Source organism: Anguilla anguilla, chromosome 1 (genome assembly GCF_013347855.1).
Source record: "Anguilla anguilla isolate fAngAng1 chromosome 1, fAngAng1.pri, whole genome shotgun sequence".
Lineage (NCBI taxonomy): Eukaryota > Metazoa > Chordata > Actinopteri > Anguilliformes > Anguillidae > Anguilla > Anguilla anguilla.
The window spans coordinates 63,563,302-63,685,197 of NC_049201.1; the positions used below are offsets into that span (position 1 = coordinate 63,563,302).

General features: G+C 38.9%; 5 protein-coding genes and 1 long non-coding RNA gene across 8 annotated transcripts in view; 3 read left to right on the top strand and 3 right to left on the bottom strand.

The window, feature by feature from the left end:
- Positions 1 to 5,551, bottom strand: part of stk31 (serine/threonine kinase 31) — a 14,749-nt gene extending 9,198 nt beyond the window's left edge. The window contains exons 1-9 of one of the 2 annotated variants that reach the window (XM_035405883.1): positions 5,036 to 5,551; positions 4,827 to 4,868; positions 4,688 to 4,740; positions 4,230 to 4,328; positions 3,899 to 3,970; positions 3,439 to 3,597; positions 2,582 to 2,901; positions 1,429 to 1,603; positions 366 to 491 (exon numbers count right to left, since the gene is read on the bottom strand). In XM_035405883.1, the coding sequence (XP_035261774.1) occupies positions 366 to 491; positions 1,429 to 1,603; positions 2,582 to 2,901; positions 3,439 to 3,597; positions 3,899 to 3,970; positions 4,230 to 4,328; positions 4,688 to 4,740; positions 4,827 to 4,857 (1,035 nt within the window). In that variant the 5' untranslated portion in view covers positions 4,858 to 4,868; positions 5,036 to 5,551. The remainder of the gene's footprint in view (positions 1 to 365; positions 492 to 1,428; positions 1,604 to 2,581; positions 2,902 to 3,438; positions 3,598 to 3,898; positions 3,971 to 4,229; positions 4,329 to 4,687; positions 4,741 to 4,826; positions 4,869 to 5,035) is intronic. The other variant, XM_035405893.1, reaches the window with a different exon arrangement.
- Positions 5,552 to 15,073: 9,522 nt separating this feature from the next.
- LOC118213697 (insulin-like growth factor 2 mRNA-binding protein 3) lies at positions 15,074 to 42,430 on the top strand. 2 transcript variants are annotated; one of them, XM_035392741.1, is made up of 16 exons: positions 15,074 to 15,708; positions 16,805 to 16,865; positions 29,273 to 29,321; positions 30,091 to 30,142; positions 30,246 to 30,309; positions 31,576 to 31,857; positions 33,130 to 33,264; positions 33,897 to 34,019; positions 34,111 to 34,246; positions 34,570 to 34,701; positions 34,921 to 34,983; positions 39,044 to 39,160; positions 39,601 to 39,675; positions 40,058 to 40,189; positions 40,745 to 40,858; positions 41,905 to 42,430. In XM_035392741.1, exons 1-16 carry the CDS (start codon positions 15,534 to 15,536, stop codon positions 41,998 to 42,000), a joined length of 1,806 nt encoding a protein of 601 aa, XP_035248632.1. In that variant the 5' UTR covers positions 15,074 to 15,533; the 3' UTR covers positions 42,001 to 42,430. The 2 variants fall into 2 exon arrangements, with proteins under 2 accessions (XP_035248632.1, XP_035248641.1); XM_035392750.1 differs by lacking the exon at positions 34,921 to 34,983 and having other exon boundaries at positions 41,905 to 42,429.
- A 2,990-nt stretch (positions 42,431 to 45,420) lies between these two features.
- On the bottom strand, positions 45,421 to 47,899 carry malsu1 (mitochondrial assembly of ribosomal large subunit 1). The gene is made up of 4 exons (XM_035403745.1): positions 47,527 to 47,899; positions 46,896 to 47,071; positions 46,414 to 46,495; positions 45,421 to 46,203 (listed from the first exon to the last, which is right to left on the bottom strand). The coding sequence occupies exons 1-4, from the start codon at positions 47,816 to 47,818 to the stop codon at positions 46,049 to 46,051; spliced, it is 705 nt and encodes a 234-aa protein (XP_035259636.1). The 5' UTR covers positions 47,819 to 47,899; the 3' UTR covers positions 45,421 to 46,048.
- A 1,844-nt stretch (positions 47,900 to 49,743) lies between these two features.
- On the top strand, positions 49,744 to 52,236 carry LOC118222474 (vitelline membrane outer layer protein 1 homolog). Its single transcript, XM_035408100.1, has 4 exons — positions 49,744 to 50,022; positions 50,467 to 50,579; positions 50,819 to 51,137; positions 52,099 to 52,236. The coding sequence occupies exons 1-3, from the start codon at positions 49,804 to 49,806 to the stop codon at positions 51,114 to 51,116; spliced, it is 630 nt and encodes a 209-aa protein (XP_035263991.1). The 5' UTR covers positions 49,744 to 49,803; the 3' UTR covers positions 51,117 to 51,137; positions 52,099 to 52,236.
- Positions 52,237 to 56,280: 4,044 nt separating this feature from the next.
- Positions 56,281 to 105,771, bottom strand: LOC118231984 (raftlin-like). The gene is made up of 10 exons (XM_035426471.1): positions 105,169 to 105,771; positions 99,352 to 99,517; positions 86,982 to 87,156; positions 81,415 to 81,523; positions 79,139 to 79,616; positions 75,193 to 75,396; positions 69,130 to 69,233; positions 64,482 to 64,585; positions 61,846 to 61,921; positions 56,281 to 60,411 (listed from the first exon to the last, which is right to left on the bottom strand). Exons 2-10 carry the CDS (start codon positions 99,494 to 99,496, stop codon positions 59,671 to 59,673), a joined length of 2,136 nt encoding a protein of 711 aa, XP_035282362.1. The 5' UTR covers positions 99,497 to 99,517; positions 105,169 to 105,771; the 3' UTR covers positions 56,281 to 59,670.
- LOC118231993 lies at positions 101,326 to 102,356 on the top strand. Its single transcript, XR_004766191.1, has 2 exons — positions 101,326 to 101,619; positions 102,133 to 102,356. It is a non-coding gene; the product is annotated as an uncharacterized LOC118231993 (long non-coding RNA).
- Positions 105,772 to 121,896: the final 16,125 nt, after the last annotated feature.

The following is a 121,896-nucleotide window of genomic DNA, read 5'->3' on the forward strand; positions in this document are numbered from 1 at the left end:
CAATGGAAACACGGAGCAGGGAGTCTACCTGTGCAGCGCTACACACCGCCATAATGCCAAAAGCCCTAACAGTACAGCCACCTTGTGCATGTGCACAGTCTTACAGCACAGCAGGCAAAGCCGTGTGCAAACACGAATGAATACCACGGCGTCAATTCCATAAAACATTTCCACGTCTAATGCCAAGTAAAAACAATAGAATCACTGCTTTCTTCATTTTTTTATTTAACCAGGAAAAAAACCCATCGAGATTGAAATCGCTTTTGCAAGGGGGACCTGACATAAAACACAAAGTTACAGTTGCACAAGACAGTAGACAAACAAGTCACCGACATCAAAACCCACAGACAGCTGGCCCTCCTCACCTCCAATGCCAGCCTGGTCTCTTTCAACTGGTTCTGAAGGCTGTCTGTTTTCTGTTGAAGGATGCCATTCCCCTCTTTCAGTTTCTCTACCTCCTTCGACTCTTTCAGTACAACTAAATTTGCTCTCTGCACAAACACACAGTTTACAAGAGTTTGGAATTTCTGTTCTGAATATTCCGTATATTTGGATGCAAAATATTTAATCACATACAGTCTTTGTATATATACGCATAAACTACAGCTTGGACATGCTGTGTGACGTTCTTTAAACCTACAAATCTAAAATCTACAAAATGTCATGCAATGTTACCTACTGTGGTTGATTATACATTTTTTCCCCAGCATTTCAAATTTTATGTTCTGCGAGGTACATTATGACATTTTTGCAATGATTAAATGTTCCATCGTGATATCTGTACAAGCAAGGGACATTCCTTTGTTGAGACCTGATTGTTTTACACGTGCTGACTGTTAGTATTGTGTGCCATGGGATAGTCTGTATAGGCACGGTTAACATGACTATTTTTAAATGAATATACCTGCGATTTCAATCAATTAGGCTTGATTTTCCTGTTCTATGAATACAGTTTGAGAGCTGAAAACTTTGCAGGAATGTATTCAACGCTGATTGAATGAAATTTAAAGTTTGAGACATGCTTGTATGACTGCAAAGATAAAGGCACATTCGGCTTCATGCTTAATATATGCTGCACCACAGTTTAATTGTCTGGCTCAGACGATTAGATTTAACTTACCTTTTTATTAATTATTCTTCGGAAAATACTTATTTGGGAAAACAAATAGACAAATTAACATCATTAACTAATCTGATCAAGAGACACAAAAAAGGCATAATTGAATAATACCTTTCTATTTAGTTTGTGGGTTTAGAGGCACATCCAAAACTTTTTTCTACAAGCAAGAAAAAATCAGATGGCAAAAAAAAAAGATAATCCAGGATATTCCAGACAGCTCAATCTTATTGATTCCTTAATAATTTACCCTAAATTCTGCTTGGCTAGAAATGCAGGACCAGTATTGGAAAATAACGACAAGCACCTACAGCATGTACCTGCAGCTCTGCTTGAGTGTCCCTCAGTTCCCTCTCCAGCAGAAGAGCACTCTGCTGCTGGGAGCTCTTCTCTGCTTTCAGCCTCTCGTTCTCCTCCACCAGCTCCTGGTCCATCTTCTTCTTCAGCAGGTTGGCGGGCTGAAGGGGGGTGGCCGTGCCCTTCTCCCTGCATATGCAAACCAAGTTGAGACACCGCCCAGATCCTTCCTCCTGCACAGCAGAATCTCAATGTGCTCAGCCACATGGTGGAAATCTAGAATTTTCTTTGCAAAATGGTTTGTTATTTTAGTCAAAAAGAGCATGCATTGTTGATTTATTGGATGATTTATGCATCTAGAATAGGCAAGTGCATTCTTGAACCCTATGAAAAGTGAATGATTACTGTAAACATTGGAGGGGTAGGGGTGCATTATTTAATTGTAGAGTTCAGGCGTGCTAAATATGAAACTTATGTATTCTAGTATTAGCACTCTATATAGGCTACTTGCCACTCAAGTTCATTGAAAGTATGAAATATATTACAAGAAGTGCCATTGCACCCGTTAGCTGGTTTAGAAAAGGCCCTGAACAAATTGTGCAAACATTATGCACCTGTATAATACTTGGAACATACAACAAACACGTTCTCTAGGCTTTATATGATTTCTTGTAAATTGACCCTAGATCAGAAGTAGGCATCCCTGTTCCAAAAGATTTTCGGTCTCTCGGTGGTATTCACTCTTGAACCCAGAAAATCTTAAGGTGGCAGGCTTTCAGTCTCATCTTAACAGCAACCAGTTCATACTTATGACACAGATGAGATGGGTCAACAGAGGAAACAACTGCTTTAGTTTGTAAATTAAGTGCAGAGAAACCACAGGATGTTGAACACTGCCGTTCTCCAAGGGTAAGAGTAAGAGGGTAAGAGATCCACTACTCTAAATTCCAAAAACCCTAAATAACCTCAGGGCATGGTTATGTTTTAACCTGGTTATGTTCAACGCATGGTTGTGTGATTAATGGTTTGCATGCAACAAAAAACGTAAGCATTTCTGGTACTCCAGAACTCGGGTTGTCGGCCATTGGTGGTGTTCAGCATAGGTCAGTATACCGTAAAGGCCCTGGACCCCAGTCCTGAGTGAGCATGTGACTTTGGGTATCTTACTTATAGGCCTGAGGCTTCTGCTCTGAGAAGGCGGGGCGCAGTTTTGGCATGCTTCCTAGGGAGGCTGTCATTTCGAGGTCTCCCCTCTCCAGGACACGGTGAGGCCAGAGAGCTGAGGGGTCCTGCAGCACCCGGCTAGGGTGTACACCGTCCCTGTTCCCAGGGAGACTCAGTCTCGCAAACTTCATCTTCAGGACCTCTTCACCAATATCCAAGTTCCCCTGGAACGCCTGCACCAGGATGGTCCCGTCAAAGCACACAGACTTCTTCTGGATTCGTAGTTTTTTCCCAAATATCAAATTGTGCAGGAAGGACTTTCCCTGTATGAATGACCCAAAGATGACCAGGACCAAGCAAAATATTGATAATAATAATAAACAGAAATAATTAGTGAAAAGTAAAATAAAAAAGTAAGAACCGCCAGAAACTGGTAACTGAGGAATGCAACGCATTTTCAATAAAAATGTCATTTAGAACCCTGTAATGCTCACGTCACAAAGGGCTGAAACACACAAAGTAATGATGGCATCATGAACTCAAAGCCCCACATAACCAGAACAAAGGTTTCCAGTTAAAAATGAGCCCTGGCAATAAAATATAATAGAAATGAGTACAGCGAGATACAGATCACGAGGAAGCAGGCAACCAGTTAACATTTCTGCTTAAATAGACTTGTCTGGATTTAGTATGTCCCCTTGGTGCTATTAATTCTATGGGGATATTTTGTTGGACACAGGATATAATCCAAAAATCATTTATGTTATACAAAAGTAGCTTTAAAAAATAAAAATAAAAACTTTCAATTTTACAATCAAGAGCTATTTTGTTCTGTAATTTGCAGGCACAAATCGTGTTACCTGCAAGAAATGTGGCGAATCTTGGTCACTAGAAACATGAAAGCCCCAGAACTTGTACTTCTTGGCCAGACTGGCTGTCTGTAGGTCCTCAGAGAGCTCCACAAGAGCTGATCTGCTGATGGCCTCCGTATTCCCATAATCGATGTATGACACTTCGAACTGGACACACACAAGTACACCAAGCAACAGAGTAAGACTATCAAAATGGGTTCTTTTTCCGCAAAAATACAAAGGCTCCGTGTATCTCAGACCATGTATCTCTACCACTACCAATTTTCCCACTGTTGACAAATCATAACTTATGTAGCCACAGACTATACTCAAATGCCATGAATGAATCTAGTCATTTTGTTATTAGACAGCTACAGTAACATGCCCTGAATCATCAGAGCAATAATGGCCAGAGTTGCAAAATGCCTCCATCACATCATTGTAAACATCCAGTTTACTCTCAACAAACCTTGTCCTCAGTCTGCTGCAGGACCTTACACCTGTACCAGCAACGATCCTCAGAAAAAAGTGCACCATATATCTGAACAGGGAGAATTCAGTGAGACTTAACATGTGCAACAGACTTGTTTTATCAGTCCTATTCATCCCCAATGTAGATTTGCCAGTCTTTATTGCAAGCAGGGAATTTCATCAGATAACATAATGAATTTCACTATGAAACATAGTGAAGAGTATTAGTGATCCCAATGACATGCAGATACTTGAACCTGTACTGCATTGCTGCAGTATTGACTGCAATAAGAACATGCTGCATCTGTTGTGTAGTCACTCTCCATTACCTTCTGGGAACTGGGATTACCCATCAGCCTTCTGGCAACAGGACACTTTTCTGACAACATGTTAGTCATCTTCTCTACTGCCTGGTCCTCACTCACATTCTTCAATGAAAGCAACATAACGTCAGACTCCGTAAGGATATGATGAGACAAATTTTGAGATACAAAAATAAGACGACGTTTACGCTTATACACAGTATTATTTCAGCAGAAACACTTCGGGCGTCGTATCTGATCATTAATTTGATAAATTACATTTTGGAGGGAAAACAGAAATTATTTTGTTTTCCATAATTATGATTCCGTATGTCTATGCATTGATTTGTAATGAGTAGGCAAATAACGTATGGGCCAAAAGAGATGTTCGAGGCCATAGCTAGCAAAAGCATGCCGTGTTAGTCTACAGCAAATGAGGTAACGTAGCTAGCTAGCTAGCTAGCGTGAACAACCCATGTCAATACCTGAGCCCAAAATGTAATGGCGTCCACAACATAAGTCACGCCAACCAGTTCCACTGAAAGAAAGAAAATTAATTTGATCAGTTTAAATTAAGATACCTTGCAACTTCCTAACCTCGTTACTCATTAAGAAGTAACTTACTTTTTTCAGGCTCGGATTTTGATTTATCCATGAGTTTCAAAGCTGAAAAAGGCAAAACACGCGTTAGCTAAGGGTTTTCCATGACGGGGCTAGCTTTCACGTGTGTCTTGATCATCTATAACCGCTTAAGGGCAGCAAAGAAAACAAAAGCGAAGAATTATCAACATTATTGTTAATTTAGACGCGCGAAATATACGGATCATCCCTACCTTTTGGGGGAAACTCTCCCGTCTTCAATAGATAGGTTACGCCTAAAATGACACAAGTTGCGCGAATCACGTGTTCGATCCAAAGTTTCAAATAGGACCTTCCGAGAATCTGGTGATAACTAGCCTACATTAATTCCTATGCGTTCTGACATTGATTTGTCTGTGATGTCGACTGAGCCTATATTTGATCATATTCGGTGCATAAACTTTAAGCATCCACATAGTTTATTTATCTGTAATACAACGTAATTTCGAGAATGGTTCTGTTTATAACACACTGGCTGCATCGAAGTGAATGATTATTCTGATATGGTGTTTATTTGAGGCAAGGATTTTTTGTTCCTCTCCAGTTACTGAATGTATTATCCATGCTCACAACGTTTCTCAAACTGGGTAACTTCTGTATTGAAACGAATAAAGCTTTTGTTCTGACTGTGATTTGTTATTATGCTACCATTATCAACCAAACTATCATATACTTATATTGACATGGATCTGTAGAGTTTTTCGTTTGGCTATAGGTAGGGCCACAGTTGGTCTCCCCTTGTTTTCTTGCACGGTATTTAAGTCCTCCGCCAGCTAGAGGTCGCAAAAGCCTCTGTGTCAAGCCCCTTCTCAAGCAATTATCCTAATTGACCCTAATTAAGCACAGACAATGATTGACAGTGATGTATACAAGCAACACTCACTTAAATTCATTGTGACTACTTACTACTGTGGACACGCACCAGTAGGTTAAGTCTAATTGTTTTTGGTTTTTATTTTTCCAAAAAAAGGAAATTTTATTTTATTTTATTATTTTCAATATTAAAAAACAGGTGAAAATCAGTTGGAAAAAATACCCGAATACAAAACACTGGGCGACAATCAGATCATAAAATAATTCACAATCAGGATGAAAATTCGATTTTAATTCCAAACATTGATAACTTACTGCTTTTCGTCACGTAATCAACAGCTCGTTATCTTTTCTCCCTGTTTTTCTCTCCACTTTCTTTTTCTGCAAGCTTGTTTTGAGCTGTCCTGCAGCTAACTAAATCACAAATCAATTACATTAACATTCTTATACAGTTAATTGGACTAAATTTCCAAAAGGCATTTTATAAGGTCCCACACGAGAGACTTGTTAGCAAAATGAAGACACTAAGAATTAGAGGAGGTATTTCAGAGTAGCAATAGGAGGGATATTATCTGAGCAGGGAACTGTGAGAAGTGGAGTCCCACAAGAATTGGTGCTGGGACCACTATTCCTCATTTATATCATTGACCTTGACAGGGGAATAGAAAGTACATTAGTCAAATTTGCAGATGATACAAAACTGGGATGCCCAGCTAATAGTTTGGAATCTATGGGAAATAGAAACATTAGGCAGGATCATTCTATGGGAGGAACAAAATTGGAATGTGCTCAGTTTGAAAAAGACTTGGAAGTAATGGTTGATCAAAACCTTTCAGGTTCTAGGCACTGCTGTAGCAGTAAAAAAAAGACCAACAAGATACTGGGATATATTTCTTGGATTTATAGAGTATAAATCTAAGGAAGTTATACTTCTCTTGTACGGTACATTTGTTGAAACGCACTTGGAATATTGTGCGCAGTTCTGGTGACCGTACTACAAGAAAGACATAGAGGCTCTGATTCCTGGTATGAAACCGCTACTTTTCTCAAGATCACTGACCAATTATGGCCCATGAAACCAGGTGATCTAATTTAACTGTGTAATCAACTGCTTTAACTGCTGTGCTACTTCAGTGCTGAGTAACGACGAAAGCCAGTAGACCATTCGGCTCTCCAGGACCAGGAGTGAGGACTACTGGCTTAAAAACATGCTTTTCATTGCATTTAAACTTCCATCCATGTTCATTTTCCTTCCTGACTCTTCCCATATTAGATCAACTAATTGTTTATAAATGTCTCAATTAGAAACTCAATTGTATGAAGTCACTTAACTGTGCTGTTGAAGTGGTAATGGGGACCCCTTGAAGATAACCATTGAAATAGAAATTTAAATCCCTGCAGGTCACATGTTGGAGACAAATGCTCCCATCAGTCAATGAATGAAATGAGAAATGACAGACAATTTTACCAAAATGTTCCTACACAACAGCTGGTTTAACCCATTTTTATTTACTTACTTTAAAATATTTACTCTTCAATACTGAATAATGGGCTACTTGGTAACTGAAATGGACAGAATGGTTGATTGGATGGCATTTGTAAAAGTAAGTTTTTGATGAGGAAACAGGTCATAGTGGAACTGGTGAGTCGCTGCTGCCATCTACAGGAAAAAAACTGCTTATTTCTGTGTATATTTGTATGAATTAAATGCGATACGGCCCGCGCAAATGCTGGTTTTGTTTCACTTGATTACAAAATCTCAATTTGTTCATTAGTTGTATACAAGCATTTGCATTTTTTAATCTTCACAACCTTCCTCAGTGATCTGTGCATGGAAGTGATAAAAATGTCTAATTATTATCACACTTACTAAGAAAAAAAAGTCACAAACATGGATCAGTTTGACTCCTCTGGATTTTAATAAAGGGTTTCACATTCATCTGTCATATATGTGGCCTCTCAGCAGGTCCACTGACTATTCACTATCTGGCCAACTCATCCTGTTCACTAAGCTATACTGGCCAATCTATATAGCTTAATTTATTGAATATGACAGAGTTTCTCTGTATCCAAATCCCTTCTAGCACTGGTTTGTATTTTAGTTCCATGGACTGTTAACAACAAAAACAAAACTTTCAGAATGGTAAGACATAAGAGATTTACAGGGCACCTATTTGATACATTTCTTAATAATTGTAAAAATAAAAAGAAGTGTTGAGATTCAACTCAATGAAGTCCATCAGTGTGCAAATGTATTTTTATGTACTATCAATATATCAACACTCTTGTTGGAGTTGGGTTTACCATGTAGAAATTACAGCTCTTTTTATACCATTTCATGGCATCATAATGTTTTGGACAAATGGCTTCACTGGTGTTTCTGATTGGTCAGGTGTGTTCAATTGCATGTTGGATACTGAACATTTGCAAAAACACATTTGCTTTTGATAGCCTTTTGGGGTCTGTTATTGCCATTTGTCAACATGAGGACCAGGGCTGTGCTCACGACAGTCAAGGAAGCCATTATGAGACATAGGCCAAACCTTAGGCTTACCAAAATCAACTGTCTGGAACATCATTAAGAAGAGAGCACTGGTGAGCTCAGTAATTGCAAAGGGCCTGGTAGGCCAATGAAGACCTCTACAGTTGATGACTGAAGAACTCTCACCATAATGAAGAACCCCCAAACACCTGTCTGACAGATCAGAAACACTCTTCAGGAGGCAGTTGTGGACGTGTCAGTGGCTACTTTCCACAGAACACTTCAGGAACAGAACTACAGAGGCTACACTGCAACATGCAAACTACTAGTTAGCCACAAGAACAGGATGGCCAGTTTACAGGTCTTCTGAAAAGATGAGAGCAAGATTCACTTGTATCAGTGATAGCATGAGCAAAGTGTAGGGCCAAAAGGCACTGACCAAGATCCAAAGCATGCCCCCCCACCCCCTCCCACCTGTGAAACATGGTGGTGGTGTTATGGTTTGGCCATGTATGACTGCCGCAGATACTGGCTCACCTGATTTCATTAATGATGTAACTGCTGATAGCAACAGCTGAATGAATTCTGAAGTGTACAGAAGCATCTTATCTGCTCAAGTTCAAGCAAATGTCTCCAAACTCTTTGGACAACACTTCAACCTACAGAAAGATAGTAATCCAAAAACACTGTTAAAACAAAAAACGTTTTTCTAAGCTATAAACTGGAAGATTCTTGAATGTCCAAGTCATTCATCCGATCTAGCTCCAGACACAAGCAGGAGCTGAAGATGGCTGCAGTACAGGCCTGGCAGAGCATTACTAGAGAAGATATTCAGCACCTCATCAAATACTATAAACATGATAGTATTAAACATGAATACTTTCATTGTATAACATTAATGTCCCAAACATTATGGTCCCCTGAAATCTACATGGTGAAACCAAAATGTATAAAAATATCCTTAAATAAAAGATGAATGTGCATTGTGAATTGTTTGATTACAAATCTAAAATTGTGGAGTACAGAGCCAAATCTATAAAAAAAAGTTCTCTGTCCAAAACATTACGAGATATATATGTGTGTGTACTGTGTACAATGAATTTAATATTGCATTTGCATTTATATATTGCTTTTATCCAAAGCATATTGGGCTCAAGCAAGGGTGTTTTTCCTTATTTTTGGCATTGCTGACTTGCTCAGAGGAATTAAAGGATCTGTCCTCACTACCCATACCATGACAAATGGATTTACCTGAAATAATTAACCCTTTTGGATTAGTTGTACTCAACAAGCAAGAAGCCAGTTAAGTCAACCCAATTTAACTAAGTAATTGGATAGACTTTGCATCCATCATTACAATGCTATATTTTTTTCTAAAATAAATACAGCAATGAAATGATGGATGAAAAGTCTATTTGATTGGTGTGACATTTGTCATTTGCTCATCTGGTTACAGTTCTGGTCTTTAGGTTCACTGCCCCTAAGGAAGCTGTCTTTACTACTAACTTGATAGAAAACTCAAAGACTGGTGCTGAGTGGGAGAGTGGGAAAGTGGAAGTGGAGCTGATGTTGCTCTGGATCTGGTGTGGTATTTGTCCAGTAATTTCATACTTTTCCAAGTTAAATAATTAGTAAAGATGAGAGGTGTCATGATAACGTAAGTGAAAATGTTTTCTTATCCCATATTGACAAACAAGCACGGAACCGTCCAGACCCACGGCACAACTCACTTCCGCAGACACATTTTAGCTGGCACCACCTGCGCATGCGTCCTACTAAACAAAGCACCACCTGCGCATGTGTCCCACAAAATGTCCCTCAAAGGTCGTCCGTGAGTGAGTGAGTGAGTGAGTGACCACAATTTGCCAGTTCCTGCGTGCTGTGGGAAAAATGCTTTACAGGTGTTGCTTGATACAAGTTGAAAATGTCAACATTTAATTGGTCCTCTCTGCCATACACGTTTCAAACTTCTGCCATGAAGGACATTTAGAGTTCTTCTATTTACCATCAATTTAATTACACTAGGGAATGATTCATTATTTCTAAAGAAAAGATTATCAATCTTTTACAATAATTTATATTCATCAGACTCAATTGAAATACTGCAAGTAGATCATTAGCATCCTTAATGCACCCAGGTGGGTGCTACACATTGGTGGTGGGTGAGGTGAGTTCCCCTTCACCGTAAAGCACTTTGAGCATTCGGAAAAGTGCTATATAAATTTAAGGATATTTTATTATTCTATTCTATTCTTAACAAAAGGTTGGTATATTAGTGGTGAATATAGACATTGTAGTAGCCTGGATTTAAAACATTTAAATATCAGACAGAGTGAGCTAAGCCCCATCACTGCTTGCTGTATAATCACTGGTCAGTAGTTATTCTAGAATTCTGGTTCTGGTTCAGAGTATGGGTAGGGTAGAGTAATGATAGGTGCTTTGTTTCTGTTCCCATTGCATTCTGATAAGGTTACATACTGACTGTATGTATGTACATCTTTGGTTGAAGCCAGTGGCTAATGGTTCAACATTAAGTATGCTGGAACCTCACAAGAATTGAAAAAACAAAAATTAAATAATTTCCTTAATCTTTAATGCTTCCGCCTCAGTTTTAATGCAATTTTTTTGAATAGTGATGTTGTTTGCATGTACTAAAATATAAAATCTGTGATTTGTGCTGTTCATCTCTTGGTGTGCAATTTCATATGAAATGTTCACATTTCCTGTTCTAGGAAATTCCTTTTGTGGTGGCCCACTGAAGGAATAGTATTTGATAAAAATTTAACACACATGACACAGGAATGTATTACGTGGACTTATTACCATAACTATTATGAGTCATTATTGAGAAACATTTTGGTTCCCTACCAGAATATATGCAAAGTACAAGTGTCAAATTTTATTCAGTGAATTGTCATAAATTAAGTACAGTATGTTCACATGATCTTAGAAGACTATCCCATGCGGTGGTTTTTTCTTCAAATGATTTCAAATTTACACACAAATGCACAAACATCATGAAAAGAATGACATGAGATGATTTTAGATCAAATAAAACAAATAAAAAACACACACAAAGATGGAATCTTGGATTTTTAAATTTTCCAATTCACTGTACCTAGATGCACGTAACATACAATGATATTACACAAGCATTATTACATAATCATTTTAAGATGTGAGATTACATACCATAAATAATTATTAACAAGATATTAATGTATTTAAATAACATTTATCAGGAAAAAACACTCCACAACCACATAGGAAACTATAATTTTCATATTTCCACATTTAACACACAAGAACATACTGATAATATTGAGCAAACGCAAGCATACATTTAAACTCATCAGAACATGTCAGTAAAAACAAAAAAGGCAGAGTAGGTCAACAAATCCTGGGCCACGAAAATATTTAACCCAAAAATTGCATTAAAATGCCATGAAGTTCACACTCCTTGAAATATAAAACTGGAAAGATGTGCTCAATAGCCTAATCAAGGTAATAAGCATTTGCTTTTCAGGCACTGCGAATTTAAAGAAGGAGTCTGGATTTTGCTAGTGAATTCTACAGAGTAGGAAAATTTTACATTTTAAAGTTTTAGAGAAATTTTAGAGAGTTGTTCCGTAAGTATTAAAAGTTTTAATAAAGTTTTGATAGCGGAAATCGATTAGGCAGCAATTAACGTCCTATAACTAGGTTATTTGTTTCACCACTCAGTATTGTTCTTGAGTGTGGTTGTAATTTCATTTAAATTCAGAATATATACCGACAATACTAAAATAAATAGAATCAGAAGTATAATAAAATCGCATACCAAGGTCGAAGCAACGAATCTCCTTCATAGTCTGTTATGTAACAAGATTATATATTCAGCTCTGAACTTTTCCTTTCGAATCAGTCAGTAGTTTAAAACTCTTAAAGCTGTGATAAAACGGCATTTATAGTTTCATTAAAATGTAGTTAATTGATTTTTCCCCTCTTCATTTTTAACCAAACCGTTGAATATTTCACCACCGTCACGTTATGAAAGAAAAATGGTGTAGCAACAACTTCTTTCTACCCCTATAGCTACACTAGGCTATAGCAATAGCTATAGGCTCGCTAAACTGCCCAATATGGAGGTTCTTCCCCTGAAAGAGGAATCTTCCATCACACCCCACTTCCAACAACGAATGATCTACACTGAAAATACGTATTTATCTATTTTTGCAGTAAGGTTCATGTTGATAGAACACTGCACTGCTGTTATTCATGGACATGTGTGCTATTGCAAATACCGAAAATTGTTTTTGACGGATGCAAATAACCGCAAAAAAGTTTAAAAAAGCAAACCCATGGGGGAGCAATTCGTCAATATTTTAATCATGGCGATGCCTACGAACAGTGGGCTATAAGAAATCAAATGTAGTTACCTATATAATTTTTCCGTTTCACGTCAGCTTTAAAAGAAGAAAAACAAAAATGTTCAATGTTACTAACACATTACAAAAACGCACTGTCAACATTATACCTGTTACCGTAACCACGTTTAAGCTTTAAGGATAAAACATCGAAGAGAAATATGAACTTTCTGACATATAGAACATGACTGGGAATAGAATTTATCCTCTAACCTCCAACAGCCTACGTTTAATTTGGCTCCAAATAGGCTATCTGCAATTATGGGAATATGTTTCTTGGTGAAAACATGGGCTATTTCGTACTCGCTATTATGTACTGCTGATAACTGTAGCCATTTCAGAAAAAATACAATATTGTCCAGCAATTAATCGTTTACAAAGAAAAGCCTACTTAATCATTTAATAGATTATATGAGACTGTCTAACGAACAAAAGTTTCTAAGAGTGTAATGATTTGACAAATTTTCTTGAAATAAATCGTTTAAAACAATACCTTGTCGCATCCAGATTCACAATGGACTAGTGAGGCACCAATGAATGGAAAGTCAGATTCAGCCGGTAAAACAAGTAGTGGGAGATCCCGTCCTCTGATTGGACCATTATTTCCACCAATCAAGTCGCTCAGGACAACAACGACTGCACAGAGAACCGAGTTGGAATACAGTGTTGCTGAAATTGTAACTAAAGACTATATCTTCTATAAAAGAACGCAGAGTAATTACATAGGGATTTAAAAATATGGCAAAATATGCTTTATATTCATTGTTTTTTGCAAACAATATCATACATTTGTAGCTCACAGAAAGACAATTAAACACCGCGATGTTTTGTACGTGGTGTTAATGTGTTTCACGTGATCACTGGACACGGTCGAGTTTCGTAGGTGACACTGTAACACTTATGCAGCGTACACGATTTTACACTTTACTTTAAACTTTATTTCGATTTCAGATATTTAATATGTGAAAATATTGGTGTTTAATACCTAAACCAGGACGAAATGTATAGCATAACATTGGTCCGGAAATTACATAGTTAACATCCCGTCGTATTATCAATTGCATTCTAAATTTTAATGATCCTGCCTTAGCGAAGTAGGCCTGTGTGAGATCCGGTGTGAGGTCTGCAGTAGCTAGGCCACATGACCCCTGACCTTGGGGCGGTGCCTCGAGCGTGGTGGAAAGTTGTTCCCATGCACCTCCTTGTTGCTGCACTAGCATGCAGTCTAGTGTCATGGCGCCTGTGGTAACGTTTGAAGTACAGTGTAACGACGCAAATGGCGCCTTCAGTGACGTCGCATTGCAACAAAGGAAAATGTTCTCTTTATCAACAGAACGAGAGTGAGGAAACATTGAGGACAGTGTGGGTGCCGTTGTTATGCATATATGATAGTGCGATTTACCAAACACATTAGTTACATTTTAACTTCGTTTTATGTAATGCATCTCCCATGTAGCCTAGCACATCACTCTTCCCTGAAACCATATTTAGAAATTGCACTGTTTGGAAAAAACCTCGCTTGAATAAATAAATACTGCGCAATTCGTCTCTTTTCCTTTAGCCTACTACAGGCCTACCCTTTTTTGTCCGGAAAAAAAATACACTGTCAGAGTGATATGAGGCCATTCATGTTTTTGTTACAGAAGTACCTTTGTTACTTTGTTACAGCAACATTGTTGCTACAAAATATGACAGAAACGATTACTGATTGATAATGTAGCCTACAATGATCGGCTTAAGTGAATTAAATTGCGTATGTACGCGTTCGTACACATACATGTAAGCATATTTAGCATTTTCACAAACAAACAGTCCCCAATTGCTGATGTTAATAGAACACGAGGTAAACACGGAACTCAAGCACGTCTTCAAAACTTTTCTACTTATAGAAATTTAGGCTAGTTCAGCATAAATCCACTGTGTTTTTTTATGAACCTATAACTGATTTACAAATGGAACGTTAGAGCGAGAACGAATTGTCACCATCGAACATAGGTTATAGACTGTTCGTTGTGTAGAATCGATCTTCGCTCCAATAGGCCTGCATTTCTATCTTCCTTAGAAAAGAAGGACATTTCACTCCTGTACAAAGGAAGCGACTGCACTGTTAGGCTACCTGTCTGACACATGGTTCCGTGCTCACCTTTTGTTGTAGCCTATGTGACTATTTTAACGTCTTTGGTAGCGTTTAAAGGATATAGGGCTAATTTGTAGTTGGAACGAACATACCTAGTTGGCCACAATTAACATACATGTAATAAAATGCATAAACCACAGTACATTTCGTGTAGGTTGTGGAATAGTTTTATGGCAGACCATTTCATAAAATTCCATAATCTGTAGGCTACTAAGATACACTTGACCCCCTAATAGCGAGTATACAATGCCGTTTTACTACACCACCCAACAGCCAATTGAAAAGCGGGACACAAAGAAAGACACTCCAATTTGACCAAGGAGGATGACACGAAATCCCTTTAGCGTACATAGGTTTCCCAAATACCCCTCCCCCTTCCATTCTGTCCCTACTCTGGTTCCCATGCCATTTTCCCAAACCAGTGATAAATTCCATTATTGAACCGTGGAAGTGGGAATCCTCACGTGATAGGTGAATTTGTAGTTTGAACACGTGGCTCATTCAGAAAGCAGGAATATCCGAGTGTTTTTTCTTTCTCTCGATTTTATTCGGAGGCGGCGCCAGCATTAACGTGTGTGACATTTTCACTGTCTATCTGCCAAACGGGTTCTAGGGAAGACAAAAACTATTTTCTCCTCCCTTTTCGCCAAGTCCGCCATCCGAAAAGAAAAACTGCTGTAATATTATCTAGATAACTTGTTATTTTGCAGCGGGAGGGACCTCACGAGCAGACTGTATGAATATAAACAAAACAGTCTATCCGCTTGTGTACTGTGGAAGTGCGTTTCTCTAGAAGACCGGACATCTGAAACAAATTTCTTTTTCAAAACTGGCATTTTTCTGACCTGAGCGCCATGAATAAGCTTTATATTGGCAACTTGAGCGAAGAAGCGAGCTCAGTGGAGTTGGAAAGTATCTTCGAGGAGTGGAAGATCCCTATCAGTAGCCCGTTTCTTGTTAAAACTGGGTATGCGTTTGTAGATTGCCCAGATGAGAAGTGTGCTATGAAGGCCATTGATGCACTCTCAGGTAAGACAAATAAAGCAACTGGATCATTATTTTGATTTATAAGACGGTTGGACTTCATTTTTGTGGTTTCGTTTACTAATGTAACAATACTGGGCTAGTATAACCAGCATACGATTGTGGGTTAGAGTGGTGTAAGCAAGCTTTTCTTCCTTTCCACGCGTGCGGTCACCAGTCTCGAGGCTTAATGGTGCCGTAACACTGTCAAGTGTTAAGTTATGTTTTGCATATCTAAGAATTACATTTGGTCGTGCAGTAGCTATGTTACTATTACTTTTTTAAGAAACAGGCAACGGACGCTGTGTGGATTCGGTTGCTATTCCATTGCACGCGGGGAGGCAAGGCCAGGCGCACGCTATACCTAAAGCTGTAGCTACAGTAACTGCAAACTGTAATTTAAATAATTGTCAACTGTCTCCTGTTACCTTATTGCTTCTTGTTTTTACGGGTTTTGGCTAGAGTAGGATACTGGTGATTCAAATGTAAAACAGAGTTAATAAAAGAACCAATTATTCTAAGTTTATTTTATATTTAAATTATTTTACTATAGGATAAGTACAAGGGCGTATACACATTGTATCAGTGGTTATTTTCCATGCAGTAGATTGGATAGATACGTGGTTTACTGAATAAATGCTAGTTAAATTTTATGAAAACATGATCGATGTATGCCTCTCAAGTTGATTGGAAATTGCCTGGTTTATAAAATGTCTTGGACAGTTAACGATTTGGAAATAATTGTACAAAAATACTTTCCTGGAAGAAACTGAACCTCTCATATGGCTACATGAAAAATATAGGCTTTCATGCTTTGCATGGATTTTGCGCGGGACCGTGTGTATCTGATGGCAATATTTAGGCCCTTGCTTTTATTTGATATTTATGATGTTGCAATCTAGGAATGACATTTCACTATAAAAGGTACTCAATATTAACTGCCCTATCAGTGTGCGAACAAAATCTATTCACAACTTGTTTTTGTAAAAGATTTTTAAAAATCTGTTAAGGGTTGATTTTTATGTAGATTCTTTAGGAATCCTTAATTCACGCCCTTGAAGTTATCCTCACTCATGAATCTCGCATTCATTTTCTTCCTCAGGTAAAGTAGAACTCCATGGAAAAGTCATAGAAGTGGAATATTCAGTCCCTAAAAGACAAAGGTAATTTTATTTTTTTAAAATCAGGTTTTGGGAGTTGTTTTGGTAATATCTAGCTTTAATTTGTCGTTACAATATACAGAACGAAAAAGTAGGGCCTTACTCAAAACAGGATTCAACAAAAATACGTTATGTCGCTACATTAAATACAAAGCATTTAAAATGTATTCCCCTTCCCAAAAAAGGTGCAAGTCTTTGACGTGCATTCTTACAGTAAAGATTCGTAGGTTTTTTGACACTAATAGTTATAATGCTACGGATAGAAATCGAGGCCTTGTGCATACAAGGGGCACGTCTTGTGTTGAGCACGTGGACAGCATTTATAAAATGGCTCGTCTGTTTTGTAGCTCGAATTTATAGGTGTTATGGTTCAGAATTTTGGGACTTGGACATTCACAGAATGCCTAATTTATTTGACAAGCATTTAATTTGTTCCGTACGTTATTGAACGTGAAGCTAAATTGTGTCTGATACCGTCTTGTGCGTATTTTTTAAATGTAGCCAACGCAACGATATATTTCAATTTAAAGCATTAGTAGATTCAATGGTATCCTGTTTCTGTGTTGTGTGTCCATCCCACACAACATGGTTTTCTTAACGGTCGTCGTGATGCATTGAAATAGTCCTGGGTTTGTGTTTGGGCCTTGTCTTATTACATAGATTTACAGTTCTCTTGTAGTTGGTGTACTCAATAGACAAATACTGTTCAATATCATGTTGTTTCCACCTTGGACACATCGTGTATACAAACTGAATGTAGATTTTCAAATCTATTTTGTGAATCACATTTGGTTTTGAGTGGCTTAGTGACCAAATCAGCTAAACTTAAGTAGGTTCATAAGTAAACACTAGGAGAATGTAATAGATTGAGTTATTCTGCGAAATATGATGGCTTCTTTTTTTGGAAAACTGAGTTTTTGTATGCATTTGTTTCTGTCGTAATCTTGTCTGTAGTTGAGAAAAAAATGGTTAAGTTTTGATCATAAACCGTGATTTAAAAACAATTTTTTCCCCCAGTGTAACTTATCTTAGAAACGTATTAATTCGTTGTGGGGCAAGAAAAAAATCATTATGACGTATTTATGTAGGTATGTATGTTTTAAAAATCCCTGTAATTTTATGAATGGGAACAAGTCATTGGTGTATTAAGCGCCATTAAAAAAGTAAAGGCAAATATTTGAAAGGGGACATTGACATGCAAATTTTAGTTTGCCTGCTTTCAGCCTAAAAAGTGAATACTGCGTATATTTGTTAGGACAGTGTTTAAAAATACATATCTTAGCTCATTTGCTTCATGAGAAATAATTTGGGAAAGTGTTTAAAAAAAAAAAAAAAAAAAAAAATTTCATTGTTACTTTATGTTAAGGTCAGGTTTATATGTGAAGTAGTTAAATTCTTGTGTATTTGTATGATCAGCATTGGATTTGCGTGTAAACATGTATTTTGTTGTCCTTGTGCTTGAAAACCTGTGTGGACCTTCTCTTGTGGGTTATCTGTTATTTATCTGGGGGTGGGGATTTAGAGGTTAATGAATGTCGATGCTTGAGTATGTTTGGACAAAAAAAGTTGTTTTTATCCCAACTATGTTTTTAGCTCCGTTTTTAAATGATCTTTGAACACTGATGTATAATTCCAAAATACACTCCATTGGTGGAGACTACATTGTGGAAACATTTTGTTTTCCTGCACATTTCCATCTGTGGAGAGACGAAGAGTCATGCTTGTCACCTCTGCTCCTAATTCATGGAAAAATGTCAATAAGTGATATTAAAATTAGTGCAACCAGGAGCTAATTGGAACAGGGTGCTCTGAATTTATTATTCAAAATGGAATTCTTGGACCCTGGTGCTTTAGACCTGCTGTGGATCAGTCATCTCTCTGCCTGTAGGGATTAGTGGTGTCAGTCAACAGAGTCTCCGCCCATCCAGCTCAGACTGACCTTTGACCCAGTGGGGAAATGAAGGTTGGGAGGTTGCAGCTCTACAGCTCTTCAAGCCATGCAGGGGAACAGGAATTTTGTCGTGGGTTGGGTCTGTTCAGAATCGGCTGGGCGAAAGCGGGTGTGTATACTGCTGGGGGAGGAGGGGTGACGCATACATCAGCAGTGTTTTTTTCTTCTCCCTTTTCCCTCCCTCCCTGAGCAGACATAGGAGCAGAATTATTGTTGGCTTTCCATAGAGACACTATGCTCTATGATTCACAATGTCTATATCCAACTTCATTCCTGAAATTTTTCCTTGGGAGTTGGGTGTTCCTTGGAAAGTCATTGTGAGTGGAAGGTTATTCTCTTCCTGCATCTTGCTGGGTAAAAGTGTTCTGTAGTCTCCATGGTTAAAGTAAAGAATTTAAGTGTCCCAAGTGTATTATAATCAGCCCACACCTGTGTATTTTTTGTAAGAGTGCTTGGTTGTGCAAAGTTTGCATATTCTAAGATCGTGCAAATGGCGTGAGTGTTTCAGAGGGGGATGGGCGGGGAGACTGGGGGTCGGTGACTCAGTGGTGTCTCCTGCTCTTAATGAATTCACAGGATCTTAGGGGAAATCCCAGGGCCTGCATGCATGTTGTTTTTTTTTCGGGAGCCAGATATCTTCCTCAGGACCTGCAAGACCATACAGCTATGACAAGGTTCCATCGAAACCGTGTGTACAGCCACTTGGTTACATAATTGACATAGCACTATGTTTTAGTAGGAATTTGAGGATAAAAGAAGTGAAAGGCAAATTTAGACCACCACAATGCTGGTTAAGAGATCAAGGGGCTAAAGAATCCCCTCCTCGCGTTTCAATCCTTGTCCAAGACTACAAAGAGAGATTCTCACCAGTAACAACATATCTCCCACAGGAGGGTTCTCCAGTCCTATGAACCCTATGAGGCCTAGTATGCATGCCCTGTGCTTTCATGTTTTAAATTCTGTCATCACTGTGGTGTGTTTAATGCTGAAAATATAGCAATTTTATAATACAATATATTCTTCATTTCACAACAGAAATTTTTTTATGCCTATAGAAACTTGTATAAAATCACATACATTGTTAAAACATACAGGATAGTAACCATTAGTGTTTACCACGAAAGCACTGTGGAAATTTCACTGTATGACGATGTATACATTCTGAAACCAGGGAAACTTATGGCACTGCTCATCTATTTGATTCATGCAGACTGTTCTCATGTTGTGCATGCAGTTTGGACATTTCTGCCCTGTAATGATTCTGTTGCGTTGTCATACTACAGCACTGAACATTCCGTATTTTGAGAGAAGTAAGACAATATGGCCAGTGTCATAGTACAGAATTTTGAGGCAGTTTATATCCATTTCTACCTACTGGCACGTGCATATGCACATAAATTCAGTGTAGATTGTAGCTGTTGAGAAGAAGGACCCTTCATTATTGCGGAATTGCTGACGGAATTGTGGAGCCGACCTTTGGAAAATCAATTTGTTTACATGGATTTTGCATGTGATATATTGCGTGCAACTAATATAATGTATATTAAATTGGGAGCACAGTTCAGATGTGTTTTAAAAAATTATTTGTAAAGGAGAGTGGGGCAGTTGGTTCTCCTTACCTTTTAAATTTTTTGCTTTATTGAGACTGGTAGGACGGAGAGAGGGTAACGGATAGAGAAGGGCCCACAGCTGAGCGTGCCGTGGTGGGGAGCAGACCCCCCCACCCACGCCGGGGAATTCCATATGGCCGATAGTGGGCTGCACTACGGACTGCACCGCATGTCTCTCCCAGTTCAGATGTTTTTAAACAAATAGAAGTGTTTAGTTGAAGTTGTTTTGGTATGCTACACGTGAAATGCCAACCAACTTAGTTGTGGGGGTTGTGCCTGGTTCGTAACTACCATTGCACAGATGCAATTACTATGCTGTTTCCCTAAAATGGCACAGTATGTTCAAATGCTCCGAAATGTGCTTGATTTTAATTTTACTGATGACTGAAGGTTTCACCAAGGTGAGAAAAATCAGTTAGCCAACTGTGAGATTGTGCCTTCACCTCTTTATAAAATTCTTTGAAAAATTGTTCCTAGAGGAAGCCATTTTTAAGTATAAGTGCTGTTAATACAGTTTTTTGTCCAGCCTCCCATGTATTATTGAAAATATTAAGAATGTTTCGTTTGTTTAAATATATTTCACCCAATCAATGAATATCATTATAAAATATTCCAGGATTGTAGTTTAAGGTGTCCTTGCTTACAATCCCAATAGGCTGACTTTGTCACTGGAAAGGAAGTGCAGTGGTTTCATGTCTCGGGAAGAGCTATCAAATTAATTATGGTGAAATATGTAGTGATTATAAAGGTGATGGCAAAGATGCATGTGAGAAGTTGTGCTTTTATGCAAAATGGAATATTTGTTTTGTGGTTGTCTCAAGGCGCACAGAACAGTAGAGCACACCCAAATTCTTTATGCAAGTCCAAATAGAATGCTGACAGAAAGGTGGAACTCAGAAAACTGTCTGTTTACAAAGACTACAGCATGACAAAAATTTTACTCAAAAAATGGTATTTTGACAAAAGGCAGTGTAGCCTCCTGATGTTTTTAAATTGAGATCTATTTGAATGGCAAGCAATGGTTAAGAATGTAATCTGAAAATGTACAGGTAATTACTCAGAGCAGCATTTTGAGTCTACACAGAAAATCAGGAGGTCAACAATGCATATTAAGCTAATATTGTGTTCAACAATTTTCTAATAATTCATGATTTAAACAAAAAGCGCACAGCTCTAGTTCTTTACATTCTGTTAGACTGGTTTTCTTCTCCACTGGCGGCATTGGTTTTGTTCAGTTTAGCTTTGAAACGGTCACACAAGTATTTTTTATGTTCTTGATTGATGTTGCGACCTGTTTGAAAAGGTTCTCACCATTACATTTCCCCTTTTGTGTGAACTGTGTTAACCCACATTTGTAATGGGAGCTTAATTTGTTCGAATTTTTGCATCAATTTAATAAAAGGTGGGTATTTTTGTTGTTGTTGTCGACGGTTGTTGCAGTGCTCGGTGTAGTGTGCTCAGAACGTGGCCTGTTGTAGTATTTGCGTTCGGGGCTCTGTGTGTGTCCGTGCGTGCGTTTTCTGCGGGAGGGGCCCCACCCTATTCGCTGTTCTCTGGCTGTCAGTGGGGGACGAGCTGCCTTGACTGCAGTAACCAGACCCCTTCCCCCCACTCCCACAAGGCATAGAGGGGTCTCATTCCATGGGGCACCTTCCTCCCCAAAGCCCAGAGAATTGGGAGCGCAGAGCGCGGGAAATTGTCATTGTCCCCCTGCCTGACTTAGGGGCTCTCGCTGAGGCTGCCTGTGGAGGGCAAGGGAGAGGGGGGCTGAAATGTCAGGAATGCAGGATTTCCTGGAGGGATGATTTAAGCTCTTTGTTCTATAGGTTATTCTTGGCAGGCAAGTTCCGTTTTTTTCTTTCCTCCCCATGTTCTTTTGATACAGTATCTTAAGGTGTAGCAGCTAATGTTGTAAAGATCGTCTTGGTTGTGTGACATGGAAATAAAAGCATGCAAAAATCCATTAAGAATGAAAGAACTGGTGTAAAGCTCACACAAAGTTATTTATTAGTGAGCAAATACACAATGTCTCAACCCTTTCGGTCTTTGTGAAGTCATAGCGAGGGAGTCACATGCATAGCTACGAAGGTTGGTGTAGTACAGAAAGAAGTACCGGTCAAAAAAAATGCGAGCACATGATTAATTCATATAAGAAAGAAATGAAACTAAATATTAAATATCCCACCATCCCAATGACGCCGTTTCAAAGATTGCAATTGTATAAAAACAAATGACAAAATTCACAAAGATATGAAGTCACATAGAACCCACCTAAACCCAATGTTTTACATTTGTATACAAAAAACATTTCTATAAATATATTCGCATAGAATACTTGTTTAAGTTTAGTATTAAGTGTTTGAATATTCAGAAAAATTCTGGTGCATATAAGTATGCATAACCTCTGCTGAAATGGTGGTAAAAAAATCTAAATAAATCCCACCTTTTACAAAAAAATCTTTCATATATTTGTAAATTAAAAATATATATATTTTGTGATTGGCAGAGGAATCAAAAGCTCACTATCTCCACTTATATATATGCCATCTACTTTTGCACATGAGATCTTTTGTGAGTTTTCTTATGAAATGATAATCAAAACTTTATTTTCTTTATACACTGCAATACACCTTATGAAAAATTATTTTAAAAGTCATGACTTTTTTGGCCTGAGCATTGCAGTACACATAGACCCACCAAATGTTCATGTGTACTATATTACTCATTGTAAAAGTTAATGGTAGTTTTGGATTTCTAGTACTTGGATATATTCATCTCTGAAGACAGGTTTACCTTTACTCTTGTATCCAACAGACTTCACCATTGCTGAAATTTACCTTATTTAATGCTTTGAATTTTTATTTTCCTCAATGCTTCAAAATGGCACATTCTAAAACGTCTTGATATTTAGCACTTTGGTGGTTCATGGACTGTATAAGCTCTTATACAGAAGGTTTCTGCAGTCATACCACCAGGAATGTATTTATGCAAAAAAAGGTCAAATATTTAAAATTATTGTAATCTTAAAATGCACTGCTCTTTTATTCTGAGCAGCATGGGTAAAACCAATCAATTTTCCAGTGAAGCTGATGCTATTTTCCACACTAGTGACCACGTATTACTAAAGGACCGGTCAGAGGAGAGGCATTTCTCACTGATGAAAAGAAACGGTCTTTGAGTTCCTGGTGTGACATTTGGTGGGAGGAGCTAAAGCAGAACCTTGGTCTGCTGAAACCCCTCTATCTTTGGTGGGATGAATCCGGTTGCGGCCTCCTGCTCAGACTCCCAGTCATAGTTGGGGAATGATGTACTTTGTGGCAATTGGACAGTTGTCTATGTACTTAATAAAGAACTTAAAATCATCTTTCCCAAGTAACAGACTTGTTGAATGTCAATGACTGTTAACAGCAAGTAGAGATTTGCACACTGCAATGAAAGGAGTGTGAGGTGGAGACACTAAAAGTTGTCCTTTTTGACTTCAGTGCCCAGTTACATTTGTAAATGGAAGTTATGCTTACAAAAAGTTAATGCATTTGTGTGATTCATTCTGTGATTCATGACAAATACACTTGAAGGCTGGCCCATTGTACATGACAAAGCATTGAGCTGCCATTGTTTTTCTTTTCCTTTTTGCTGCTGAACATCCCATCGTGGATTTGTTGACTATAGTTTGGCTTGGCCTGGCCTTTTCCCCTCCCTGTTCCTACGGTCTTAAATTGGTGTTAAACCAAATATGCATAATTAATAATAAATAAATAAAAAATCAGGAAAATTACACACACACACTCACACGCAAATTCCTATATACACTGCTGAATGGCCAGGCCAAGGTTCATTCAATGGACATTTTAAGTAATGAAATTATCGAAGACATTTTAACTTGAATGTGTTTGTCCCACACTTTAAATATAAGGGTCATATCAGGCACCGTTCAGAGGAAAAGGCTTCCATTCATTTGTTGCAGGCAATATAGCCTGTGAGCTAGCATATGTAAATTTAAACTGTGCCAAAATATGAACCTGCAAGAGCGTACAAGTAAAGAATACAAGAAAGTGTTTGTTTAGTTTAGACCTATAACTGCCATGCAATCTGTGGACTACAGGGCACATGATACAGGCAAAGTTCACAAAGATATGTCACATGATGTCCCAAGACCGTAAGGTTACATCAGTGGCACAGCAAGAAAAATGGCAGTTAATCTCACACGCATTTTTGCTGTCATATATTTTTATGATAATGGGTATGGCACAGTATGGGTCCTAAGCCATGTGACTCATGACCAATCACAATTTGTATACATTGCATCACATGCTGAACCAACTTCAGAGATCAGGATCATGCATGCATGCATACTTTCATCAGTGCAAAGGAACCACCAAACACTAGGAGTGGGCACACTTCAGTATATGGCATTATATATATATATATATATATATATATATCCCTGTTTTTATGTTCATTCTATATCTAATTTCATGTGAAGCACTCGGTGCATGTAATTTCTTTATTGTAAAGCACTTTGAACTGCATTCCTTGTATGAAAGGTGCTATACAAATAAAGTTTATTATTATTATTACACTTATCAAATTGATGCCAGATTATATATTTTTGTTTGTCTTTGAGGACTAAAATCAGTAGCATTGAAAATTAATCGAATTAACATATTTGCCAGATGTAGCATGACCACTACAGCATGTGAACATTGGAAATTGATAGAGCAATCTCAGTGATGTCATGGACCTTTTTGCTATATTTCAGGGTTTTATATATATATAGTGATCAAGGGAAATTTCCATAACCACACTAACATGCATTCATTGTATGCAGTATGGTCATGATAATATGTAACCCTGCCAAACGTAAGTCACACAATCATCTGTATGCGATTCATCAGGGCTGAAATTGTTCGTTTTGGAGAAAAGGAATTGTGTGCGTGTGTGGTATGTGTGTGTATGTATACACTCTCAACTAAGCCATTTACTTAGGGGAGTCTCTCAACTTCAGTTGGGTGTCTGCATTGTGATTTCATGTCAACTACAATTAATTTTGCATTGGATCTTAACAGTGACTCTACTGAAAGTGTCTGGGGAGGAGTCACAAAGACCAATTTTGACCACCAATTGCTTTTTTAAAATAACCAATTCAAGCAGGCAGTTATGCAGCCTAATTACATTGCACTTGCAATTAGTGCGGGAATTCCCTGCAACAAAACAGAAAATGGACATACTTTGGGCTTTCCATGGTATTACTTGACTAATTTTGCAGTGGTGGATTTGTTTGTCATTGAAAAATGTTGCTAGTGATTCAGACTACAACTGAGATTTTTTAAAACCAGCTATATTTCATCATATGTTGTACATTCTTATGATTTACCATTGCAGTCAGTTTAGACAGACGGAGGGATGTGAAGCGGTCAGTCTTTGCTGGATTATCTTTGTTATATGGATGGTATGTCCTGATGGCTTGCAAAAAAAAAATGTATGCAAGATTATGCAACATGGTCGTGTCAGTTGGTATACAAATAAAAAACCAAAGAGCTGAGGATGAATATGGCGAAAAGAGATTGGGAGCTTCACTGCTCCTGTGGGCAGCAGTGAACCCCACTCTGAAATACAAACGAAACTAAACTGGTCAAAGAAAGAGCAGCTTTCTGGAAACCGGAGAAACACATGGAAATCTAGACAATGCCGCCATATGTAAAGCAGTCCTATTGTGTGTAGTGGTGAGTGGTTACAGGGTAATCAAGATTGACCTGAACTCCTTTTCCTCCTTTCACAATGATGCTCAAAGAGAATCTGATAAATCTTCTGGCCAAACAAGATCTCAAGCATTACCTCACCTGTTAGGTCACCTCCCAGGGAAAGGGAATGGCAAAATGACCAATATTGCCCACAAGGAAGGTGACCAACCTAAGAATACCTGTGGGCAACCAAAAGACAAGCTATCCAAGAAGGACTTTCATTTTGGAGTGTGACAAGGAACCATTTGACATGGCAAGGACATTTTTTTACTCTACAGGGAGCAAAGAGGACAAAGGAAAAGTTAGTCATTTTGATAAGATTTGACCGGATGATATAGTGTAAAGTTGGATGCATTTAGTATAAAGGAGAGAACCAGTGAGATTTTCTGCAATTGATTCGATGTCTGAACTGCAACCCCAATGAATTAGTGAAAAATCTGGATACATTATTATGCCATTAAAACTGTGCCATATGAAGATGTTTTATTTAGCAAATTACTAAAATTGTTCTGGCTTCAGTGTTCAATATGGGACAAGTTGTTAATCAATTCTACACTGCTAGCACTTGCTGTGTCATGGGACTATGCTTCCCCCCCTCTCTGTGCTTGTGTATGCATTCAGTAGCTCTGGATAAGAGCATCTGCTACATGCTAGTAAAGTAAGCTTGCCCAACTGAAGGACCACTGAACAAAATTCTGATTTGTTTGACAGTTTAATACATGAACATGGATTTCTGTGGTAAAACTGGCAAGTATTACTGGTATTACAATGTTAACCTGAGACAGGTTGGCATTGTAGATACAAATGGAATAATTGCACCAATGCAGCATGGGTGCACTGACTAGAGGCTATAGCTGCACTAACAAGAATATGCTAACCAGCATGGTAGGGTTGTGGTACCCGAGGCTCAAAATAGGGCTTTGGTGGTGACTTTGTGACAGCGACTGCGGTCGCTCCAGCTGTACTACCACAGTCATCTCCACGCGTTGTCTCCTTATGTTGGGCTACATTAAGAATGTAAAGTTCTAGTCTTCAAGAGAGACCACCATAGTGCATTGAGATGTAGGCTATAAAAATGAAAACTGGAACAAATAAATATTTATTTTAGGGTTACATTTTGTAAGTACCAGGATTGGGGAAGGGGGAGGGGGTGGGGGGTATAGCCTATACTGAAGGATTTAGACATTATGCAATAGTGGTATTTGGAATTGTAATGTCTTTAAATGAGTTTCTTTTTTGTCACTCAAAACACAGGGTACAATATTAATTGACCCTTTAACTAGAATCCATACAAATGCCAATTTAATATATTTAAATAATTTTTATATATTCATTCAAAGAATGCTTGCACCATCCTTTTTATCACTTGTATTACTTGTGCCCTATAAAACATGAAGGGCTTTTCAGAATTGTATTTCTTTGTTCGGTCTGTGCATTTAGGCAAAAACAGTGTAGGCTAATACAGTAGAATCCACCATATTGCATAATGGATTATCGCATAATTAGGGTATTTGCATAGAATTGCCAAATCGCTTACCATTTCCCATTCATTCCATTGTAAAGAGATTGCGTATCTTCATAAACCATTAGCACACATTTTCATGGAATTCTAGTCTAATTATGTTGCCTACTGATCTATAAATTGGGGAGAGTTACAATAAAGGCAATAGTTTTTGGATTTTTCACATTTACTTAACTATTTAGCCTAGCACTGTGAAATTTTTTACTTCAAACAGCTTTGACATGTCAGTAGTCATTAGCCATTTCAGTTACATTCATAACTTGTTCGAATCAGATACAATTTAAACCAAAATACACGCAGTTCGAGATTATGTTCAAACCACCCTGCATGATTGTAGCTGAGGTGTGGAATAATTGTAACCGTAAATGAAAACTCCCTATAATTTGCTTACTCAGGCTTTTTTTTTCATACAAATGTTAATTAAGAATTAATTAATTAAGAAAACATCCAATGGTAACATGAGACCTGCTACATCCTCAGATTATATAGTACGGGCATTATTCATGAAAAAAGACACCTTAAACATTGACGCACAAGCAACTTTGTCACTTGATGTGAAGTGAGGTGTGGCAACGTCCAATTCAATGAGGAAAGCTGCTTTAGTTTTTTTCTTAACACCCAAGTAAGCTTTTACAAAGCAAACGGCATACATACAGACCAATCTGGTGCATGCTTATTATAAATGCCTGTGACCAGGTGGCTGTTTCTTTTCCATTAATCACTTGGTTCCTCCAGAAGATGAGGCAGTGTCAACACAGCAAGCCAATTAGGTGACCACATTTAACATTAAACACTGAACTAACTTAAAAAGTCAAACGCATTGAGTAAAATCTTTAATACAATTAAGTGGAATCTACTGTAGTTAGTTCACCATGTCCAAGGTTGCCTGTAAACTTTAAAGCAGTTGAAACTTTTAAAACCTGAAATGCAGTCTCATTCAGGACAAAATTGTACCAATAAATTCAAAGAACATTTCTAATCATTTTACAGGTTTGTTCTTTTTTGTTTGATATCAGGGGTGCTTAGGCTTTAAAAAAAAACACTTAGGCGGCCAGCCTAAGATATTTCAATGCAGGAAAAACCCTGGACACTATTATAAAAATTTGAGTCTGAACAAATCCATGAGCCATTCTCTCATGAGGAAGAAAAGATTTGTTTGTACATAAAGTTACTAGCTAACGGGTTGCAGTTTCTCATGTACAAGCTAGTGAAAGAAATCTTGAGTACTTTGTTCATAATGTAAGTAAGCCTGTAGTCAAGGCCATGAAAGGCTAAGTTTCATATCGTAAAGATGCAATGGAGAGTTTAAGTACTAGTCTCTCTTTGTTTGAACATACAATATGGCCAGTCACAGCCTACTGTACATATTCATCTTCATATCTAACAGTATAAACTCTAACAATTTGGTTGGATCGATATGTTGCGAAGAGCTTTCAGTTTCTCAGTGATGGGCTATGGAGACCCTTTTTGGTCCCCAGATACCACATAAACATTGAACCTCTTGGGGAATAAAGGCCGAACCAATGGCTCTCTGTCTAGATAATGTGTGAATCGGTGGTAACATCTAATGGGCTTTCTCTTCTCAGAAGCAGCAAATTGCAGATCAGGAATGTCCCCCCTCACTTGCCATGGGAGGTGAGTTCCATTTTTATGCTTCCTCATTCTGTAACAATTTGGGTGTAAAGATTACGATACGCTGTTATTTCTATGTAGTTTATCAGAATGCTTTGAAAGTGTACACTTTACTATTTGCATTGTTAATGCTTTGCCTTCCATCTGAATTCAAAATTGAAAGTTTTAATGTTTATCTGGGGTTCAGCTATACCTTTATTTTGTTTCATAGAAAAGTTGCAACGCGGCATTAAAAGGACATTTTTAAAATCATATAAAGTACTAATATGCACATTTTATGTCCTGTAAACCTAGAACCTGATTCTGTTCCAGATGATGACACAAGCTGGCCTTGCCACCCAGAGAGTTTCATTAGTGTGAATGGAGAACTACAAACCCCTAAACAAAGATTTTTTTTCTACAGATCTTTGATAACTTACAGGCACCAGGGTTTATGTAGACAATTGTCTTGAGTTTATCAGCGTGTGGTTTGTGGGGATGATTTCATAGCTGAAAAATTTATTTTGGGGGGTTTTGAGTTCCATCAGACAGGATGAGCTGTTCAAGAGACCATTTTGTTGTCGTATAAGGAATTAAAATCTACTGCATTGACATTACGTTCTTGCTCCATATGCAAATTCACAATGTTTCCCAATTTGTGAGCAAATTTGAATGCCTGAAACAATGTTAAATCTCTTATTGTGCATATCTAGATGCTGTGCTAACTGCGTATTGGCCTTTTTCTCTCCGCGTCCCTCACTTTCCCTCTCCCCCTCCCTCGATGTCTCATCAGGTTTTAGATGGCTTGTTGGCTGAACATGGCACTGTGGAGACCTGTGAACAAGGTGGGCACGGTTCCGCTGCCTGTGTTTATAGCACACCGAATAGTGATTCTGAAATGGACCCCGCTGTACTTCAGTCAAAATGAATTCATTTCTTTGCTTGCAGTGAACACTGAGACCGAGACTGCGGTTGTCAACGTTAAATACGCCACCAAGGAACAGGCCCGGCAGTGAGTGCGCCCCACTCAGCACACAATTTCACACGCCGCTGTTTATTCAATATCGAGCCGCAGCCCGCCTGTTTTTCTGATCCTGGCAGGCAATGCGGCTTACACTTTTGCACCTGGTCTGTAGTAACGGTCTCCTGCCAGCATTAAATAATTTTGATTACTTTCAGAGTTACTTTTTAAAATGTTTTAATCAGCGATTTCAAATCTCACGAACAAAACGTGTAATGATCAGATCATAAAGCGCGGACTTACGTGGTCGCTGTTGCCCTCTAGTGTACACAGAAAAATCCATTTGTATTCTGGAGAAAGGAAGATGGGCAATTTGGAGGAATTTAATTTTTCCCATACACACACACTTCTGTGTCTTTTTGAGAAGTTTCCATATAAAAATATGCAGCTTGCTTGGATGCATTAGTCTTCATAATGTGGCAGCAATCCGTCTGGCTCTCATGGTTTCAACTAGAGGAAATTTTATTTGAAAGGGAAAACTCATCTCAATCAGATTTCATTGTATTTTTATTTTCAGATTGTTGACATTGTGATGTAAATCATTTTCTGGTGGATATACTCTGGGTTGAATTCTAAGTTCCCTAAATGTAGCGGGAAGCATCAGCTGTAGTCAGAAATGGCACAACAAGAATAGCGCAACAAGAACTTGCAAATACAAACTAGCAGCCTAAATCTGAGCGTCTTATTGTGGCTAGTTTCACAGAGCTTTATGTAGCCTACCTGTGAGTTTGGTCTTTTGTTATCCATGGTTAAAAATTGTTGCTATCAAGCTCTGTTATATGCACTGATCACCACTGCAATACCAAAAGATCACAGTGAAAATATTGGTGCCTTTTAAGGCTTTGCTCCTTTGCTTTTTTATAAGTGACCGAATGTGTGTTAAAGAAAACTGAAATGGAATTGTAAAAACTGAATTTGAAACCATATTGAACTTGAATTTTTAATTTGAAATTAAAGTGAAAATTAAATTGAATAAAGTATATAAAGAAGAATAAAACTTCAAACCATACATTCAGTTTCATATAGTGAAATACATATTTAAGTTATACAATTCAGATTATATTTCTAATTCAGGTTTCTTTTCTAACTACAATAACTCAGTTTAAACATTACAAATTCAAATAACCACAATACAAAAGTTATGCATTTCAGATTCTATTTGTTGACACACATTTCTGCCCATAACTTGTGTATTGTGAGGCTGTGCGACTACTTGTGTGCCACCTCAGCGCAACCTGCCGTTGCTGTTTATCCCAGGGCAATGGAGAAACTCAACGGTCACCTGATGGAGGACTATGCGCTGAAGGTGACCTACATCCCGGACGAGACTGCCCAGCAGGATGCTCCTCAGGCCGGGAGGCGTGGGCCGGGGCCTCGTGGGTCCCCCAGGCAGGGCTCCCCGGGGGTGGGGCCGGGCGCCAGGCCAAAGCTGCAGCCCGACGTCCCCCTGCGCATGCTGGTGCCCTCGCAGTTTGTGGGCGCGATCATCGGCAGGGAAGGGGCCACAATACGCAACGTCACCAAGCAGACGCAGTCCAAGTATGTCCGCTTAGGCCACACCCACTTTCCGGCTACAGATGAAGGGTGTGGATTCACACTGAGTTTACATTACCATTTAGTCATTTAGTTGATGTGCCTCTGCAGGGCAGTTTACAGGGTACACAAAAAATAAAATGGCTTTCATTTGTTATGCGCTTAACCATTAAGTGGTTCATATTTACCATACTCTCTGTATATTTTGTTGTGCATGAGCCTCCTCCACTTTAAATGGCCCTTAAAAACTGTTTGCTCAAATGCTTATTGGCTGCACTTACACCCACATTTAGGTATTTATTGTCCTACATATTCGATAATCATTTGTGTGTAAAAAAAAAAAAAAAAAAAAAAAAAAATTTGGGTAAAAAAAATATATATATCAAAATAAAAGACTTTGCTTAGTCAGCATAAAGAATGTGGAATTTTGCCAGTGACTGAAATTCAATCAGTACTGATTTTTTTTCCCCCCACTTTGTTTTGAATCATGTAGTTCTGCCAGGGTTACATTCTTTCAGTACTTACATTACATGATTTTGATAGCTGTTGAAATGTAATAGAAAATTTTACAACATTATTGCAACGCTTGAGTTTGCTCAGAGGGGAAGAGTTTTTTTTTAGTTGTTGTATTAGATGTAGTCATGGGCGTCATTGTCTAATAAAAATGAATTGACTGACATTGAAAGACATTGCACAGTAAAATGTTGCTAGCAATTCTCTGTTGACCTCAGGCTTGTAGTTTTTCTACGAACAGTCACACTGACTGAAAAAGGTGCTGCAGCATTTTCTGTAAATGCATTCTCTCAAGGATAAAATCATATTGTTCGTATTGATCGTATATCATATTGTTTGGTTTCAAGAGGATAGATTAAGATTAGGTAAACTCTAATTTGTTTTAGATGGTTGAACCAAACTTATCCGTTCAGTTGGAACTAGCTGTACATACAGCATGAGAGTAAAACTGACCTCTGACCTGAGAAGTTTCTACATTTTATACATTTTATAGTTTTCTTTAACCAGGGAGGTCAACTAAACACATCTTTTCAAAAAATCTGAAAAGTGGATAGGAAACACAAGGGCTTTTTGTCACCAGTCAGGTGTAGTAGAATATTTTGGAGGGTTTTTTTTGTATGTATGAATCCTATGAATAAAGGAGGGACCAAAACATTTTTTAACACTGCTGGAAGATCACTCCATTTTTGGTGATCAAAGACCTTACCTGCATTTTAAGTATGTTTTGTGTACCAGCACCATCTCAGTGCTTCCTTCCCTTACCAGGATTGATATTCATCGGAAGGAGAATGCTGGTGCGGCCGAAAAGCCCATCACAGTTCACTCCACGCCTGAGGGCTGTTCGGCTGCCTGTAAAACCATCATGGAGATCATCCAGAAGGAGGCACAAGACACCAATTTGTGAGTTCTGCTCAATTGCTTACCCCTTCATAACAAAATACTGAAGTTGGTGGGGGGGGTGGGGAGTGCCAGTAAAAAGCTAAGGTGTAAGTGGAATTAGGTAGTCCAGTTAGCACCTGTGTGAATGTTTTGCCCAGTGATCACACAACTTGCATTGGGTAGATACAAGTTGGGTCAAGTTGTACAGCCCTGTAAAGAAATGTTAGAATTCAGCTGCCTATGAACAGCGTTCATAGGTTTGGCAGCATATTGTAGCTATCGGGGCACTGAACGTGAATAAACGTGAATAAATGGTTTTGGTGGATTGCACTTGGATTGTACACAGCGGGATGAGATGGGGGGGGGGGGGGCTTACCCAGAAGACTCATACCATGACCAGTAACATACTCCTCAGTGGGTCTGCCAGCCATTGGATTTGCTTTTATACTGTGGGCTGCATTTCTACAAACCTGTTTGCGTGTCTTGTATACCTGTGTGAAAAGGAAAAGGAAAACCCTGTGGGGTGATATCGTGTCTACCTGGGAAATGTTATGATCAATTTTATTTTCACGCAGGGTGTTTTTGGGTTTGAAGTTAAATCATAATCACCCGGGCAATCATGAACACTCAAATCCTATTCCGATTTGTTTCAGCACTGAAGAAATTCCTCTGAAGATCCTTGCGCACAACAACTTTGTTGGCCGACTGATCGGCAAAGAAGGAAAGAACCTGAAGAAGATCGAGCAGGACACAAATACAAAGATTACCATTTCCCCGTACGTTGCCACCCACACCTTACTCTTCCACTCTTTCAGCATTTCAGCTAAAAGGCCCAGAATGAACCCCGCTCCTCTGGCGTGCTCTTAGTCTGCAGGACCTGTCACTGTATAACCCGGAGAGAACCATCACTGTGACGGGGACTATCGAGGCGTGCGCCCGAGCTGAGGAGGAGGTCATGAAGAAGATCAGGGAGTCTTACGAAAACGACATGGCTGCTCTCAATGTAAGTATGTTGGGCTGCAATAATATTTTCTCAAGTGGTCCTGAAGCGTATAGCAACAAGGAGTTACAGAATTTCTTTTCCACCAGCTTGGAAACTGAAACCTGAAAAATGAGTGGTTCCCATTAGGTCAGTTGCTTCAATTAATCCATTGAGACTTGATTTGGAACACAGCTGAGGACTCCTGCAGATCCTAAATGCTTTGTAATTACTTTATATTGACTCAATATGTTGGCAAACCTATGCAATGCAGCCTCTCTGTTTGTTTTTGCCATTGTCTGTTGCCATGGTGTTGGCACTGACGTAGCGTATGCTCTTCTCCACAGCTCCAGTCAGATTTGATCCCAGGGCTGAACCTGAATGCGCTGGGTCTGTTCCCCTCCTCGTCCTCTGTCATGGCCCCCTCCATGATGGCAGCACCCTCAATGGGAGGGCAGTCCGTGCACTCTTCCTTCTCAGTGAGTGGTTTGTCTCCTGCCCCTCAGTGCACAAGGGAGTATGATTGTGTTTGAGGTGTTTTAGGTGTTAGGTTTTTGAGGTGTTTAGGTGATAGGTGTTTGAGGTGTTTAGGTGTTAGGTGTTTGAGGTGTTGGGTAGGCAGTCTAATGTGTACATCCCCCCTGTGTTCAGTGATACGAGGTAACTGAGGGCGTGTAATGTGTACCTTTCTCCTGTAGAGCCCATTTGGGATCGATGCATTTTGGGCATCCACAGTGTCAGTGGGCAGCCATGCCCCTGGTGTAAGTGACCCCTCCCAGAGTGCTTTGCATGGCTCTGCCTGGCTGCTCTATAGATGGAATGTAGGAAGATTATGTTGGTCTTTCACAAACTCCCAGGTCCCCAACTGCCATAATTTTTGCCAAATGGATATAACCGGAAGTGAGTCACTGGAATATGGCACTGCACCTTTGGACTATATACATTATAATCTAGTATTGCCTTCCCTTATCCAAATGTAGGCTACTTTTCCAAGATGGAATAAGATGGCAAATGATCAAATCTTTAAAAAAAAAAAAAAAAAAAAAAAAAAAAAAAAAACCTTACTGGCTGGAAGAAGAGTCTTGCATTTGCAGTATTTACTTTAATTTTGCATTGGCTTTCTTGCTTGGTATCACTTAAGTGTGCAACAAAAATTAACTTGCTATTGGAATAGTTTATTACTGAAGTGGACACATCCACAGTGATACTTGAACAGCATCAACAATTCTCTAGGAAATAATTCAAGTTGAATCTAATACTGTAAGTATTTGGCTGTTCTGTTGCTATTCCTGATGTTAATAGCTAGCTAGGTAGTATCCCTGCTAACATAAAACATTCTCACAATGTTTCTGTAATGTAGTGGTAATGTTATAACATTGACATAACTTTCCAGTGACACTATGAGAACATTTTGTTAGCTGGGTGAGAGCTACATGCCATCATCACACATTTTAATTTCTACAGCTGCCTGGTTTGCTAGCTAGATTGCTTCCATTATAACACCTACATATTCGCAGCTGACTATACTTCAGATGTTCATTATAATAATGGGCTAGTTTGAAAGCTTCCTTACCATTAACTCTTTGAGAATTGTGAAGTGTACCAAGCTGGATTGTTAGTGACATGTTTTCATTCATACAGCTAATTACCTAGCTTACTACACTCCTAGCATTTCATTCTGCAGTAACTAGCCAGCCAGTGTCCTGCTAATTGCTTGGGGCTTTTCATTGCAGTTGCGCAAACATTCATTAAAAAAAAAAAAAAAAAAAAAAAAAATCATACTTTAATTTCAAATGTCATGCATATTTCTTTTGTAGTGAATTACAAACGTAATATGATCAGCTGCATTTTCTGTAATGTACTGCACCACAATCAATACCGGTGTTGTGTATTCCAAAATGCAGAACTACTTTGGGAGCGTGGCCTACTAATTATATGTGCATCAGGTGTACTGATACATTTTGGGGTCTCACATCATCAGAGCACAACAAATGATCTTATCAGCCTGGTGTACTGCTGTACAAGGTTGCACATTATACTGCTGTGGCTGTTAGGTGATGCAATTGAGTAAAATTATTTGAACTGAATTGGGGGGAACTGACTAAATAGACCTTTTTGGCTCAAGCTAGTGTTGTGTTCAATGTATTTTTAGTTTTACGGATATATATATATTTATATATATATATATATATATATATATATATAATGTGTGGATATGGATGTTTCCTGTCCGTACACTGCTTTAGTTAGTGTACAGGAAAATGCAAAGCGAGAGACTGGATTGCAGGGTTGGTGGGGTGGTGGTGGCTCGTTGTGGTATACAGTATGCCGCACCCCTCGGCCTCCCAGTTCCCTCTTATTTGCAGCTTGAGCTGGGCTACCCCCCCTGAGTGCTTCGCTTAAGTATGCTGCTCGCTTGCACTGAAATTGCCTGGTTTCCCAAACAGCTTAGTACATTAAAGGTGCCAAGAATCTGCGTTTGTGTGTAATCTTACAGTGTAGATATGTGGCAGAGAGAAGTGCACCCTTCGGTCCACAGCTCGACTCAACCACCCAAGTGCACTTACGTCAAACAGAATGTGAGACTTATGTAACCTTGAGCTCCGTCTTGTGGTTTTTTTTTTTTGTTCCCCCTGAGTTAATCACGTCTGCAGTGCATGCTTGAGCATGTTTCAGAGTTACTGGATAAACATACATGAAGGAGGGGAACCTCTTGAAACAGTTATTGTTTTCCAGCAGCGATTTCCGGTCCTCCTTTGGGTATTTCCTTGTGTGTGCTGGTTTGAGTCGCAGCTGTACCCACTTAATCGTGTTTTATAGAGCTCTTACTCGGGAGATAATTTTTATTTTATAGTTTTCAACAGTTATCTTCTATAATTCATTTGTGTAATGAACTTTGTATTGAAGATATAATTGTGGGACAAAGAGGAAATTAATTTCACATCTCTTTGGTCGAATTGTATCTTTTACATTATATATATATTTTAGTCAAAGTGATTTATTGCAATGAAATTGCTCTTGTGTTGATTTATTGCCACGGGGCCTGTAGCAATTAAATAATTAAGTGTGTTCACTCAACTGCTTCTCTCGCCAGTTTCAGTGGAAAAAAGGTACCATTATTTTTAGAACAGAAGTTCCTTTTTTTGTTTCATTTGCGGTGAACGTCCAGCATATGACCGTCACATGATCCAAACCCAGATCAGTATTCAGTCAAAAACTAGCCCAAACCTACTAACTAGATGCAGGGCTCTACTAGGACCAGAGTTTGGAAGTACTGTTTTGTATTCCTTATATATGAGTCCTGGTGGTTTATCACAAGATTTCAATGAGGAAAAACCTAAATCCACCACCTCAGAGATTAGGACTCTTAACTTTAATGTGACGCATACTGTATCCCTTTATCCATTCATACTGCTTGAACTGGTGACTGGTGGGTGTGAGCTTATGACTGCAGAACTATGGGTTATATATGGAACAGTAGTCCGACAGTGATGAGCCTACATCCTTGTTTCGGATTCTTTGGATGCGGGCTCAATTTGAGCTGATCGGCTTCTCTGCTTGGCCACCACTTCTTTGTACCTGAATGTATGATTTACGAAGATGATAAAAAATTAGGCCTACCTTAAACAGCATATTTTTTTTGATATTGATAATGATTGGCAGCCAAAGTATTCTATAGAGGTTAATGAGTATTAGAATTGGAATAGAAGGTGTAACGTTTCACTGTAGAATATTCTGTGCCATTCTGAAATCGGACCCTGAAGGTTCCATGATGCAGGGCAAAACTGTCTGAAATCCTGAGCTTAAAGCTCAGCTTAGCTGAAATGGAGATTCTGTGCTTCCCGGCCATGTTCACCCCCTCCCCCCACCTGCTGCTCACCCAGGAGGGCGTCATAGTGCTTTCCTGTTTGTCTGCTAGGAATCTCAGAGTTGAACTGGATAACAATTTGCCCTTTCCTCGCCACCTATTCAGCCCTGCTTAGTCTAGGACCTGGCAATTTCTGGAGTATCTGGAGTACTGCAACTACCTTCTCAATGGGCTGCTTGCCTCCAACATAAGCAGCTTAAAAATACTGTTGCTCGCCTCATCTACAACCCAAGGCTCAGAAATGTCAGTTCTTTTCTCATCTACTTCCACTGGCTACCAATATTGGCTCAGATCAAATTCAAAACTACAGTGCTAGCCTACCGGGCAGCTGAAGGGACCACTCCATTGTATGTTGATAAGATTATCGGACTTTACACACCAGCCAGGCCTCTTCTGCTATCTTTGGTGACGTGGCTACCCGTGCTCGTGCCTTTCTGAGTAATGTCTCCTGTCTGTTTTGGCCCCCTGGTGGTGGAATGTGGTCCTCACTGCAGTCAGTGCAGCAGAAACTCCACCCATCTTCTCATGCAGACTGAAGAGCCAGCTGTTTAGACTGCACCATGGCTCCCCTGACCTTCTTTAGCCTATCACCATATTTTCTTTGGATTTCCATTGGGAATAATGTTATAGACATAGCTGTGAAGATAGGTTAGCTGTATAGTGGCATTTACAACACTAGTTGTTGGTTTGTTTGGTTCACTTTACTTTATGTATTTTAAATGGGCCTTCTTAGCTGCCTTCAGTATTGACATTGAACTTTTTGTACTCCTGAGAGTGAAATTGATGTTCTCCACTTTTATAAGTCACTCTGGATAAGAGTATCTGCAGAGTGATTGTAGTGCAATTGATGTAGGCTTGTCTCTAGTGAATTAGGATGGGCTTGGTTATTTCATGTTTCAATCTGAAAACTGCTCCTCCCTCCTGTTTCTTAATCTTCTGTTACCTCTGTACAGCCACCAGAATCAGAGACTGTACACCTGTTCATCCCAGCACTGGCTGTAGGAGCCATAATAGGAAAACAGGGCCAGCACATCAAGCAGCTGTCGCGACTTACAGGAGCATCCATCAAGGTACGTGAGTCAGTAGTACTGCCATTGGTATGAAGTACGGGATGTAACATAAAATGCCTTTAACATCTCTAATTAAACTAAATGTTACATTTGACATGTATCCAATAAATAATTATACACACCTATATTTATGAGGCTGTCGAAACCATCTTATGCTGTCCTAAATTTATGTACTATAAGAAAACATCAATGTTTAAACATGTTTTTAATGTTTCATAATAATAAAAAAAAAACCTCATAGTATTTAGTCTTATGTATTAAATTATTACATTCCTCGTATGTCTATACGTTTTATGTGACATGGATTAATTCACATTCAAGTCACATTTATCACCCTGTACATTGGAGTTTCATTTGGTTTGGGGCCTGTAAATATATATGAAAATAAATAAAAATGCTTTTTATTTAATAGACTTAATTAATGTAATGTGTGGTTCCAGATTGCTCCTGCTGATGGACCTGATACCAACCAGAGAATGGTGATCATTACTGGCCCAGCAGAGGCTCAGTTCAAGGTCTGTCTGAGAGTTCCTTCATATCCTTTTCTCTGTTACATCTACTGAATGTTCTGTACCAACTGTGCTTTTTCTGAAGATGCCCATGTATTTGTTTATTTAGCCAATGCTTAAAGAGAAACTGTCATGATAATAGGACATTCAGTACATCATGGAAGCAGAAAGGGACATTTACACTGACAGTAAATGGGTGGAAAAAACAGTACTAAAATAAAATGACAGAAAAAATGATGATTGATCGTCATGATAATTGAGCCTAATATGTATCCACATTTGTAACAATGTTATCTTGCAACGTAACTACAATGGTTACTAATGGGTCTGAAAAAAGCAGTTGCATGCCATCGAAACTCACAGTGTAGCGATTCCAACCCCTCTGCAGGCTCAGGGAAGGATTTTTGGAAAGCTGAAAGAGGAGAACTTCTTTGGACCCAAGGAGGAAGTGAAGCTGGAGGCCCAAATTAAAGTGCCATCATCTGCTGCTGGCAGGGTAATAGGCAAAGGTGGCAAAACGGTAAGTCAGCCTGTTGCATGATCCTCTGAGAAGTAGTGTGAGGGGTGAGTGAAAAGTTTCACATCCCAGATGGTTCCTGACCACACAGGCCTTTTGGCTAATTCTTTTGCATTTGCCCCATGTTTAAATCTGTTGTTGTAGGTCTCCTAATTAAGATAGGTTTGAGTACAGAAGTAGTGTGGAGAACATACCAAACTGCTCAAATAAATTGCACGGCATTTTGTTTACCTCATATGCAGTTAATTGGAACCTAATTAGCGATGGCCTATGACTTTTTTGTAATTTATATTATTATTATTATTGTTATTATTATTTTATTCTTTTTTTTTATTTCATGCTTTTCTGAAATCAGACTTGTGAGTCTGTACAACTATCATTAATATTATGGGTATTTAAGATTCCCAAGATGTCTGCCATCCTTCCAGTAAATAGAGGTTCTCAGGGCAGCCTGAGGAGCCCATGGGAGTGAGCATGCTAGTAGTGCTATTGCTAAATGTTAAAGCCGTCTGGTTCATTTAAATATGCAGTTCAGTAATCACAGATATATTCTTCCAGGTGAATGAGCTGCAAAACCTATCTAGTGCAGAGGTGGTTGTCCCAAGAGATCAGACACCAGATGAGAATGATCAAGTCATCGTCAAAATCACTGGTCACTTCTATGCCAGTCAGGTAGTTTATTATTTTTTTTATTGAAATGGAATATATGTGCATGTATTTATGTAATATTTGGATGATCACACACAGTTTAATAATTTTTGGGAGAAAGACTTTTTTTCTTGATTTGGTTAAATTGCACATTTGCATGCACTTTATGAATTTTGGTTTCACCATGTAGAAATTACAGCACTTTTTATACATTTGACCCCCTATTTCACGGCACCATAATGTTTGAGACGTATGTTATGTAAATGAAAGTAGTAATGTTTAGTACTTTGTCACATATCCTTTGCATGGAATGACTGCTTGAAGTCTGTGACCCTTAGACATCACCAGGTGCTGAGCATCTTCCAAAAGGAACTGTCCAAGATCCAAAACACCCCCCCTCATCTGTGAAACATGGTGGTGGGGGTGTTACGGTTTGGGCATGAATAATTGCGGTACTGACTCACTTAAATGGCAAATGGTAAATGGACTGCATTTATATAGCGCTTTTATCCAAAGCGCTTTACAATTGATGCCTCTCATTCGCCAGAGCAGTTAGGGGTTAGGTGTTTTGCTCAAGGACACTTCGACACGCCCAGGTGCGGGGTTTGAACCGGCAACCCTCCGACTGCCAGACAATCGCTCTTACCTCCTGAGCTATGTCGCCCCTGCAACATAGCTCATGATGTTGATGTAACTGCTGATAGCAGCAGCAGAATGAATTCTCAAGTGTATAGAAGTACTTATCTGCTCATGTTCAAGCAAATGCCTCCAAATTCAGTGGATGGTGCTTGGACGTGTAGTTTAATCGCATGCTTTTTAATTTGCTTTATTACAAATCAGAATTGTGAAGTACAGAGCCAAATCAAGAAAATAAGTCTTATTCGAACATTATGGAGCTCATATATATATATATATATATTTGGTTGATAACCTAACGATGGTAAAATGTACTCTGGTTGCCTCCCAAGTTAGTTTCTCACACTTTTATAAATGTCATATGTGATGTTAAGTGTATCGTGAAATATCAGATGGCACGTGACACATTTTGTTTTCCCTTCTCCCTCTTGCAGCTTGCTCAGCGAAAAATTCAGGAAATCTTGTCCCAGGTACAACGGCAGCAGCAGAAACCCATGCCTGGGGGCCAGCCCCCCCAGAGGAGGAAGTAGCAGGGATTTGAGGCAATACCTAAGCTCATCAAGGAGATAGACAGCAGACCAAAGAGGAAGGAGTGGCTTTTAACCGCAGCGAGGATGACGAAGGAGCTCTCTCCTCCCCCTTGCCACCCATGGTGCTGCCCCTTAGTGACGGCTTCAAGTACCCTGCTGGGCTGGACTCAGCCCCAATGAACTTCAGGAAATGAGGGGAGGGGAGGGGAAGGGGGGGGGTTTAGGGTGGGGCAAAAGAATGAAAGACCTCTTTGCTGCCCTGCTGCTGTTCTTTAATTGCCACCTCACTCCCCCAACAGGATTTGTCCTTCTGAATGGTGTGTTATAGGTTAATGACGCTTTCTCTTTTGATCTCTGTGGATTGTGAAAAAAACATTTCTCTCATAGCTCCTTATGTCAGGGTGGGTTAAGGAGGGGGGGTTTGTAAAGGGGGTGGGGGTGGGGAAGGGGGTACCATAGAATACCCGCTATAGCGGAAATGGGAAGTATCTTGTCCCAGTATTGATAGTGGCATTTTATAAATTCAGGTGGATTTTATATGTGCATACAACCACCATCGGAGTAACCTAGAGGGATGTGTTGAATGGTGTTGGCCAGGGAATACAGTTAATATACTTTCTACTAAACTACCTCAGGCTTAATACCTCAGAACAAAAAAAAATATATGTGTATATGAGAAATGTTTGTTTTGATTTGCGTTGTGGTATTTTTATATACTTTATAAAGCTAATATTTCTTGAGCGTTTTATTTTTATAAGAAAATTATAAATTTGATCAGCTCAACTCCTGTTTTACACACACATGTACATGTAATGAGCATGTATAGATAAGTATGTGTACATGAGATATTTAGCAGGGATGAAAAGTTGCAGCACCTTTGAGTGTTGTATTAAATTGCTTCCATTTTCCTATGGTTCTCGGTTCTCTGGACAGTACATTTTGCAAAATTTAAACATGCCCAGGAATAACATTGCATTTGGCATCAGTGCTATTTTTTGGGGGTTTAGTTTGGAGATTGTGACAGTTAGAAATGAGTGTTTATGTTGTAATGTTGGTTTTGAGTGGGTTGTGATGGTGGTGGTAAGAAGTCAGGATTTAGGATGGTTGGTGGTGGTCCTCTGGACCATTGCCCACCTCTGCCTCCTTTCTAAAGTGATCAGTTTGACAGAGAGAACATTTGTTTATTTGGACTTTGACCCGATTACACGTTTAAAAAAAAAATAAAAATAAAAACTTTTTAGATGTTAGACTACCGCAAGTACACCGCTTCATAGTTTAATTTCAGTTGTTACTTGCTGTATTGGGGGGGAAAGATTTTTTTGATCACATTATGATTTAAAGGTGTGTCTGCTGCATGATAAGTGTATACTCCCAGCTATTGTAAAAGGCAGGCAGGCAAGCCTTCCCTCATGGGCTTGCTCTCCAGGGCAGTCATGTTTGGATACTTGCATAGTAGTTTAAATTCTTATTTTAATCCAAAAGGCAAGAATAGAACTTAAGAAATGAAATTTTTAACCAACTTGTTTCGTGCAGAATGACTTGATTAGCGAACATTGTGCATTCGTGCTTTTTTTTCTCCCTTTTTAAATGGCGGAAGTTGATCTACCTCAGTTGTAGCGGCGTAATGGTCCACATGGTGGCGCCTCTCGCCCCCCGGTTACCTCTGTCCTTCGGGATGCCTCTGCATGAGAAAAAGTGCATCGTGTTGCACAGACAGGAGGGGCACGTGTGTTGTTTTTGATCTACCTCTTAGTCACATGTCGATTTAGAGGCGTATTTCTACTCAAGGTTTAGGATAACTTCCCAAAAATTCTTGTTTGACAGATCAGAACTGAAAGGACAGTAATCACAATTACCTGATGTTTGCCTGCATTTAGTAATCGATTTTTAAATGTTGTAGTTTTAGAATATGTTCATAATTGGCTACGGCTTTCACATAAGGGTAGACTGACTTGTACTTGGACAAATAAATGTTCAGTTGTTCAACTCCGAAGTATGCTTTTGGAACAGACAAAGGTCTGCCTTTTGTTTCCTGCTTTGTTTGTTTTTTTTTGTTTGTTTTTGGGTTGCTGCATTTCTTTCTCTTTCAATTGAACTTTTTCTTTTTGCATAACTTGGCTGTAAGGTGTGAAATCTTTATTTAATGACTGGATTTGGGGAATGGTTAGGAAGCAGTGATGATCATGATCCTGTTAAGCATGAATCATTCCTTCAGACTACTTGTGGCCCTAATGCATCTCCACTTGTCAAATGCCTCCGAATAAAGACAGGTGTTCTCCAGATGTTGCCTCTGTATTTACTCGTTTTTAAATTGTGTGTTTGCTGGTTTCCTTTTCAGGCGGCGAATGGTGGTACTTGCGGTGTTGGGGATGTGGAACCCCAGAGGTTGCCGGTTTAATTCAGCGTGGCCATGATACTTTACTTAAGGTTGTTTTTAAATGAAACTAATGGAGAAATGTATGATTCCCAACACTGTAGCAGAGACCTGGCCAGGATATTTGCAAATATAATTGAAGTTATATCTAAGCCACATTAGTCCCTTTCACTACTTAGTTTTCATGTAAAATTGTAACTGAGGAGGGGTTTTGACCTGCCAACCCTCATCCTAAATATTGATTTGCTTTGTACTATAAACCATACAGATTAAGAGATGTAGAAGTAATGTATTTGTGTACATCCACTGACCTCCTGAATACACCACTGTGTCGCCCCCACCTGGTGATTCACAGAAGCTACTTTCAAAACGCTGCACACCATCAGAGACTAAGAATGGAAGTGCTAGTAACTTATTAAATCAAGCTTATTTAATAAACATGGCCATATGTGAGATGGGAAATTTTGTTAGGACATTGAAAGACCAAAAAAAAGTTACATTTCCTACCTTTTTACAACCCTTCTATCCCACAATCCCTGTTGCTGATGTCATATGATCCTGGAGGGCCACTGTGTATGCATTTCCCCCTGGCTCAGCAGACCAATGCTTGTTCACTTGTAGATTAGACCAGAGTAAAACCTTTTGTAATGACACAAGGACAGTCTTCATGAGCTGTCACTTATATTGCTCATCACTTAGCAAGTAATGCAATTAAAATGTCAGACCATATACATGATTGAACTTTGAATGAAATCCCCCCCTTCTCCACCCTTGGTCTAAAGGGCTAACTTTGTAACTCTTACAGCAGTGTCCTCATCATTGCTGAAGGGCATTGGTTTAGAGCTTGGCCCAGAGGAAAACTGCCCCTTACTGGGCCATGGGAAAATGTCCCAATTTTCGCTTTCCATTCAAGTACTAACCAAGTCCAGAAACATTTCTCTTCAACCATCAGCAAGCAGGGTTGCATAGCTATTGATATTTGTTAAGTTTATGAATATGGAGTTTAAAAAAGAATTTTATTTAAAGAAACATTGATTGCAATGAGCCAGATTAAAACCATTTATGAAAATCTTTACTTCAGTACACCAAGTTGGACCTTCTTTCCTGGGTCTGGTTTTTTGTGAACATTCATTCCACATGTTTGTATTAAAGTTCCAACCATCCTTTTTAATAGTGGAATTCACTTAAGTAGAACTATATGGTCTAAAAGGACAATTCAGCCTTCTATACAAATTTGGCACTCAAATTTTAAAATGAAATTAGGAAATATTTAGTGTCATTTAATACACAATGCTTCACAATGTTTAAATATTTTATTTAAATCCATATCCACAAACCAAAAACTGGAAAAAAACAAAAAACAATCCTTTGCCCATTCACCTTACTAAGTAGAACTTCTCTTAAACTGTCACAATACTCAAAACTGGTGTGCCAAAACGTACAGACAACCAAACGGCATATAAATGTCATCCATCCAGGTCAAAACCTGCTAAAGAGCAACACCCACTCCGATGTACAACTGTTCCGTTAATGAACTCTATCAAGGGATTACTGTCCAAAAAGGAGTCGTCTGCGAAGTGATTCACATCCAAGGTCAAATCCCAACATGACATTTTAACTGTCTTTGACTGCAGTGCAAAGACACACCCAACACCCCCCATAGAGGTGGCTGTGTCACTTCGGGAGTTCTGCTTCATAGATAAAATCCTTGGGAAGCGTTTCTGGTGGGATGGCACTCAGCTGCTCATCAAAGGATCGCAGAGCCCACAGCTTCTCAAGCTCATAGACCTCCCTGGTTTCTGGCAGCATGAAATGAACCACGATGTCACCTAGGGAAGGATGAGGTGGACAAAGAACAGTGTTTGTCACAAGCCCACGCCTCTCACCTGAATCCAAACTGTTCCCATCCCATGAATAACAAAAAAAAGTTAAATGATGAACCCACAGCCCTGTTTATTCAATTAGAAAATGTCATCATTATGTATTAATCTTTACTTTTATAGGTATGTGTACTCCTGGTGTGAAGTAGCTTGACTTACCAAAATCGACGCACATCCAATCCTCAGTATCCTTGCCCTCAATTCGGACATGTGGATCGCTGTCTTGCCTGAGGTATTTGTACTGCCAAACAGAGTAAAACAGTCATATTCCATGAAAAATATCTGCACCCCTATAAATTACACAATAAATGACAACAAAAAATACAACTTTACTTAAATATATATTTCACTTTGGTATAACAGAAGTAATTTTGTGGAGCTTACTTCATTGTATTTGTATGATGTGAATACTAGCTACATGTCCCTGTTGACCCTGATTGTTGCAGAAAACGTAGACAATCTTAAAAATATAATGCATGCAGATTCTTTTTTAAATCCTGCATATTCCGCTGACTCATACATTTTCTACATTTTTCAAGTCTCCCAGTAAAAATTCTGAAGGGTGCAATTTTTGCAGGTAAACTGCTACACATTTTGAGTATAAATAAAATATGACTTGAAACAAGCCAATAGCCAGCTACCACTTTGATCGTGTAGAATGCCATTGCTCGGAGATGCCGTGTTGAAAATCCACTGACAACAACAAAGTAGTCGGTGTATTTTATCTCCTTAGGTACTTTGATAACACAGATATCGGCAGCATTTTCCTGGCGGAGAAGTGACACCAGGACGTCAATGTTAAACACATGCTGGGTACCTGTGAGAAGAGGCAAGAACATACAGATAAATTGAGAAGAACTGAAGCTTATTCGAAATTATTATTTTGGGCTATATAACACAACCCAAACAAACAAGGACATCCAAAAGCTAGCAGGACAGCTGGCTCGCTGTAGCCTACCAGGTCCTCAAACTCAGTACCGGATATGTATACAGGTTCTCCAATCACAATTTGAAATCTGCGAATCTGCGATCCAATTTGCTAACATGAACACGTAATCACTCCAACTAAACAATCTGTGGAATATACAGCGCTCATAAAAGCAGTTAAAAGAGTTAAAAGCAACAAACCAGTTTGTTTACACCTGCATTGAGTCAAAAGGTTTAAGGGGGGAAAACACAATTTTCACCAACCTTCCTTGATTCTTTCACCGTGAATTAAGTCAATGTCAAGATAGACAATGTTAGCCACATAACTACTTAGGCTATACTCACGGTGTCTCGGGGCTTTCTCTGTCTCCGAGTCTGCGTATTTTTGCTCTTCCAACGTGCTGGAGCTGTGTTCAGTTATATCACTCGTGTTACGGTACATATCTGTATAAAACCGCACATCTGAAGTGTGCAACTGATTTCTCCGCGATGCAAGCCATGTGTACCGACACACGCGAAAGATACTGTGTTGAACTTCTAAGTTTACCGGTGGAATTTTTAAATATTTGGGGTTCACGTTCATAACATCTTGAATAAATATTTTTGTGGACCTAAGCGTACGCGCACAAAAAAGCATACTTATCTATCCCGTAAAGGCCTGTCTTTAATGCATTGGTATGATCGTACCTTCTCATAACAGGAAGTTGTACTATCGGAGACTGCGCACATTCGAAGGTGCAAACAGACGCGATACCGCCCCCTAACGTTGTAACTTGAATTTAAAACTCAACCAGAGCCTAGTGTCCTAGCGCCCGAATTATTCACACATTCAGCAAGAGCCACAGGGCGCCCCAAAGCTAAAATTTGGCCGCAAATGGGTATCTGACCTCAAAATGACTGTTTTCCTGTGACTGTCTCAGTCTCTGGACTCAACCTGTTAAAGAAATTTGTAATTTGAATTTAAGAGGACAATCCACAACTGCAGACTGAAGGACCAGAAGAATCTTGAAAGATTCTGGAGAAATGGTCAAAGCACTTCACCCCCATATGTTCGGCAGTCATATGAATGATTATAGAAGATGACTCAGTAGTTTTATCCTTATAAAGGGAAGGTGCAAAAGTGCCAGTCAATTTGGTACCTACATTTCTGGGAAAGAAAATGATTACTTATTGAACAACAATTCTCTGAGCGATTGTGTTGGTATAAAATTATATAATTTTCCCATTTTTTGAGCAATGTAGCACATTAACTATACCGTTTCTTTTATGCAGTTTTTTCTTTACCAAGGACATGAACAACTGCAATACTACTACTACTACTACTACTACTACTACTACTACTACTACTACTACTACTACTACTACTACTACTACTACTACTACTACTACTACTACTACTACTACTAATAATAATAAATCTTGGTGGCAGAGTGGTGCAGTGAATAGTACTGTTGCCTCATAGCAAGACAGTACACGATGATACCCCCCAGAAAATGTATGGAAAAAATAATATCATAATTCACAGTATTTCTACATCAGGTTCTCTCAAACAAAGACTTCTATTGCTTTCAGGCAAATTGCATAATACACATCATTTATTTCTGTAGAGATAGGTGCTTTAGTGTTAGCCTTGAACAGCAGGGACCATGAATTTAAACAGCTGCATGGAAAAACAGCAGTGTTTACCTGGAAAACATTGATTCTAGCAGCCTAAAAAAGCCTTCTATAAAAAATCTCTCTCTCTCTCTCTCTCTCTCTCTCTCTCTCTCTCTCTCTCCCTCTCTTTCTCTCTCTCTCTCTCTCTCTCTCTCTCTCTATATATATATATATATATATATATATATATGGATATATGCTCATGACATTTGTGTGCTTACCAATGACTGACAACTGACTCATCCAGACACGCACGTTTTTCATCCAGACTCACAGGTTAACCATTGATCCTAAGTCTTCTGACTGCAGATTTGTATTCAAAATACTGTTTTGCTCTGAGATATTCTACAAATCATAATGCATGTGTATGCATACTCTTTAATCTTTAATGCTGTATAATAAATCACCCATGACAACAATGCCTTTGAATAAATGACATTATTCCTTACATTAACTATTTAATATGTAGAGAGTATTATTACATATTATTGCTCACATATTATTACATTATTGAGAGTATTCTACACACACACATGCATATATATATATATATATATATATATATATATATATAGAATACTATATATCTATAAATATGATGATGCTTGTGAATGAATGTCTGCATTAATCACCAAGTAGTAGTAATTACACATATGCAAAAAGTTTTATTTGAATACTGAAATGAAAGACAAGAGAAGAACTTTGAACATTTAATTCTGCAATTTTGTGACAAGACCATACTTTTTCATGCAACTCTTTGAAGTTATTTGATGTTATACCATGACAGCTGTTTCTTCCCATAGCAGTTCTCTACACTGTAAATTATTAATGCTGATAACAAGTTAGGGTCTTGTTTGTTCCCTGTTTTGGCAGTGTGTAGTGAATATAAAAATGCAATGTGTATGTATTCCCGGCCTAGTTTGACTGCTCTATCTCTCTCTCTGTCTGTATGCGTGTCAGGTCAACATGATGTGGTTCTTCTTTGCTGCCATCTCTGTCCTATCCATCATCAACCGTGGTTCATGCAACACAGAGGCAAAGCCATTTGTTGAGAAAGCCAGTACCAGATTCAGTGGGCGAAACTACCAAAGCCTCCTCACTGTGCTCAATGGGGAAGAGTTCGGAAACTGGACATGGCCAGAGATGTGTCCTGAAGGATTCTACGCTGTGGGCTTCAGTCTGCGGGTAAAACACAATCCAATATATGTGACATATTCTCTCACACATATGTACACACACACACATGCTTTCCTTTACACACGTCTACACCCTTAACACATTTACACACTCAACTATACACTCTTATGCTCATATTTTTGCACATCACATATTTTACATATATGCACACTCACCTACAACCTTCTATACTCCTTTACCCACCCTTACATATGAATACATCCCACTACGCAAGTGTGTAAACATATAGTAACTTTACTACCCTACTGATACATCAAAACTTGTCTGCACATTTTCCACACTCTTCCAGAAATCTGTGCTTTTTTCACGTTTGCATGAAAAAATATATGAACTCTCCTACATCACAGAATTAAGTCTCATTGAATTTGAATATAAATGATGTGTGTTTGTGTGTGTGTGTGTGTGTGTGTGTGTGCTTTCTGATTCTTTTAGGTGGAGCCCAATCAATATGGTCTGGATGACACAGCACTGAATGGTATCCGTCTGTATTGCTCTAAACTTGGAGACAGGTCCTTCATGTACACAGTGGAGTCCCATACTGGACAGTAAGCATGAGCTGAGGCCAAACTCTCATCCTCCAGGGTTGCAGTCTTTCTCATCGGTAGATATTTATGCCTTATCATGACCAAAGAAAGGCCTACAATAATTTAGAGACAGTATTGTTCAGACAAAAGTAAAAACAAACCTGAAACCCAGATTTATACCCATTTAAATAGCAAAACTTGCCTAAGACTGAGACAGGACCCCACTGTGCACTAATATTTTTATCCCTGGTCCTCCCCAGTTATGGAGATTGGTCGGATCCCCAGTGGTGCCCCTCCGGTGTCCTGAACTCCTTCCAGCTCCGCGTGGAGGCCCATAGAGGCTTTTTTGGGGACGACACAGCAGCCAACAACATCAAGTTCCGCTGCAGCAGTAACCCCATCCTGGAGGGCCCTGGATTGGACTGGGGCGAGTACGGGCACTGGAGCCAGAATTGCTTAGGCACAGGCATCTGTGGCATTGAGACCAAGATGGAGCCTTACCAGGGTGGGCTAGATGACTCCTCTCTCAATGATGTGCGTTTCCACTGTTGTGCCTAGAGATGACATAATGATCTCACGGTGAGGACCTCTTCTGTCAACTGAGCAATAATCAATGGAGACTAATTTAGGAGAAGCTGAGAGCCTTTTCTTAAAACTGAAGTCTTAAATGCCTTTTCGATTGTTTTGAGTGGTTTTCAAGTGTTCTGATTTAAATGAGCATTGTGCATGAAATGTGCAGAGCAATTTCAGTCTGGAAACTCTTGCTGCACAAAATGAAAAAATTTCATATTTTAAATTTCATATTCATTAATATATTTAATCTAAATATATGAGTTGTCCTGACTGAAAGAAGATTTACCCATCAGTATTCCATGATGATTCCATTTTTATTTGATTGCATTTAAATGTGTGTCATTACATTTCTGTAATTCACGTTAAGCTTCTCTTGAAAAAAACACCACACAACCCACTGAAATGACTGGGTGAATACATAAATCACATAGATAAGTAACTCCAAGAGATGGTTTCTGGTTTTTCAATTCATGTCCTTTTCCCAAACTTGAGATGAATTCTGGAATTATGTATGAATTAGAACAGAAAGTGACCCACAATAAAGTTGAATTAAAAACAATAATTTCTGGAACAAACTAGAATTTGAGTTTATTTGGAAAATAACAAATTTATTGCTGCTACCCAAAAATGACTGTGTGATTGTTATTACTTCAGGTTGGAAAGAATACAGTATAATGGGAAAGCCTTTAGCAATTCATGTCCTTTGAATCTTGTGTTTATTTACACTAAAAGTCCGTTGTGTATGGCAACATAGGCCCATACAATGGGTTATAGCCTTAATAAAATTATATTAATACTTCTGAAGAACAAAAAAAAAGAATTAAAAAATGGACACAAACCAGAGCTTTCTGGGGAAACTAATCTCATTAATTTGCCTTATTATTTTGCTGTTGCTAATCAAATGTCATTTTCATACCTGCCACAATAGAACGACATCACTTCTTTGTTCCTTTTGTCATTACCACAGCTGCCAGAAGAGAGGAACACATCTGAGCCAGGCAGTACACATCCCTCCAAACACCTGGGGATTTGGAGATTTGGTAAAAATCTGATATTGATAATGCAATATCAATAATTAATAAAGACATCTGTTGCACAAAGCTAATTTCCATGGTGCAATGAGTATTTAAATTTGCAGCCAGGGATTGCATGTATTTTTCTCCTTTCTTTGTAGGATCTTAAAGCCTTTTACTGTACAAGTACTGGAAAACTACCTGTAACATTCTCAATGACTGATGCACAGTAGCCAGTTTACAGTTGATCACCACCACACATCAATGAAGAGAGAGGGATTATTAAAACAGCTAAATTGTGGACTTTTAATTGGTTAAATTAAATTAATTGGCCCCTTTAGGACCATATTTTGAAGATTCTGACCAGGACACTGGGAAGCTCCCTATTCTTTACAATTAATGCCATTGGATCTTTAAGGACCAGTCAGGAGCTTGATTTAACGTCACACATGAGAGATGTAAGTACGTTCACAAAATGAATATTATGCATAATCACAGTCTGAATATTAATTTACATTATAGGGGTTCAAATATATTTGAAAGCAGGATTCCACACAGGACTTTACTACTTTTCTAGGCTGTAACACACATCATAATTTTATGTGATGCTCTGCACCTATTAAGCACTTGAAAAGCTGTTTTGTCAAATTGAAGTATATTTACAATACTTTAATTGCCCTTACATGTGTCTACACAATGCTCAAATTCAATTCCGGTGTTTTCAAGTTCTATTGTACAGGATACACTTGTAATTGTCACAAAATATTCAGTTTGGATATGTATACATCTCACTTTTGTGGTTCCAGCTTATAGACAGAAATGTACAATTTAATTGTCACAACATACATCAGAATTCATTGCCTTGCAGTCTAGCTCTTACAATTTCCTTTCCAGTTTAAAACAATAAGATCATATGATAAAGTGATAAATGGTGTGGATGATGAATGAAACATCATCAAATTATTATCACAAGGTCTTGACTGCTGACAGGTGTTAAATATGGTCCTCACTGTAGCCTGTACTCCCATTGCAGGAGTTTGTAATGTGAAAACAAGGTGAATCTCAAACCAACATGGCTCTATGATTCACCTGATGACTTATTGCTATTCTCAATGAGCCATACATGCCACAAATACTGAAGCTACCCCTGAACACTGTTTATAATATAGAGACATCGTACACGGCTGTGTTCTGTCAGTGTTATGTCATCAAATCATAAAAACAGAAATTAACACGTGGCTGGGATTCTGGTGTATGCATATTTCACTTCACAGAGCCAGAAAAAAGCTGATTAAGAAATTCCAAGATGGAACAGTAATTGTGGCGTTGGGGTTTGGGCCTGAATGATGCAGATAAGAAGGCAATGGGGAAGCACTGAGGTAAATGTGTTAATTAATTGGTGAGTGGATAATCTGTTTATGCTGTTTACATGCAGCAAGAAGAGATAGATCTCTGCTCTGGGCCCAGACTAATCTCTTTGGCCTGAACACATTTACAGACTTGCAGATTTATTTTTAGGATAGCAAATCTGTTCTATAAATGAATTATGTGTAATTAGTTGATTAACAAGGGGTCTTTTGAGAGCTTTTACTCACCATTGGACATAACAAACCTTTAAGTGCTTATAAACAATTTTCTCACTTTTTACATGCAAACACAATAATGAAGTGGTAATGAAAATGACAGGGCAGTTTAATATAATGGTTAGAGGTCTGGTCTTATAACCAGGTTATGGGGGACACTGCCATTGTACCTTAGAGTAAGATACTTAACCTGAGTTGCTTCAATAAAGCTGTGTAAATGGATTGTATGTAAAATACTGTAAGCTGAGCAAGTCCCACTGGAAGGGAGAGTCTACTAAATGGCCAAAATTTATGTGTTAAGGAGAGCTTTGTAATACACATATAAAAGGAAAAATGGATTGGAACAAACAAAATATTCTTTTTCAAAATATCAGGGCGTTTCTGTTTGTGAGTATGCAGTGTGCATTACTTTGAAGTATAATACCACCCTTTGCATTGCATTTGTTGAGTAATTTAAATTACACAGTTACAGTGCCCTTAAACAGTAGACTGCAGTACGTGCAGAAAAGTAGAGTATATATTTGCACAAGCGATGGCTAAAAGTAAGGGACTGGTTCTAAACTTCCATATGAATTGTGCTATAATGCAGTCCAAGATTTATAAAAACACATATGGAAACACATAAACACCTATAGAAAAGTAATATCAATTTTAGCTTTCTGAAAGAAGGAAAAGCCAGTATAGCACACAATTAATGATGTTAATCAAAACTATGAAGAACACTTATTTCCTTAAGAGTATATAAAAATAAAATACTTGAGTATTACAATAGTTTAATGTGTGTGCCTTCTCCATGCTCAAACTCAATAATCAAAATAAAATGGAGTCAGCTGACTGAAAGTCCCTGCAAATAACATATTGACACATTTACCTGTGATCTATTGGAGTTTTTCCAAGCGAGATCTCTCTTCGTGATCTTATTGTATGTTCCTGCTGTAGCCACTAGATGGCAATATGACCTGTGAGATAATCTCCCGTGAAATGACATTATTTGAATGATCAGACAAAGGCCTTCTTGCTAGAATAAGAGACTGGCCAGTATGTAATTTGTCTATTCCTTGTTTGCTGAACACAGTTGGCCACTGGTCCTTGCTCACTGAAAAGGAACAAGTTCATGTGTGTGAGGTCTCCCAGTGATGGAACATCCAGTGGCAGGACTGGAATTTAACCACAGCGACCTAAAATCAGTGTAAACTCTGTAGTGTTTTTGTGTACAGTACTATAGAGAATTGTTGCTGTGGAGAATAGCTTTTTTTTGTTTGTTTTTGGTATACGGTTTACATTCTATGCAAATATTAGCAGTAAACTGGTCATCAAGCCTATACAGAGACGAATGCATTTGTCTTACTTCTCAGTCAAGTTGGAGGTGTGTGGATCTGGTTCCCACCTCCGATTGACCCTAGGAATGGGATTTGCGTGACTGAATGAAAGAGATACGAGAAGAACACCAACACATTTCCTAGAATAGAGATTACCAGCCAAATTAAGTGGAGAGAGGACTCTGGGATGGGGGTTCCCAAACATTTGAATCTCAAAGCTGTCGAAAATAACTGCCCAGTGAACGAGGATCATCACCGCAATAAGACATCTGAATTCTCACCACAGGCTGTAACACAGCTACTATTTAACTGCTATTTCACATTGCTATTTAAGAATATGGAAGAATGTCTGTTTAAGATATGCATATGCTGAGCACAATACATATTTATATAAAATTTATTTTACATGAACTCTAAAATTTAATTTCTTAAATATGGAAATATAAGCTAAATAGACCGTTTTTGTCGATTTTGCTGAAGACCCCACATGAACCCCTGCTCGCAGAAGCCTCACACAGCTTACATTGCCTGAATGGGAGAGCGTCATTGAGTGCTTAGATGTGGCAGTGGCAGGAAAGGGTTAATGCTGAGCTCGCTCTTCAGTATAAATCTTCTTACCCAAAGCAAAAGTAACAGCATGACCTAGGAAGTCTTCGGTTGATATGTACAGCCGTCTTAGCGAAAATACAGTCTGGTCTTTAACGAAATGTCAGAAGTGTCACTGTAGTTACCCGCTTCTGGAAAATTGCTGTTAATGTCTTTACACTGGGGGTGAACTTGGATTTGTGAGTGCACACAATTCTCTTGCTAATTTAAGTGCCATTAACACCTTGGATGAAAGGACCACATGAATGCACACACGGTCAATGCAGTGTAGAAGTTAACAACCATAACAAGTCAACTGAAGGACTCTGGGTTCCAGATGTAATCTCACTATATCCCCCACACCAGAGTAACGGTTAGTCTGGTATCCCCCCTGCCCCACCAGATCTGAGAAGTACATTGACCCAGCCATGGTATGCACTTGTGGATTTGAGGCTAAAATATTTGTTCACTTCCTTAAATTTTTTCACCAGACTGCACGCGACAATAAAGGATCTTTCACAGAGCAGTAGGACGAAACCCTACTGAGAACTGCTTGCTCCCACTTGTCCCATGTATCGTAGGTTTTATTAGTAACTTGAACAAATTTCATTGGTTAAACACAGCATAATTACAGTTTTTTAAATCATAATTCAATTGGGGGGTTTTACTTCCATTTATTGAGTCAAATACATGGCAACATCATTTATCATTTAGTAAAACAAAAATATTCATGTTACAAAGGCAAATGAAAATTAAATATAAAGCAGATTTATAATATACACTTTTTTACAGATACAGAAAATGTGAGTGCCAATGAGCCAGTAGCTTTATAAAGACTATGAAGAGAATGATAGTAAAGCATTTAATGTGGTCATGACAGCATTTACACCTGTATTAGATTGAAATACAAAAACCATTTCTGTTTCCTCAAAAAATGCCACGCACAGGCAAAAATGACCTGAGCTATAGCAATCTTTTCTTACCCTAAAGTCATCTAATGTTAGCTGAACTGTTGAGTCAGCAGGTGCCATTTCATTGGTGTAGATTTAATTTCAGCATAGGCAGGACACTCTAGAAGACAAATACATCATTATACTAAACTTAAACCATGATATTTAGTAACATTGGCAGCCTCCATGAAAAATAAAATACATATAACAAAGTATTAATTTCTAGAGTGGGTGTTATGCCTTTACTGAAGTTATTTACAATTATACATTCAGGACAACACCTCACTTGACTTGTTTGAGCAAAAATCTACTTTATCTTGACAAACACTGTCACAGGCCACGATGAGATCTGAACACTATTTTCTGGATGTTTCTGTGACATAGGAACTGCCGTGCCTTAAATCTTTGAGGCTTTGCGGGTTACATAAGACAGGAAATGGTGTACACGCTTTATTTCTGCTTTACACAACTGGCTATGAAGTGCACTCAGTAACACAGTTGAAGTCCAAATTAGTCAGAGTTTCCTTCAGTCAGAGCAGCACCAGAAAGCTGTGTTCAAGCAAATTTAACGGACAAAAACGACACATGGAGACCCAATATATCTTCTTTGCTTCTTATTTAACTTTCCATGTGAATTCCTCTGAAAGGCATGCTATGATGTTCACTGGTTATCACATTACACTACCCCTATGGCTGACATAACGAGGAATCTGCTCACAACACAATTGACTGTTCAATGTGTAGCGATATATAGCTGTGTAGTATAATATCACTGGATGATTACCTTGTCTTCAAATCTCATCCACCAAACTATTCTGTTGTTTATTCTGCTGAAAATCACCAAGAAATCCAGTTACGGCTGGACACCACAGCAACGCATGATTGTAGTCATCAATATAGTTTCTAAAAGTACTGTGTCAAAGCAAACACACATATATTGTTGAAAGCTCACTAATATCAGACAAAGGGCAACAGTCTTTCATTTTGCTGTAATAGACAAGAAAAGACATGTTTTTAAATCTTTTCTCACAAAAAATCACAAAAAAAAAATCATATTACTGTTAAACCCATGGCAATTTCTAAAGGAGTACTTGTGTACTTCACTTATTGATAACTCACTTGACATGGAATCTGTTAAACATCTCATTTACATTGCACAGTTCCCAAGCCACACCTCACTCTTCATTTTTAAAAACCCAAATCAAATATTAGCCTTAAATATCATGGAATAATGGCAAAATGTGACTGAATTTACCTTTCAGAAAATATTTTATACTAAAATAAAACATTGTGTCTCTTGGTGTTCCAATTGACACATTATTTTGTTACTGAGGGAGGATATTAATATAAAACACATTTTCTGAATGGTAATACATTTCCACTGAAGAAATTAGGGGAGAAAACATCCTGAAACTATAAAAAAGGCAATTTGACATGGCTTTTTGGAAAACTACAGTGTACATACAGTGAAATCACTTCCATCTGTGGAGGACAGTGGAAAATCCATAAAATAGTTTAAACATGACCCCCTGGCTGATGAAACAAATCTCATATCCAAGGGGGTAACCCCTTCAAGTCTGTGGGAAAGAGGGTACCTACATTACCGATATGACCCTGCCTCTCCATGAACTCAAACTGAGTTCAAAGTTAGGCAACCCTATTGTAAAGCATACAGCTTACCTTTACTGCGGCAAAGTTTTTGATTAAAGATGGAACCACATTACATATTCATATGAGCTTGTGGGCTCACCTACATCTATTTAAACACGCCAAAATATTACCACTAATGTGTGGGCCTTCTGTTATTGTCTTCTCCTATTACGGATATTTGCCTTCAGTGACGAAGGAAGGGCAATGAGGAGGGTAATATCATTTCATATTTGTCCTTCATTCCTACAGTGAATCTGGTATTGGCCCTCTGAAAGTCCTTAAAGATTATAAGCAAAATAGCACATGAGTGAGACCCCTCTAACATACCAAGTGTCTGGGCTATTTATTTATTTCTTTATTTATTTCATGCTCTAAGCTGCTGTCCTGATTGTGAGAAGGACAACTGTGGACTCACTCTTCAGCTGAACATGGGAAAAGTCATCTTGATGATTGGCTAGTCACAAAAAGACCCTTAAGTGATAGGGCGGACATAACTGATCACAGACATTGTTGAACTCGGTCCGCTCCATTATTCATGTGGCTCTGTGTAAGTGGTGATAGAAATAACTAGACTCCAGGCTCTGGGGGAAACATTTGAGAAGATACTTAAAAGATGGCTAGCGTGTCTTACCATTGGGGCCAATTATCCATCTCAGTCATGGCTCTATTTTAAATTTGCTTATTTCAAGGCCCCTGTTAAAAGTATGCTCTTGAGGTTGAGAAGACTGTCTGTATACAGCGAAGTGCTGGGAAAGGAGTTTGTTTTTTCAACACATTGTTGAGAGAAGAAAAGAGAAGCATGTTTTCATTTTCCATAGGCCAAAACATTTTTAAATAATGCTGCAATATCAAACACATTTTAACTGCCTTACAGAAAGTGCTCAAATATTTAATTTATGGTTTACTTTTCTGTACAGTGTTCAGCTGTAACAAAATGATATTATATATTTGAAAATTTGTCTTTCTCTCTTGCAATAATATATGAAAATTCAGGATAAATGATATCACAAAGTTAGATATCTAATCTCACAATGAAAGCCTACACTGAGAGCACTCCTTTCTCTGTGAACACCCCATATTAATCAGTTCCATACAGGAACTACCAGTGACCAAGGTATTTACATCACCAGCATTATTCCTCACAGGGTTAAGTAGTCCTGCGAGTAAGTCCTTCATTTGCGATAGATCTTTTCTGAATGTATCTTAGTCCTTACTTGTTCTATATATTTAATTCATTGTTTTATAATGAGTGACTTCATACAGAACATTTTTTCACGTTCATTTGTGATAGACTTCGGAATGGGAAATTCTGTAGACTCAATACTTTCACATGGCATTTGGCCACCCGGTCATGGCTGGAGCTCTAACAACAACGCCCACCCCCCCCCCCCCCCTACCTCCACAGTCTTCACAGCCAGTATTTAGAGTCTGGCTCAACCTCAGTCAGTGCTGGCAGAAGGGTCATCAGTGCTGCTAAGTTCTGGATGGGAACTGGCCATAGTAAGTTCTGTCACGTTACCAATGTGCACAACATCCCCACAGTCTACTCTATCCTCCGTTTGTCCTTTCCCATTGGTTGCCATTTCCTGTTGATCTTCTGCCCCTCCCCCATCCTGTTCTGTAGCTCCTCTATCCTGTCCATCAGTACTTCTTCCCTGCCCCTGCTGGTTCTCTGTTTCCAGGGCAACTTCCTTCTCAGTCTCAACTTCAACCCCACCCTCTCTTCCCTCTACAGTATCTGCTTCTACTGTGCCCTCTCCCTCCTCTTCAACCAGTGCCCTGCCCTCTTTCCCCTCTATAATATCTGCCTCTCTCAGCTCTACAGTCTTTGCCACATCATCTCTTCTCTCCTCCATCTTTCCTTCTGTCCCTGTCCCTCTCTCCTCTTTACCCTCTACCACTGTCACACCCTCTTTGCCCTTAGACTCTGCCTCTAAGACTGCCTCTTTTTCTCCATCGCTCGTTGTCTCTGTACTTTGCCTCTTGTTCTCCTTGTTTTCATTGTTCTTCTTCACCACATTCTCACTGTCTTCTTTGCACATCCTCTCCTCATCCTCACATATCTTCTGTTCCTCCGTCTCTTTCTCTGGCACAGAGGGGCCATTTTTCTTCTTCTTGTACTTTGGAGCATCTTTCACAGAGTTCTTATTGGACTTGCTCCGTGCTTTGAAGCCCAGTTTCTGAAGTTAGACAAGACAGATAGAGAAGAATGCATAAGAAAATTCAATGATGGAGCTTGAGAGGCTGGTATTATTAAGATTGTCTGTGTTATAATGCTTTTTTTGTGTTGGGTTGGGGAGGGGGGATGTTTCATTTGGTTTGTTCTCTGTCATTGTCATTGTCATTTTGGGTCATTTTAGCATGTTCTATATTGCTGAAAATAATTTTGTTAAAAAAAAGAAGAAATTCCAGTGTTCCTCTTCCTCTCTGACATTTCCAATACCATTATGTAGCAAAAAAGTAAGCTCAGGAAATATATTTGCTTTCCGCTTGGATAGAGTCTACTACATACATATATATATATATATATATATATATATATACACTCAGTGGCCACTTTATTAGGTACATCTTGCTAATACCGGGTTATCTTCTGCTGCTGTAGCCCATCTGCTTCAAGGTTCGACATGTTGTGCATTCAGAGATGCTCTTCTGCATACCTCGGTTGTAACGAGTGGTTATTTGAGTTACTGTTGCCTTTCTATCAGCTCGAACCAGTCTGGCCATTCTCCTCTGACCTCTGCCATCAACAAGGAATTTTTGCCCAGAGAACTGCCGCTCACTGGATATTTTTTCTTTTTCGAACCATTCTCTGATGGTTGTGCATGAAAATCCCAGTAGATCAGCAGTTCCTGAAATACTCAAACCAGCCCGTCTGGCACCGACAACCATGCCATGTTCAAAGTCACTCAAATCACCTTTCTTCCCCATTCTGATGCTTGCTTTGAACTTCAGCAGATCATCTTGACCATGTCTACATGCCTAAATGCATTGGTGTTGCTGCCACGTGATTGGCTGATTAGATATTTGCATTAACGAGCAGTTGAACAGGTGTACCTGATAAAGTGGCCGGTGAGTGTATATATATATATATATATATATATATATATATATAATTGTCAGGAGAATCTCAAAACTGAAATTGAAATGTGCAACTGTGCCCCACTGTTTTGACTATTATGTAGAGTGGTGCATCATCACATTCTACACATTCTTTGCAAGTCTTCTAGAGGTCACAGTGGACCAGTTTGGTGTTTGGTTGCTGATGGCAATGTCACAGTTTAAATCTGGTCCGGGTCAAATAGGAGCTCAACACACTAATGAAGATTTAATACTTAGGGGTGAGAGGTCAAGGAAAGTTATCAGCTCTATGACAGGTTGAATCCAGGGAGCAGAGAACCAGACTAATGATATGTTTTGCAGCACGCACCACTGTGGTGTCTTTCACAATGTGGGGGTTGGTTGTGTTTGCCCATAACTTTGAACATCTAGATTTGGGCTCAAAATAACAGGTTCTGGGGAGGTCAGGAAGCACTGTTGTGTGGTGAGATTCTGAGATTCTGAGATTCTGAGCATGCCAAGAGAAACAGTCACAGGAATGCTGGGTCAAGTACCTTGGAATCCCTTTTCTTGCGAGGCAGGGTGGGTCTCTGGAGGAAAACAATCTGCTTGGTGGCCAAACTCCCATCGCTGTGGGAGACATGGTTGGATTTAACATCGGTTTTTGATCAGCACAAATTACTTTCTCATGATTATTCTGCTCTGGCAATGATCTTCTTAAAAAAAATCTTAATCTAAAAAAAAAAAAACTATGCCACTACCACTCTTCTTAAAAGAGCGTCTAAACTTGATTTAGATGGAGACTCCTCCCCACCTGAGAAATCTTGTGGCATCTAATAGCTCTGGTTCAGTTGGCCCAGCTTTAACTTTGAGGTTACTTAAAGAAATATTTTAAAAATATCTACATTAGCATTTCAAAGTTCACAGGTCAAGTGTTAAAAATAATTTCTATTTGCACCTAAACAAACTAGAAATTCCAGAGCTCCAGTATGCTGCATCTTGGCTGCTGTGTTGAATCCATTGACAGCAGTTAAGTTTGGGAGAGTTGCATGGTATGTCACCTGGCAGTAACTGGCAGATAGACTCTAATTTTCCCAGTCACAGCCTGTGGCTTTGTGAAGGGCTTCAAATTCTCCCTGTGTCAGCTTCCTGCTTGGAAATTATGTGTAGTATATTTCATGATTGTTAAATTGTGCTGTTCTTCCACAATCTGGCTATGAAACACATGGCACGTCTCAAGTAAAAGGAGAAATAGGAAGCCAGAGAGAAACGCTGTTGGGCTAACGCTAAGATTCCAAACAAACATCCCCCGCTGTGAGGTTTACACAGGAGTGTGATAACAATCGTGTCTCTCTGTCTCCTTCCACTTTCCATTAGAAAACAGGCCATTGGGAAGGAATTAATCACAGATAAACAGTTAGCTTGCGCTCTCAGAATGTTAACCGTACCACAGCCAACTTGCATCCCAACGGATTCTTCTGCTGAGCAACTGCATGCGTCAGAATTACAGAAGCATTCATGTCAAACTTTGTGTTCAAAAGCCCCTAATCTGTCGACTGCTACTCTGAATGAAGGATTAATTCTAGGAGGGAGTACAGCATCTGTGCGAGACAGACACTTTTTCCCTCTTCCCTATCCCTAAACAGAGACAATGTCACAGCAACTGCAACATGTTCATTTTTGATAAACTATATCTATGGATGTTTGCAAGACAGCAGATGTCCCTGCCACATAATTATGCTTCTAGCTTCCAATATACTTCTACATTTCTGTTTTAAGGAGTGTTTTGCACAGACTATTTTTCACCACCCTTCAGCATATTTGACATAATGCCTGTCCCCTATACAGTAAATATAAATTGCGAATTGGTGACAGGAGACTCATTGGTACAAGACCAGAGGGGAATGTAATAGAAAGCTGATTATTATTTTCATTTATTTGAAACACTAGATTGAAATCCCTGCAGTGGTAACTATGAAATTGAACAGACAAATGAATGAGAACACTGTGAAGTGAAAACAAGTGAAAACTGTGCTGTATCTAGGACAGTGCTTTGATTAATTAGCTATATTCCCAGTGTTGTGTAGCAGCATTCTCTGCGAGGAAAATTAAAGATTAAAATAGAGCCATAATTAATCAGAGAAGCATGGAAACGGTCATGAACATTAGAGACGAAAGACAGGAGACACAAGGCCCAGTGAACACAAGATGCCATCTTAAAGAGAGAGCATGCAAGCAAGATGTTGCTGTTGTAAATTTGTGGAGTTTGTAGTCTTATCTATCTGTATCAGCTGGTATAGGTGAATCAAAAACTGAATGGGCTAAGTTATGAGTGTATAAGTGTGGTCTTATCCATGCAGACTCATATAGGATGTGAATGCATTTGAAACACATCAAACAAATGCACCACTCGTGTACTACCTCTTCTCCAAACCAGCTGTTGAAGTGCTTTGTAATTAAAACGTTTTCTTTTACACCACAAGTTTATTACATTGCAGAAGTCTTTATTAAATCAAAAAGACTAATAATTACGGACAGACTCTCCAGAGGAATACTTGTACATAAAGCCCCTTTTGGCTACAGAGACCGCGATGAATATAAAACTGACAATACATCCAGGATCAATAGGGAACACCTAAAAATCAAACCTGAACATGTTGTTTCAGAGCCAACGCATATTACTAGCATCTTTAAGATGCTCCCACTCTACCTCATTATTGTGAAAAATGAAATGAGCTTTCCTGATAGTGTGAATATTTTTGGATGAATATCTCTGTTACATGATTTCTAGAAGACTTACTATTCAGCGAACAAGATAAGCACTCCACAAGCTAACATTTAACCTGGTCTGCAGTGACCCAGTGCTAGAGCTACAGTATTTAACCATTACATTACATTATAGGCATTTCGCAGATGTTCTTATCCAGAGCGACTTACACAACTTGACCGTAATGAGACAATTTCAAGCTCTGACAAGTTTGTCTGACATTTTTAGATAGTTATATATTTATATAAAAAATCAGTTGCGTAACCTAAATATGAAGTTCTTTGTCATAAACTGCTCTCAAAATTGTAAAGAATTCTATCAATAAAACAAAAAAATGGAGGGAGGTCTCCATTTCATGGGGGCATTAAACTTTAGTAATGCGACTTGTACCATACCATCTCTGTAAATTATAAAGTTAAGTACCTGTTGGTCTTGACAATGGGTGTAGACAGCACACAGGTGAGTTTCCATCCATACATAGCCAGAGATTTAAGCAGTGGGATGTAGTCTGTCTTCACCTCCAAACCCTGAAAAGAATACATCCACACAAGGACTAGGCATTTTAACTGATCGTACATTTTTTCCTGGAAAACAGATGCTCATTTTATGAACAATTTTCTATTGAATTCCATGTACCAAATGTTATTACAATGAAAATATACTCAGTGGCCAATTTATTAGGTTTATTATTATGGGGACTGTGCAGGCCATTGGAGAAAACTGAAATCACGTTCTTCTGCTGTAGCCCATCTGCTTCAAGGTTTGATGCATTATGCATTCAGAGATGCCCTTCTGCACACCACCATTGGAAACATATTATTTGAGCATTTGTGGCCATTCTGTTTGCTTGAATGACTCTGCCCATTCTCCTCTGACCTCTCTCATTAACATGATGTTTTTTTCCACGGAACTGTCGCTCACTGGATGGTATTTTATTTATTGCACCATTCTCTGTAAATTCTACGGACTGTAAAGCATGAAAATCCAAGGATGGCAGCTGTTTCTGAGATGCTGGAACCAAAATATCTGGCATCAACAATCATACCATGGTCAAAATCACTTAAATCAGGAGTTTTGCCCATGGTAATGTTTGATTGCACAAGAACTAAACATCTTTATCATGTCTGTATGCTTTATATGTTGAGCAGCATAAATTGCTATTTGGAGGAGCAGATGTAAATGAGTAGGTGTACCTAATAAAATGGCCAATAAACGTCTAAAAAAATTGAACGGAAATAACTGTTGAAACACACACACGCCCACATATAAGCACACACGCACACACACACACACACACACACACGTAGACACACAGACACGCACACACACACACACACATACACAAAGGCTTGTACACACATACACAGACACATGCACGTACACAACCATACACTAAAGCTAAAGCTATGGCCTATACAGGATGTAACCGTGGTTTCTCATTTTGAATGCAGCATCTGCACCTGTCATCAGAGCGAAACTGTCGCGTGCCAACCGTTAAAACGTTTCGCCACAGAGCCAGACACACTCAGGCTCTAACTTTACCACAGTGTTTTTTTGACAGCAGGGTGAACAAGAGATAAAAATGCATGCTCTTTATCAAAGCAAGCTTGAGACCTCTACAGACATGTGTTTTTAGCCCTGCTTAAAACACGACAGTAGCATAATGTAGATATCTTTTTCAAAACAGTTTCTCTGACAAAACCTTTATTGCCTTATAGCACAGGGACTACAATGGCTCAAACCAGCTTTGTCAGCCATTCCCAGATAGGTTCCAGCATGGCTTGGCTCAGAATGGTTCCATGGTAGAAAAGGGGTACTATTGTATTTACATTGGCTTCTTTCTTTCCAGCATGCCCAAGGGTGATACAGAATGTGTGGGAGGGTTGGCTTGGAACTGGTCCCAGATTGGACACATTTAGAAATGATTCTCTTCTGAACAATAAATTCCATTGTGAAGAAAACGCGATACATTTCCAGTCCTGTTTCAGTTTCAGTCCATTTTTTAGTGAGTTCACTGGGTTATTTAAAGTTGTGTACACCACGCCTCCGCTTTCCTTTTACCCTGATCAGTCCGGCAGACGGGAACAGAAAACGCATCTTATTCTTAGTCTTATCTTAGTCTTACGCCTATCTCACTTCTAGTCACTTTGAACACAGGTGTTAAAGCAGGAGGCTGGAGTAGAGCTGAGGTTTCTGCTCAGAGAGACAAAAGAAGCCTGGCCAGGGGTCTGAAAGCTGAGCACACAGCCAGTAACAGACCTTCAAATCACAAGACTCTCATTTTCCTATTCAAATTAATACTGGCACACCAAAGGAGGAAAATATTCCAGTGACTATTCCACTCATTTTCTACCTAGCAGGAGGCAAAGGGAAAAGTATCAAAAGACATTACTGTTTATTCAATTATTTTCAACTGACTGACACCCCTTTCCAAAAATAAAAAATAAAAAGAACTTCACGTTGTGGGACCCTCCACCATCCCGAATGTGAAATTTTTATTTCCCTCAAGAGTCTGAACATGTTTTAGGGCATAGTGATAGACACATAGACATCCAGAGAGACATGCACCCAGGGGCCATTCTAAAGTAAAGCATCTTCTGAAGTCTCAGAAGATTCTCCACTGATTCTCGGCTTTTAGTTATAATCTCATTTTGGCGTAATTTCTTTTCTGGTGACTGTATTCTGGCCTGTTCTTGGGTGCTTCTATGGCTGAATCCTTTTCTATAATTGCTGGGATGATGAGAAACAATGTCAATGCAGTTAACAGATCTCTCTTAAAACGTGCAATGCAGAGAATTTCATCCATCTCCTCTGTTGCACAGACTCTGTTCGTCCTCTGGAGAGTTGCTTGGCTACATTCCATTCACATGAGAAAAAGCATTTCCCTAATTAGACAGGAGAATGTCCAGACCCTCAGACGTAGCAGGGTTTTTAAACCACACGAAGAGGACAGACACGGCAAGCCGGCAATGCATGAAAAACATGCTCATCTCACAAAGTTGATAGACAGACAAGACACTTCTTCAATATTTAAATAGGCCTAACTGCTAACTGCTTTACAATGCATTCAGAAAATGCAATTATTCTATACAAGAGACGGTACTGTACAGTTCAAATTTTAGCATGTGAACTTTCCACCACTGTAAGCATACCACATTTAGTGCCATCTGAAACAAATTAAGGACAAATTCTGGAAAATTCGCTTTTGGAATGAAAGCAACAAATAGAAGGACAATAAGTTTTAAAAATAAGTTTTTGAACAAGAATGTACAAAAGAACCGTGTAATGGAGTAAAAGACATTTGAACATTAGCAACACTGGGTTGAATGACATTTAAGCAACCAGCTTGTTACTATGCAACCAAGAGGTCATTGCTTCAACCACGTGAAAGGCATGTGCTAAAATAGCTCAGCTTAAAAGAGTGAGTGTGTCTGAGATGTAATAAAAATGCTGCTTCAGCAGAAATAATTGGTCAGGATAAGCAGGCAGATCTTTCCAGCAGAAATAATACCCTATAACTACGCTCACATGGAGCAGTGTTCCAAAGGACAATCTTATTTGATTCAAAAAGCACATCTTGTCATTGTTCACCCGTTTAATTCCCAAAATAAGGTCTCAGAGCATACTGCATTTCTTGAGCACTACAGAACAGAACTCACGTGCAAACCTTTTGAAACATACTTGAGGCTGCTGTATATAAAGTTATATACAGTTCACTGTGTTGATCGTGGTACGAGAGCTTCTAACTCATTAATGAAGTATCTATCCACCAATAATTAAACAAACTAGCTGTCAGTGTAACAGCCAAATAACATTTTAATATCACGTATACAGCTGATCAATAAGAACCTGAACACTTGTTCAAGGAGAAAAAAAACTCACTTATCTTTTCCAAATGTGAAAAAACAAGACAAAAAAGGCTGTTGCTCAATAATGAAATGAGAATGGCCTGTAATTACCTAACTCAGTCCATGAAATCCGGAACAGAAAATGATCATTGTAAGAATACCACCACTCAAGACAAAACTATGTCTTGCTCTTTTAATCACTGCAAATGAATGCTTTGTTCGGTCTATAATCACAGCAGTGAGTCATATTGACCGTTTTTTTTACATGCAATAAATAATTTAGCATGAGGGAAAATTAGCACAGATATGAAAAAAAACTTAAGATGAAAGTGCATTCGAGCTTTATCCACTAAGGCAGCAGCAGTGTATAAGTGCTCTTGACTTATAAAGAGGTTAGAGTTTCATTTTGGATGGGGCACATCATTAAGATAGTTAACATTATTTACTTCAGAACATATCCAGATATATAAATGCTGTGGTAATTGAGTAGGTGATTTTAAACATCCTGGACAACAGTGTCTACATATATGCAAAAATATTATTATTAATTGCTTTCTTAAACGTTGGATAAACATTTAAACACTAAAAATAATGAAGTGTAGATCTTACACAAAGTTCAAGTGGAGGAAGAAACATATATTTATCACCTAGACTGACTGTAAAATCAGATACAACCAACTTTTTAATGACCCAAATGACAGTGAAAAAAAAAAACATAAACCACTGGATGGGCCAGCTGAACTCTAACGTTATTGCATAGAGTTTTCTGGCTTGCAGAAAGACACCTTGTTAGGAGCACACAGAGAAGAACAAAGGTCTCTTTTCACAGTCAGTCATCGTGCCCAGGAGGTGTAAACACAAAATTCAATTACCACGATACCATCAGAATTCATGCTGGTAACAACGGTCAGTGCTGTCCAGTACATATCAAACTGGACAGGAGTTTAGAGGACTTATTATTCATTGTAGAATTAGTTCTGAATCAAATCAGAACTGAGACACATCTGATAATCATGAAACATGACACAAAACTGAAACTAATAACTAACTGAACAAACGGCAGGTGTCTGATGCAGCAACATGGTTCCTAGTAGAATCATTCACATTGGCCCGCAGGTCAAAGGCATGTGTTCCGCTATCTTTCTACGAAAGCAAAGGCTTGGCATGACAGGGATGAAGTCAACAAATAAAAAAATATATGGAGCAATGAGCAATGAGCTTACGTTAATGATGGTCCACTGCTCAACAACGATGGCATCGTAGGACGCATCCCCCTCCAGCCCTTCCTGGAAGATGAACACGCTCTCCACTGATTTGGCCATCAAATCTGTAAAAAAAAAAAAAAAACAGGCAGAATTTATGAGGAGGACTCTAAACTCTCTCCCTCTTAAAAAAAAACATGCGCATGTGGATCATAACTGAGCACAATGTGCATTCAGTGATGTACGGTAATGGTGCTCTGTGCAGGATGTAGGTTTGCTGCTGCTGAGAAGAAACAAATAACTTTTAAGCTCTCAGTGCTTTATAAATCTATTCTTCACTGAGTTTATATTCAAGCATTCTCAGCTAAATGCCTAATACTGTAGTACAGTATTACTTTGTCAACATTTTTGTTACTTTTTGCTTTGTGATTTCGCTAGAATATACCATTCTAACACTGCATAATAAATAGCATGGGAGAGATAAATAAATAAATACATACTCTCTCGCACTCTTTCTGTACAGTATATATATATATATATATATATATATATATATATATATATATATAGATATATAATTTTTACTCTTTTATTTTTTTGTATTTCATTTATATAGAGAGAGAGAAAGAGAGAGGGGGGGGGAAGTGCTATGATGTGCATGTGTTCTGCACTCATATAAAATTATGTACATTTCTGCAACACCCGAGCATAAATAAGTTGGTATTTATGTTTCCAGAAAAATAAACTGGCAGACAAGGCCTCTGGCTATGTTTCCTCGCAGCATAGTGGCCAGTCTGGATTGAAGTGGTTTGAAGGATAACAAGCCGAGCTGGGCATAGAAGAAAGCGTATTCCATACCTCTTGTTATTCCACAGGCCATCTTCTCCTGGCCTGAGTGCTTTCTCATTACCTTTCCTGCATTTGCACACTAATACTGTTTGTGCTGGTACTGTCTCTTCTCTGAGACACTCCAGATTTCATTATTACCCTGAATAATGAGGATCAAGACTTGGGGGCTGCAGGTGGGGGGCAGAGACTGTTGGGGGGGGGGGGGGGGGGTTCGGGCGTGGGGGGGATTTGGAAGCCGACATGTCAAGACTCCATTCTTTTCCCTGAAATCCATTTAGGCCGTGCATGCTCACTGAAAGACATCTCTCTGCTCTTGCAGTCTAGGACATTGTTCGCCTTTCAGTCATGCAATGCCCTTGCTCTGTCTGTAATTGGAAATCGAGACCTCTCTTCAAACGTGTGGCTGGACCTTTCGAACACTGACTGCAATAGTGGCCGACACAACCCAGACCGCTGCTTTTTAAAAATCAAGTTGGAAAAAAAAAAAAAAACCCAAGCCAGATAGCACTCTTTGTGCCAAGGCCATTCAGGAAAAATGGTGCCTGGTCATCTGTCGCCTGCCCTCAATAGTCAGACAAACAGTTCTCTCTCCCAAGATCGGCCCGACAACAGTCTGAAGCGAGGCTGTTGCCTGGGAGCGCATGTGGCAAGAATCACAGAACCTCAGTGACAGCCTGGCTAATGTTCCATGGACAGAAAAGAACATGCCCTAAATGAACCTGCCCAGGGTTCTGGCACTAAACATCATTTAGTGTCGGCCTCGAACAGCCAAAGAGCACCTCAAGATGCTGCTGTGAAGGCTAATGTATTTTTAAGTGGCACAGGCAGTGATGCCATGGAAATGGGAAGCTGATAATACACTTGGATTAAACATGACAGGTTCACGTAGTGTCAAAGGTTAGGGTGGTTACTGGGCAGAATCTGAGCAGAAATGCTAGCACAGACCAAACAGCTGCTCTATGATTTACCAAGGCACAACAATAAATGTACATCACATAGTTTGAGAGTAAATTAAGAACAGAAAATGGGATTGGGCACATATCCACCCAAATCTATGACAAACAAATTACTTCTGTTTCACGTGAAACCAAAATCCTCAGAAATACAAATACAAATGATTGCCAGAAAACTTGACAATTAAGAATTTTTCCCAACCCCCTGTATGAAATTCATTGGTTCAATTTGGAATTTTGAAGCCGCCATGAATGAATGCTAAAGGGGAACAAGCACGATGCACTTGTTCCCCTTTAGCATTACACAGAGCCTATTTCTGTGTACTTTAAAAAGCCTTCGAGTCTCGCTACAAACCAGTGGCCCATGTAACAGTTAAATAAGCCGTCTCGCTTCACACTCAGATAAATCCATTTGGAATTTAATATTTGATTCAGGGGATCTCACTCGCGGAGCTTTATCCGAATATAGAAAGCAATACGTTCTCAGTTATGCATATGAATGTCTCCGCGGTTGTGGATACAAATCCCTTCTGAAAGGAGAGACAGCTTTGGCGGAGCGCGACAAAAGGAACCGTTCGCTCAGTGTCTTCTGTCCATTGAACACCCCATTACCGCAGTGTGGCAGGCTAGAGGAGGAACACCTCTCCCTGCAGTGTGGAGCTGCCAGACATGTCGTCTATGAATCTTTAATAAGGCTCTCACGAGGCCCATTGGCACGCATGCAAAGGGAGGGCAGAGACCTGCAGATTTGATAACGTTGTAATATCCTGCTCTTTGTGCAGTATGGGAGGGGGGGTCCCAACTATGAACCTGTACTTTGCACCCCGCCCCATTTGGAGAATTAAATGGAATTTCGTTTCACTTCGGAAACCAGCTCGGAATGAGAGCAGAGGCAGTTAGTCTCTTGGTGTTTCCCCCCAAATGATTGCTGCCATCTCCAATAACACAAGGCCAAACAATATCATACAACACACACTCACAGCATGCAGCAGCCAAAGGAAAAACTAATTCTGAGCACTGGGGATTGGAGCCATTTTTGAGACTGGAGGGACCTCAGCACTAAGTGCATGGAGGAGATGAATGAAGCAGTCCAAGGGTGTGCATTAAGTAAGGGATAATCCCCGACGAAGTGGTCAGCTATTGGGAAATAATGTGCCTTGGTGAAGGTCATTATTTCCCAATAGCTGACCACCTCAGAGGGGATTATCTCTCTTATTACACTTCTAATAGCCTTATACAATGGCTACCAACAATATTATACACAATACAATATTATATATTTGTTACTTTTACCTTTATTGATTTTTAGACTTAATCAGCTGAAACTGAAAAATTATTTTATGGCCCTTTGAGAATATTGCTTTAGTGCTGTCAAGAAAGACTCTAGTTGATAGATCTATATGTACCATTGTTAAGCAAAAACCTCTGGTCTTTAATTCTGATTCCATGAAGACAATGATTCTTTTTTTAAATGGTTTGATAATGCAGTGTAGACAGAACGTCTTTCTTGCCCCTCTCAACCGGGTTAGAATGAAAACTCATTAGCATTATGCTAAGTTCGCTGTTTTACTTTACCTAGTTAATATTAAAATTCAGTTGGGTATAGGTCTCACAGCATGCTTGCCTATTTGGGAGTATTGGCTAATGGGGTATTGGAGTAAGAGTATATCTACGAAGAAAAGTTAACACTAGTAACAGACTTTCTGTAATATATCCATCCATCCATTATCTATACCCACTTAACTGGAGCCTATCCCAGCGTACATTGGGTGACAGGCAGGAATACCCCCTGGACAGGTAGCCAATCTATCACAGGGCACACACACCCTTCACTTACACACGCACACCTATGGGTTATTTAGAGTCAATTAGCCTACCTGCATATCTTTGGACTGTGGAAACTAAAGTACACGGAGGAAACCTAAGCGAACTTGGGGAGAAAATGCAAACTCCACACAGAAAGGCCCAGACGGGGATTCTAACCCAAGACCTTCTTTCTGTAAGGTGGCCTATTGCACTATCGTGGTGCCCTTCCCCAATATACACAGAACCGCTGTATCGGCAGCGGAAAGACAACTTTTTTTTTGTTGCTCTGCCTCTGTATTTCTGGCTCACTGGCAGTGTCAGGAGAGTGACAGTGAGCCAGAAATACAGAAGCATCGACGTTCATTTCCTCCCTGGCATCTGATTCAGCCTCACACATTGGCCTCACACCTCGTCACTAATGCTAAGTCAGTTTTTCCATAGTTAATTAGTTGCTTTTCCATTGTAAATCAAACCGAATATACTGTATAGCGAGCATAAATAATTCAGTAATAATGATTAGATTTACTAGGCAACACAAGCATGTATGACGGACGATGCACATATGATGATATATATATATCAGAACTGGAATTATTATCACATGGCAAATTTTGATGCAGATTTTATTGTGCCATTCCACACTAAAGTATGCCCTGGGTATTTTTGAGAGTCTTTGTGCAGTTATAGAAGTACCTTATAATGAATTCAGAAAATGGTCTTAGGGAGATGCTAAATTTGAACATGCCTGACCATGAATTTACTCAAGCTTTTGGGGCAATTAGCAATCCATAAAGAAAAGTCTGCAGGATAGGTGTGATATTTGTTCAGTTGAAAGAAAACCAAGGCTGATTCTGCATTGAATCAATGGCCTTTAAGCACTGTCTTAAAATTTACACTTTTATTCAGTAGGTTTGCTTTAACACATAATTCCACATTTACATGTCCTGTGTTCTCACTGAGTCACATTTCTCTCTGTGAATCACAGTTTCCAGTGCAAATCTTTAGATTATCTCTCTCACATATAACCCTGGTAATTGCTTGAGGACCATGTTTGCACATAGTATGAATTCTGGAGCCAATTTGAAGCCTGAGTGAACCAGAAGCCTCTAGATTGCTAGCTTTCTGAAAATGGTGCATTTGTAAACACATCCTGTAGCAAGTCCAGTCAGGGCACGAATACTACAGTAAATGGATACTCATAGCCATAAAACCTTGTTAACACAGTAGAGGGAGAAAAGTGGCAACAGTTCATTAAAATGCAGATGTTTTCTTCTAAGGTAAGTGATCTATATCATGCGTTGGATTATACCACAGATGGATTTCAATGCAGGACTAAAATGAATGCATTAAAGATAATACGGGAATATAAATTGAGTATTTTTGTATTGGGTCACAAATGTAAATGATGTGGCAACAAGTTCAAAACCTTTGTGAAGCCAAACACATTTTTCACCTTGTCTTTCACCTCACTGACTGACTGGAAAGCGAAAGATTAACCAGTGAATGGCAATATGAAACTTCCCTTAGTCTCTGTGCTCTAAATACTTCCTAAATAACCAATCACATATTAATACTCCCCCCCCCCCATAACAATCATGTATATATTTTTAACATCAGGAAGGACAATTAAAATAAAATGCCTACAATTAATTACGATGGGCCTTATTTCCAAGACCTAATGCACTGCATGGAGAGATGTGCTAATTGGAAAACAACATATTTATCACAGTTTCAGAGTTGCCAATGCATACACTTCAGATGATTAATTAGTCATGACACTTTATGATCTGTTGTATGTTAGAGGAAGTATGATTGCGTAATAAACCACCGTTCTCAATCTCCAGGGCACATCTGTGCTCTCACTCATGGTACTGAAGTATGTTATTCTCACTGATCCACACTGCTGGCCAGACCTTTCCATATCAACCCCTCAGGGACCACAAATAAGAAATTTCTGTCCTATAGAATACCATGGGTTACTCTTAAAAATATAACTATTTTACAGTACCTAACAATTACAATGTGACCTGCCTGTTAGTGGCACTTGCTGATGTCAAAACATGTCAGAAAGTGCCTGAATAAGAACGAGTGTATTTGGACACCAAATGAGTACAGAGATCAATTTTGACTGCAATATAGATTTAGATACGCTTGGAATGTACTACACTTCATTGATGATCTCCCAACTTTGGACACCCCTACTCCTGAATTCTGTGCATCTGTGTCTTCTTTAAAAATGCATTTAATATAAATTATATGAAGTGCAATCCAAGTCCTGGTTTGATGCTGCCTTAGGTCTTCATTTCCTCATACATCTGCATGTATGCTGCTCAGTGTTCCTTTATGAAAGTGCATACATGTTGCTCAGTGTTCCTTTATGAAAGTGCATGTATGTCGCTCAGTGTTTATTTATGATAGTGCATTTATGTTGCTCAGTGTTCCTTTATGAAGGTGCATTCAGTAGCTGCAGGTGTACCGTTTTCGCTCCCCAGATGGAAATAGCCATCGACTAGCGACGCGCCGCTGTTGAAGTGCTGTGTCATGTGATCAAGCCAGTTGGCCTCCACACCACTGACCCCCTCATCCTGGAGCTGGACCCGTAGGGGGACTTTAATGGTGTAGTACTTCAGCAGCCCCTGGTGCGCCCCGGGGTGGTTAAACAAGGCGAAGACTTCCATCCCTGTGAAAGTGGAGAGAAAAGCCTCAGTATATTATAATAAAAGTATCATTTATCAGTGTGCTGGGCACCCTCAATCAGTGATGGTTCCACTGCTTATGTATTACCCATTATAGCACATACAAGATTGTAGAGACAGGTTAGATATTTAACCCAAGCGGACTACAGCTGAGGCCCACTCAAGACTAGAACCCAGGTCTCTATATTTTTTTAATCCCTGGGTATCCTCCACACTGATCCATACATTGTCCCACAAGCTCAATAGGCACACACATAGACATATGCACATAGTCATGCTCATACAAACACACACAGACAGAGACACACGTGCACACATACACGTGCACACAGACAGAAACACAGTCGTACAGATAGACACAGGCACATAGGCACGCACGCACACGCACACACACGCAGACTAATATACAATACACTGGCTTGAGAAAACAAGTCAATTTCCGGGTAATTTCAGAGGAAGTACTTACATTTCAGGCCATCGTGATACAAAAAAGGCATTCAAATACATATAGCTTTGGTGTATACTTAATATCTTAGAAACATTAGATGTACTGCCAAATTCAAATAGAGTGTTGTCTAGACACTCCAGAGGAAACCCGGAAGCTCTGGAGTTACAGATGCAGCCTCTTTGTTACACAACTCATAGTAATGTATCCTTGTGTGTTGCTCACAGAAAGGGTTTCATCTGATAATATGCCCTCAGAGATGGCTGCAAGCCCACTCGGTTATAGATTTCCTTTTCTTTTAAGACTTTTCAGAAGAAAGAAAAACAAGGCCAGTTTGGAGAAGCCTGAGGCATCAAAACTTGTGTGAGTGTAAGATGTCCCCCCGGGGGAGGGGGGGGGGGGCTGGTGGTATTGGAGGTTAAATTATTGTTCATCAGCATGATAGGAATGCTACTAGGATTAAAAAAACAGAAATGGTGCTCTTTTGTAGCAGAGTAGAACTAAAAAGAACAACACATTTGAAAAAAAAAAATCAAGATTTACAAGCACCTTGCACATTACATTACACTTTAGAATATTGGTTTTAAATCTTTTCTGAGTAAACAAATGATACATTTTTGCACTGTTTTTCATATTGCACACTATGTCTATGCTCACAGTCCAAAATGTTATTATTTCTGCATTGCTAATACATTCAAGTCACAAACTCCTTGTCAAAACTGTACAGACTTTTATAGAGGCATTTTGATAATGTGATTTTTTAGGGTAGTAAAGGAATGGTGTACTATGGTAAGCAGCTTACTTTTCTTAATAATAATGAATTTCTTCACAAGTAAATTATTTTGAAATAATGATTTGACACTGATGACAATATGTTGCACAGTTGTTAGGCATAAATATATCAAATGGCAGATGGAATTGGTTGCTCGTTTTCACAAACTTAAAAGTCTGGTTTGCGATGCTTGGGATAGTATGCTAAACTAACATATCCTCATCAGCATCATTAGCTGAAGAGTGACAGAGCTGTACTGTTTGTAACATGATGTTCTGCAGGGAAATTAGTGTGCTGTGCTGTATATTCCTTGTCTTCCACACACTGGCTTATCTCCAACCCCAGGGGATGATTCTATTTCATTTATTCATAATTAGCAATGTCAGTAAACTCTTGTCCCGGTCATGACTGTTTACAGAGTCTCTATGCTGCTTGGCTCCAATTTAATACAAATAGCCTGGACTGCTGTGACAGAGGCATTCTTACGTACGCTATGGATGGGAGGACTTTATGGCCACACATAACGTGAATCATGAGCGGCCAGGTCTCGCTTGCCTCCGGTCCTCAATCAATCACCACCTCAGGAAGAATTAATCATTAAGCAGCGGGTTTATTTTCAGCGGCTTGACTGATGTGACACATGGCCACTAAATTCACACACGCCACTGGCGGTCGCACTAACGGGAGCGAATGCGTGCGCAAGTCACACGGACATGAGGAATGTCTCCCGTCATTCCATTCAACATTAATGTAGAAATGCGAGATAGAGGGTCATTATGCGAATATGTTTTCACGTTAATTCTACTCTTCCTGGCTGTATCCCATGATTCAAGGGAGGGGGTTTGTACAGAGGAGATGACTCAAAACAAGCTGTCAGACATCAGACTCACCAGCTTGCTAACTATGTTGGATTTGCCACATGAAAGAAATCAGCCAGCAACCTGAAGAGTTACCTTGTCTGTCTCAATACAGTCTTTGGCATTTGCTGTAAACAAGCAAATGAGCACATGCACACAATTACAGATCTTCATCCTTCAAAGCCATTTCTGAACCTTCCACAGCTAAGACTAATGTATTCTACGATTTTGGAAGAACTATCACTTAGCGTGAAATTTGACTTATTTCATCTTACATTTCATTAATCTTAACTTATTGTGTTCGCCAGACTTTTGGTATACATAATAAATTATAACAGCTTTCATTTATGGGTATACAGTCGGAAATGGACTGATTCCACCATACCGCGACTGTTACATTTCTCCACTTATAAAATTTGGAGTTAAAACTGGGACTGGACTGAAGTGCACTGGATTCACCTGTAGAGGGCCACAGTGAGCTGAATTTTATGGGTCATGCCTTGGACACTGGCCACTGATGGACACTGCCCATTACAGTGAACAAACAAACAAGAGAGTAGATGGCATGCTCCACAAAGGCAAGTCAATCTGTTAATCTGTTTACTACAGTAAGTGAAGGGTAACTCTTGCATGCACCCAGTGAACAATACTGGAATTATCTACCCCAGTCTTACTGAAGATACCACCTGACTGACACCTGGAGCACCAGGTGAGGTGATTTCCCATGTGAGTAATGACTCTGTTGAACAACAAGGAGGCGAGTGAAATAAAAACACCAGGACCTGGAGCCTTCAATGATTAGAGCTGGCCATGCATGACCTTGTGTAGAGCATTAGAATCAAATGATTAAATCAGCACTCCTTCATTAGATGAGCACTGACTCAAAGCTATTTTATTTGGAAGATCACTAAACCCCCTGACAAATACACTTAGCATTCTCACACAGAGCAACACATCTCTTCTCAGGGCGCTTGTGGACAGTGGCTCTAAAGTACTGACTCCAGGGCAATTAAAAAGGCTACCAAGCTAATAAAAGTCCAAAACATGCAAGAACACATTTATGTGATTATTTCACACACACACACACACACACGCACATACGCACGCACACACTCGCGCACACAGACACACACACACACACATATGCACACATACACACATTTTGTATCTTCCCATGCAGCTAACCTTCCTGGCAGTACAATGCAGATCGAGTCACAAAGTTATTTATCTGGTTTAACTTAATTTAATTAAGTAAAAAAGGCATATAATACCTCTGCCCAGCCTAAACCTGACCTGGCCCGAACCTGACATGCCTTTGGGTCCTGTCTGGTTCAAGCTGGGTAGCGAGGGCATGAGACTCTGGTCAATCCACATGGTTAAAAAAGGAACCAAGAAACAAGTAAGTTTTGATTTTGATTTTGTTATAGATTTAGCAGCGTAAATGGAACTGTAGTGAAACTGAAACAACCTCTAGTGACATGGCATTTATATTTAACTGTAACTGCCACACATTTTTTGCAAGCTTCATGTCAAAAATGCAATTATATGACTGGAGCAAGCTCATAATGAACTTTATGAGTAACGACTATGAAGAGGCGCAATGTAAAAGGCCCTTTCAGATTGTGAACAGACCAGTTTGTGAACAGACTTACCTTTCTTGGAGGAAGATAGACTGGTGTGTGTGTCTTTCTCCTCTGGGTTCTTTGCTTTATTGTTGTTATGCATCAGGCTGTCATTCTTTGTTGCTGTTGTATGTTGGCCTGGGTGGTCTACTGATGAAGATGGGTCAGAGAGACCAGGCTCGCCATCTTGACTGTCCCCTGCACCTGTCCCATTGGGACTCCCAGGGTTCACAGTCTCAGTCTCTGTTTCCCCTGGATGTACTTCTTCACCCTCAGTGGCTGAGGGTTTGTCTTCTGTTCCAGTCTCCTCAGCAAAATCCTGGAGTTCCAACCCCTCTGGGGACAGGGGGCTGTGGTTTAGCTCAGTCTCTGTACCGGGGAGAGAGCTAGGGCTGGAATGCAGGGACAGTGACATTTCCTCTGCGCCAGCCTGTCCTGGGGTTGAGACTGCACCAGGCTGCTGGACGAAACCCACAAACATGACGCCTTGTTCTGCTGCATCCTGGATCTGACAAGGCAGAGAGGATCAGCACTTAGTCACTGCACACAGGAGAATCATGGATATCTTGGCATGCAAATTCATTGTGATGGAAAGGCACTGGAGCGTCATTATGTTCCCTCACACTTCTGCATAACCCAATTCTCATCCATCTGAGATATCTTATTCTTGCATATCTATTAAAAGTTGGCAAGACACAAAATGACTATCAACACTGTTTGTAAATGATACTGATACAGGAGATACAAATTATGTCAATACAAGCATGAATTAATACAAAATGTATAAATAAACATTACTACGCATTTATATTAGTCTGACTTATTTTATGCATCTGATGCGGCTATAACACGCAGATGAGAATAACTGAAATATTTTAGATAAATAAAGAACATGGCTGCCACTAATTATAAGCTAATATAATATGACAAAAATCAAAGCAAATCAACAAAAAAATATATAAATAAAAAACACAATGCTTAATGTAAGAAAAACACTGAGCATAAAAACACATGCACGGTAATAGTGTCTGAATTAAGGTTCAGTTTCAATTAATATGGAGTAAGTTTAACAACAATAGCAATGAATCCCAAAGTCTCCTTTAAATGTATCCTGTTTGAAAATAAAAGTGCAGACTTTTGTTGCTGTACACATTTTCCCTCATTATCAAGAGATGCTTCATGATTCAAAATCATTTAATTGGTTATGTGGTATGGAAGACATTTTGTAACTTGTGTAAACTGCTCCTCCTAATGAAACTTTGGGCCAGCTGCCATGAAATGCATAATCTCAGGAATCTCCCCTGTAAACATTCTGCAATGTAGTGTGCAAAATAAATCAAAATGCAGCTTTTATAAATTTCACAACAAAAAATATCTACTAATAAAAACAATAAGTCTCAACAGACAGGTAAACAAAGCCTGAGACATAATGAATCAATAGTGTTTTATTTAATATAAACATTGATAATTAAAAAAAAAAGATTATTATTCAAATATATTTCTTTCTGATTTTCATTTTATGATCTGTGTTTACCATTCTATTATGGGTTGATTAATTCATCTTTACATTGACAAAACAACCAAATGCAGTTATTTGCACATTTTTTTTGGATTGAATGAGAGAAGGCAAACAAATCACTCCTGTCAGGTTTTCAAATTAAACAGGAGCTGATTGTAATGTCGGCTGCATATTTGCACTCACTGCATCCTCAAACAGCCTGGCTTTTTGCAATTTATTGTCAGTTGGTGTTTTGAAGTCAATATTGTTAGTCTGCATGAAATGAAATTGAAATGTTAACTGTCAAGGAATGTTAATGAAGTCACTTTTTCATTATTTGACTTTAATAAAATCCTGCCAATGTCATTAAAATGCTATCACTTATAGAAGCACAGAAAATAAAAATAAAAAAATTAATAAAATGTATAAAAGACCTGCTGCTTATTATACATGAAGCTAAACTTTCATTTTGTTTTCTATTACATTTGTTTAAAAGCTGAAGCCATTAGATCCTATTTTGAAAGGTATACAATATATAATAAATGGAATATCTCATACCAAATGAAATATCAAAATGTATGACAATCAAAAATATAATTGTGTCTGATATTATTTCCCCTGCCATTGAGCAGGTAAACTGAATTATCATGGATGATGTCTATAAAATAAAATTAAAAATACGACGTCACAGGTAACCAGTTATTAATATTATTTTGCTATTTTTTTAATACAGAATTCTGAACTCAACAATGGAGCAAACAGTCAAATAATGCATCACAACATTTTTCATCTTTCATCAAGATCTCACCTTTTTCACGTAGCCCTGTATGAGACTTGTGTTGGGTGACTGGTCTGCTGACAGGCACAGGTCAATTTCTAGACGGCTGGGCTCATAGTTTGACGGTGTCTTCTCTGAACTGGAGGGGACAGAGGGACAGAAAACGAAGATTCGATATCTGTTACAACAAAGATGCAATACTAATATTACTACGATTCAACACATTTTGTGCAGGCAAGATCAAAGGCATAAATCAAATTCATTTTTTCAAATAGCTCATACATTTGTATTGTCTTTGTATGTGTGTAATGACTTATATGTTTAAGGATTATGCAAATGCAAGTAAATTATGAACATTTAAACACAACAGTATAGTTTGTGTCATTTTGTAGGAGTGTAGGAGGTGAAGAATCAATCTGTTTGTCATGTTTTAAGAGTTATGCATTGATCCAAAAATGAACAAAATGAACCAAACCATAACATAAACTAAAGGACTGGAAAGTCACAATAGGTTAAATTCCAGGAGAACAGATATCTTGGCTTGTTTTTCATCTTACATAAATATCTTTGGCTCCAGGGTCTATTTATAGTGGAAAAACTATTTTTCTATGAAGGAAATCCCAGCACAGCTTCTGTGAAGGCAGATGCCCCTGTGCTCCCTGCTATCCGCTCTCCCATCCTGTTGACATGAGGGCTGGGGACCTTCCCACCTCACAGGGTGGCTGCAGACGTGCCTGCATGGGGATGGACCGGATGCCTGGCATTTTACGCCTCAATAGCTGAACCTGCCTGCACAATGAATTTCACACCTGCAGTGTCCTGAGTCAGCTGTCATTGTAAGCCCGTAAAATGTTCAAAGCTCCAACACCACCGCCATGTTTCACAAAACATGTCCTGTGGCACGTGGCCAACAGGAGTGCCAATATTTCTAATGATCCATGACTTTAAGGGGCTTTTCTGAGAAACTCCAGGTAGCGTAACACAACTCACTTTAAGATCTGTTTATTTGAAAAGGTCTGTTGCCAAGAAATAGTAGACCAAAGACTATTCTGTTCTCAAATAGTGAATAATGTCCATTGAGTTCTCCCAGATTAGTATTATTTTAAAAATATAACACGCTCATCTGTCGGTGCTCCTAAATGTTACTCTTCATTCTGATCTGTGAGGTAAAAGATCTGTGCCTGTGAGCAGACTGCATCTTTCTATATCCCTTCCATCTCAGTGACAAAAAGTCGAAATCTAGATGCAGAGCAGTGGAAATCTAGTTTGACAGACCTGTTGATGTAAATGGACTTGGTTAACCCCAATAGAGGTAAGGTTTCACCCAGATATAGCATGGCTACATCCTAGTCAGCAAGAAAACTTTTACCTTTCAACCTAATGTTGCTGGGTTTTCACCTGAACCTAGATTTGTGTACAGCTGCTAAAACTTTGAAAAGGTATTAAATATACGGTTATGTGAATACACATTCCTGTTGTGATAGAACAATCAAGCAAAAGGAATGTGTGGATCACATCAATGATATTGAAAGGTAAATATAGAAAATCCAGGGATAGACAATTGATTCTAAATGATTCTGCATTCTAAACAAGGAACCGTGCTATATCATGCCATTGTGTTTGTTTTGTTTCAGTCCAGGGGTTCTGTTATATTGTGATATTTCCGTGGTTCTATCTTAAAGGCTAAGCACCACATAACAATATCCCCCAAATATATTAGACCAATTCTTTTTAGTATAGAGGTTTTTCATTATATTAAGCTGGAATTGTTGTCAGTGTGGCTATTTTGAACTTGTTCACTCCTGATGGAAACACTCAAATTCATGGCGGAAAATGACTTATGTGATGTGTGAAGTAATGAGTGGAAGTCTGCAGAAGACATAATTACTCTTGTAGACTACCCCAATACAGCCATTCAGGTTTGAGCCAGGTGATTGAAGTTAGAGGATTCTTCCTAAAGCTCATAACCAGAGCACTTATTGGGAAATTAACTTTTTAGCTATCTTGCCCAGATTCATTTGAGAAGCCTGGTTGTGTGTGGCCCTATGCATCCAGTACAAGGATATTTGACAACACGAGCTGCATGCTAACAGTGTTAGCTCTATCAATGGCTGCAGATGGACAGCACTAGCTAATTAGCTTCTACTTAAGGATCTACTCTAATTCACTTCTAGTGAGCGAATTAGTCTAGCATCATGTGTCAATTAAACTTTTCCATTTACCCATTAGCATTATCACAACAACTTTCTTATACCCATTAAATTGTAGCGATATGGGCTAATTCTTTAATGGAAAAAGGCTAGCTATAGCTAATTTGACAGTATCTCACTTCCTCACTCTATCACATGACAAAATATTATGCAGGTGATCATTTTGAAAATTGTTGAAATAGGGAGGCAGGGCAAATGAGTAAACAATTTTAGACTTTAGGGCTTATTCCTTGCCTTTATTTCAATAGAATAATGTTAATTAACATAAAAAGGACAACTTCCATTCGGTTGGTGTATTTCATTTTTAAAAATAATATCTGGTGCTTACCCATTAATTTTTTGATTCTGTGTATTGTGATATTTCTACTGTTCTATCTTAATTTTCAGAGCAGAATTACTGCAACTGAGGACTGTTAATCTACAATTATAATTTTTGCTGGAAAACTAATATATACTGTTCCATCTAATGTATGAATTAAATGATGGACTATCGACTATGCAAACAGAATTTTCTCCATATGAGCTTGCTAATGTAAAAATAACCAGCTGGCTAGTTTCCAAGGATGTTAAGCCATTGACTTTCTGCTTCACTGACAATGGCTTCAGCCGATGACTGACCAAGAGTGTTTCTGGATCCTGATGCAGTTAATTACTGGGCAAGCTTTTAGCAAATTAAGTTAGAACTAACAATTTTCAACATTATTTTTCTAAGCATGGATAATAGGTTCATTGTGTGCTTTTATTCAGAGATGTAGCTGTATCCATTACAAATAGTCCATTTTATTTATTTATTTATTTTTGCTTTGTACTTAGCCTACCTCTATTGTTCACTACCACAAAATTGAATATAGGACATTTGACAGTTGACATTTCAGGGTCAAAATGAGCCAATGCTCTCCATCTGAATTTCAAATTCAAAAAAGTTGATTTTAAAGCCTGACTAATCCCACCTTAAAGACCGGGCCATTTCAGTCTTGGCCACTTATCCAAATAGCACTTGAAAGTAATGATGTTAACATTTACAGAGGGCATATATCAGTAGAAGGGCATGTTTATTTCCTGGCTAATTGTTCTTTATAGGGGAATACTGTAACAATGTCATTTTTTAGCTTACTTCTACTGCTCCATATGCAGTGGCTTATAATAGGACTATGGAGAATAGCTGGGATTTTATCCAGGGGCGAGTGTGAATACTAAACACAACATTTAAAGCCACAAACATTTTCCTCTCGCCTTCCCAGTCTCCCAGATGGGCACGGACATTTTTGGGTCTGTTTGTTTTCAAAGCGATGATTGGATATCCAGTGATTTGCTTTCATGTGCACTTTCCTAGTCCCTTTTTTAGTTTTTGTCAGGCTGTCAAGAGAGGAGAAACGGAGAGGAGCTGGTTGGTTTGATTTAAATCTTTTATTTTTTTTGGTGTATCCCCCTGGGCTGGTGCTGATGCAGACTGCTGTCTCCACGGTGACAGACGTTGAGATAAAGCGGGACTGTTTGGCAGGGGCCATCAAAGGATCAGCAGCCCCTTTCCACTCCCTCTCGCCTCACCCCAACTGTGATCTACAGGCCCACTGCCCTCCCCCTTTTCTATCTCACCCCTCAAAGTGAAAGGTAGTCTCTCTCTATAGAGAGAACTCCTTTCCCATCCTCTCCCACACCCCCTGTGAATCTCTGCACAAGTTCATCCTGTTTTCACAAATGATCTCATGGGTTTCTGCCCATTGATGTCCAATTAAGATCATTTTCATTTGGCTGTTCAGTTCAAAGAAAAATTGACAGTTTGCTTCTGTGTGTGTGTGCGTGCGTGTGTGTGTGTATGGTGCGGGGGGAGGGGGGTTAGCAGTTTGGGGGTTGATATTGACAATACTGTTCCCTACCTGTTTGCACTACACCTTTTGCTTCTTGTAGTTAGGCTATATATTTTGATAATGCATTGCTATCACTGGGCAACCATTCAATGATGTGACGTCAAAAAACTGTTTGTTCTTATACAGTACATCTCTATTAGCATACCGCTCTCTGTAGAATTTCCACAGTATAAAAACACACACAAAAAGAGTGGAGACAGACATGAAGGGAAAATAATCAGTAATCTTCAGAGGAATCTGAGCAAATAATGTGCCTGTTTTGAATTATGGATTCATTTGGGAGGAATGTGCAGTGAATTTGTGGACTGTAAATTAAGCCATGGAGATTTCTGGGATTTACAGAGTCTGGAGACTGCGTCCAAACCCGCAGTTTGGAACACTCAGGGAGTCTTAGACAGTACGGGGAACAGACGCTGCCCCTGGTCATCTCTGCATCTCTCATCACTGCAGTCACACACTTGTGTAGAGTGAAGACAAAACAAAGCTAAGTGGGACTCTTGAGAAGTTCAAGAGGTGCTCCTCCAGGTGGGGGGAAGGGAGACAGCCCTGTAGCTAGGTAGCTACTATAAACAGAACTGGATCCTGAGCCTAGTACCAACACACACACACACACACACACACAAGCACACACGTGTTGAAGTGTCTCCCCATGTAGCTAATTTTCCTGGCATTACAATGCGGATGAGGTCAAAAAGTTATAATTGACAAACAGCCCAAGTCAAAGGGGACCCTCATTCAATGTAAGACACACTGGGGACTTGGAACAGTGGGGATGGTGTTGGGGAAGTGTTTATTGGGTTGTGCACCTGTATGTGGTGAATTGTCTTTCTACCTCAGAAAACACAGCGTGAGAATCCTGTCTACTGCACCAGTTTTTACACAGCAGTTACTGCAAGGAATATTCACTGAGAACTACTCCATGACCTACACCATGTTTAAGTTGAAATTAGATTAAATCCTGTGAATGCTGTTTGAAAAAGTTACGGATGGTTAGTTGTGCCCTGGTACTGGACCGATAACACATAAATAACTAACGAGTATTAGCTTATCCAGTTTCATAATGAAAAAGAATGCGACCAATGATTCTAACAAAATAATTGTTAAAACTATATTTAGAAAATAGGAAAAGGCCCGCACAATATCAACCCAAAACAGAGGGAAAAATAAAGCTCAATTTATTTCAGAATGTGCAGAAGTAGATGTGTGTAAAAAGTGAGAAATATGACAAACTTTCGGTCACAAGCGTACCATCATTGTTTGGGTGGCGACACACCTGTTTTCAAAACCCTAGCCAGATATGGCTTGCTAAAACAAGTAAAATTCAAGCAAAAACAAAGACCAAAGAAAAAGGGATGGCCATGAGATTGCACCACTGATATGCGTTTTATCCACAAGTTTCTATCGCTGAATACAGATGATGATACAGTACATTAAAATGGTGGCTGCAGTTGTTTATGCTTCGTACATGCCATGGGAGAAGTAATGGAAGGAAATGAGAGAAGATGGAGGAGGCACTTACGTGTCAGAGTGGCGGATCAGCACAGCCCGGTAGAGCTGATGCTGGACGCTGGCATGCTCCAAACCACAGGGGTGGATGAAGGGGTGCACGGCAGCTAAAACAAACCCCTGCTGGTAGAGGTCCTGAAGCTGGGTGGGTAACTCCCTCAGAGTGGAGAGGCAGAGTCCAGATGCCCCTGGCGAGATGACAAATTCACACAAATAAATAGTAGCAGGCTATTATCCATAATAACTTTATTTTGCTTATATAAAATGACCAATATCCTGCTCTGTGAGTTAATAAAACAGGATGAAAATCTTATAAAAGTGAGTTGTTCTACTTCTAGTGTGATTTCACAGGACTGCTTTACTCAGTGTGAGATGATTTTAGCTAGGGTTGATGACTACAATAACCCAAATAGAAGATCAAGGTTTATGAGACCAATGATTGAACAGATATTTTGAAAGACCAAAAAAAAAAAAAAAACCCATAATGTCTGCAGAATCTAAATCGAGACAGGACAAGCAGAAAAGCACACATAGTGTGTCAACCTCTTGTCAAAATCAGCCAACTGTGCAACAACAGGCATGGATCCTGTCCAAGACAGGAATCAAAGACTGCGCTATGCTAATGAACGTCACACAGAGCACTTGGCCCACCGTTCAACAACCGCACTTCTAGCTATCAGCCAGGACCAGCATTTAACCGGATTCAAACAGCTGCTTCACGTTCAAGCCAAGATAAACAATGGACTGGCGCAGTGCTTGACTGACCGGCAGTCCCTGCGATTTGCCACATGTGAACAAGATGTGAAAATGGCATTGACGGCAATTAGAGTCAAGCTCTGAACAGTATAAGCGAACCAGTAGAATCAAACAACTGAACATACTGTAGCCTACAGAACAGGGACTGGGCAAAATGAACTACTACCACAGGGAACCCAGATGGAGGTCTTGTGACTACAAGGCTATCTGCCCCAAAAAGGACTAAAGGGGTTGGATTCATGCTTGGAGAGAAGTGGTGGTGTAATGTACCATTCAGATATTGGATAAATCAAGGTTCAGCAGAGAATGAATATCAGGTGAATGACAAGGCGTGACAGACATTGTTTGAAATTCAAACATGATTGAGCTTGTATATGTGATATTGGCAATCAGTTGTAATTCTACAGTTTCTCACAGAATTGAATTATATTTAATACTGTACACATATTGTAGGCACGTATTGTAAGCCTAATTACAGGTAAAAGTAAAGAGAAAAAAAGTGTCTTGACAAATCCTAGGACTTGGCTACTATCTGGCCAATGGTAGTTAAAAATATCCAAAACTATCATAATCATATTAATCATATGACAGTTAAAACCACAACGCAAAAGCCTTCCACACGTTTAGTGAATAACAGACTGAAATAACATTCCTCCTTGCCAAAGGTCAGAAAATCCAAATGCTCTCATTCTTCATCTTTATATCTTTTATTAATTCTGGTGTCTCTGCATTTTCATTTCATTTTTATTGTGCAATCATTTTGTTTTCCCTGGAGGCAGAGAAAGCTGTTTGCCATTCACTGAGCCGGCAGATATTAACATGACTAGAATATCATGGCCACTGTCTGAACTCTAACATTATGATGAATAAATATGGTGCGGCCTCCATTGTATCCCAATAGGTAAATAGCCACAGAGGCATTTATGAATTTATCTCAAATAATGGCAGAAACACTGAATGACAGTGCACTGAAACCCAAGCCCAAGCATTTGAAGAGTGGCAAGGGGAAGTTTTTCTTTTGCAAGAAACTACAATCATACAGTAATTTATCACAGTTTGGCTGTGAAATGTTCAAATTTGTATCTTGGTAGACCGGGTAATTAAACTCAGTGATGTTGACTGTATTTACATAATTATTATGAGGCTAGACTAAATTTAAGTGATGAAAATGGAATCTCAAAACATTAAGCACATTGTTTCAAGAAAGCCAATTACATTGCATCTACTTTGTTTACGTAGGGAAAAAGCCTTCTTCATCACACTTGTTATAAATAGTCAAGGATTTAATCAGTGGCTCACTTGCATTAAATCTGTTCAAATGCATTTCCAGTGAGCTTAAAAAAATAATAATTTTAAGTAGTATTTTTAAACTATGTCATCATCAAACAGTACACTGAAAAAAATCTTGCAAAAAAAAAAGAGCAGTTCAGCAAATTACTTCCTGTGCCACTTCAGCATGTGCACTTCCTGTTAGATTGTCTGACTGGGCAGGATTGCCTCTTTGACACTCCTGCTTTGCATTTTACAACTTTTGTATGCATTAGGAAGTGTATGCAAGTGTATTATATATGTTGTTTTGGAAAGCTTAGTATTTTAACTATCTGACAGACATGAAATATTGTGTCAGTGGTTCTCCTCTCAAGGAATACACCACAATCACAATATAAAATGCAGACTGTGATCTAAAATTAGCTTTGTATCCTAGTAATTTCATACCCTCTTTAGATCATGCTGGCATAATTTAATATTTAATATAATATTCATACATGTTGACAGTGGAATGAGTTCACCCCAAAAATGTAAACCTCACGCCTGTAACATAGAGGCACTGTTGTGTGGCTCTTTCCCTGAGTCAGTCTGTTTAAAAATAAATGAGTAAATATGAATTAATAAGCTGAGTGATATGGGAGAGGAGGACTTCAGGCCCACACTGCTGTGCAGCTGGAGGACATGGTTCAATCCAATTTGCATGAACCTTGAGAGGAAAAAAAAACCTGGAATAAATTAGCTCCACAATACCAGGAGGAGAGGTGCTACTAATAAGCTCATCCACAATCTGTTGTTCCCAACCATTATTTCCCTGTTAACAATTAGAGACCTACTCTTCATATGGCACTAATAACTCAATTTACAGGGACGGGAGAAATGACTCAAATTCTAATCTGGAATAACAAATATATTAAAACAAATAACAATTCTAATCCTCCAAATGCTCAAACATGTGGTATTACATTTTTTTCTTTGCAATAACAAAGAGAGACTAGAAAATAGTCATTTGACTTACCATAAAATATGTAAAAAATATCTCTATATCTCATATTGAAGGAAAACCATACCAAGACATAATTTGATGCAGACTTTTTCAAAGGTTTCACCCTGTACTTAATTATTTTCACCTGATATTAGGGAACACTAGCCTTCCTGTTCTTTCTGATAGGTCAGCCCATTGGTTATGTCCTGGTGATGTCGCTAATCACCCCTTATCACTATTGCCTGTGGTTCAGAAACCGACCCTAGAGCATGGTTATAAAACTGCTTCATTAACAGTCTAATGACTTATTGTGAGAAAAAAAACCCTTCTGGTGCTTTAGACTTGCCATCCGTCAGATTCTCGCACTTTGCTGATTGGAACGTCTCTGTGCGAGCATGTGAAATGAGACAGGGTCTCAAGACAGAACACAGCGCTCATTTCCTGGTGGATCAGCTGCAGCGTGGGAGAAATCTTACGCTGAGATACGTGGCTGTGTTGCGTGGGGGCAGCAAGGGACTGTAGAGTCTGGGAACACTAGGCACTGTAAGCTCGATGCACACATGGCACAGTCATCAGCAATGCAATCTCATCTCATGGCTCATCGATTGCCTTCAAAAAAATATACATAAGCCTCAGTTGTCCTGAGATTCAATGGCATATCCCACATCCTACCCGCATAAGAACAGTCCTGTTATTAGTGCAGGACGTTCAACACAATGGGTTTATAGGTCTGGATGTATAAGAAATCACACATACTTCATGCATGCATCTGGTGTATAGTATAAACTCATTGAATTAATAAATTCATCCAAAGTATGAAATTTTATTTTTATTTTCAGAATAGCTAACATCACAGACATTTTATAAAGTAGAATAAAGTGATATGCTTAATAATACATTGTGCATATGCAAGGATGTGATCATTTGACATTTTAAAGCTGACGAAGCAACTCAAGTAAAAGATAAAAAGCCAGTGATTAAGTCTGCCTGTAAATTGGCGTATTAATAGAGGCCACTCTCTCTGAACCTTCAAATATCAGATTTGATTGACAGGCACTCCCAGATGCAGATGTTATTCCTGTCTCCTGACAGTAGTGTTGCTTGGAGACAGCTCCTAAAGACCACATGCCAAAGCAAAGGGAGGCTGTTCATCAACAGACAGCTGAACCAGCCCAGGAGTCCTTTTTCAGGTTGTGGAGTAAAATGGTTGGGAACTGGAGCTGTGACCAAAGTTGCATGGTGCATCCAGACTAAGACACTCAGGGTGTGTCGTGAACATTGTATTTTACCCAAATAAATTTAGTGAATATCCAGATGTATGAATGCATAATCCATCCAATGAAATAAATAAATGACCCCAAACATAGGCTTGTGCTGGATGAATAAATCATGTTATGTATATGCTATCTAAATATCTAGAAGTACTGTCCACTGATTTTGATCTATTAATGCCTTTTCACATTTCTCCTCATTTTGAAAAGAAAAAAAAATCTTGCCGATGACAAATGTTGGAAATCGAATTCCCCCAGAGAGGAAATGGCAGAAGTGTGTGTGCTTCAATAGAATACATCATCAGGTGAGCATTTGAACTGCACAGTCGGCAGCTAGAAGTGCAATCATAGGTTTTTCACAATCAAGGCACTGCTGGCACTGCCTGAATAAATCCATGAGTTGAAAGATGAATGCGGCTCAAATTGTGCGATTGTATTCAAAGGCAGATCTGATGATGTGATTCGTTTGGACACAGCAAGCATGTGCACTCCAAGCAGACGGAGTAAGTAGTGCTTTGATTTTTATACTTACTGTAAGATAATCAAAAGAAATGCACTGTCATACCACTTATAAGCTCTACAATCCTTTGTAATAGTTTACACTTTATGCAGAGCTAACTAAAATGGAAAAATTCCCATAGGCTACTGCCCTTAAGGTTGTGAAAACAGTATCCTATAATATGGGATTTAAAGTGACAACAAACATGGTTTCCTTCAGAGTGACTGATAGAATGAACTGCTCTCCTGTGGCAAGCACTGTCAGAGGCTCCAGAGGCCAAAGAGCCAATGAGAGAGGCTGCTTTTAAAACACTTTCTTGCGTACCATTTCCTATACCTAACCTTCCAAAGATAACATCACAGGCCAGTAATAGACATGACACACATTGCATGCTGTAGCAAATGTGGCAGTTTCCTAAACACTGTCAGAATTCATGTTGTTTTCTTGCTTCAGAGGGCTTACAAAACTGTGTGTATGGTTTCTCAGCAATAGTGTTTCAAAAAGCATTTCCTGCATGCCACAAGGTCACAACCCCTGCATGCCAGAATCATGGTGCTTTCTGGAGACAAACTGAAACACACACCCTGAAGCACATTCTTCAGGTGGTTCTCATTGTAAATAAATACGTGAAGCTGCAGTGTTCAAGAATTATGCCACAGATTCCACTGGGGGGAGGCGGGGGAGAGGGGGTGTGTGGGGGTGAAAAGCATCCCATGCTGGGGGTAACTCTGGAGTAGCCCCGGGACACCTGAATCCTGCTGGGATCATTCGTTTAAACACCCCCCTAACAAGCTTTACTACTTCGCTAATTAGCACCAGAATAAACATGGGGAAATGAGTCAACACATTGCTGCAGTACTGTAAACAGCTGCAGGTTTCTTCTCATATAACAACTGCCATAAATTCCCTCTTTACATATTTCATCTTAAACCTTCACTGAACTAAATCTTTAAATAGGTGGCTACTTTAGGAAATTATCTCGAGTTGGACTGAGACCAAACTCCACTGCTTAAATGTCCTGAGCAAATGGAGATCGTTAGTGTTCCTCTCTGAGCAATGAGTTCTCAACAGTCTGGTCACTGATCCATTGCCTCACCATTATGCTGCATGCAACCCAATTACAAGCCAACTGCTAACATATAATTGAATTTGCAACAGGGTCATTGGTCATAAAACTAATGCAGACAAAATATGAGGTGTAACACTTTCCATGAAGAATCCCATGCAGAAGAACAACATAACACCTCCATAAACACAAAATAATCATCCACAAACCCTTATTTCAACGAACGTAGACTGCCTTAGAGTGTGATATGTCACAATTCATATCATCACTGGTATTATGATGATATTTCGATTTGATCTGATTCGATATGATATTATTGACTAGGATGGTGGAATAATATAGTGTCTTTATATATATTATATATATATTTTTGACACACCAATAGTTTTGGCTATGTATCTAATCAATTTATTCAGATTGTTTTGCCTCATGGTGGCCTGCTTTCTACACGGATCACCCAATATGAATGCAAATACCTTCAGATTAAAAAATATGCACTTAACCTCATATTCATTGTTTTATTTAAAATCCAATGGTCCAAATCACAGTCCAAATACTTTTGCATGTAACACTTGTGCACATGCACGCACATGCACACACACACACACACACACACACACCTTATGCAGCACACAGATGCTTGCATAAATATCCCATGCCCGTGAACTGAATTAAAACATGTTACACATAATCTTCACATCTCTCTTCACACCATGCTGATGCTCTGTGCGTGGAGGTGACACAGAGCCACAGGTGGGGATTGTCATGGAAACCAACAATTGCCATATTCTCAGAGAGTCTTGCAATAGTGATGATTCCATGGAAACCAGAGGAAATAGGCTGAAGATATGAAAAAAAATCCATGTACTTTAAATGCAAATACTGAGATCTTAAGAGACTATGTGGTTTGTTACATTTGCCTGCATAAATTATCAAATATAAAAATTTAAATACAGGTCTCAGTGAATTATGATCATCTGCAAGGCTGAGTTCCGTTAACGTTAATATTTTAACAGAGGCCCCACCCGCAACTTATATCACACAAGTTGAATGAATGATAAGACACTGAATTAATAAAATGTACTAACATCGCGTTTCATTAGGTCTGTCATGTTTGTAAATGCTTTTTCCTCTTTTCTCCCTAATATGGAATGCCCGTTCACACTTATCTGTGCTCATTGCTGCAACCTCTGCTATAGATTCCGAAGAGCACAGACAAGTATGTCTGAAACATGTAACATAAGCAGTTGCTTCTTATCAGGCCAAGTCGAGCTTGCACTTTAGCTGTTATCCCAGCCAAGTGCAGTGCTAACCTTGGCGATGCTAGCGCCAACTACGGGTCACTCAGCGAGGCTGCCAGCCACAGTTGGCACTGGCATCCAATCATGCGCTAGAACAGCGCATTGACAGGCTGAGCCACCCATTAGCTGCATTTATTTAAAAGTACTTCAGTACTTTTTACATTTTTAAAAAATAATTGTTACCTTTTGTCAGCAACTAAAAAATGACTACTGCAGGGTATAATTGATATCATTTTTTCAAACTTAATGATGTCTTGGACATCTGCAAATATTCAATTACAGATGTCACTATAATTGTAATTGTTCTTATGATTCAACGTTTAGCGAAACTTGTTTATCATTTACTGTCAGTGTTTGTGTTACTGAAATGGTTTTGTCTGCTGTGTGAATAAAATCAAATGATCTGTTCTGGCCTCAACACAGCTACTCTGGGCAAACTGTGCTGTCCATCTTTCAGGGCCTGTTGCCCACACGTATTGATACCGATTTGCACTGTCGCTTCTAAATCAAAGCCTGCCAGTGACAAACTATTTATGATAGCTGCAACAGTTGGCTTGTGTGTCCACTTTGTAATTACCACAGTCAAGAGGCTAGGGTGAGTCTATGGGTTAGAACACAATTGCTGAATAAATGCCTTCCCTTCTTGGACACAGTGACCATTGCCAAGGAAAGAAACAGGATCAAACCATATGACAGGGTTAGTAAGTAATGTGGAAAAATTGGGGATTCATTTTTTTGTGAAAGACACTACTCACAAAATCTGACAATAATCAAACCTGACTTAAAAAAGCAAGAATCACCGCATGGAATGGAGGGCCTGGAATTGAGATTCTAAAGGTGCTGTGTACTGTGTCTCACAGTGTCTGAGTGGACACTGACACACTGGCTATAAACTGATCTAAAAAGTTGACAGACACAAAAAGTTTAACATTTCTAATGATTTTTAAATTTTTTTACATACAGTACTATCTTTTAGCAGATCGAAAGAACTGCTTAGACAGATAACTGATGCTCTAAGAGAGGGAGCATCTGTGCCCTATTGGCTTATGAGACAATCAAAATATTTTCAATTTTACATATTTATAAATTGGAAAAAAATTTATAAAGATAAATAATTTTAATTCAAGAGTTAACAGTAATCAGGAAAAAACTTGTCTGTGTCCAAAAACAACACAATGACACACCAGGGATGAAACATTTCAAGGAGGAAGTAAGGTCAAGGATGAAGTCATCATTTTGCTATATGTGCATTTCCACCTGGCTGCAATAGCATGAATTACTTAAACAAGGGGGACATGAAAGAAAGCTAAATAAGCATCCCTTTGTTTGTGGTGTCTTCAATAACAATACAGCTGTGAGAGAGAAAGAAAAAGAAGGAGACAAAGAAGTCTGCTTTTACTTTGTTAAATTCAGGCTGTTTACTCCACGGCCGAGGATCTCCAGATTGCATTAGAGCAGAATCAATACTGCCATATTGAATCAGAGCAGGAGGACAATAACACACAGTAGAGCATCATGGGAGTGACCAGGGATATTGTGAATTACTCTTGTGGGCATTGGCAGATGTTAGGATGTAATACAGGAGCCGGTAATAACATGCAGCACTAAAGGCTATGATGCCCTCCTGAAAACAGAGCATTGCACCCCTATCTGCTGCTGAAATCGGATTCCGAAGGGCACATTTGATTCAATAAAGGTAAAAGCAATTAAAAGCATTTGAAAAACCCAACAAATAACTATATATAGACTATATTTTCTGTTTCCTTCAAATGCTTCGCATTATGCAGTCACTATAGATTGGATTGAGTGACCACACACTGAAAGGCCTCAGATACAGGAAACAATGAATAACAAGAATAAGATGAATTTCATCCAGTACAAGAAAGTTAAATCTCAAACACATTTTGATGGTCTACAATGAGACATACATCAGATATTTGAGCACGGAGAGGAAGGAACCACACTGAGATCTGAGCTTCCTGTTGACAAAAAATTTGTCAGCAGTTGTTTTACCCTAGTTTTAAGACTAGTGAGAAGAGCACATCACATTTATCTTATCCATGCAATGTGAAATGAATCCAGCATCCATGCTACCTGGGTAGGTTTTCCATATAATTAGTATCAATTGTTTGCCTCGAGACTATTGGCATACAGGTTTGTTTTAAAAAAACATTTTGAGTTTTGTGATATACATTATTTAAAAAGTTACTAATTAGGCATTTCCACCTTCTTCTTGGCTTGCTTTCTGTGAGGGATTTAAAGTGTTTATTAACGCACAACAGAGACACACTCCATATTTTTAAAGGTCTTTGTTGGCTTTGCTTTGTTGGCTTTGTTGATAGGTGTTCATCATTTATCTTTTCCATGTTCAAAGAAATTCATATTTAAGTAACCTTTTTGTAACATGTTCCAGAACCTTGTAGTCACACTGAAAATATCAAAGTAGAAGGAATACAGATAACATTTGATGCAATAATAGCTATAATGCCAGGCACCAATTCTCACCCAAAGCCTGAAAATTACATGAAGAATTTTACACTGAATATTTTCCAACTTGAGTGAGAACAACCCCCCATTCAATTTCAAATTGAGAGTGGAAGGGAAATGCGCACAATGGAGCATATTCATGGATTTGCTGGCACAATAGAAAGCCTTCAACAAAGCCAATGTCTGAACTGTTTGGATGACTTTCATGTTAACACACTGATGTGCGGGAAATTCAAGGCAAGTGCCACGATCTTCATATTGGTTGACACATATTGTCACTGATGTCAGATGTTTTTTGGAGCTTTATCATTGCATTTAATCCACACAAATCATACGGTTGGGCTTTGTGTAAGCACCATGTCACTTCTGTATATATATGTAAATGTAATACTGGTAAAATGAAGGCACTGCAAGATAGGGATGGCAACAGTATTACAGCTGCAGTGCTGATAAAAAGTGCCTCAAAGAGGGGTGGTAAAGTAGAATGAATCATTCAGTTACACAACAAATGAACTTAGCTTATGAGCCTGGTGTAGTACTTTCTCTCAATGTATTTTGACACATACTCAGTCATACCCTATGACAGCACATGTGAAGGCTATCAGAATAGTTACCCAAATTCATAATTTGCAACAGTAGTGCAACTTAATACTGGCTCTTCCTCAGTGGTCCTCAGCTCCCTGTGTGTTATATTCAGTTTTTTTATGCGTGTTATTAACCCTGCCTCTAAATTTTCGTGTTAAGAGAGGCTTTCATTCTACTGGTTATTTACCATAGTAGGGAAACTAACCAGCAACATTTAGGTTATAAGACGAGTTCCTTAAAAATAATGCCGCAGAGCTTACGGAAACTGGCTTGTGTAGACATTGGAAGCTAATTTTCTGGCACCATTACAAATAACTCCTTGCCATAGTTAGTTAATTTTGTAGCATGAAATGACTGATTGTACATCTGCGAATATATTTTCAACACATGTAATTACACTCTGGTGGGCTGGCCAACCATTCATAGAGTGAAAACGTTCATAATTAGTGATCTAAAAAATGAACAAGAAGACATCTGGACTCATGTTTGATCTCCTCTTAGCAAAATCACATCCATAATGTAAAATTAGACCTTGTCTTAGGACTCTAGAGAGTCTTATTTTCACCTGAATTGTGAGGCATTAACAATTGCTTTTGCTCCAAAACATCAATGTCCAGTTTACACAGTAGTTTAAACAGTTTACATCTACTTACAAAAGGCTTGAAATAAACTTCACACAAAACTTCAAATGTTATTTCTTACACAACTGGGTAGCACTGTCGCCTCACAGCAAGAAGGTCGTGGGTTCGAATCTCGGCTTGGGGCCTTTCTGTGTGGAGTTTGCATGTTCTCCCCGTGTCCGCGTGGGTTTTCTCCGGTTACTCCGGTTTCCTCCCACAGTCCAAAGACATGCAGGTAGGCTGATTGGAGACCATAAATTGCCCATAGGTATGAGTGAGTGAGTGTATGTTTGCCCTGCGATAGATTGGCGGCCCGTCCAGGGTGTATTCCTGCCTCTCGCCCAATGCACGCTGGGATAGGCTCCAGCACCCCCCGCGACCCAGCTCAGGATAAGCGGGTATAGATAATGGATGGATGGATGGATAACATATGTTCTCAAGGGACCCTGCGATAGGTAGTTTGGATTACTCTCCAATCAATAGCCCTTTGCGATTGGGAAATGAGGGTCCCAAGGCCAAGGAGTCTGAGGATAATTGGTCTGGCTTTACATGGGGCCATAAAGCCTGGTTATGGAAGCTGGTTTCGAATGAAAGCTCCGCCAAGGATTAATCTCAACAAGACAGAAATGTCATTGAGCGTTCTGGGATAAAACATACTCTGTAGCTCCACTGAAGGGCTGGTCTCAATCTGCTTTGTGAAAAACAACTACATTTCTATATTTAGAGACAACCTCCGAAGAATTCCCATCGGCATGATTCAAAATGCAGGCCAACTTTGAGGAGTTAAAAAAGAAACAGCACCAGCATTTGCATCTCATAAACACCTTCAATCGCGTGCTCTGTGTCTACGGGAGGGCGTGAGGGAGGTTGATGCATGGCAAAAGGAGGCAAGCAGTAGCAAAGCTTTCCATTCCCATCACAAAATGGGTAACACTCTGGCTCAACTATATACCACACAACTGACACCATGCTGTCATGAGCATGACAGAAACATGACAGAATTTACAGTAACTATGGTCCAAGAGACAGGGTACCTTACGTCACCTGCGGTCATTAACAATGGTTCAGGTAGCAGGGTACCTTATGTCACCTGTCATGATATAATTTATTGACACTAGAGTCATGTGACACTTGATAAATAGAAAGTAGTTTAAGATAGTTTAATGTTGTTTTTAATTTAAATGTCATCAATGAAATGTCTCATCACTAACATAACGTAATGCTTAAAACTCTGTTATATACAGTTGGCTTTATGGCATACAGTATATTTCAAGTAGTGTGATCACAAAAGGTCAATGTATTTAATGATATCACGCTGAATGTTTCTGATACCATAGCATGTCAACAAAAGTTTTGCTGTACATCAGTAGTTGATTTTGAACAGCTGTCCTTGCCACGTGGTGCCAATCACAAAAAAGAATCTGCCTGCAGCATCATAGACTTTCACGCAACATCATGACAGGAAGGAAAATGCTAATATTGACAGACATAAAGCCTCTAATGGTCTTCCTGCCCTGGCTTCAGAGATGATTGTGCTGATGACTCACCTTCTTTTCCAAGAATGAAGTCGAGAAAGCGGTATGTGTATGCCACGCCCACTTTAGTCTCCACTTGAGGGCGCTTGAGGGTGGAGTAGATCTTCCCAGGACTGCTGTCCTCAGAACGTTTCAACTTGGGCAGTCCGCAGCCCATCTCACTGGTGTCTCTACTCACCTGTGGAGAGAGAGGGAGAGGAGAGGGTGAGAGGACAGAAAAGAACAGAGAGTGAGTTGAGAGACCAAGAGGAGAATGTGAGGGGAAAGACATGGGGGAGAGAAAAAGAGTGCAAAGTGAGAGAAAGGAGGGAGAGAGAGAAAGTCATTCATCATGTCACTGACAAGCAGGACAGAGAGAAATGTTAGCTTGGTGACTGCTGCGTTGCACAGGCATGTGAGAGAGAGAGGAACAAGTGGCTCTCTGGGCCACATCTCTATCCTTGGGGAGTTTGGAGAGAAACCAATAAAGGTGAACACATTGGATAAGTGCCTATAAAAAAATAAATAAATAAATAAATAACAAATGAGCTTTATATTTCACAGGGAGCCCAAGCCTGTCCCTGCAGGGATAGAATTAGAGAAAGACAACCAAGGAGTGGCAGCAAAGGGGCCCTAAAGAGCTGTGGGCAGCTTTCACCCAAATGTGTTGTGACAGCGACTTGCCATCGTACTGGCATCGGCTGCAGCAGGTAATATCCTATTGTGTGCCACTGATTAAACCTGGGGGGGGGGGGGGGGGGGGGGGGGCTGATGAGGGACACACTTTATTATATTCTCGTCTAATTACACTCTGCCAGTCCTTGCAATTGACCAATCTGAGAGGCCATTCTGGAGAGGATGAGAGCCAAGGCATTGTTAATGAGGTGACCGGAGAAGAATGAAAAGGTGAAAATCAATCACAAAAAAATTCTGCTGTGAAATGGGTAATTAGGAAAGGAGGCAATGCATCACAAAGCCGGCCTAAACAAAGGGGGGCAACTTTAATGAGATGACGTGGAATACCAGAAAGAGAGGGGTTATTACCATCATGCAATTATAAACGCTGTCAGGAGAACCAACATCTCTAGTGAAAACCACACAAATAATTGTGTTCTTTCAGAGTGGTTACGTTTCTCAGTATCTGAAAGTAATGTTAAATTGTATCCATGGAGACATTGCTCCTCTCCTGTGAACAAAATATTAATGAAAAGATTACTTAATGAAGTGTGCCACATGTGTTCATTGAAGCTTAAGATATCAAAAGTGGAGAAGACCTAGTATTTTCAGTTCACTCTCTCATCCATCATGCACTCCTCTGTGTTGACAATAAAGTTTCTCTCCCAGGAATAAAAGCAGAGATGTTCATATAAATTCTGAAACTAAAAGGGTAACTGACCAAAAAAATCACAACCCATTTCCTTTAAAAAGTGCCCCTGATGAACTCATATCAAACACCATTCTCATATCCTGTATAAAATAACAATACTATGCTTTCTAAGTCCTAAAAACATACCCAAGCTTACATAAATATCAGAGCTGCACTAAGTAACATTTTAATGTAACACCATTCCAAGCTCAAACATGTCTGTGAATCCAAAGGGATGCTTAGTGTGTAATCTATGGAGGTGAAATGAGTCAGAACAAAGGCAAGATGGGGGAAGAAAGAGAAGAAAAACTAAACTCCGTGTAGGGGTCTTATTTGCATAGTGTGTGGAGACAGCAGGGTAGTGAGATGTCGTGGAGGGTATTTTTAGATCAGAGGAAGTGAGAATTGTTTATGATTACAGTGACTGTCTTTCTCCAAAAGTTCTGCTCTACACTGCCTTTCTTGGCCTCTTTGCCCTGGTCCACCATCTTTTCTCCTCCCACACAAGAGAGAGAGAGAGAGAGAGAGAGGGAGAGGAACCACAAGACGCAATATTACGGAAATGAGAAAAAACAAAAAATTATTAATTTAGCCAAGGATTTGTTATTCACAACAGGAATTTTATGTCAGTTGTAGTAAATTCACAGTATTGCATCACAATTCTGTCATTTCACAAGATAGGCTGCTTTATGCAAAGGAGAAAACGGAAGGTTTTCAGTGTAACTGTCATCAGAGGAAGGGTTGAGCTTTGTGACAGAGCTACGGCCTTCCCCCTGCTGTTCTCTGGCAGTGTTGCATAACCAGGCTGGACATGCTGTTTGAAGGATGGGTATGGTGGCTTTTGCAATGTGATATTGCAGCTAAACTGCTTGTCATGAATTTAGCTGCTGAAACTAGGACCATGTGGACTGTAGAAGAAATACGGCTCTGGTCTTGTGAGTTGAGTTGTACAGTCTGGGTGGTCACTTATCAGATGGCAAATGAAGGTTTTGTAGTGAGTTATAGTCATGGAATTCTTCAAGTGGCTTATTAGAGGCATTACTACCATTATTCTATTATTTCTAATATTGAATAATATAAGTATGGCTACACGCCATGAACATTTTTTAAAATACAATTTAAAGGAGGACATATTTCGTAAAAAGAAAACTTAAGTATAAGTGTGGTGACAACTTTTTTGAAGGTAAAATTTGTCCTCTTAATATTTTTAATAAATACTTGCATTTATAGGAGATGGACATACGTACACATACATACAGGTAACTGAGTGTCTTACAGAGTCTCTTTGGGGTCTAAAGAGTAAAAGCACTGAGCCTATTTGCAAGACATAATTTCCTATAGACTGCTGTCAGTTCAGGAGGAAAAATGGAGGGCAGAGCTGGGGAACCTCTTGTTTGGACCCTCTTCCTTCCTTTTTATCCCTGACTGTGCTACTTCCTGCTTTTCAGCACAATCAAGGAGGAACAGGAGAGATGAACAGGAGCATGAGGCCAGCAACAGGGAATGGGGGGGCCATGTGTTTTCTACGGCGGCAGAAGACAGGAGTTGAGCATGGGAGGCTGAAACAGCGGGTGACACTGGAGACAGATGGACCCTTAGGGGGGCAGGAGAAATGCTACAGAGCTACAGTCACATGTCTGTTCAGTTTAGGAATTAAAACACCCTTGTCTATCAAACACAGGCAGGATGTGCTTTTTTTTAAAGAATCAAGCCGCTCTCAATCTGTTACGCAGCAGGAAGGTATGAAGGTGTTATTTCCATGGTAATTTGCTGTAATAGTATGTTTTCAAAAGAACTAAGCCTAGCTCTTATTAGAGTCTGAAAGTTAAAAACTGAGGCGCATAGATCAAACATGTCCCTTGAACAAAGCACCTTTTTTTATCTTTCTGTACTTGGCTAGTAATGTCACATTCCATTTGATTTGAATTTGTATTTTTATAGATCTGCCATGAGTCAAGAACCCTTATTATCCTTCCTGAAAATACAGGGACTGATTTAATTCCAATGAGGTTGTACACCTTTGGTAAGATTTTGAGTTCAGCATAAAGAATGGCAGCACAACAACAGATTCCTCTGATGACAGTATCATGCTGAAACCTTTGACATTTTGGGCTAATCTTTACATCTGAAAAGCAGCTGAATGCAGATATTTTATTTAAATACTTGTGATTTGCTGCATTTGGCAACAAAGCTTCCTTTGCTTGTTGCGAGTTTCCAAATCATCAACATTTTAATATAATTTTTACATAGAAGGCTTTAAAAGGAAAAACACAAAGCACGCTGCTGTGCAGCAGCACTATCCCACATGACAACCTGGATAAAACCGAAATGAGTCAAACAATGGAAAACAATATTTGGCCGCGCAATGCACAGAGTAAACACGAGTCTCTACTGAGAGGTGAGAATGTCGGTTTAACGGTCTACAACGTGTCCCCGTTTGAGGGGATTCACAAAGATGAGATGTGCAGGGCTTATGTCGGCCCTGCAGCCGAAGCCATTCCCTTTATCGTCTCAAGGACCAAATGTGGCTCGTGCCAGTGAACTAAACGCAAGAGACGCAGTCAGGCATCACCATGGGAACAAGCCTCTTGACGAGTACTCCATACTCAGGAGAATAAAGGACACCCATTTCTTACACCCTCTCCGTCACTTTCCCCCTTCTTCCCTCCCTCTAATCATTTTGTAGAGTCAGTGTGACCGAGCTAGCCATTACATTTCTTGTTAGTGCAATCATTTTCATCACAGGGGGAGAGAACGTTTTTTTATTACTAAATGTACGCTATACACATTTTAAGGAAAACATTTTATGTTTGATTGAAATAAAATCCATAGTAGGAAAATGATTCAAGGAAAAGTATTCTCCTTTTTGCCATGAATCACACACAGAATATTTTAATAATTTGCCAAATGCATAAGGACTACAGTAAGTGTTACTGAGGCCTTCTGTCAGTTTCACACAGGAATTTTGTTATTTGGGCCCCAGCAAAGGGCATGCTGAGATTCCTTCGGTGTATATGAACTGTTTCCACATGCTGGCTTACAGCAAGACATTTCTTATTAATGTGCACTGAAGGGCAAGATCCATTGCTTTTCAGACAGGAATATTGACATATTCCCATAGAACATGACTAGATCAATACTGCTACTTATTTTCTTTATTGTCCATTACAAAGAGACAGACATGCTAAATTTACCTCCATGAAATTGAGTTGAGAGGATTTTTTTCCATCTTCGTTTAGTCACTGTAAAATTGCTTTAATGGAACAAAATCAATATTTTCCTTGGAACTTTTTGTCTTGTTCTAAGGCATAGACGTTCCTATGACTACCAAAAAAAAATAGTCCAATAGGAGAATAAGCCATTCTAATCACAGATCATAGAATGGAGCATTTCAGATAACAAAGAGGTAGCCTAAGCCTTAGAGTATAATTCTGTTAAACTGCCATTACTTTGACCACAATTCGCATATCAAGCCCTTAAGCTTCAGATTTGAATTTAGCTTGGATGTAAATGCGAATATTTCAGAAGTATTAAAGTTTATTTTCATCAGGTATCAAACACCAGTGGATGAAATACCATACCAGTACACTATAACTCGTAGCCTACTTTCGAAACCACACTTGTGTATTATCTCCTTTAAAATGCTAGGTAGACTGTAAGAAACAAGGGGATAGCCAACACTATTAGGCTATACATTAATAATGGCATTAATAATGAGTTCTGCAAATGCGAGGGAGAAATGACAGTCACGTTTCGTAATTGTAATTAATATAAACACGTTGCAAAAGCAGTGAAATACAGCTCTGTGAGCAGGTATCGAATCGGATTCTCAGCATGGAGACGCAAGCCCTGTCACCGATTTAGTGCCACGGATTCCTCAGCGGCGACGGCCTCTCTGTCCGCGAGCTCCTGGGGCGAAGGCGGCTCGAAACAGTTAAAGCTTGCAGCTCGCCGGCTGGAACTGATTAACGGCAGCTCGCTCGAGCAGTGGTCTCACCCGCCACCCCCCTTCCCTCTCTCTTTCTCCCCCTCGCTCTCTCCGGCTGCGGCGAATACAATTTAATATGTCATGCACATCTCGTTTGAAATGCTATCAGAGTTCGTGCGACGGAGCCAGGTGGAAATTTTTGGCATTCTTCCTCAGCTCAGTACCACGCGCTATCCATGAGGACTTGGCCGGATCATTGATCTGTGTGATTAATATACACTTTTTGCCCGGAGTCTATGGATTGTGGATATCGTCAGGCACTCTAAACTAACCAACTTCATACTCTTTACAATAACCTACCTGCTCAGGTTTATATTGATTGACCACAACATCAAACAATATTTAAAAATAAAAACAAAAGGAAGCTATTTTCTCTCTCTTTTTTTACTGAGTAATAAGCAAGTTTTTAATAGACCTATGACTCAACTTCCGCCTTGTCCACATGTTGAATCAAGAAAAATTTTGTTTAAGTGTGGAAACAATTTTTATTTATTACCTGTACTGAAGCTGTTGGGGACCAGATCCTGGAGGTGTGCTGTGTGATCAGGTGTGGATGGCTGTGCAAGCTCTAGTTGTAGATGGACTCATGTCAGTGAGAGGCAATTCTCTGCTTGAGTCTCTGATGAAATCCTTTGCAGCCTCTTTCTGATGTCAAGTAAATCCAAAACAGAATGCAAGCTTTTCAGTTCAAACACAAAAAGGAAAAGAAAAAAGCAGTCCTGTGTTTCTGAGTTTCAAACCCCTAAACAGACCGGTCTATCTCCTCTCGCGAGCGGCACCAGCAGAGCTGTGACAGGAGCTAAGCGAGCAGCGGATACACTTTGCCTCCTCTTGTTTAAGTCATGCTCAAAGTATGCCTCTATGATGTTCTGCAAGCTCAGGAAAACCACATCCTCTGACATCTCTACCTCCTTTCTCTCTCTCCTGCTGTATGTGCACGGTCTCGCTTCTGTCTCACTCCTCTCCCCTGACTGACTGTAAACAAAAGACCAGTCTGACCTCGTCACAGTTCAGCTCAGCCCCTCACTCACTCTAGACTCCTCTAGCAGCCTGCACGGTTCCATTTGACTGACTGAGGAAACCATCTGAGAGAAGGAAAGAGGGAGGGAGGGAGGGAGGGAGAAAGGGTGCTGAGACAGAGAGGGAGGATGTGAGAGAGAGAGAGAGAGAGAGAGAGGGCAGAAGCAGAGAAAGGAAGAGAGAGAGGAGGGCAGACAGGGATATAAGGAGAGGGAAGGGAGGGGAGTGAAAGGCCAGGAGACAGAGCAGGGGAATGGAAAGGTGCGTGAGAATGGGAGAGGGAAGAGAGATAGCAGGAGACATGGCACAGCCTGGGCACTTGAGTTGTGTGTGTGTGTGTGTGTGTAAGAGAGATAGGAAGAGATATTAAGGGGTGGGGGTATTTAGTGGTCGAGGAGGTCTGTGTCTGCACTCCTCTGTAGTGAAATGTATATTTTATAAGCCTCAGACGAGGCCCCCTATAGATGCATATTCATTATTTAGTGCAATTTGCAAGAGGGCAGACTGATACCGGGACAGACTTCTGACACAGAACCAGGTTACCCTCTTAAATTAGTAAGCAGGGACCACTGTGATTTTCACAACATTACACAACTGGTGCCACTCCTTAATCAGGAAATGCTGGGAAACAGATGTGTTTACGAGAAATTAAAATCCCCATGTGGTCTCAAAAACATGATTTTTCATTTTCCATTTTAATTAGGTAGCAGATGCAATCATGTGTTTCGTACTCCATTTGGCCACTGCTACAATAACAATGTAAACCAGACAGCTTCCATGTCACCATCTCAGTCTCCACCTGGAAAACAAGATTGGAAAAGTAAGACCTGATGCTTATGTAAACATGATTTCATTTAAATAAAACACACCTGCTTGAGACGGAAGTTCGACCATTGATTTAAATATACTCAGGTGATTTTGCATAATGGCAGTAGAGCTACAGGTTTATTATAAATGTTTCTGCTGTACTTTCAAGCAAATGTATGTAACTAATTGATTGTTAATAAAGGCTAGAAAATTGTGCTTTTCGTGGAAATTTGCTCTTGTTTATCTGAGTAAACTTTTCTGCAAGTAGCTTGCAAGGTATGTTGATTATATCGATGAAAAAACTAGTCAAGCGTATTGACCAAGGTAACATGTCTTGATATTGCACAGTCACTTACAACAATGTAAATCATTCAATTTTAATTATTGTCTTAATTTCCCTTTGAGCACGCTCTGGAGCCAAGAATTCCCCTATTTATCAGCAAAATCATCATGGTAATATATAACACTTATACAGCAGCATTCAAGGATTTCAAAATTCTTTACTCTTTCTTGCACCTTGTTTATTATTAAGTTGTACGGTTGGATGTGCCTGGATGACACCAAAATAGCCACCGTATCTCTGCTGATGAAAAGTCATGGATGTATTTAGCCAATTTTACAATGGAGTGATTGGATAGCCAGTGGAAATTTGACCATGTTATCAGAGAACCCTCCTCCTTTTGATAAAGAATACCACGGAATTTTGAATAATTAGAGTCAGGACCTTGGATTAAAATCTCTCCCAATAGATGATATCCCCACAGCACATTATCACCACTATTGCACTGGAATATTGGTTTATGACCTGGTCAAGAGGGAAGATTTCCTCCTGCTGACTTAACACCACTACCAGCAGTAACTTTATTTTCCCATTTCACCCATCCAAGTACTAATGAAGTCCAATCCATTTTGCAGAAACCTTTGCAGGACTGTACCATGGTAGGATTACAAGTTTGTAGAACAGTATAACTGATATGGGCTACTTATGCAAAGTCAAGTTATAAACATTGCTCAGTCCGAAAATATGATCTTATACTATGTAGACATATACAATACATACAATATTGAATCAAGTGAGGGTGATGTGGATGATTCTGCTCTGATCATTTTTATAAGAGCTCCAGAAATGCATTGCAAATTCCAAGTATCTTCTTGCATTACTCTTAAAACACAGTTCCAGTGTATGAAAGCTTTCATAACAGCTCAGTTTTTAATACCTCACTCGGAGTAATAAAGTAATGTTTTTCTTGTTTTTCATTGCAAGTTTCAAAAACACATTAATCACAAAGGTTTTTCAGTGCATACCCCAAACTGTCATAAAAATACAAGTGAAGGGTTAGTCATTCACACCATCCGTTCTTACAGTCATGTGGGAGGAGGGAAAGGGCCACCCTGCAAATGAAGCCAAAGAGAGACCTTCTTGTTTTCAGGTTCTTGGTATGTGGATCTATCCATCCACCACATGTAACCAATACCGTACAGATTAGCCCTGACATACAGTAATTCTTTCTATTTTCAGGTCAAAATTTGAGACCAGCAAGGCACCTAAAACACTTGTTTTTTTACATCACCACCATCTCTCCTCCCCAGAATGTGCCTGGGGTTTGATGAAACTTGACTCAGATTAAATTCTTACTAGACTTTGAAGCTTCATTAGGTAAAAATGTCATGTTCCATGGTCAGCAGAGCTTTCTCTTTCAATATCAGTAATATCCATATCTGTCAATTACTCGTCTTGACCTTTATATGAGACCGCCATGTAAGTTGTCCATCACCTCAGTCCTTGTACGTATGTACCCTCCATTTTGTGAAATCCATTAATTTGATTCGATTTATTCTAAATTCAATAATCCAATTCATATTTTGTATCTTTCATATAAATGGATATCTGCCAACTGACAGAGAACTGCAACATATTGGATATCATTAGGAAAGTGCCAAGATTCACATTGCATCTGTTTGATAGTTTTTTGCATTTGAGAGAGAGAGAAAGAGAGAGAGAGAGAGAGAGAGAGAGAAAGAGAGAGAGAGAAATGTGCTTGGATCAACTATATTTTAAACCATTAAAAACATTTTCAATTTTGTCATTAATTTCCCCACACTGAACAACAGATGTAACTGCATGTGTACAAGCACATAACCTACATGCATTCACAATGAAAATACTTTTGGTGACCAATAAAAGTGGACAAATAAAAATGGTCTTCGATTGGGTGATTTTATGATTAGAAAGCATTGACAGGATTTGCACTTTACTGGGTGGCGTGTCGAGGAAACAGCACATCATATCAAAAGGAAATCTCAAACAGGCAACATTGTGCTGTAACACCACTTGTAAGCATTAAACAAGACTGCCATCTAGTGTTCTATACCCAGTTAAAAATACAAACAAAGGTAAATAGTGCTGCTTGATTTTGAATTACTACGCAGCAGTTAAATACATTACTGAAATGAGAATAAGCAGAAAATGACCAGACAAGGCAAAATAAATGACCATGACTCTTGGATTCTTCATATGCTTGTGTAGGTGTACCCATAATCCATTATAATTGTAATGGAGTGGTTCAGCTCTCTGCATATAAAAAAACATTGCATATAAAGTGTGACAGTTCCACTTGATCCTCCAATAGCAGCCAAAAAAAAAAACCAAAAAAAAAAAAAACAACTCTGGTTGATTAGAGACAATGTAAATGGTAGGACAAGCTTGTTCAGGCATTCTGGGCTTTGTGCAGAAGGAGCAGATGTCTGCTTGGTGTTACTGGCTGACAGAAGAGAGGGAATGACAAGAGAGTGAAAGATCAGATTTTTTTTATGCTTGCATCATTCTGCGATAATTAGAAAGTGACAAATAAAGTCAGGCAATAAGGTATTTTGGCATTGAGAAGATGAAGATTTGTGGATCTTTGAGAAATAAGTAAAGCCTTCGGGTTTCAGTATTTTCCAGGGAAAAAAAGGCCAGTTTGGACATAATTTATATATCAGATTATATTTTGAGATCAGGGCCAAATATTACATTAGCATATCTCTGAAATAAATCTGAGATATGACTGATTTTCTAGTAACTGACAAGCCATCCATAAGTATGAAGCTGGAAGAGGAATTTTGAACGATCTTAGCTAGTATAACAACAGACAGAGAAGACAACTCTGAAGAAAAGATTGAAAGCTTATATCATTTTATTGTCTTACCTTTCAATGCCAGGTGAACTCCTGATTCTGTTATATTTTACAACAAAAGGTTTTGGATGTAGGAAAGAACAAAAGGAGAATTTAAATGGACAGTTTCTAAATATACCAAAAATGATAAAATCTCCAATGAATAAAGCAATATGGTAAGAGAAGGCTTGTGTTATTGCAATTCTTGTCACAGCAGGCATAAAGAGAACAGCATAAAATCAGTTCTTATAGTAATAATAAGAGAAAGCAAGACAGTTGCAATATGCTGATCAAATTCCTTCCAGAGGATTTTAGCTTACAAGCATGTATGATGCTGTATAATGTTGTCTTTTCAAACTGCATGATATCAGAACATGAGAACCACTCTTGGAGTCAGCATAGGCTAGTTAGCCACTATAAATATCAGATTTTGTATGATTTTATGAAAGGCACAAACAGTCAAGTAGTGTTTCTGTGAAAGTAATCACCTTCCTCATCGTGTGTGGGTGGAGAGCAGAGAGAAATAGTGATGTTCACCTGGCATCTAATTCTATAATGCAGTTTGGGCTAGCACTGCATATCTCTGATAATGCAGACATTTTGCTTTAGAAATTGAGCTTAACCAAAGACGTTGTGATTTACATCAGATAAACATACGCTGAGAAAAACATCACCAGCAGTGCCTGGCCCAATATTTGAACCTACTGTATGAACTCATAAGCAGCTTTTGTGTGAGGTGTCCTAAGGCTACTAATAGGTGTGGCAACAAATCCAAAAATCTACTACTTGTCACAAAAGATCTAATAAAATGGCGCAGGGCAAGATAATCATGCATACAGCCTTAAGGTTACCTTAAAATAAAACAAGGATGTATTACGGCAAAACATGAGACAGCGCTATTTGCAGTTGTATTTGTACAGTATACTTTGGTCATACAGAACCTGAATTTTCTGTTGACTTAAGAATTAATGGCAGCATGTCAGCGTGACAACAGCCCTACACCACGCATGATAAACCCTCAAGCATGCACAGACACACACACACACACACGCACACACACACACTGTATGACTTATGATTAAAATACTTCTTCCATGACGATGTATGACCATGATGATAACTCATTGCTCATATTTTCAAATACATTTCCAATACATTTAAATATAATTTGTATTATACTAATATCTCATTGCTCATATTTTCAAATACATTTCCAATACATTTAAATATTATTTGTATTATACTAATATATATTAATGTTCTCAAAACATCAACTGTCATAGATCGCAATCACCACTGTGCCAACTAATCTAGTATGGCTGAAGTTAGCTATTTCAATTTAGTCATTACCAAGCATGTCATAAATTCTTCACTCATCCAAAACTATACATATGATCAAAGATAGTTTTGTCAAAACAAATCTGAAGAATAGAAAGACAACAGAGAAAACATCTTGGCTATTATTGTAGATAATAATAACCAGGAAGCATGGAACTTTTCTGTGTGCTGAGTGTTCATACCCATATTGACACAGGGTGGGAAAGTCTTTGGAGATCCAAGTTGTGCTAATCACAGTGTTCACAGGACTCCTACTGAGTGGACTGTATAGAACTGATCACTGAGATGTCGGTTGTGGTTTGTGAAAGTGTGCCAATGTCCACACTGCACACAAATCGCTGAAACTGTATTATATGTGCACACACATCATTTACTAAAAATACATCATTGTATGTTTGAAATATAATATAATCTAACAATAATTTTGCATCTTCAGCCTAAAATGAAGTGGAAAACAAATAGTTGAGTCGGTTAAACTAAAATAGTTTAGTAGAATAATATGCTTGTTATTTTTTTCCCGTGTTGGTCAATAAACTGGTTCTTTGTCCTCAGTGTTTATAAATGACATGTGCGTTTGATGTGGCTTTATCATAATGTGAAATGAACATACCTGTAAGGAGTAGAAGCTATGAAGAAGCCTTGGACAAGGGAGGATAAAGGGTGTCAAATGGGCTATTCAAAGTAAAACCCCCAGAATGTCATTAATCTTGGAGATGGCGGGATATAATAATAAACAGAAAATGTCAATTTTATATATTTAATCATTGTGCTAATGCCTAAGCTAGTGACCATGTCTCACAACGTCTTAAACTACTCTTGAACTTTATTTATATTTATCTCTGAAAACATGCTCTGGGCAAGTGGACAGCAAATCTTATTATTTGAGGTGTAAAGGTGACTGCAATTTTATTTACAGAATGGTGGATTGACATTTCTTGAGTAACTAAATCTGTATATTTCAAAAGAAAAATATTGAAAGATTATCACCTTGATATTTTGCTGATTCAAGCCTTGAACTAATCACTTTTTCTCTCAGCACTCAAAAGCTGTACTGTATCTTATGGACTGCTTTCGGACTTTGGATATATGAGTCATTTTACGGGGATTTCAACCATATAATTGTTTTGTCCTTTTGCAGGGTGATAACAGTGAAATTGTGGGTTTTACAAGGACAAGGGCAAGTCAGTGAAGGGTGGAGAAATCATTTGTGTGTGATTTATCCATATGTGATCTAAGACAGCTAGCTAATACTCTGTCATTTACAAAAACTAAAAGTGACCTTCATTCTGTGCTGCATGGTTCTCGCTAGTCCCAACCATCTACCCAGTAGTGGATCAAACTCCTCGTTCCTCTATGAACCGCCCAGTCATTGCCCATTTTCTGCCATGGTCTGAAGACGCATCTCTTTTGACTGTACCTGGACTGACTATCACTACTCTGCAGGAAACTCCCAGTCAAGGACTGCTCTTATCAATTTGATTCCTAATTTGTTCCCGAAGCACTTACATTGCACTTATATTGTTATCTTGATGTTGTAGCTTGTCGTCACGCCTCCTCGTTTGACTTGCCATAACTTGCTCACCTAGCCTATGCTTATTGGGTGAATTGGGCTTACTGTTTTCATGGCTATGAATAACTGTTACATAATGAGTATTGCACCTTATCAAACCTGTGTTTTGTAGTTCCAATGACCTTTGCTCCAATGACCTTCGGTATACATTTATTGTGCATTGCTTTGGAGAAAAGCGTCTGCCAAATAAATGTATGGAATGTAATGCATAGTCAATAATTTTCTAGATATGTTGTTGTTCCATGATAGCATCATAGATATTGACAGTATCATCACAGATCAAACTCTGATAAACAAATTAATAACGGTGAGCAACTTATAGTCTGAAGTCATGGGCATAAATGGAAGGTAAAAATCAGCCCTCTTACAAGGCTAAAGACAACTTTCCCATTTGTAAACGCAAGCATTTTAGCCTATGTTTTAAAGTTGTAAATGTTAAGTTTTTAATTAGTTTGGTTTGCAATTGTTTGAGTTTGTACATGGGATATGAATACATTTTAGAAGTCAAGTTCTTTGAGTAAATAAATGTTCATATTTCTTCCTATTACTCTGAATGATGTAGATCAATGTAAATGCATTTCAGGTACTATTATCTTTGCTTTTCTGGTATGGTTATACAATGGGAATCATATCCTTTCGTTCCTAAAGGAGTATATGTCTGCAGTGTCTATATCATAAGTGATAATGTGCATAAGTCAAGGCTACATGAAGAATTCTGGCATTTCATACAACAGAAAGCAATGGATCCCTGTCATTGGTGTTTAATGTCCCACATTGTCCTCGTGACCTCTTAGGACAGAGCAGGTGAAACACCAAGGAGCATACCTAGCATCTGCCGGCTTGACACACTAAGACACAGGTCTGGCCTTGGTTTGTCAAGCTCTAAATAGTCATAAATGTCATAACATCATTATTTTCCTGCCTGTCAAGATTGATGACTTAATCAAAACGTCCATCATAATTTTCAGACTATGACCTACCATAGTGTAGGTGAGTTAAAGTTTAATTACTGCAGACAAAGTGGCTTCAAAAGCCTCCCACAAATGTTCTATGCTACAGTAAATGTGAATTTACTATTAATAAAATTATTTTAAAAAGACATCCTTTTGTAAAGAATTCGCATTATCAATTCCCTTTTCACTGCCACGGTCATGTCAGTTGGTATAGACAAACAAAATAGATGTTACTTGTAATAAATGTGGTAGACTGGCATTGCCGCCTCAGCATTAAGTAAAGAAATTTTACAATGCATTATTGTCCTTATTTGTGTTTTGAGAGATACTTATTCAATTCCCGCTGACACCCCAGTTTACCATAAAAAAACACATGTGGTAGTTTGTCCATTTATATGCTGAAGCTTACATGGCTCCCGGTTTACATGCTACCTATTTATAAACCTCAGCTGCTACAATAGCCATTTAGAAAAGGTCCTGAGGGGTAAACATCACTCATTCAGAATTGATATTCACAACCATCAAGCCACCAAGTCCCAGCTGCTATTTAGATGATTCAGTTTTATGGTTTTTTATTTTCATTTCTTTGTTGCTCTTTTCTGCACACAATGTCTGTGGTAGGTAATGTGCTTTCTGACCCAGGTTCAGCAAGACCTTGTATTTGGTGATGTGGTGCATATCTCATTGGATGTATATATCTGTGCAAACTGTGGTACTTCGCGTGAAAGCAGTTCGATGACGTTGCAACATCGTGTTGGAGAGGAGTTAGGAGACTGACGTTACAGAGTGAAAGTCAATGCGGTTCGCTTGTGACTTCAAGGTTTTTCCAGGCTCCTGATGGACAGTGTGCTTGTGTAATATGAATAGATGCTGTAATAATAGGTGCATGTCTTTGTAAAGCTTTACTTATGGGATGCCGTTTAGGAAAAAAGAATCCATTTAGTGGTAAACCATACATTGGTTTGTAATTGGTGCTTCTATTTGTTTGATTGTCATATGTATCGCTTCACATGTATACTGAATTTACAAAGACATGTATGGATGAATTCATGCATATATTGTTTTTTTATAAACATATGTATTGGTTTGATGCTTGTGTATTGGTTCAATATTTATTCATCTATTGGTTTCACATTGTCATGAATAAAACCATTAATTATCTTCACATAATGTCTTCAAACCATGAATTGGTTTACCATACGCATATAGTGGTTAGTCATTCAAAATAAATATCAGGTAGTTCATTCACTAGAATGAAAACCTTTACACACTGCAATTCTCTGTGTCCACAGTTTACATTCCTGACATCCTGTCTGTTCTCATATTCCATTTGCATGTGACTGGTGCGGTTCATACATAAGCTGTCATGCCAGGTTTTTTACTTACAAGTGATAGTAAAGTTGTGTTTCAGATACAGGCACTGCTGAAGAGGTGATAGTGAGAAGTGTGTTACTGGTGCACAATGCAGGTGATAGTGAAAGTCATGTTTCAGGTACATATCATGCTACCAGATATCTGTATTGGGATGGCAGGTAACCATTGCTATCAAATGTTGCCAACTTAGCCTTTGGGCCATCATACTGACAATAGAAAGATTGTTAGATAGATGCTGCCACGCTGCCGTCCATCTATGGCAACACTATACTCTGTGCGCACTGGCACTGTGTCTCATGACTGTCTGTTGCATAAGAGGATCAAGCACAACCTCTTTCTCCAAACAATGTGTTTCGCCTATCAGCTGACTGTAAAAAATGATATTTTAAAAGTTTTATCTTCAAATTTACAATATTGTTAAAAAAAACTACACAACAGACCTTTACGTCATCGAGCTCTCCATGGTATTCTTCATTGTTGGCTAGCAAGTTTGATGACAATTGAAAATGACACTCCAGTTACGTTACGCTGAAGACACACCAATTCACTAAGCCACTAAGTCCAGTCCTTCTGAACCTTGCGCCTTACTGTGCGCTTAAGCTATCCAACTATCAAATGAGCAAAAGTGGGTCTGGCCACACCCTAAATGCACTTGCGCATTGCACTTTAATGCATGTGCTAAGGCCATTAAAATACAGCCCCATGTCTTTGAAAATAAATTACATTCTAATCATACAACAAATACATTGGTCAGTCAACATTAGTCCTTAACTTCAACTTATAATTAGTGTTCATTTTTTCTTCATAAAATGTGTTATGAGTCAAAGTTAATTTGAGGCTGTGGTTAAGCTGAGGCCATAAATATGTATATTTGTCCTTGATTACGATAATAACAGAGGCAGCTGACAAACAGGATTTTTGTATATCTGATATATGTGGCCATCAGTTCATGAACAATTTATAAAGTGGCGTATATCCAACTATGCGAATTTAGACCGAGGTTGTATTTCTCCTGGTTGTTGTAATCAGTATTCAATCTTACCTGACAAGCAGCTCTGCAACAGGATGCCATGGGACCACATTCTTATTATGAGATGTTATTCATCAGGTGAATGTTGGCAACAAAGGAAGATGCATAATTAAACCTTTAGACTGAAATCCAATACCGGCAACCAAGACTACCAGAGGTTATTCAGGAATTAGATTTCTATCCATATCTGATTTCTTCCTGTTTAACCCATATTTATCAAGAGATCAGATATATGTCACATAAAAAGAGGTCTTAGTCACCCTTCACTACAGTAGAGCCCTCCCTACACTCAAAATCTGGACACACCTCACCCACAATAGAGAAATATAAGACACTTCCATATCCTGTCGTTTCTATTGGTTTTGCTGTGACCTGTTCATGTTGTGACTAGCGTTGTGCTCTTGCAAGAATTTTCACTGTACACAGCTGGCCCCTCCTGTGTCAACTGATTATTTTATTTCATACAATAAAAATTGTAAATTTAATTATCACATCTTCCAAGGAAGTTATGTTATGACGTACATCTGTCCGTCTGTTTGTCCATCTGACCTTGACAGACACATCTGGAAAAGTAATGGCCAAATTGCCATGGAATTTGCTGTGCACATTCATGTTCCCAAGACGATGAAACTTATTGATTCTGGTGACCCCATGACCTATCCTCTCGCACCACCATCAGACAACATTCAAATTGTGATTGTCATATTGCAGAAAGTAATGACCGGATTGCCGTGAGATTTGCTGTGTACCGTGTGCACGTTCATGTTCAACAGAAGAAACCTATTGATTTTGATGACCCCATGACATTAGCACCAACATCAGGCCAAACATATCTAGAAACATCGAGGCCAAGACACGCTACTGAGTGCTTTCTTTCTATTTATTCTATTCTGTTTTGTTGATATGCAAGAGGATTACAGCAAATGTCTCATGCATAGCATTTTGGTTCAAAAATCATTCAGATAGATCAATTCTAATTTCATTAGCAACCATTCTATAACATTCTCTTGATTTTTGTGCATGTACTGTATAAAATGCAGAAATAACTATAAATAGCTATAGTATTAATAGCTCACATGCATTCATGAGAAATTGCAGAACTGCACATAAAAGTGATGAAAAGTAAACATTTTACTGCAGGTGTTCTTCTTTTGTTCAGTAGAATTATTCATGACTGAGCTTCAACACCCAGCAATATGATTAACTAATATGCTAATATGATAAGCTCTCATTGAAGTTTAGCTTGTCCTTTTGAACATTTGGGTTCGCTCTCTAAAGATGTGACATGAATGATACAAAATACTTAGAGGGTCAATTTATGTTCAGTTTTTTTTTTTTTTTTTTTAACCCATTAGCCAAGCCATACTTTTGTCTTGTAAGTAAGGAAGCTGCGCCTCCTTGAAGCATTAGACATAGTGTGACAACTGTTTCATCAGCACCTGATGTTTAGCACAGTGCTATGGCCAAATCATTGCCTGAGGAAAAATATGACCGAAAGCTAAATAAAAAAAAATTGCTTAATCAAATTACAGCATACTTTATAAACAGGTGGCTGGTGCTTGTTTTTTTCCAGACAACACTGAGAAAAACATGAAACAAGAATAAGGAAGAAGGTTTGGTTTGCTTAACTTCTATTATGATGGTCATGGTATCAGAGTACACATGTATTTTATTCATTTTCTTCAAATCATGGTGAGCCTGAAATACCTTAGATGTAATGAAATGAAATTAATAGTCAAAATTTTCATATTTAATAGATTTTTGTTCTTGGTCTCTTAAATATGTCCTAATCAGGTTCATCCCTGCTTAGCATCTGCAAAACTGACTAGAGCAGCACACTAAATTCCAGGGCAGCCGATGTAGCTAATGGCACCTGCCATATGACACCCTATATGAATACTGATGCTGCTATTTTCCAGTACCCCAGGCAATATTATTCAGAGCATCATAAATAGTTTTTTCAATAATAAATAATATAAAAATTTAGCAAGTACTTGTTCTGAACAATGTAACTGTTATGAACAATTTTTTCCTATTTATTTTTGCTTTCATGTTTTCTTGACATTTAAAGTGTGTCAATATCACACTTTTTTCAGAACAACATTTTTTAGCCTCATTGCTGTTGTTTCGTGTGTAGCTATTGACCACAAGATGTGCTGTGCATGCATTGATAAACAGTGAAGATAATTCATAAATATACAAAAACAAAGAACCGTTAGTGAAATTGTCTAGTTGTACAACACTTTATACTAAGATAAAAACATAAAAATTGTTATGATTTTCCTCATAATGTTCATTTCCAGATATCCAGGCTTTTAATGTAAATATCTGTCAGCATTCACACAATGAACAGACAGAATATATCAAAAGTCATCTGTGTTTCTTGAAAGGACTGGATGAAGACATGCAACTCATCTCTTCTTCATAGCCTGACATTTAACAGATTTACTGACTCATGGTTTCCAGATTTAAGCTGTGCTGTCCAGCTGTCAAGCTTGTTGAAAGATCACTGAAACCATCACAAATGTGTCCAGTAAACTGATTTACTCAACAACATTCTTGACAGGCAAATTCTGAATATCTAAAACAATAAGAAAATCACCAAACAATCACCATGCTAGAATAAAACAACAGACCTACATTACTTAAAATGACTGATTAACCTTTATCTTTATCTAATCCAATGTTTTATTTGGAAATGTTTAATTAAAAAGCTGTCCATGGTGTTTGTCCTATAAAGAACTGTGCCAAGGCACAAGGACCACATTTTTATTTTGACTTTCTTTTTAATGTTTATTTCAGTCATGTTTAATTTAATAGCAGTGAGTTTAAGTGAAACAAGATACATAAATCCACCAGTAAACCATATTAAACAATACTGTTGTTTTTACTAAAAACATAATAATAATAATAATAATAATAATAATAATACAATAGACAATGGACGACAGTGCCATGGACCAGGAGTTTTTGAGAACTAATGAAGTTCACTGTTAGAAGAAAAAATAACAGGGGGATTCATACAGGTCAGAGGGAGATAAATGTAAGTTAGTATTTACGCTCACTTCATGATTTACATGCCTCAAGTATATGATACAAATATTCAGGCCTGTATTATTTTGGTTTATAAGCAATGCAAAAACACAAACTGCTTTTCATTAAAGATGTCCTTTTGAGTTTTGAAGAATGGTGGGTGGCATGGTAATGCAGTGGACAGCACTGCCATCTCACCCAGCGAGCCCTCAACCACTCCCCCCCCCCCGACCCTGACCAAACCAAATGGTTAGATAATGGATGGATGTAAGATGTAAGATAAACTAGTGAATTAGTCAATAGCCACTAGCCAACTAGTCACTGTAACAGTTTTTTTCAGTGAATATTAAAAAAAGAAGCAAATATGTTTGTAGCCAGAGAACTAACAAATGCAACACACATGAGAATTCTGGGAAACGCTTTGAAAGGAATCTGTGCAATTAACTCTCCTCATGAATCAGTGCCAGGGCTATTAACTGTCTTCTGTATAGTCCTGAGAGCCAAGGCAGCAATTACGTGATGTTAACAAAATAAAAATGCTAAACTAAATATAAAACATGTCATTATTGCAATGAGTAGGCTTACTAGGACTGCAGTACAATACAGTAAGTTCTGTTTTCAAATTACCTCTTGTCCTGTCTTGCCCTCTTCATCTGTGTGACCGATATTGAGTTAACCGTTTACAGTGGGCCATTTGAGTTTAAATACACTTACCAGCAGTTCAAAATTATGATTTTTTCAGTTATATTAATGTTCCCAAATGAATTAGCCTTTTGCGAGAAGTTTTTTTTTTTTTTTTTACTGAACAGCAGCATTATTTATTTATTTATTTTTAACCAGCAGATGTCTCTGCTGTGCAATTTCATAATGTTCATCTGTGAAAACAAGGCAATATAGCCTACCTTTCATGGGGACCTAGCCTGTAACCTAAAAAGTGTTACGTGATATTTTATATATTTTCTTTTATGACGTAGCTTTTATTTTTTCCACCCTTAGTCCATTAGACCTTCCTCGAACTGAAGCTGTTCATCCCGAGTTGTATGTTTAATATGTCTGTGACCTGCAGACAAAGTTACTCATCTTCGAACTACATGTATGATCCCATATCCAATGTGCTGTGCTGCCCTCAGCCCGTAGAGCTCACAAGAGCATCATCAGATCTGTACAGACCCGGCACCAGCTGTGTGATATGCGACCCATCAAGATATTCCTCCATGAATGCATGTGTATGAATAACTTTATATTTCAGTCTAAAATGATTTTATACCAGGCAGTGTTAAATGCTTTATTTGGAGTACAGTGAAATATGCCAAAATGTCTTAATAGAGAATTAAGTGAGTGTTACAGACAATAAGAAATATTTGCCACGTTGTTGACATGCTAATGGAAAGTGAAAGTAAAACAGATCTAGCTATGTATGTTTTCTTAACACATCATGTGGAGAGCTGAGCTCAATGACTGGTCCATTCATACCATATCATATCATTGAGGCAAGTAGCTGAACTGTAGTGGTTACCAAACACATTAAGAAACATATACAGTGCATGTGCATGGACCTTTTATCAAGGGTTATATTGATGTCAAAAAACATGTCTCTAAATTTTTATAAAATTCAGGTCTCACAGGTAGAATTCGAAACTGGACCTACTGGAACACATCTCCACTTAACTGCCCACACAGTTTAGTACAGTGCTAAAATGTGCCCATGTTACTGATTAACCAAACTTGATCACCGTACACCAGTGGAGTTTGGCTCATTTCTCTCAGAAAAACCACCAGACTCAGAACTATGATAATGATATTAATGACCAGATGGGGGCCATGTTCAAATCTACTGAAATGATTCATCCTGAACCAATGAGTGAGTTTTCTGGCTGAATTTGCTAACCCTTTCTTTAAATGGTCAGACCACAATATCACAGTCTAAGCCAGCCAAAGTCCTTGCCCCATGAAGAGTAAATATCTTCTTTTGAAACTGCGCCTCTTTTCTATATTTCCCCAGTATGGGGTACCAGGAGCCCCTCAAGGGTTGGGCTCCCATGGACTTTGTTGACTGCTACCGACTCTACGTGCAGGGAAGCAGGCTCCACCAGCAGTGGGGATTTCAGGAGGCTGAGTCTAATACCTGAGCCTTAGCTGTGGAATGCAAGATCACAATCCTATTAAAAGGAGCCAGTCTCATGTGCTTTACTAGTACAAGTGTAGCACAGATTTATGGCAGGGGTTTGGAGAAGTAACAAAATTGACAAACTCATTGAACACTCCTGTTTGTTTTTTCATCCACTTTGAAATCAAACTGGAAATTCCCTGCCTTGACCAACACTTCACTGAGAACTTTGCCAAAAAATAAGGCTTAATACTGGCACTGAATAAATGGCCAGTAGAACATGATATACTGTATTCTAGACTTTGAGTGTATTCCCTGCTTATTTTTTTATTTATTTTTCTACTTGTCTCTGATGAGTAGAAAACCTGAACCCACAGTGCTCTATGGACCTACAATCACATGATATCAACAAATAGGACACACTGCCCATGCATATCTAGAACAACACAGCCTTACATAACAGCAATCAAAAGCAAAAATGGGAGTGTTCTATTGCCATAATATGTAGGTGTAGTTTCAAATTGTTAATGCTGGCATTTGAGTGATAGAAAGTTTTGTTTTGTTTGGTTGGTAGTGGTTGGTACAGTGTGAAGGGTGGTTTTAAGAAGGGGAGTGTAGCTGATTTGGACAATGAACCAGTCAAACAAACCTACAGTGCTGTGAAAAAAGTATCTGCCCCTTCTTAATTTCCTCTATATTTATCACACTGAGTGGCCTTAGATCTTTAGACAAAATGTAATATTAGACAGAGGCGTAAACACAAAGAACATTTCAAAAAAATCATTTAATTTACTGAAAAAAGTTATCAAAAACCCATATCACCCATGTGACAAAGTA

What these genes read in the sequence shown, in the direction of transcription:
- LOC118213697 (XM_035392741.1), top strand. Translation starts at nt 15,534, where the DNA reads ATGAATAAGCTTTATATTGGCAACTTGAGCGAAGAAGCGAGCTCAGTG. An exon ending in TCAGTCCCTAAAAGACAAAG is followed by an intron (nt 16,866 to 29,272) that starts GTAATTTTATTT and finishes TTCTCTTCTCAG; the next exon opens with AAGCAGCAAATTGCAGATCA. An exon ending in CCCCTCACTTGCCATGGGAG is followed by an intron (nt 29,322 to 30,090) that starts GTGAGTTCCATT and finishes ATGTCTCATCAG; the next exon opens with GTTTTAGATGGCTTGTTGGC.
- malsu1 (XM_035403745.1), bottom strand. Translation starts at nt 47,818, where the DNA reads ATGCTTTTTTGTGCGCGTACGCTTAGGTCCACAAAAATATTTATTCAA. An exon ending in CATTCTACACGATCAAAGTG is followed by an intron (nt 46,496 to 46,895) that starts GTAGCTGGCTAT and finishes TCTGTTTGGCAG; the next exon opens with TACAAATACCTCAGGCAAGA. An exon ending in TTGGATGTGCGTCGATTTTG is followed by an intron (nt 46,204 to 46,413) that starts GTAAGTCAAGCT and finishes ATCCTTCCCTAG; the next exon opens with GTGACATCGTGGTTCATTTC.
- LOC118222474 (XM_035408100.1), top strand. Translation starts at nt 49,804, where the DNA reads ATGATGTGGTTCTTCTTTGCTGCCATCTCTGTCCTATCCATCATCAAC. An exon ending in CTGTGGGCTTCAGTCTGCGG is followed by an intron (nt 50,023 to 50,466) that starts GTAAAACACAAT and finishes TGATTCTTTTAG; the next exon opens with GTGGAGCCCAATCAATATGG. An exon ending in GTGGAGTCCCATACTGGACA is followed by an intron (nt 50,580 to 50,818) that starts GTAAGCATGAGC and finishes GGTCCTCCCCAG; the next exon opens with TTATGGAGATTGGTCGGATC.
- LOC118231984 (XM_035426471.1), bottom strand. Translation starts at nt 99,496, where the DNA reads ATGGGCTGCGGACTGCCCAAGTTGAAACGTTCTGAGGACAGCAGTCCT. An exon ending in TCTATCTTCCTCCAAGAAAG is followed by an intron (nt 75,397 to 79,138) that starts GTAAGTCTGTTC and finishes CCACTTTCACAG; the next exon opens with GGATGGAAGTCTTCGCCTTG. An exon ending in CCCATTGTCAAGACCAACAG is followed by an intron (nt 61,922 to 64,481) that starts GTACTTAACTTT and finishes TGTCTCCCACAG; the next exon opens with CGATGGGAGTTTGGCCACCA.